The sequence below is a fragment of the Gadus morhua genome, chromosome 11, assembly GCF_902167405.1.
Source record: "Gadus morhua chromosome 11, gadMor3.0, whole genome shotgun sequence".
Lineage (NCBI taxonomy): Eukaryota > Metazoa > Chordata > Actinopteri > Gadiformes > Gadidae > Gadus > Gadus morhua.
This window is the reverse complement of record NC_044058.1, coordinates 16075389-16219567: the sequence shown is the minus strand read 5'-3', so window position 1 is coordinate 16219567 and position 144179 is coordinate 16075389. Positions and strand designations below refer to the sequence as shown.

Sequence of the window (144179 nt, the reverse complement as noted above, 5' to 3'; positions counted from 1 at the left end):
TTGGCTGAGTCGTAAGTCAAATGAGAGGGAATCAAAACATACCTAAACTGCTTATTGCATTAGCAGAGGGTGACTAATTAATTTCTATTGCAATTCATGGCCAATACTTGAGTTCTTACCACGCTTAAGGTGCTGCAGACTGATGTATGGGGGGGGGGGGGGGGGGGGGTAGGTGAGGTATAAAACACCAAATGATGACACCAGATGGTAATAGGCCAACTAGTACCACTGGGACCTGAATCACAGGATAACTGGCCATGAGCATAGCATTCGGAATCTACCCAGTGGAGCAACATGACAAATTAAAACAAACACACAACTTTCGCAAGCATTTTTTTTTTTATCCAAACATGAGATATTACCATTAATGCCAGTGGTATGCCTAAACACACCAGGGGGACGCATCACATCCACACTAATGAGTATGGCAGGACAAGCTGTTCCTGTTGATAGTCAAGAGCACTGAAACTTTTTTCATAAATCCTTTAGTACTACATCTTGCTCTCACCCTGTGGACGAAGACAAGTACATTATACATGCATCCTGAAAAGAGCTTCCGCATTTCCCAAAAGTGTTTCATTTATTCATTCAATTGTCATTTATGTCATTGATTCAATAGTAAAGCAGTATTTAATGCTGCAACGCTCCCATTGCATCTTTAGTGGCGCTGATCAATAAGCTTAGAGATCCAAGAAGTCTGCACATCGCACTTACACATGTTTCACTACTACTGAGGTTATAACTGTAGTGCTGCACTGCCCTCTAGCGCACTACCCTCTAACTGTGCTCATTGTCGCCGCAATTTAACCCTGTGTAATATAATAAATGTTATACATTTATAAGATTCCTATAATGTACTAGGATTTACAGTTAGATTTAGTCCAATTCAGGCAGTCAGATTGCAAAGCTTAAGCATTCGGGAGACAACCCCAGCGAGGGCCGCTAGAAGACCAATAAGTAGGCCTAAGCTCAGACACTTTTTTGAGTAGCACAGCACGAAACATTGTCCTCACGGCTTAATGCCTGATCCTTGTGGTTAACCAAGATATAATTTGTGCCTGAGATTGTGCTTTGGATTTAGATGACATTTCATAGCGTAATTGAATCGATAGTACTTTATTCATCCATTTGGGGAAATTTGCAAATGCTTAAAGTCAGCCTCAATTGTCAGACAAAATGTACAAACAGTAAAAAATTATCCAAATAAGTCAATAAAAAGTGAGCAATATTGCACATTATTAAAATTGCATATAAAAAAGAACCAGCGTCAGATTAATTACACAATTGCACATTGTGCAGTGGGAGGGCACTGGGAGAGGGTTAGAAAGACAAAGTCACAATAGGTCACTACCCTCGCCTGAGGTATTGTGTACTCTGATGGCTTTGGGGACAAAGGATGACTGTACCGCTCAGTCCTACAGCACAGCGGAATGAACTCTACTGCAGCTGCTCCTCTGTTCTGCCAAGGTGTGGTGGAGAGGATGGCTGCCATTGTCCATGATGACAGCTTACTCCATGTGTGCCTCTCCACCACTACAACCGTCAGTGAGACCAGTCTCTTCCCAAGAACTGAACCAGCCTTCTTGACCCGTTTTTGTCCAGCCTCCTGATGTTCCTTTCTGCCATGTTTCCTCCCCAGCAGACAGCAGCATAGAAATGGACACTTGCCACGACTGAGTGGTAGAGCCCTGATTAGAGCACAATCTGTTTACGAACCACCCATGTTACATACCATTGTTTCCTTTTTACATTGACAATTGCACAGACTATTCCATATGAAATCATTTTAAACCTCAAAAAAAAAATTAAAGTCTCAACTTCACACAAAAATGTGCAAATCCATATCAATGTAGTGATTATAGCTTCCAACCGTTGCTATAACAGACTGTCAATGAGCTCCGACATAAGGTTAAGGTACGTCTGTTCATCTCCAACGATCCAGGAAGGCAAGGCCAGTCTGCGGCTCTGAATGAGAGGAGGGATAGTATGCAAATATAAACATTTTATTCCATCAATGCAACAGCTCACTCAGAAATATTAAATAATAGTTTCCCATCATACAATGCAGAAACACCCTGAAGCTATAGCCCAAGTAAGGGGAAGTTTTGTTCAAAGATTTTGTCACAAAATGTTAACCAAGAAAATGAATGATGATTTGCATATCAGTTTCTTTCCCTTCAACATCCGTTACAGTATGGTTGGTCTCCCTTGCACCTCCAGCTCACTGGGCCAGCACTGGATTTCAAAGAACACTCATGAGTTCATACTGTGGGGGAAAGTGACTTTGACCTCCCACTAGGGGGCGATTAATGGAGTCAACATCAGGACCACCAGCCAATACAGGGGACCCTCCATCAATGAAACGCCAAGTTACAGACTGTGTGCAGTAGGGTCAATAAGTCACAATAGCAAGTTTACCACTTCAGAAGATGTTGACGTCTTGATCGGATTGGGAGCCATAGCCATGCCCATTTTCTATAGACTGCATCATACCAAATTACTTCTCTTGGGCCATCCTTGAATAAAAGTAGAATTAATCAGTAAAACACCATGTATGGCCAAAATTGACCTAGTACAGCAACTTGACAAAATGCAATAAAGGCATTGGTTAAATTGACTAACCATCAAATAGTTTAGAGTGGTTGACTTTACATGCCCTTGTTTCAGGTTTTGCAAATCTGGACTGAACATTTTTAAATTGTCTTTTTTCCAAAGAATTTCTGTTGAAATATTTAGGATAGCCAAAGCAAATTTTATTAAGACAAGGATGTGTGTAGCAATATTAAAACAAAGTAGGAGATAAGGGCGGTGCATGAAGCCACAACAAACAGGCTCACATGGCAGCCTATACAAAAAAAGACTTCAACCAACCGAAGTAATGCAATTTGTGAACCTCGATGAAGTGCACATTTCTCTTGCGTGTTAATTCAAAAGCATGCACAAACCAAAACAAGAAACTATACCTATTTTTACTTGTAAAAATCTTTGCTTTAATGTTAGGGGCGCGGGAGAAACAGGTGAACCAAATTAAGTCCGATGACAAAAGCACTGGGATTGGCTGTGAGCGAGAAGCGCGAGACCAGTGCCGTGTTCCAATACCCGTACTTCCATGAGTATACTTAAAGGAAGTACACTATCTGCACTATCCGTACTCACTTGAGTACGCTCATTTTTTAGATGCGAGTGCTGTTCCAAATCGAGTACTCTGTGGTGCACTTACCGGAAATGACGATCACGACTGCCGCCGTGGCTCCTCCCCCGCAATCAACATCCCGCTTTGAACGGTGAACTCTTTACGCCTAGCAGCTATAAAAAGCTATAACAACTATAAAAACTACAAAATGACTCTATTGATGCAGGCTATGTGGAAAATGCGCCGACTTTGGCTCAGCCTGGCTCCGCCTCTTCCGCTACGTAGCTAAGATGGCTGCCGTTGAGTACGGCATCCGGGTCCTTGAAGGATATTTCTTTTCACCGGATCTGAATTGGAACGTACTGCGTACTCAAATTTTGCGTACTCAAATTTTGAGTACGCAGTACGGACAGTACGGGTATTGGAACACGGCCCCGGACGAGGCTTAAGCACGTGACGACGAGCAATTTCGTATCTGCCGGAGCCATACTTATCACTCTGGTATTTGCTTTTCTTACGATTGCAAAGTGAACCAGCGAGTCGCATGTCATCTCCCATTTACCCAGGGTTGCCAACTTTGGGACTTTGGCTGGAGTGAGACTCTAAAATATTAGTGTGAGCGGCTAATTTTTTGGAAGACCCATAACCCTAAAAAAATGTTTTATACAAAATAGTCATCGTTTAGTATAAACCCTCATCTATGAAAAAAAGTTAAAGAATGGAAACGCTTTTTCAAAATGTACAATCTGGGCCACCTTGAATCATTTGGGGAATTTAAAAGTGCCACTAGCCCGATTCTCAAGTATTCAAAGTTATACCCTGGGCTAGGCTCTACCCCCCGTGAAAATCGACAAGATATACTATTTTGTATAGGCAAACGTCCCACCAATATTTATATCACTTGCTTACTCTCTATAGGTCATTCATGGTTTTATATTTATAATTTTTATTTTGCTTTACATTTAATTCTTCATAATTCAGGCATTACAGAACTTTCATGGTCATAAATAAAAAATACGAACTGCAGTTTATTTTCTTTGTTCTTGAATTGACGTAGAATGGAGAAAAGGCTCATGGGATTGGGAAATGCGGTTATCCAATAAACAGATGGAGGTCAAGTCTATTTTCGGAAATGTAGGGGGATATATTAGTGGCCCCACGTCGAATGGTATGACCCAAGATACGTCAGACAGAGAAAGCGCGCAAATTCGACGGTACCACCTTGTCATTTGTTTACCCAGGTGCCATGGCAACACCATTGCTACCTCTCATTGGCTGAATCTTTGAGAACGTTGTAGACTTAATCGATATAAGGTGGCGGGGAGACGAAGCTCTGTTCGTTTGTATATTTTATTTACGTGACCATATTTTTGTTTTATGTTAAAAAAAAAAGAATCAAAGAACCAGTTCTTCTTGTTTTGGGGAACAAGTTCCTGTCGTTCACGTTCGGGATTCGTTGGTTGTGAACGGATCGGTCGCGACCGACCCATCCCCAAACGCGCATCAGTGGGCTCCGACTCCGGCTCTGAACTCTCTCTGACCTTTTCAAACGCAACTTAGTATCAGGTGCGTGGTTCTCAGCGAATCAACGATCAGAGAATACTGCCGTGATCACGTTGTAGGTAGGCAGATGTTACAGCTGTTAGTCTGCTCCCGCAGAAAATGAACGGGAGGATTTTTTATTTTGGCGTGACATTTCTTGCGTGTGCGTGACAGCGAGAGATTGATGGTGAAAGCGTGAGAGTCACGCCAGGGGCGTGACTGTTGGCAACCCTGTTTACCGTTTCTAGAAAAAGTAGGCTTACTACCTTTTAATTCAGAATTGGACCATGAAATCAGGAATTGTATTTTGCCTAAAAGTTCACACATCAAGGGCAGGACTTACATAGGGCTGAATCTGATGCTCAAATATCTACATTTAAAGACCTATCACACATTTATTTAAAACCAATAGTCAGACATCAACCTCAAATATATGCAATTTATTTTGAGTCTTGACTGTGTCTTTGTACAATACAATCAAGCCATACAAAACAATAATTGCTGATACATTTGATATAAAAGCCGACAGGGCTTGTACATCAGAATGCATTATTGGTATGTTTAGTTGCCGATACGCTGTAACAAGGTAGAAGCTTAATGTAAATCCTAAACAAAGTATAAACAAATATACCATAACCTAGGCTAATGAATACATTGTCATTCCTCGCATGAGAAACACTGGCACTTTCAAACACAAGGACTTGCAGTTGGGAAAACAAGTCACGATTATTTACTCAACAATGACCAAAAAAAATGTAACACCAAAATAATAACTTCATAATCAATACCGCTATGCAGCGGTCATTGCGAAGTTACCTTGCGATATACAAGCACTATAGGCCTGAATCAATGTGATACTGATTGTCCGCCTAGTGATCAGCTATTTCACAAAACTATAAAGCCACACTGGAGCACGGCTAAAGATCTGTATCAGATGAATAGCCACAAATAAAGGCACTTTTTTAAATCAACGTGTAGGCCTACAATAAATAACACTGTTATTCTTGTAATGTAGCGAGACAAAAAACGTACAAAACATGGAGCAGCATGGTTTTATCCATAGTTTCCAGGAAGTGTAATTTACACTGCAGTAAATATCATATCTCTATACATGATGTCTGTAACATCTAAATGAGTTTAGTTAATTACCAAAGACGTCAAATGTGAACAACAAACACTTTTTAGTGTTTGTTGTTCTTGAATACATTTCTTAGTTTAGACATTTGGTGTTACAGGGATCACCAGATTTGAAAAGTCCGTAGACACTGACAAGTGGAAACATGGAAATAGCTCCGATCATGGAGCCAAGCTGGACTACTGCTCCACACCACACGAGTGCGCTGTGGCCCTCATCTCGCAGAATCACTCCGATAATGACCTTCACATAGGACAGGGTTAGGACAAACAGGATCCAGGAAATCACCTGCCAAAAAACAAAATGATGTTGCCATTAGTCAGTGAAGCATAGGTTTAAGCATTGGAAATCATGTAATACACGTCAGTCAACACATTATGCAAGTGCAATATACATTTGAATTGCAAAATAACTCTTAACTCTTTTTTAAAAAGCCAAGATATCTAGTGACATCACTCAAGACAGAAAGTATTTCTATAAATAAATATATTTAACTACTGTTCTACATTGTTTAATTGTCATGCCTTACTATGATAGCAACACCAGAAGGACTGTCGACTAGTGGAGGACAGGGACTGAAGGCAGCCACTGCCATGATGTAAGCCCCGAAGCCTGTTCCAACCACGGTCAAAAACAACATGAACACGAGGGACCTGCGGACAGACACAAAATTATGAATTCATAAACACCTTTCTTAGATAATTTCCACCTTTCCATAGTACAATAACAACTCACAAACACAAATAAATAAAATCAAGTGGTAGGTTGGATATAAGACAACAGTAAAAACAGCCGGAAAATGCAGAAGCAGATATTAAATTATAGCACACCTGTTGGAACAGCAGGGCTTACCTGATCGGTGTGAACATGGCAATGAAACAGGCCACTGGGTTGGCCACAGCCGCCATGGTGGCGGCGAGGTGGTAGGCCTGGTTCCCATAGGGAAGACAGGAGTAGGACTGCACCGACGGCAGCACAGCGTTGGTCAGCGCATTGACCCAGGCCAGCACCATGAAGATGAACACCACCTCGCCCTTGCTGTACGTGCCCATCCCAAAAGAGCTTCTCCTCTCCCTAGCAGGGGGCTCCAAGGGGCTGATCATGGGCCTTTGCTCCGGGGCTTGGCTGTGCAATGACAGTCCCTGCTCCCTCTTGTCCCTCGCCGACTCTTCCCCCAGGTACCGGTGGTCCTTCCTCTCTCGCACCACAGCAGGGTGGTGGTTGAGCAGCACAAAGGCCCCAAGACACACCACCATCATGGCACTGAGGAAGACGAAGAACACCCGGGCGGAGAAGTTGGCCGGCTGGTAGATCGCCTCCAGGTCCCCACTGCCGCCCGTCGCGGTCGTGTTGAGCGTCACGCCGGCAACGCTTGCCACAGTGGCGTTGCGGCAGTGGACCAGCCCCACCCCCTGGATCAGAGCCACCAGGGCGGGCACCAGCCCGCTGAGGCCCTCCCCGACAAAGTACGTGGTGAGGAACTGGGGTCCCAGCCTCATCATGAAGGGCAGGAAGGTCACCGAGGACGTGCAGTCCACCACGGACAGCAGGAAGCTCAGCACCAGCAGTGGCACGCTACGCAGCGCGCCGGCGAACTCCACGGCAGTGTTCCAGAAGAAGGCCAGCAGGAAGGTGGCGACGATGCCCAGCACCACGATGCAGTAGATGACCGGCCGCTCGTCCAGCGCGCCAGGGCGGAAGCGGTGCATGAGGGTGATGAAGAGGGGCCCAACGTTGGCCATCTGGATGATGACCGTCAGGTAGGACGGAAGGTACCAGCCCTCCGGGATCCCCGGGACCACCAGGGGCAGCTCCACCCACATCCCGTTGATGGCCACCCATGAGCCCATGCCGAAGAGACATGCCAGCACATGGGTGAGCAGAGACATGGTATGTGTATGGTGGAATATGTAACGTGGAACGGGTTTTAGCGGTGATCTGAAAATACAAAATAAATACGAGTCAAAAACCACTAAGCTCAACAATTCAACCAGAATAAATAGTTACACAACTAAACACACAGACTGTAGAAAACATTAGCATCAGTGAGGGCGTATCCGAGATGGTGAAAAGCGGTTTACTATTATGACAGACGGTATGTTATGAAAGAAAGAGCACATGGCTGTGTAACTGCCCCTTTGAGAGGGACGGTGTCTCATAACTGACATCTTACCCTCCCTCACAATGAGGGACCTTTGACACACTCACCCCCCAAAAAAGCCATGTGTGATGTAGAACTACACACACACACTGATGGAAAGCACACACACAAACACACACATGCATTAAAAACTAGCACGACGAATACCCATGTTGTAATTGCTAAAGATTTAGTTCAGGAGATCATGTTAGAAATTGAACGAAAACATAAAAACATTGTGAGTTCAAAAGCATTCCAGGAAGCAACTGTCCCACTATGCCACTGTTCCAAGTTCTCGCCAACAACCTTCTCCATTCATATTCCCACAGCCTACTATTCATCAGCTTACCTTACACAGAGTGGACAGTAAGATGCTCTGCTCACCTCCTATATATTTTCCTCTTAGAATAACATTTCACTCCATCTTGGTCACAGCCTTATCATCAGTCAGGATGTCGGCACATGTTTGAATAATCGACCCCGGACCATGGACCTATTAGGCTCTCGACATATGCAACACAGATACACAAAAACCAACATACGAACTCGGTGTCCGGTTTCTCACTAGTGCACCTGATGGGGGGAGGGCCGAGGGGGAAGGACTACGCAGTCGCACTGTTTCTATGTCACAAGGACGCGAATGTATTTTTCGTAGGCGGAATCCGGGGAAATTAATATTAATGAGGAGATAGCCGGAGATTATCCAATAACGTTGGTTTAAATCTCTGATCCAATCCAAAAAGGCTAAAATGCGTCACGTGACCGCAGGGAAGCTAAGTTAAATGTAATGTATATTAAAAAAGCGTTAGTCAAATGCATTTCTCTAATAGGGCTATGGTTATGGTTAGGAGTCAGCGTGAGACGTCAGCGTGCGAGTTTGACTGACAGGCTGCTTGTCCATTTCTAGCGCTTGAGGCGGGACTTTTCCCGGATTGCGCCTACGAAAAACACAGTCGCCACTCGGACACTCCATGCACCTATTAAAGGGACACTCCCACTGCTACTGGAGCAGGTTTGGGGACAAACATCGCCCGAACTGTGGTGGGGCAATAGTCTGGTGGATCGGTCAAAGACTTTATAATAGTGAATTAAATAAAATATATATGATCCTACCTACGCGACGATTCATTTAACGTTTGTGGTTCTGATTGTTATGATCGGCGTTTTTCGACGTTAGGTAGCCAATTGAATTGGCACAAAATTACAATAGGGTAATATAAAAAGGCCAACGCCCTTGGGAAGTAGGCCTATTGTTGAAATGGCTATCGCCCGCGGTCGCTTTACCAACTGTGGTAACATCGCCCGGAAGTATATTAACATATACTTATTGACTAATATTGCTTATTGTTATGTGTTGGTTACTTACGTTTTTGTTTGTCGTCTACCTAAAAATCAAGTTGCAGATATTTAAAATAATACTTTCTCCAATCAGAACCGGAAATGTCATATTCAGCGCCGCGCACGTAGCCGAGACATCTCTCCAAATAGCTCTGTGCGTAGGAGGACCCATGAACCAAACGCAGGGCAGTTCATTCATTGACCGGTTTGCTTGCATGCCATGTGCTCTTGCTCTTCCGTAAGAGTAGCTCCGCCCTTTTCCTAATTCTCAGTCAAACAGATCCTACTATGAGGAAGTGTGTGTGTGTGTGTGTGTGTGTGTGTGTGTGTGTGTGTGTGTGTGTGTGTGTGTGTGTGTGTGTGTGTGTGTGTGTGTGTGTGCGCGCGCGCCTCGGGCTGAGTTTGAACAGCACACGTAACAGCGGACAGAGCTCTATGTATTGTGAGATTTGATCAGTATATGTAACGTGCACTCTCATCCTATCCTATCCTGCTCACCCCTTACTATTTCATAGTTTTGTATGCTGTTGTTCAGGGTGTTTATTTACAGTTAGATAAAGAGTTATGTCCTTGATGACTAGTATTATCATTCAGGGCTTCCCGTGCATCGAACCTTGAGGGACACACACACACACACACACACACACACACACACACACACACACACACACACACACACACACACACACACACACACACACACACACACACACACACACACACCAAATCCCAACAGTACAGTTAGGTGCAAACAAGGTGCTGTGAATAAAATGTGAAAAAGAAAGACATAGCCTACAGCATAAATTGACCTAACACGTGCAAATTAAAATCTACATAGACTTCAAGCGCTTAAAAGAACTGTGCATGAGTTACATCAACCTAATACTTAATACTGCCCAGATAGTCAAAATAGTCTCTTTCCGAAGGTTCTTTCTTCAACTGATAAGAGGTCATACACACTCACAGAATGAAGAAACAGCATATAACAAGATTGGCTTATTTTTATTTCGTATCCAGGCTTTATCAAAATATAGATAATATATTACAATATGATATATTATATCATATTGTACATTATAATGTACATTGTAGGATATTTATATATTATGCCACACCTGCAGCATTTCATCAGTGATCAGTGCTTATCTTTTGGTAAAATATGTAATGACAAATCTATTTTAATAAGTTGCAACAACATTTAACCATTTGTACTGGACAGTGGATGGGTGATCTCTGAATATTTGCATGATGTGCTTGAAGTTATCTTGGCTGATTCTTTATTTTTCTTCTTGCAACGTAAGGTTGTATTATAGTCTCTCTGTTATACACATTTTAGCTGAAGTTATTGAATTCAGAAGCAGGAAAATTTATCATCGCTTTCAAATAACATTCATATTTTGCATTTGGCAGACACTCACAGGTGAGACTAGGGACAATACAAACACACATTCAACATTATCGACGCCAGGTAAAGCACTGATAAGTTGAACAGAAAAAAAAAAACGAATTATTGGAAAAACATTAGAAATACCTGCAGTTACGATCCACTTCAGATGACTGAATCCTGCGTTTTGGAATGTAAGTTTCCCAGCAGAGTGGCACCTGTTGTGTTACACAGCCAGCGATCCTCTTACGTCAATGCTGCACTAACCTCTTGCAGGTTTCTGCTGTGTCCAACAGATGAAAAAAAACGGAGATTTGTTCAGTTCTCATGTGATCACAGAGGGGCTGTACTGGGGTGGGGGGTGGGGTGTGCGTGTAGAGGGGGTAGGTTGGCTGGTGGTGCTCGGGGGGAGGGGGATAGCTTGGCCTTGGCTGCCAAAATTATGGGACACTAGTGAGAGGGAAGGAGAAAGAGATGTGGGGGGAAGAGAATCAAAAAAATCAAGTGTGAAAACTTGAAGGACGGAAGAATGTAGGGCTTTAATGCAGAAGAGGAGAGGTTTGAGAGAGAGACAGAGACAGATACAGAGACAGATAATCAAAGAGAGGCAAAGAGAAAGCGCAAGAGAGAGAGAGAGAGAGAGAGAGAGAGAGAGAGAGAGAGAGAGAGAGAGAGAGAGAGAGAGAGAGAGAGAGAGAGAGAGAGAGAGAGAGAGAGAGAGAGAGAGAGAGAGAGAGAGAGAGTGATAGAGTAGGGGGCTAAAAGTCTACAAGGGTGGACATGCTGTCCTCTCTAATGTAAGGTGAATCTTTGTATCCAGCCAACCATAAGATTACTTTGGATGGCAACGTTGGGATTTCTCAGTGGGCAGTTGGTCAGTACTCAGCATGGCTTTTGTTCCGCATAAATTCCAGCTCTCCTCCTGGGGAGCTGGTTTAGTGGACTGTATTCACAAAGTGCCCCCCCACCAGTTCCACTGTGCAACTAGGGAAAATATGCTCCCCGCCACTGTTTATTCAGTTACACGTTGCAGGATAATTACCTATTGAATATCTTGAGCTTCTCACAGAGCTCAATACAATCATTTGCTATCAGATCTAGCAAATTACTTTAGTTAATTTCAACCATTATATTTCCTAATATCCCAGTTAATTTGTATAAATAGATTGAGTATATAAATGTACATTGGCTTGTAAAAATGTGCCGTTTATGAAAACAAACCCAATGAACTTTGATAACGACATTCATAGAAGGAAAGGAAGTAACACAAAGGTGAAATGTAGATATGCTTACTCGTGTGTGTGTGTGTGCGTTTTTGTTTCTGTTTGTCCATCCACATGACCATCCAACACACATGTCGATGTCTCGTCAAAGGACAGTGTTGTGATGACGCCTGAGGATTATGACCTAGTATGACCTATACTCATTTTTTTATGTATGACTTCTTTCTCCTTCCATTTTAGCTCTGCATCGATATACACAGACTGATAATTCAGTGTTTTCTAGATGAATTGACTGCTTTCAGAAAATTAAAGTACTCTGATATAGCTTTAAGGGTTCAAATTAGCCTTGCTTAGGTCAGAAAGCGTGCTAAATAGCCACAGATTTGGGAATAATTCCCAATAGTTGTGAACTTTCAATCCATAATGAATTATAATATTGATTAATTATGTATATTGAAATTAAGGGTATTCCAAAAAACAATAACTCAATACAGGGGCATAACAGTCTTGCGACTTTTGGAAGAAAAATAAAGTTAAACTGGTCGAACCATGCTAGTGACGGATACCAAAGGCACGTCTTATTTTGCTTCATCTCTAGTATACATCCTTAACTGCTAACACTAACCACAATCAAGGGAAAAAGGAGGCATTATAAAGTGTGACTTGAGTAACTGTTATATTCCAAAGGCATGCCCGGCTAGTCCGAGTTATGTAATTCAGCACCCGACCATTGTCAATAAACAAATCAGTTACAACAGTCAACGTTTCATTACAAAAGTGTTTTGTTCTTTGTTTACAAGTGACCAAACATCATTCTTCTAGTTTTTTCTAAATACGATTCATCATGTGCATCGTGGGTATAGAAACATGTACAGTACAGACAATTTAGGGTCCCTAGAGTTAAAATAGGGTTGCGGTATATTACATTATAGTAAACTGACGTTATGACATCAAAGCTGAAAGAAGAAGGTTCTATATTGTGCATAGTAACGTTCTAACATACTTCCAAAAAACCTCCATACGTGAAGACAGAATAGCCCCCATTATAAATGATTCGATACACAAGCATCCAGTTGGAAATCTACTTCCAGCTGAAGAAGAAAGTACAAACTTGACATAGAAAAAAAGGGCTAAATTCCGGATATAGGACATTTACAATGCGTCAGACCTGTTCAGTCTTCTTACCTTGCTTATAAAATGTCCCTTGTAATTGTGTTGCTATTCAAAAGACACTCATTATAAACATTCTTTTTTAAACAGGTGCATTATATATAGGCATGATGTGTACTTAGAGATAACCTTTTGAACATGTAAAGAATATGTTCACTATTTTGAAAGGTACTCTAGAGTGTCCTATAAGTGGCACATGACAATGACGGGAAGGTTAACCATTTAAATGATTAAAGATAATCAGAAAAAATGTACTGCTTTGGATTTAAAAGTGACATAGCAAAAAAAAAGTACTATTGAGTGACAGTGCACTAGTGGAGGGACGGTTAAAGTAAAGGCAATTCTTCCAAAATATTGTCTCAACATGGCTAAAATAAAATACACCAAATTGCTTACCCAATTTTTTTCAAATATCGCATTACAATCAACCTTCCACACACCCGTACATGTATTAAACGAGACAGTATGCAAAGACATATACAGTCTGGGTGTATGATTCCAGAATAATAGGCATACCTCAACCTGAGAAAAGAATCTCTACAAACCAACTGTGACCTCTGTCAATTTAGTGCATTGATCGTTAGACTCTGTAGCATTTAAAACAATACTCACAGAATATTATATATAAAACAAATATCAAAAACAGCAGTGACAGTGAGTAAAAAAAAACACAGTGGCCCTGCCAACAATAAAATGTTTGGGAAATGTAAGATAAAAAAATGTTTCTCAAAGCTGACACTCGTCTGTAAGATACAATGCTGGTATCTTTGTCGTATCGATCAGTGTGAACTGAATGTTACAATAATAACTTGCAGCAGGGAAGGATAATATTATCCGACGAAGTAGTCCATGAAAAATGAACAAAATAGTATGTGATGTGGCAGTTTTAAAGGTCAGTTGCCGTTGCACTGTGTTCATAATCTACACAGCAAAATAAGAACGTTTGTGAGTATGATCGACCCCATGCTATACATCCATGCATTCTACTCTATGCAATCTCCCTATATAATATCAGGAACTACTTTATAAAAGCTAATGAGGGGGGGAAATATAATTTTACATCCAAGCTGCCCCCTACGGCGTTCATACAAGAGTGACCTCTGTCTCATGTTTCGCCACCCCAAACGTATTGTCAAATAGACGGCGCTTCAGCACTTCCAATCGGTTGACTTCGTGGTGCAACGTGACTGGTGTGTTCTCCTTCAGCTCTCCTCTGTTAGAGTCTTTGTTCCCAGAGCCCCGGCTCCGGCAGGCTGCTCGCTGCGTACGCAAAGCGCCACGGTCAAAGGTGATTACGTGGGCAGCTTCTCGACCTCTTCTAAAAAGACGACAAACAATGAAGAAGAAAGACTTTTCAGCGGGTTCATTCATTTTGAACGGCAGAGATGGCGAGTTTGTGTGGGGACTAAATATGCCTCTGATCTGAAGACGATGGCGGCAACAGGCCTAACGCTCATGAGCTTGGTGATGGACTTGGGAAGGTGACTGACCACATGGAGAGGGGGTGAGGTCCTGCCCTGGGGGGGTAAACTGTAGGTCGGTCCCCAGTGCAGCGATGGAGCTCCTGGGACGAATGCAGCGGTCACCTGAGAAACTTCTGCGGAGCAATGCCTGCAAACATAGATTTAGAATAAAATGGTTAACACGCTTAATAGTTATCCTTCTGTCGTCTTAGGGAGAGTCTGAAACCATCCGATTCTGATTGAGAAGATTTTTCAGATTGGCTAGTGGTCATTTACATGTTAAAGCCCAAAATAGCCTTACATAAATGAAATACAGACAATAGCAGGCCCTTTGTCCACATAAAAAACAAATTACATCACCACAAATCAGGGTGTTTCTGCTAGCTAGCTCACCCTGCGTGTCATTGGGCTGGTGGGGGCAGAGGCACTGCTGTACAGACTAAGGCTTGAGTTAGACCTGCTGACAGTCAAGCCCTTGGCGGAGCCCCCTGCTGGGGACAAGTACTTCTCCTTGATCTTCAGGTTGGTCCGACCCTTCACTGTAGGGGTCAAACAGAAAGCAATTGTCAAGTTGAACTGATTTCAATTCAAACCCTTTAATCCAACTCTGTAACGTTTCCAACAGTACCACTCATGAATGTGGTCCTAACAGATATTATACAGCCTATAAGCCTGAGCCTATAATATAGGCTCAGTTATCGGCTCAGTTATCTACTGAGACTTTAGTTTAAACATGTCATGTAGACCTTCTTGAAAAACAGGCAGTGCTGTTTCCATGTCCTGGTACACTTGCCTCTACACGGGTCGTTCTTGACCAGAAACTCATCCAGAGCTGTCCAGCCTCCTCCGACCCGGACCATGAGGGTACTGCGCAGAATGCGCACCATCCGCAGCTGCTGAGAATCGCCAAACTAAAGAAATACATTGGAAGAAAACGGAATGAGGGCCATCAAAATTATTATTGGGCCATCAAAATTGATACTGTTGCTTAGTAGCAGGTCGATTCAATATTCCACTTACCCTGTATCGATTGGCACTGATCTGCTCCACTTGGAACTTCCTGGGGCAGTTACACTGGGACACCTGTCGACTCACCTGTAGAAGACAGCATCATACATTGTCGTCACAATACTGAGCTATAATTTGACCTCTGAAATCTGTCAGCTTTTAGTGAGCTAAACGCTTTGTGGGAATATCTGTTCTGGCCTGTCTTTGTATGAAACTATTTAATTTTAGAATACTCAAAGCTCAGGGCATCTCTCTCCTGATTGGTTCGGGCTATGCTATTCTATCTATTCAAAGCCTGCATACCACACCTCTTCATTGATATGATCAGGGTCCAGCGGCCTCCGGTAAGGGTCTCTGCTCGGGTGGAGGGCGCTGACAAACTCATAGTAGTCAATGTAGCCGTCGCTGTTGGTGTCGAAGATGCTCGCCACAGCATTCATCTCCAGAGCGTTGGTGGGAAACTCTGTTGGAACGGTGACATAGAGTCATGGTGTAATCAAGACCCTAGCCACGAGCACACGTTGACCAGGGCATTAATATCGCCTGATGTTTAAAGGAGTAAAATTATGTTTGAGTGAGTGGCAAGTTTGGGATACAAGAGTTATCTAAGCTAAATGGGTTCACAGGCCCAAAGTGGTTGGGAACCTTTGACTCAAAGGGTCAGGGTTATGAGGAGTATTCAGCGAGTTGTACTTGATGCTAAGACGTTATCCATGAACTCCTTCAGGCTGATGCGTCCATCCTGGTCGCGGTCGATGGTACGGAACACGTCCAGGATGCGAGACTTCAGGTGGCTGATCCACTGCATGTAGCGCCTGCGCCAAACGTTGAAGTCGAAATTCGCAAATTCCTCCATCTGGTCACAAAAAAACAAAAATAAGATTTATTTTGATATTTTACCAATTATCATTAAAATGGGTATTAAATTCATCTGAATGTTTCTTTGAGTTAAATTGTTGAAAGATATGTTTGCATGGTAAATCATTTGAATGTGGTTATTAAAAAGGAGGACTTGGACCTGTATGAGGGTCAGCTGGTGCTGGTCCAGCCGGGTCTGTCTGGCCAACGCCAGGAGCCAAAGCCTCTGCCAGCTGCTGACCAGCTGGGTGAGCTGGGGGGTTTGGGGGTCAAGGTGCTCCAGTGGGAGGGCAGGGGCCGGCTGGAGCTTCAACGCGCTCCTCTTCTCTGGAACAAGGAAGGGCCTTCATTTAGAACTGAACATCCAAGTCATTTTTTTACCGGATGACATATTTTTAATCGTCGTTGGGATGGCATACTTATAAATAGTCTTTTGCTGGGGGAGATCTGCTGCTTGGGAATGCTTTTGCGCTTGCAGGATTTTGTGGCGTTTTCCACCTCCGGAAACTTTCTGTTTAACTCCTCCATGAACACCTGCCCAAGCAAAGATATTTCATGAAGCAAGTAATTATAGTGTAATATGCATTATACACGTACGTACATTCAATCAAGTTCATCAAATGTCATGTTTAAATCGTATCCCTATCTTCTATTGATACTAAATTGAGGCCGTACCATGTGCTCTGCGATGACCTCCAGGTTGTGCTCCACAGCCTCAGGGAGGGGGTCCTGGTCTCTGAGGCTGAGGGCCTCCTCTGCTGAGGAGACCCAGTCCAGGAGCCTCTGGCCCTCCTCCCTCTCCGCCTCCATGGCTGCCAGAGCCCCGTTGATCCTCTGGTCCTGCTGGTCGGCCCACGTCTGAACCTGGATACAGGGGACAGGGCTGGGTTTGCTCGAGGGATACTTTGGATGGTGTCCAATTGCTTGGGGCTGACACACCCGTTGGATGTTCATCGTGTTTAGTTTTTATATAGACTGCCATTTTTGTACCTCCGATTCTAGCTGTCAGCGAGCTAGTCGGCAGAATATAATCTACTAGGTGGATAGGGTGTTCGACTCCCAGCTGAAAGGTTTTGCTGTAAGCCTCCTTTACTAAGACGCACCTTTTTAATGATATGAAGAAAAATCTCTGTTTTCAATTTAAACTTCTACTAAACGTCTAGTAGTAAACAGACATAATAAATCAGTTGCGTTCAGGCGTGAGCCTCCACCGACCTCCTCAAAGCGGGTCTTGGTGACACTGATCCAGGACTTCAGGGTTATAATGGAGTCCGGGTGACAGAAGGACAGGAGCTCCTCCCCAAGACACCTGATGTCTTCTAGCGCCATCTTCTGGGTCTGCAGAGCACTCATGGACTCCTACAACATATTAAAGTAAAGATATTTGTATTTAGAAATCATGGAAATATAAAGGTATAGTAAGCTTTTTAACTTCGGATAATGCAGTGTTTGGGAAGACATAATATGGTCGATAGGGTTTACATGTGGTCGATAGGGTTTACATGTGGTCCATAGAAGTGTTAAATGTTCTTTTCCCTCTCTCTCCACCTCATCCCTCACTCTCCACCTCAAGCTGGTGTGTGGTGAGCGTTCTGGCGCCGATTGGCTGCCGTGCATCACCCAAATGGGTGCTACATACTGGTGGTGGTTAGTGAGGTCCCCCCCCCCCCCTTCACTGTAGGCGTCTTTGAGTGTCTAGAAAAGCGCTAAATAAATTCAATGAATTATTAATTATTATTATTAAGACAATTATTCACCATCAAAAGAAAAACAATATTGAATTTGATTATAATCCTATTTGGCCCACCTCATGCTGTTTGCGGAAGGCAAGCAAGCCCTGCCATTCCTCAGGTATGATGCCGTACTTCAGGACCCTCTCCACCTCTGACAGGCGCTCCATGAAGGTGTGGACGAGCTCATCAAACTTCTCAGCCTGGGGTGGGGAGCGAGAATTTCATATTGAATATGGATTCAAATGATTTTACAGTTTGTATTATTTGCATTCAGAACCTGTTGTGATTGGATAGGCCTTTACCTGCTTCAGTGCCACCTCAAGGCGGTCCTGCTTTGTGACAGACAGTTTGCACACTGCCTCCCAGCGACTCTCCAGCTCATCCATCTGCTCCTGCAGCCAGTGGGCATCGCTGGTGCTGCTCCGGGTCAGGTCCCGGACGGAGCGCTTCAGGGTCCTGATGCAACCCGCTCTCTTCCCCAACTCCTTCTGGAAGGCCTGAGTACCACATCCAAGGTTGGGATAATGTTATAAGATCCTCGAGGAAAGATTCAAGAGTTTAGCCAACACAAGAGATTACAGTGAGGCTTGGTGAATGCCTCTGTAGTTAAATTATAGCTAATTATAGTTTAATCTCAGTAAAAAGAGAAAGACCAGAAAAGAGAAAATATTAACCCAATATTTTAAAACTAAACCACTCAAAAAATTTCCCCTGCTGTTCCCCTCTGCTACCTGCCTAAGTTTCTCCACCAGTGTTGCATTCATGCACCTGGGATTGACAGGTGTGATGGATTCCCCAAACTAATCAGAGAACAGATGATTGCTCTGATTGCTCAGAAATAACCTGGGAGTGGTCTAGAATCAAAATGGATGAAGGCTCAGTCAACTAGAAAAACATATTCTCACAGTGCATTTCACTCACTAATAGCTGATGGATGGCTTTGGCTTTCCTAAAAATGTACACTCAAAAGATAGCTGTTAAACATTACCTTCCTTAACTTTAACATTAACATAAAATAACACAATTATATGGTAAATACCTAATGATGTTGTTTTACAGTTACATTTCCCTCAATCATTGAAACATGTAGAAAGGCATATTGGCATGTATGATATGATGATGCACCTCCGTACCTTATGCTTGTCTATCAAATTGCTGACCATGTCCTTGTCGCCTCCCACAGGCATGTCCTCGGCCAGCTGGGGCTCTGCTCTGTACAGCCAGTCGTTCAAGGCCTGGAGGGCGTCTGTGAACCTGCCTGAGAACAACAGCGCCTCCTCCAGTTTGTGTTGCCTGGCAGAAGAAAGTCAGAATGATGAAGTTTACTGCAAAATACATAGACGTAGACAGATATTCCATGGGTGTTATCGTCAATCAACCTTTTATAACATCAACATTGTCTCCCTAAGAATTAAATCAAATGATGTAAAAATGTTTGTCACATCATTGTTGTAACCTCAAATAATAATTGGACTTAGCTACGCTATGTACAATGCAACTTTTGTACCTGCAGTATTCACTTCTGTTAACAAATAGATTTTACTGCCTTTTTATCGAATCCTCCATCGATTTTGCCGTGGATGGATAGGTTTAAAGTTTGTAGACACCCATGATTTCTAATAAAGTATTGCCAAAGAGGTGAAAAGGTAACACAGTGCAGGTTCCATTACCTCTCCATTGACTTCCCGTTAATGGTGTCCCAGGAGTCCTTGAGCTCAGCCAGGAGGTTCTCCAGATGCTGTCTGTCTTGGCTGCTCTTCGCTCTGTCATGGAGGCTGCGGCCGTTCTTCAGCGTGGCCTCGTACATGGGCCTCTTGGACCTCATCAGCTTCTGGAAGTCCTAAATGTACATGTAATGGGCTTCGGGTTAAAGAACACGTATTTTCACAGATCATGTACATTAGAACAAAGCTTAAGGGAACTGAATGAGGAACAAATCTTTTTTACTGCACCTTCTGTTCGGTCAGCTGCTGTTTAATTTCCTCATGGGTGACAGCAATCTCTTTATGGGTGTCCAGCGTTTGCTCAACTTCAGTTATCCAGTCGATTAGCATACGCCAAGACTCATTGAACTGAAATATGCCAGACGATTACACCATTAGGGACTAGAGTTAAAGGATAATAAGACCACCGTTTTCTGGAAGAAGAACCTACCTGTCTGGCGTTCTTCTTGACCTCTTCCAGAATCTTTCCTCGGTCGGCAGTGTGATGGACCAGCTTTTTGTAACGGTCCTGGACAGTCATGATGAGGTTGTGAATGACGTCGCAGTCTTCCTTCCTGCTCAGGTCCGTCAGTCTGGAACCCACGTTCTCCACCATGAGCTTCCTCTCACCGTAGCAGTTCACCTCGTTCACCAGAACCTTAAAAACACATATACTGCTGGAACCAAATGCAATCTTATCTGGGCCAAACATACACAGGTAGGAATTTGAAGGCAGGAAGGGCTAGTGGTTAGGGTGTTTGACTCAGAGCAAAAGGGTTCTGGGATGGAGGCGCAATATCTGTCTACAGTCTGACTATTGTCATGGCAATTTCAAATGAGATATTGCATCGAGGACAGATGAGACTTCTAGAGTATATTTAATATCTGCATACAATTGTCTTCTCTTTAGCAGAGTGAGATTAGGCATTTTCCATTACATTTATGCAACCATCTTTGAGCAAGATACCTAACCCCCTACCTGATCTTCGCTAATCAATAAAACTTAATCTATGGACATAAGTGTCTGCTGATTGAATAAAATAAGCTTGGTCGCCATGGAGGAATTTAGATGTTTTAATAGACATACCCTGTGATCTTGCTGCTGAGCACTAAGACTTTCCGGGATATAGCTTGGAGAAGGCAGCTCAGCGATAGACTCTTCACACTTGGCCATCTTGGTGAGAAGATCCTGGATGGTGCTGTGGAACTCCTTAGCCAGGCCCAGTCCTTGTGTAAGCTTTGCCTAAAAGAGTATAGTACATTATACACACAGATAAGCTGGTCCACAGACGGCTCCACCTTGAGAGTAAAGGCCTCGAAGGACCAACAAATGCATCATTTTTTCATAGCATAGGCTGGTGAGCGAGAAACAGGCAGGGAGCACCAATGTGAGTGATGCTAGGTCGTTATCATGAGTTGACCAACCTTGCGCTCCTGGACTTTGCCATTCACAGAGGTCCACTTCTGCTCCAGGATGGACATGCTGTGCTCCGTGCTGGAGCCGCGCGCCACGTTGTTACGCTCCAGCATCCTGTGGATGGCGTTCCTCACGTCCGTGTACGCATGAAGCTTCGACTCCATCTCCACACACAATTCCTGCCATGAACGGAGAAGATAAACACTTGTTTAAACGTGTGTTGGGAATTTCTGCCTAAAATACAAAATATTATAGAAATATATCAGCTTATATTTCAGTAAATGTGATGACCACATTCATAACATGTGGTATCATTGGAAATGTTACCCCTTGTTGTTTAGGTGGATATTCTAATAAAGTACCCGTTCTATATGGGATATTGGTATTTAAGTGGTTTATTTATACACACTATGCTGATATAGTAATATAGTGAATGATCAGGGAGGTCAGTCTCACCAGGTGAGCATTGAGCCTCTCATTGGCTGAGTCGGGCATGCCCCACACTGTTCTGGTGGAAGACAACCTCAGGTCTGTGTTCTCCAGCCACTGGAGGAGATCCTGGATCTCCATCGTAACATCTTGCACCTGTGAGGAAAACAATATATATATCCATGGATTGGACAGGGATAACAAGTGAGCAAACAAATTTGATACACAAACGCAGTGACCACAAGAGGGCACTGTTGTGAAGTGACAATGAGTCGGATGAAAAAGGACATTAATCTTAAACGTCCTTGATAAAATAAATAAAAAATAACAACACCAAATCCATATTCAACAGTCAGTTTTCTAGCCAGATCTTGTGGTGTTTGTCAGTGGTCACCTGGCTGAGGTTGTTCTCCAGCTCCAGCTGTCTGCGCTCCGTCTCACATCGGACGAACTCCCAGCGTTCATTGAGCAGCTCCAGCAGAGAGGGCAGTCCGTGGGAGCCGTCCCCGGACCCCGCCTCCAGCAACCCGCGGCCCGCCAGGTTCAGGGCCTCCACCGTACGCACCCGGGACATGACGTCATTCCTCAGAACCTTGGGACGAACAGTTCAGAAAAAAAATACATTGCCTATAAGGTACTGTTAAGCCACCACTGCATAACTTTTCTATTGAAACTTCAGATAAATATCCGAATTTGAATGTTTAAAAAAAAAAAAATTCCATAGTATGTATTTATTCTACAACCCCCCCCCCCCCCCCCAACCAACCATGCAACAAATCGAGCTGCACAAGTCGAAATTGAACAAACATTCATCACTACTAATTCGTTTTTTGTTACACTTACTTTATGCTTGGCCAGCTCTATCTCACAGGTCTGCAGGTCGATGCTGATTGGCTGCAGGCCCTGCAGTTGCTCAGCGGTTCGGGGAGAGCCAGGTGTGTAGCTCGTCCAGGGTGTTCTGGAACTGACCCAGGCCCAGCAGGGCACACTCCAGTTGATGCTACACACAAAACACAGAGGCGCAATGATTCAACGGTTCTGCCTAACCCTAACCCTAACCCTTCAAATACACCTATACACTAATTAAGACTGATCTTAATTGGTGTGGTTACAGGGCTCTCCGGGCTGACCTGTCTGTTGACCGTCTCGGACTCGATGCTGTCCCAGCGCTGCCTGAAGTCACACAGGGGCGAGACGGAGCCCGGACGCTCGGAGCCCGGGGCCAGCCGGCACACGAAGCGGTGGTTCAGACTCTCTATCTCTATCTTCTTCTGGTACAGCTCTCGCTTGAACTCCTGAGGACGACCGCCAATGAGGGAGACAATGGTCACTTTGTTTTAGATACACTATATACTGTAGTGTAGTCAGTATTAGACCAAGCTACGGAGGTACAATGGATTAGGCTCATAGGTGATCTGGTTTACGTCTATGAGCTCACCTTGAGATCACAAAGCTGCTCCTTGACGGATTCCAGGTCAGTCCCTACCATGAACTCCTCCGTGGACCTCAGCTCAGCCGATTTTAGCCACTCGAACAGCCCCTTTTTGGACAAATAGGAAATAAAGGTAATCCATTAAAGGCATCATTAATAACTTTCCTTTGTGTGAACTGGATATCTACATGATACCCGTTGAGCGGTAAATGATCCCAGTATTACGTGAGACAGCAGTAACTTGATTTGTTTTTCGAACACCCATAGCCATGTAACACTACTGATATGGTGACACATGTTATTCTAATTCTCTGTTGTTATTCTTCTCCTAAGAAAGTGTTAAACACTGGTTACACCATCCCTCCCATTAGTTTCCCATGGGCAGGGAGCTGCATATTCTGTCAGACACTCATCAGCGAGAGCCACAGGGAGCGAGAGTCATATTTCATCCAGTCCAGCCAGAGAAAGGACGAGCTCTGTGTTTGGCAGCGTGCCCACCCTACTGCTGGGGTCTGAACAGTGGAGGCCTAACGGTCCAAACTGATCCGGTTGAGACAATGAGAAATCCAAACACTGCATACTAGGGATGCACAGTGTGGCACCAAAGTTAGATCTTTCACTGTCGCACATAACAAAGGCCCACACACACACAACCCCCCCCCCCCCCACACACACACACACACACACACACACACACACACACACACACACACACACACACACACACACACACACTCACACAAGCGTATGCACATTTGAAAGGATGCAAGCTTAAAACACACAGACGCTCACACACACAAAGACGGACATAGACACACACACACACACACACACACACACGAAACATGTGCATAAGCACATGCACACACACACACACACACACACACACACACACACACACACACACACACACACACACACACACACACACACACACACACACACACACACACACACACACACCATGCACACACACACACACCTGCATAGTATCCTGGTAGAATAGTGACAGCTGTAGGGATTCCTCCAGCTTCTTATGACACTCGTGCCACAACTTGCTCACGTTGTTCCATGTGCAGTAGAGCTTCAGGAAAGGAAACACAGAGGGTTCAAAGTTCAACAAGTTTGTCAAGGCAACCAAACACTGAACAAAGTATCTGTATTTTTCTGTTCTTTCACCTCGTCTAAGCTCTTTGTTACTTCCGGTTTGTCCGTGTCTCCACAGGCAGACATCAGGTCCATCCCCAGCATTCCCAGAGTGTCCAGATCTCCTTGCAGACCATCTATGTCCTCCCTCAGAGTCTGGGGGTCAAGGGTCAAACATGAACGTCACCAATGACATGAGAATATTGAGCCGTACAGATTTCTTTGGATAAAACCGACACCGTTACACACACACACACACCGCTGCATCCATTGTCGAATTCAACTGTATTGTTCCAGTAGGGGACATTTAGCTTGCAGCCAGGTTCAAAAGTAAGAACACAGTGACAACGTCCACATGGCCAACCCAAGCAGCTGAAGAGGTGGTCCAGACAGTGGGGGCGTGGTGTCACCAACCTGCATGCTCTCCAGGCTTTGCCGGATGGTCTCTGAGTCTGTGCGGCTGCCATTGAGGTCCAGGACGGCCTGCTGCGCGTCGCTGAGCGCCGCCGTCAGATCTCCGATGTCGCTCCAGAACTTCAGGGCTAGATCCAATATTTTGAGGAGCCAGCGATCCCTTTCTTCGGCCTCCTCGTGGGTCTCCACCCACAGCTGGGAGAGACTGGACACCCTCTCTTTGATGGCTGGAATCAATAAAAAATGTACGAACACTTAAAGTTACAAATATCGCTGTTTAAGCAATATCTTTTATTTTTTTTCCTACACATGAGGAACATCAACTGAAAAGACTACACGTGAGCTTTACCTTTCCCTATGGAGTCGTCCCCTGCGGCCTGGGTGTTGGCCAGCAGCTCGTCCGCCTGGGTCTTGACGCTGGCCAGGCCCAGCTCCAGCTTGACCAGCTCGGCCAGGGTGTGCTTGTTGTCCTGCAGCTGCTCCTGGATCCTGGGGGCCAGGCCCTGCAGCGAGGCGGGACACTGCACGCGGCTCCGCAGCCGCTCCAGGCTCTCTCGGACCAGCGTCATCCTCTCGTTCAGCTGTAGGCGCGGCCACAGTAAGACGTTTGTTTCTTCGTGTTTGTGTGTGCGTGTGTTTGTGTTGAGTGTGCATGTGTGTGTGTGTGTGTGTGTGTGTGTGTGTGTGTGTGTGTGTGTGTGGGGGTTTGTTTTGTTCACAGTTACAATTGTATTTGTTTCAGATGGGGGATTGCTGATTTATAAGAGATAGATATTGGATGATGCATTTCTGATTTAGTTTTTTTGCATACGATTATGTGATATGATTTCTGGCCCCAAGCAAACAATGCAATGCACATGGATTGACGTTGGCATGAAAATATTTGAAGATGTCGACCGGGTTCAAACAATGTTAAAAAGTTAAGAAACAAGGGTTCCCAGGCCAGACACAGGGCTGACTGTATGTCCACGCCGGTGTGGTGGTGGGGAGGGGTCACGCAGGGTCTCCATCACCTGAGCGAAGCGAGGGAGGGACTCCTCCAACAGTGCGGCAGCCTCCCTGACCCGGTCCCTGATGGCACTGTGCCGCTGCTCGGCCTCAGTGGCCTGCCTGTGGAACTCCTCCCCCTGGCCGGGGTTGAGCTCTGACAGGCGCTTGCCAACGGAGCACAGCCTGGCGACCAGGGGCCTGTGTTCTGCGATGGACTCCCGCAGACCCTGGGGGCAGTGGGGTGAGAGCCACAGATAAGGAACACAATGTGGAGACGGATGAATAGGTTGACATTACATTTATTTGTATTGCAATATTTTCCTGTGGAAAATAGATACATTGATTTGAATATATTGTATATATCTAATTATGATTTAAAGATAAAAGGAATGCATTCAGACTTTTAGGGGTTTAATTAAAAACAGAGCGTTCAGTCATTGCTCTTGAGGACAATGACCTAGTTGTTGAACAGAGGGGGGGCGGAGAGAGGAAGTGCTTGGAGAAGCGTTTCTGCCGTACCTGTAAACAGGTCTTGTTGCTCCCGGAAGGCTTCGTAGCTAATGGTGCTCAGTGAGAGCTGGCCAATAAGGGCTTGGGTTTCTTGTAACCATGGCGAAACCTCGGCAATGCCCTCTGAGAACTGTAGCAGGAGCGACTGAGCATGCTCAAGGTGCAGCACCATGTGGGAATTGGTGGCTGCGGTAGTGTTGCATTGTTCCTGTAAGGCCTCAATTGTGTTCTATGAATGAGAGAGAGATCCAATAAACATGTAGAACAATTCCCTAATTTCACTGTAATAATAAGCGTCAATGATAAGTGTTGTTATTGTACCTGCAGTTCACCCGTCTCCCCTTCATCACTGTATGTGAGCAGGATTTCAGAAATCTTCACCATCTTTTCGATGTTAAACCTATGTTGAAGAATCTCCACGGCCAAAATCTGTGTCAAGGAAATAATATACTTACAATAATACACTCACAAAACATGTTAGATATTTCTTAATATAATATCAAAAACTAAGTACAGACATTTAATATCTAAGTCATTCCTATGAGATATTTAGATAAACTTTCTGACCTTCTGCTCATAGAGTTGTTCCGCTATGAGATTTGGATCCAGAGAAATGGTCTTCAGCTTTTCAAGATTCAGCGCTGTGCTCTTGAACCAGGCCATCTCTTTCAGTACAGCCTGCTCCAACTGGGTCACATGAGAAGGGAAAATGTGGTAGCATGCATAGGTCTTCAAACTTCAAAATGCCATTCTAAAAGTGTTTCAATTTGGTTGAGGTGGGTCTGGCGAGTTCCTGATTTATCACGGACATCCGATTATTTCCCTCATTTCACAAACACCAATACAAACCCATAGATAAGTATATCCTATACAAATAGTCTTGAGAATCGCGGCTCCGTTACCATCTGCCTCTCAGCAGCACATAGCGCTGCGTCCCCAGCGTGGGCCTGAGCCCCGGCCGGCCCCAGGAGCTCCCTCTCGATGTCGGCCCCAGCCACAGGTGAAGGTCTTCCTGGCTGGAGCTGCAAGCGACTGCAGGCCTCCAGGGCCTGCTCCAGCCGCTGCAGCACGTCCAGGCTGCTCAGGCTCAGCACCGAGCTGCGGATCCGCAGTGAGTCATCTTCTCCTGCACCAGCTGGGCTTCCTCCTCTGGAACAGGATCAGGAAGTAAGGGGACAGTTGACAGTGATCTCTTTGGACAATTTCATGGTACTGTCCACATGGAAGAGAATACAGCGAGAGGTTCTGGGTTATTTTATAATTACCGGAAATAGCTTCCATTAGGTTGTGCCCTGTTTGCTGTACGTTCCCCAACTCTGTGTTTTTGACTTTGATCTCTTCGACAAAAGCCTAAGAGTGGAGAGATGGAATTGAATCAGAACCTGTGTATGAATCGTTTGGTCAGACTGTGGCCTTCAAACACACAACACAACCACAGCGATCATCATGGGAGATGTCTAGACCTGGGCACGCTCCGTGGCCTCTGGTAGATGCAGCATCAATCTCTCAGAGTTGCGTAACTCTGCCAGGCCTTGCTCCACGGACATCAGCCACTGCTGAAGGCCGTCCACTCCTTCTTGAAAGAGTTGTGTCCTGGGCAGGATTAACTCTAGGCTTGATCTCCTGCCAAGACAATACAAAGCAATCAATGTTAGGTTCAATCTACAAGCTCAGAATGTTTTGATAAAGCTGGCCCTTCATCACAACAGCCACACTCAAAGAATACTTTTTTTTATCGTGCACTGTAATAGTGCATGTGAATGAAACCACTCTCTGCTCCAGATTTGAATCATCCAGCTGGGCTTTCTCTATTGTTGCCAGACAAAGTGCTGACCTTTGCTCTGCACCCAGAATCAAGGCCTCCCACTTCTGCTTGAGGGTGGACAGCTTGACCTTGGCCTCTACCCACTCGTCTCCTGGGTGGGCCTCCACAAGCGCAGGGCCCTCCGAGATGGTGAACTCCATGCTCTTCCTACGGTCAGCCAGGAGGCGGAGCAGCAGCTGTGGAGTGGTTACAAAGAGGGCTCTCAGGTAAAACCTCAAAGAGTTACGGCCTTAGGTATACCCTTTCTGGTTGATTACATGCATCCTCCCGAAAAAATTGAATTAAAATCTTTTAATGTCATTTAATCATCAGGAGAGGAAACTACATTCTGATTGTGCCAACTATCTGGCACACATGTTAACCTAATGGTAATTCAATTGTATACTGCTCCCATTTCTTTGTGTCAGTGTTGAGTAAGACCTGGCTTGTATGTCAGGTTCACATTGTTAAGGATCAGGCAGGTTTCGCCTTGTTTAAAGACCTCACAATGACTGCAGTCTCTAGCTGAAAGAAGGGACAAGTCCTTTTCATACCCTCAGGAAATGTTCACGAACACTTATAGACATCCATTGTGAAGATGTACACCCTGTCAGAGATAACTCATGTGTCCTTTATCAGGTAAAGGCTTTCCTCTTCGTCCTTCTTGGTTACACAGTCATTTGTAAAATGGTATGGAGGGTTACAGTTCACAGCTGAAGTGATGCTGATCACCTTTTGTTCTTGCAGCTGCGCTTTCACCACTTTGACCTCTGACGATGGTGGCTTCTGATTGGCTGTTAGCTCCTCAATCTCACAGACCCAAGTGAGAAGAGACTCCAGGTTTGGGAGGAAGGTCTCTGTGTCTGTCGACTCATCTCTCAGGGTCAAAGCCGATCTAGTTCCCTGGATACAGTACATAGAGTGAAGAGGTGAGAATCGGGAGCAGTGGATCAGCGGATAGATAGAGAGGGGAGGTTGAGACGTACCCTCCATCTATCCAGGCAGGAGTCCTGGTCTGAACTGGACTGTCCATCACTTTGGAGCTGCAAATCAAAAGTTCAAGAGGAAATAAGACACAAAATAGCTCTCCACAACCAATGGTCACGAATAAACACCATAGAGTTGTGGATAGCCAACAAACAGTTGAAACAAAAATGACAAAAAGTATGTATGGGTGGCAAAGCAAGAGTGGTGTTATGATATCGTGTTAGTTGTGTTCTGTTGACCTCTGCCAGTTCTTCCGCCACGCCGTTGAGCACCCTAACCGTCCTGGTGACTATTGGAGCGCCTCCTTTCTCTCCCGACGGATACTCCGTCACCTCCACGATTTCTGTCACGATCGTCTCGGTCACCTCCGTCACCTCAGTGACCTCCCGGGATGCCAGGGTCTTCCAGGACCAGGGGCTCCCCTCTCTGGAGTCCCTCCTCTGGAAGCTGGCCCGCCTCTCCGCAGAGCCCTTATCGGGGTAAGCCAGCGGGGATCTGCCGAGGTCGGGGGGCATGGTCCTCCTGGTGAGGGTCCCGGTTCGGGATGGGGTGCTGTGCCAGCCGTTGTCCAGGGTGCTGGTGCTGGTGAGGGTGGAGGCCGGGGAGCGTCGGAGGGGTTTGTCCGAGACAGGGGTGCGAACCGCTTCCTCCCTTGCCTTTTCCACCTCTTTCTCGTTCTCCTTGTCGCTCTCCTCGTCCATCTCCCTTTCGATCCTTCGCTCTTTTGCCATTGGTGTCCACCCTGGCAATGTCTTGAATCACCTCTACCTGCTTGGTCCCGGGCTGAGTTTCTGGCCGCTGCCATTCTCTTTTACGCTGGTAGCACTCCTTCAGGAAGTCCTCGTCTGATCTCACATGCTTAGACCTTTGGCCCAGACAGCTGGGCCGGCTGATGAGGTTACCCATAATCCTTCAGGCCAGAGGCTTGTGAGGTAAGAGGTGGGGGTGAGACCCCCTGGCCATGCATGCAGAAGATCCTTGTGGCTGCCTAGAATAAGACAAGGTGGCTTTATATCATAAAACAGATTCAATTGCATCATTCTACACACTGGCAGAGCCAAACTGGTGCTCGTTATGGCTCTTTACATTCACTATCATTGTAAAGGCAACAAAGAGTAAAGCTATATTAGTTATTCAGAGATGGTTGATGATAAATATTTGTAACACTGTGTTCTCGAAAAGATTGATTTTGCTGTACCTTGCCAGGGAAAGCCCTGGAGGGCTAGAACTTGGCCCTTTGTCCACAATAACACCAACATAAACATGGAATGGCACTTCCCTATCGCAAATGGAGCATTTGGCTAGTGCCCTCCGTCTGCTTGGACTCAGAATCATTCAGGATCCCTCCATTGTGCCTGGCACCCCAAACACCCTGCCCTGCCAGCTCCCACCCTCTGAACACAAACAACACATCCTGGACGAGTCCAAAGGAATCCATAACAGATCTGATTAAATATGACAGCCATAGAGACACCAGGACGCCCCATCTCCATGGTTGGGGGAGGGTTTAAACAACAGGAGGAGTTCCATGCTGATACTTACAAATACTTGACATACTTTGTATGCATAATTTCATGAAACAAGTAAGGCCAAATCTAGACAAAAAAGCAGCGGCATCAACCCATCTGTGCTCACAGTTTCGACCGATGGGTTAAAGGTGACCGCAATTATCTCGGCCTAAGCTGGAAGGAAGCGGAGGTGAGCCAAACAGGAGATCACAGGGAGTGCCTCTGTGACCCAGTCCCCTTGAGGGAGGAGTAGACTATAGGTCAGACGGGTCAGCCAAGGTCTTGCCTGCTCACAGCAAAATACACGGGGGGCTAATAAGGGACATCTGCAGAGGGAATTGTAGAGTTGTCTCCATGCTAAAGATCTTGTTTTGTAATTCTCGGGACAAGCAGGTGGTGGAGTGTCGCTAATTGTTTTTTTAACACACAGTTCTATGGTCACAGGGTCACGCTCATTGTGCTGGCACACAGAATCATACCACATTGCAAACCAAACACTTTCCCCTTTTCCAAGGGTTGGCCATAAAGACGGTCTACAGCAGAGCAGAGCATTGTGTCATTCAGATGTTTAAATTATATTCTCACAGCATTACAACATGAGATGAACCATGGATAGCCCAAAAAAACAGATGTGCATTATTAGATCACGGGGTATAAATGTCATGGTTAGATTCATCTATGAGCACACATGCACATTAAGCTATAGTAACCTGGCTAGTTTCGGATGGTGTATTATGATGATGCAGAGTGCTGTCTTCCTAGGATTTGCAAGAGGCTGTGTACACAGTTACTGTGATGCCCGGGACAAAGCCTGAGGCCTAGGATCAATGATTACCATGTTAGCTCAAATTGCTGCCCAGTGGATTCCCCCGGGAGCGCAGCTAGAGTGTGCGTGGTTCAGTCCACATGGGTGAGCAATTCAGGCCAGCGGACGCAGAAGGTGGTCTGATATGGCACCTGGTGGTCTGTAGGCTACACTGTGGTGTTCTCCCCTCTAGGGATTGGCTTTTAATCTCATGACTTTCAGTTGTGTAGATATGTGCAATTGGGCATTTGCTTACCTGCAAACATTTGGATTTTGTGGGTCATTTGTTTTAAATCCACTTACTATCACATTATGTGGGGCAATACGGTTTGCAGAAAAAATATATATTTAACATAGCTCTTATCCTTGCGTTATTATACCCTCACTAAAAGCAAGGCTAGGAACTAGTCAAACATTTAACCCATCTAGTAATCGACCCAGACATCCCCCCACTTAACCTGCCTTGAAGTGGCCCTTAATTCAGGCCCAGCCTTTCTCCACACACTGATTTATGATACATGACTGCACTCACTCCATTCCCTGATGAATCTAATTACAGCCATGTTGCTTCTCAGGGATTCATAGAATGATACATTACAATCTGCAAAACTAAAGGAAAATGGCCAAAGAACATACTAGCAGCACATTTACCAATATTACCAAAATATTAAATATTAATATTTTTTATGTTTTATCTGTTAAAAATCAAAACAGCTCAAAACCGACATGTGTGTGTGTTCACTGCACCACCCACGCCCACCAGTACAAAGGCACTGAGCATGGTGTGTAGTTTCAATTGATTCATTTTCATGATGCGAACCCGCCCATGAAATGACTCACATACTACATTGCGTCCACGTGGTTAAATTAGCGACTGAACAATAACCATGAATCAAGACGGAAGGGGTCCCATGATAGTGTGTCTCTATATTGGGAGCTACTCAAGTCGTAATCACGTGAGTGTTTCCATATCTAGGCTGACAGCTGTGCATTCACCCATGTTGCTCCTAACATCTTAGGTGGATGCTGCACAAGGTCATCGCACAGACAGCCCTGCCTGAGTGAGTGACATATTGAATCAGTCTTCAAAAGATATATAATTTCTAAATATCAAAAAATATATCAGCACTGGGCCACGACTGTTTACATATATCAACAGAATTTGCAATCAATAAATCCACATGCCAACTGAACTGTATCTGATCCTACTACAGCATGCTACTTATTTTCTGCCTGATCAAAATGCCACGTGCTTGGCCGATGTACACCCACAATTAATTCCATCACTTAATAAAGAAAAATACAACCAAACAAATATAAATTCTTCAATTGAAGACATCATACTTACAAAAGAATAATCCGTCCACACAGAGAGGAATGTTCAATGTTATCAGTTCCAATCACAACACGTCACTATGTGCCCATGCCACTCGCACCCTTTAGCCTAGGAGCTATTCCCAGCAAATAAATGACATCACGCTCAATTTGAAATGAGTCACATGGCTTTGTGCTGCTTTACCCTGCCCAGCAAATTCCAAAAACCAACTTTCTCTTAGCCAATCGCCGCCCACCAGCAGACTTGGCGGTTTGAGCCCATGTGAACAACTTACCCAGCAGCGCAGATGGGCGCAACGGCTAGAGTTGAGGAATTCCACGAGTCCTCCAGCACCATTCAGATTAGGGGCACCGAGAGTGCACACAAAAAGATCCAGCTTTGTCTGAGCATCCTTTGAATGCTCTCCAGTTTCCCCAGCATCCCAAATAGAAGGTTCCTCACACACATGCAAGCTTCCACCTCCCCCCCCCCTCTTCCAAACACACACACACACACTAAATCAACCCCACTCATTCACCCTTGCTCACATACGAACACACTTTCTGAACACAGTCACACATGCCCTGATAACTCGCTTTTCCCGTTGCCCACGGCCACAGGCAAACAATGTCCTCCTCTACCCTCACCGTGGTACCCCTCCCCTCACTTTCCCCTACGTTTCGCTCCCCCTCCCACCCACCCAGTCAGCCCCGCTCCTCTCTCCTCTCCCTCTCTCCTTTGTTGTGGGGAGCCGTGATAGAGGAATTCCCTTGTTAGGACCGCCAGTAGGATAGCGCTCCCAGATGAAGAAGACAATGTAGTCCAACGGCACAGCAGTACATCCGCAGCTCCCCAGCCAATATCAGATATTTTCTGTCTCTCATGGAGGGGTAGATTTGGCCAGTTCCTCTATTATAGCAGCAGCAGTGGTAGCGGCACCACCAGCAGCAGTGACAGGCTTCCCAGTTCTGCCAAACCGTCACACCCCTGTATCAGGCTTGTTAGGCAGTGAGGGTGCACCCTTACCTACCCCTAGCCTACTCGCTCTGTGCCTGCTAGCCCCCTCTCTTCGAAAGCCCCTCCTCCTGATTTTCTTTTGCCTCAGAAATTCCATACGGTTTTCTGGGGATTGGGGGTGCAACAGAAAAAAAAATGTTTTCAAAAGACCCCAACACTGCCCCCTCGAAACATTCACATGTTAAGTGACAGCTGCCCCAAACTCACTCTGTCTCTCTCTCTGTCTCGCCTCTCCCCCGCTCTCTATATCTCTCTTACTCTCCCTCTCTCACACACACACTGTGACTCTGTCTCTCTTCAGCTCACTCAGCGATTGCTGGGGAGTAGCAGAGCCGACCACAAAAGGAGGGACCCCCACCCACGAAACCAACCATCTCCTCCGTCTCCCACCCCCCACTCTCTGACCTTCTTCCTGTCCCAGTCCCCATTCAGAGTCAGCGAAGTCGTCGCCACAGCAGGGACAAAGACAACTAATTACAGTAAAACATCTCAGATTACTCTCTCAACTCACTTCCAGTCACCGCAACTCTGAGCCACAAACAAAGGGCCCAGTAATAAACACACACACATTCACACACATTCACCAACACACAAAGGACATTGGGTAGATAATAGTGTGTGTTTTCCCCAGATGCCTGCCTGGGAACGCGAAGGAAGCACCCCTGAGGTGAGATGCTATCGTTCTCTCTGTCCGTCGTCACAGAACAACTGCTTTCCACTCACCAAACAACATGCAAATGAGCCGATAGCAGTTAGTTCGGGTTAGGTCATATACTTTCCTTTCGATCAATAAATTATACCCTCCAACCACAACAAACCAATAAAACAATGGCCTAGTGTTGGTATTATGCGTCACACAGGTATCATCCTCCTGGGAAGTGTATTCATGTCTACTCTCCTGGGAACGTCCCTTCTAACTTGGAGCACAGGTGGAAGAGCAACGGCTTTAAGCCCCCCTGCTTTTGCAAGAGCACCCAAGAGACTGAAGTGTTTATCTTTTCAGACCCTATCAGACCAGTTTTACACCTCTCATTTAAACCAAGCGCATCTCTGTCTCTTTTAAGCTTGTCTCCATTTTCCTTGCTTTATCTCTCATCAATTCTTCAGTTTTGGGGAACAAACATACCCCTATACACACATAATAATTACATTACTTATACTCCTTCACATTCAGGATTACAGTCTTGATGGGCAATAGAAAGGGGCTGACCAAAAAGGTCCATTTCATCACTAAATCCATTCATTTGTACGGAATTGGTTCAACCATGAAATCACCACATGCACTTCTTTATGTTTTTATTACGGCCATAATATCCATAGCACTTGCATTCTTATTTGGAAGTGAGTCGGGCTTGAGTGAGTCAGGCAGTAGTTAATTATAATAAGTTATTTACTTCCAATGGTTTAGGAGGAGGTTATCCCAGAGATAGCGGGCTGTATATCATACATTAACACTAACCCTTAGGGAATCAATACTGCCCTCCACAAATTGCTTTTATTGACGTCTCAAGACCAGTCATTGTCAAGACACTCTGTCAATTAATTTATGTTATATTATTGAAGAGTATTGTTAGTATCATTATTAATTAAAATAAAAAAGAACGGTAAACAACATATAGTCCATAGCTAAGGGTTAATTTAGAGTCTATATAACTCTGCAATAAAATTCCCGGTTCATGTATGATTGAGTGCAAACACACTCTGCCAAGACCTGAAGCAGACTATTAAATATGCTCTGGGTCCAATCTGGCCATTCAGAATGAGCATGCTACTGCCAGAACCACAGCACCTACATCACAGCCCCCCTCCCATTCATGTCACCACCCCTTAATGTATGCAAAGGGGTGGTAAGGGAGACAAAAGCAGAGCCACAGAAAGGAAAACTGAAAATGCCAGTCAGCCTGGCTGCTAAGAGAGCGCGAGTGAACTGAATGTAACAACCCCACTAGGGTCAACTTATTTAACCCCTGAGGACTCCATCGCTGAAGAAAGGGTTAAATAAGGAACGTCCTCTTCCATCACACTTGAACACGACCACAATAGGGCTGAAAGATGGACATGAAATGTGTGCATCACTACGATGGACAGCCATCATGGGACGGTGGAGCGCAGCACAGAGCTTAGGCAGTGCGATCAGAATGAACCACAAAAAGGCTGTTTGTTTGGGTGTTTGTTAGAGCCAATGCTGTCAGCTGTTTAATGAGGATACAAGTGCCCACCTAGCCTCTCTTTCTCTCTGACATTCTACCCCTCACTCTCTCCCTCTCTCTCTCTCTTGAGTGCTGAGAGGAGCTGCCAGTGTTGACAACTCCACCATTTTGCCAGGGAGACAGAGGGGCAGTGACACCTGATCTCAGCTTTCAGCGTCCTCCAATCTTCTCTGTACTCATTAAATGCTTTCACCAACGCTTCCTTTCCTCTCCATTTCACTGTAATCACACACTGTAGCCTTGACCCAAAATGCTTGGGCTGATGATTCAAGAGCCACTACTGATATGTGGGATTAACACGTGGGTCCAGTCTGTACTGTGGGGGCAAAACACAGATCCTAACCTCGGATCCGGCAGACCTACTATGCTAGAAATTCTGGGAGGGAGACTCACAGAGACTTACCAATGCTGGCAAGTTTGTATTCGCTGTTAAAGGCCAATTACGTGCTGACAGATCCCTGCATCGGTCAAAACAAATACGAGGAAAAAGAAAGTGGAACCCCCCCGTTCACCCAGAGACTATACAAGACTTTACAAATCCGAACAGCAGACCGGGAAGCCAGGGCTGTACAGTGATTTAGATGGTTTACTGTCACTAAAGTTGTACCCTCCTTCAGCCATTTATCCTCAAATTAAAATGTCCTCCCTTCTGTAAAGCAGAAAACCAAGGAGCAGCAGGTGAACATTAATACCGAATTGTTCATAAAATTAGAACCCTAAATTGAATAACGCTCTGAACCCTTGCTCAGGAGAACGGGAAAACGAAATAGATTATATGCAAGCTAGTTTCCCCCCCCCATTTTGGTCTCTTCTGCCATCAAATTAAATAAGAGCTCAATGGCTCCTCCACTCCACACACCATGTTCATTAGAAACGAAGGGGGGCTTTCGGACTGAGAGCACCATTCAGCATGCACACGGTCATTTATCACCCAAAGAAGGTGCCCCCTACTGGGTTACCCAGGTCACTCGGGGCTCCCCGGGTACTAGGGCGATGGGGGGGGGGGGGGATTTAGAGTTGTATTTAGAGGATGCCAGAGTTCACACACATCATCATCATGCCGTTTGATTCAACACATCCTAAGAAGACGGGATTTACAGCCATGGGGTCCATTGAACAAATACATCAATAGAGGCAATAAAGGAAGGGGCGTTCTGGTCTAAAACAATATATGTTAAATTAATATTCAGAGAAAAGTGGGTCTTACTGAAGCTAGAGTACAAGTGTATCAAGAGATAAAAACAACGGCTTTGCTCAGAATTCCAAGCCTAACAAAAAGGGGAAAATCGAATTTGTCCATGCCTCATAAAATGTATTTAAACCTTCATCAGTCTTCTGGTTGAGGAGCAGAAAAGAAGGTTGACTTTTTAAGATGTGAGTGTCGGGTCAATGTTTGCTGGCTGTCAAGATGAGAGAAGAGGCGCTATAAAGGGCTGTGCTCTTTTCATTGCTCTGGTCAATCCCAGTTGTAAGGGATGTGTACATTGAGTAGTTAGGATGCAGTCTCTGCTGCAGAGCCTTGGAAACCAGCAGTCTGATACATGTAGGGCCTTCATACCTTTTCCAATGCATACTATTTGAAATAATACATCAATAAAACTATTTAATGTGAGACTACTTCTCGTTAATCTGCATCTAACTGCCGGTGTCTGCATGGTAGAGAATTTAGTAGAAAAGAGTTGAGATTGGTATCAAGGGGGTGAAACGTATTATTTTGAAGAAGGAATCAATTATTTGCTGATGCCAAAAAAATCCTGCTTGTTCTTGTTATTTAAGTGGGTCAGATAAGTGGGTCAAAAAATAAATAAATAAATACGACGTGCTGTTATGCACCCCACAAGCAGAAAACATGCAGTACTACCACAATGTTGTAGTTATTAAGATCAGTGCCTATTGTAAGAAATGGCATTAAGGGAGTATCATGTGTGTTGTCCAGGGACCTGCTCTAGACATCAACACCAGTTCCTCGATTTCAAGAGTTAGGAAAGGCCCCAATTCTCAGAAACATTCACAGACGTGGATAAGCTCTTTCCTGTAACACGTCTATTCTTCAATCAGCGAAAGGGGGAGTATTTCATTGAGAAAGCTTAGAATTAATTTTCTAAATAAGGCCCAACATTACAAGATGTGCCGGTGCATGCCCAGCCGGCATTAAAGAGCAGGTGTGTGTGTGTGTGTGTGTGTGTGTGTGTCCCTCCTGTGTATTGTTGAGTGGGGCTGCACTGGTAAAGGGGAGAGGAGAGGGGATTGGTGAATGGGGCGGGGTTAGCCCCATTCATGCGACTAACTAACGAGTCCCCCTAGGCCCGGACTGCTAGCAGCAGCAGAGCAGACCCGGGCTATTATCATGACAAAGGCCTGCAGTAGGATGCAGTGTGATAAAAAGATAAAAGCCCCCCCCCCCCCCTCTAACACTTGTTGTTTTTTACTTCACACTCGCTCTCTCGCTGCAGGAGAATACTAAAGTGAATCCCACACATCACGCATAACACAAGCAGACGTTGGCTCTTTAGAATTCAAAATGAAGAGAAGAATGAACCTTAATTATGGATAGGTTGATGTTATGATCATTATCAAATATGTATGCAAAAAACCTAACCAAAGTTATTGATAGGGATAGGTTAAACTGGTTCTGTCATACATATTTCATCATTATTTTGTTGAAATTTGCAGTAAATCAGAGAATATAATAAGGGAATAATAAAACCATTACCTAATCGAGCATATCAGGTTTGTATAAACACAGAAATTCAAAGAAAGAGCATCGGAACCGTTTAAGCACACACTTTCAACAGGTGACTCAGCACCGGCAGCCACTCTGACATGTCAGCATGATGATATCGTCATCATTGGGGCTTTTTGATCCAAAATGTGACAATGTGACTCCCACAATATCAAATATCTCACCATGGAATTTTGTGTTTCTTCCATTTATGGAAGCAAATTCAAGACCATGCGCAGTGCATCAAGCATCTCCATGGTCAGATCGCTGCGACTGTCTGAGGATCTTGATCAGGTCTGTTTCGTTTTTTTCGTCCAGCCTCTTCTGTGTATCCTCCCATCTGAGTCTAATGTCTTTTCAGAGCGCTCGCTCATGTGTGCAGAGGGCCTCCACCGCAGAGCCACGGCTCTCTGGCCCCGCCGTCCTGGGGCCCGGGCACAATAGGCTCGCAGCCGCCCAGCCTAATCCGCTGGAGCAACCTCAGGGAGAGCAGGCAGACCTCCTTGATGGTGGAGCCGGAAGGGGGGGTCTGCCTCCTTGGAGATAGTTGGTTTAATTATACACGTTTGCCTTTTCAAAATGTCCCTAACACTCCGTCTTTCTTGTCATCTCATTTCTTGATGTGGCCCGTGATTCCTCCTTATTGATCTAACGCGGCGTAGACAGGCATTCTTCTGCAGGGGGGAATGGCTGTGGCGGAGGCCATGACGGTAGACTCATAAATGGGCCATGACTCATTTCTGACACTGATTCGCGGCTCATGTTCCTCCTGCCTGCGCAATTGGGTTTCAAACGATCCTTTAAAGAATTCATGCAATTTCAAAATGTCCAAAGGTCAGTTCTCCAATACAGATTGGCTGTGACATTTCCACAGGATGAGGGTGATCCTCATCTGTGTGTCCCAGACTGTCCCATTGTTTGTGGGATTCATTTCATTATGAGGGAGAGCATATGTGAGTGAGGATGGTGAAGAATGACAAATAAAGGGATGTTAAGCAACGGGAAAGAATGAAATGAAAAATAAGAGCAACAGTGGTAATAGACACATATCAAAACAGTAGAAACTCACAGTGGGGTCCGGGGGTGGAAGCCTCATCTCCATGCTGTTCAGCCAGTGTCTCAGAGCTCGGATTTGCCCTCTGAACTCAGACTGCCACTGGCTCAAATCGTCTGAGTCCGTCCTGAAATGACAGACGCAAACAGGACACAACAGCGGATCTTATCTTACACAGTACCGTTACAGTCCATCAGTCCCATCTGCCAAACTAATAATGATCGCTTGTTCTGATATGCTTGATGCCTAAGCAAAAATCAATCTCATAAAGACGTATTTTTATAGGTTTTTTAGAGTTTGGATTCAAAGGTGATGGAATAGGACAGCGTTTTTGCTCAGTGGTCATTGGGTTTTACTTCATCCATTATTCAGGCGTCCTTATTGGAGCGTCTTTCAGCTGTTAACTTTCTAACATGTTTTCTTTATAAGCCATACCCCATATCTGTGATCAGTCGACGTAGGCATCAGTGACTCTGACAAAGTTAAACCTTCTTCCTGAAAGACAAAATCATTGTTGAGAATTGTTGAGACTAATTGATCCATGTGTCAATTCATGGACTGGTGAAACTTGTCGAAATCTCTTATTGATTGCCTTCTCTTCACTTCACAACAGCAAACACTTGATGTATGGGTAAAATCCTCAGTTTACACTGCACATTATTTACCATATCAAGATTACTATCTCCTTCTTTACCTATTTTGCTGCTAACCACAGGGTCCTTACCTCTATTGCACCAGTGTTTGATGCCAGGCTTGGCTGGGAATCACGCAGATCCATGTATCCAAGGGAGCCATCTAATGAATTCTGGGAGTTCTGCTGTGTTCCATTGTTTGCAGCAGGCTCTTCCAAACCCAAAGGCTAATATCGGCACAAATGGCAAATTGACACAAATGTGCAGTAATGGTCAGAGACCCTCTTGAAATTATTGATTAAATAAATAATGTATGCATTATAGTCAGAGATGATTTATATATGATTTTTGTTTTTTTTATTGTTTTATTTATTGACTCTTACTTCTGTCCTTGCAGAAACAAAGAACATAGCCTGGCCTGATCAACATAACATAAATGAACATTGTGAATCACTGATGAGGTACAGTATTTATTACGTAATGTAGGAATGTAGCATTGTCTGTATGGCATCCTTAAGATGCATAATGTCAACCATTTATAAACTTGGAGTTAAAATGCAAGTTTCATTTGCATAAACCTCTTTATGTATTCAATATGGCTTCTGAGAGAGGTGACATGACATACTAAATCTAACACTGCCCCCATGTGGTAGACATACCAATAATCAAATACAAACACAAAAAGCATAGTTCATCGGCACACGATTGGGTTAGCTACCCCAGAATGGTATATGACAGGTTTAGCTACTTTGGCTACTTTTAATATTTTAAGGATTTGTGTTGATTTTAAAAGTATGGACACCAGGAGAAGCTCTTCAGATAATGTTTATTTACATTAAAGTATTATAGCATGTTAATAAATCTTAAAACCATACATTAGAATCAACTCCCCATACCATTAAAATAAAAATGTTTTGCCCGATGTAGTCTAATAAGTTGCAGATAACAATTACCCTTAATAACTAACCCTCGTCATGAAAGAAGAATCTTGGACATTTAAATTTTTTATTATTTTACACGTCTGCCAAAAAAATATTATTTGCAAATAATATTTTAAAATTAGTCACTCATGCAAGTCAAAACCATACCAAATAAAAACCATGAAAAACACAATGACAATCAAACAAAATGGAAAATGGAAAAAAGAGCAACAAACTACATAATGGTAAAGCATTGACATTTTCAGATTGCAAAGTGAAAAGTGACATGAAATGGAGCAATAATATCAAACACATACATTCATGCAATATACTATTGCAGCAAAGATGCCACAGTTGATAAACTATATCATAGCACTTTGGTTTGGCTGAGTTTACAGTAAAAGGAAAAAAAGAAATACAAATACTTAGTGGACTTAAGACTAGATAAATGAAGATGTACTGTACTATGGATTCAGCTAAACTCAATAAGCCAAATAAACCATATATGTATGTGTGTGATGCTAGTGTTTGAATCAACACAAGGACATATTTACACAAATATTCAAGTAATAAATGACAATTGTGAATGTAGATTATTCCCCAGAAAAGTATCCCAAGAAGGTCAGGCTCTCAACTCTCAGATCTTCCAATGTGATGTGCAACGGAAGAAACAGCATTACTCAATGGAAGATCTAGAAATAAAAATAAGTATGGATTTAGCAATAAAAAAACATGCAGATGAAAAATGAACACTGAACACAAAAGTACAAATGAAAACACAATGCAAGTAAATCAACAATGCCAAAAAAGCTTAATAATAATGGTAGCATCTATATACTCAAACTGGAGTTTTACCTCAATAGCTGGATGGGATTGATGATTGCTTTGAAAGCCACCACAGCAGACTGCTTCCTCCGAGTAATTGCTGGTGCTCCTGTGACTGAGTTTGAATGAATGATACAACTGTAAATGAGGGATAAGCGGGAATAATTAGAAACAGTACACAGAGACATGCAGACAGAGAGAGGATAGATAAGACACTTATAGGCCACAATTATAATGTTCCTTATCGATTTATCAATCAGTTTTTGATTGATTGAGTATAGCCACCAAAGTTGTATGGTAACGCTAAAGGCAGCTGGTGTGAAATGATTATTCAACTGTCAAATTTGTAACAGACACATTTTAGCCAGATTATTTTGATTCAAAGTTCCGATATATATATATATATATATATATATATATATATATAAAGTATACAGGTAGATTGATAGAGAAATAGTGGTTGCAGAGTGATTCATAAATAATAAGAAATAGCAATATATGGTGGCAAAAAAATGAAAGAGTGCAAAACAAATGTGATGATCAAATTTCCACTTACAAGAGCCAAAATAACAGGAGGCTGGTCAATGATGGAGAAGAGGTTCATGTCTGACATCTCCTTGGAACACTTTACTGGTACCACAACTTTATCGAGGGGGAAGGATATGAATGTCGTGTATTGTGTAATATGTTGGATGCAATGAAAAAACAAAGGTGAGTGAAAGTCCACTGAGTACAAGGGGCGGATGGCAACCTACGTGAAGGCGATTACAAAGAATTTCTCGTTAACCTTGTACTTGTTTTTCTGTAGTGTGTGTGATTCTTAAGTGAATCTTTTGTGTGGTTGCCATTCATATATATACAACATCTCTGCAACTTAAATGATTATTTCTTAGTATGCGCCACTGAAAATAAACATCTATAAAAAAAAGTCAATCTCAATACAAAACAGAAATCTCTTAAAACGCTATCTGTTTTGGCACTTGTCAGGTAAATGTCAAAAAAGATAAAAATAGAGAGAGTATGCGTACATTTTAAGAGAAAAATAGGAACGCTTTAAAAATAGATTTGTTTGACTTACATATAATATATATATATTAGTTTCACAAAACATTAGTGTACATGTTTACCTATTCTCTAATGCAAAAAAGCTTTAAAAATATAAATTGATATATAGAGCAATAAACAAAAAAGTCTAAGATAATTCTAGCAAATCTTAAGGCATATGCTTAGACTGAAACAAATGTCCCTAATGTAGACAATTTCCAATATGGCCATGCAGAGGGGAAAAATAAATAATTTCCATCTTATTCTATACTATCATTCTCAATTGATTTATCAAACTATCTAGAGTGCATCACTGTCATCTGGGTCAATTTCAAAATATCAAAGGTGTAGTTGGCTAACCCATGTTAGAATCTACGACCATAGCCGGATGAGGAGTTTGAGAATGAAGAGGAGGAGAAGTTCATGCTAAATCCAGAGCCTGCATCAATGCTGCCCCTCCGAGAGCCTGTTCTAGATCCTGTCCTGGAGCCAGTCCGTGAGCCGGCGGCAGACGTTGCCCCACTGACATTATACGGGCTGTAGAGCCCCTTGCTAGACTGGGAGGCGGCCTCAAGCAGCTTGATGCCAGTTCCTTCCTCCACCATGCATCTATCCATTGCATCTTTGAAGGAGATTTTCAGCTTTGTTTTGGGGCAAGTTATGTATTTTGAGTAAGCGCTGACATCCCTCAGCTTCTGTGCAGTGCGGGCATCAATTGAGCCCTTTTTAATGGAGTCATCTAGTGACACTCTGCCTTCAACGTCTGGCTCAATAAGACCACCGGTGAGATACTGGATCTCCAAGAAACGCTGTCCAGCCTCATAATACAACCAGCCCTTCTTAAGAGCTTGGGAAGCAGACATCCTTTCTTTAGTTCTGGGGTCTTCAAATCCATTGTATGCTTTTTGGGCTAGGCTAAGTCGATCAACCATGATTTTATCGACAAGGCCTTTCTCTGTTGCTTCGGGAACAGGGAGTCGTTCCCCAGTGGTCGGGTCGATTATACCCCCCGTGCAGGCCTGGGCCTCGAGTAACCTCTGGCCTGTAATATTGTCTACTAGGTTTCTGTGCATGGCTTCAGTGACAGAGACCTTTTCCAGGGTATCTGTGTCCAAGATCCCAGCAATTGGCCCAGTCTCTTCTGATGGATCATTCCATATCACCGCAGGTGCTTTAATGGTGGGTAGGGGACTCATAGCGAAAGAGGAGGAGGTGGATCCTGTGGTGGAACTAAATGATGATGTACGGGAACGGAATCCTCCCATGGTTCCCGAGAGCATATCAGCAAATTCACTGATGGACAAATTTCCGGAGCGGTATGTATCAAGTGAATTTTTGTCAATGAGACCACGTGCAAGAGCATCGTCAACGTCGTACTGTCTTCCGGATCTCCTGTCAGTGATGATGGATTTGACAGTGCCATCTGAGGACGTCATTGTGATCTCTTCCCATTCACACTCCTGCTCGGACAGCTCCAGATAGGTCTGGTGGTCGATGAGTCCCTTTTTGTAGGCTTCGTACACCGTCATCTCCCTGCCGGATTCTGGGTCCACGATGACAACTCTACGCTTGCGAACAGATGACTTGGATGATGACTTCCCCTCACGCTTTTTCTCCTTCAGGAGCAGAAGCACCAGACCGGTGTCTGGGTCTGTAATGCACCTCTCCATGAGTCCAAGATATGTGAGGTTCTCTTCGGTGTTGGGATCGAAGAAGCCTTTGGTGTCATCAGATGGATCAGTGAGAATCTCATTCATCTCCTCGTCGAACAGGCCACGTTTGTAGGCCACCTCTACAGGCAGACGATGACTTTCCTCTGGATCAATGATACCCCTGTGGCAATCTGAGCCTCCAGGAGACGGATACCGTGATCTTTTAAGATCAGCCCCTTCTTCATGGCTTGGAACAGGGAAATTGTTTTGCCTGAATAAGGGTCTCTGTATCCAGTAACTGCTCTCTCAGCAGACAGGAGCTTGTCTTTGAATTCTGGCCCAACTATTCCCATTCTGACAGATTCGTGGACGGTCAATTTCAGGTTTTTAATTGGATCAATGACATAACCTGTGGCAGCTTGGGCCTCGAGCAGTTCAAAGGCAGTGCCTGGCCTGATCATGTTTTTCTTCATGGCCTGATAAATGGACAGACGGTCCATCGTGTTCTCCACATGCACTCCGGCAATACAGCTGGTTCCCTCAAGGTATCTTGATAGTCTAGCGCTAACCTCTTCCACTGTTATAAGACCTTCTTTCAACTGAGTGGCCGTCTCCTCGTCAATGATCTGTGAACGTAGGAGCTCTTCCAGTGTAATCTGTTTTCTCAAACCCTTGAACGTCAACCTCTTATCTCCAAGTGACAGAAGGCGCAGTCCACCTACCAGCTTGCATCTCTTAAGCAACTGAGAATATGACAGTTTTTCCTCTGTGACAGGGTCAACGAATCCTTTGACGTCATCACTCAGTCTTTCGTTGGTCTCCTTGTTGATGTAACCTCTTTTCAGAGCAATGTCTGCAGGCAGATGGAATTGGAACTCAGGATCTATGATGCCCCCGGTGGAATTTTGAGCCTCTAGCATTTTCAGCGCATAATCCTCCAGCACTAAGTCCTTCTTCATGGCTTGGAAGAGAGAGATAATTTTCCCACTGTATGGATCTTTGTATCCTGTCACCGCTCTTTCGGCTGATAGAAGTTTGTCATGGATTTCAGGGCCAACTACACCCTTGCGAACGGCCTCGTCGACAGTCAGTGTTTCATTTTTAAGTGGATCGACAATGAATCCTGTAGCAGCTTGTGCCTCCAAGAGGCTGAGAGCAACTTCTGGCTTCAAGAAACCTCTCTTCATTGCTTGGTAAATGCTCAATTTAGCACTAGTGTCTGTAGTTACACCAGCAACACAGCCCGTGCCATAGAGATACTGCTTCACATCGGTCATTTCCATTACGTCTCGGACCTCTCGCTTGCCTGACTTTAGGAGGTTGTACAACTCTACATTAATGATTCGAGCATTGTACAGCTCTTCGATGGTTATCCTTCTCCTTATTGTTGTGCAAGACATGGGACCATCATTCATGATGATCTCTCTCTGCTCCATGATCTCAATTATGATTATGATCATGCGCTCTTTGGTGATGTTACCGGAGCGATACTCATCCATGAGCCTCTGCCTTTCCTTCTCTGGAAGAAGATTGGAATTCATGACATCCCAGAGATTCATGGACTCGCCAGTCAGGCCTTCAATTGGAATTTCCATTTTGGTGTTGGCAAGATCACTCTGTGTTTGTTCTTCAGTGTAGAGGTATGTTTTCTCCACAATAACGGGAGTAGGAGACTGGGGCTTTGAGAGGGGAAGAAGGTACATTCCTGTCTCTGGATCTTTTGTGCACTTTTCTCTCAGCTGTTTGTAGGTTACATGACCATCCGTTTCTGGGTCTGAGAATACTTTGTTGTCATCTGATTGTTCAGAGAGAGTCTTCACAATGTCTTTACTGAATATATTCATTTTACAAGCAATGTCAATTGGGACACGGTGACTTTTAACAGGCTCGATAATTCCTCCGGTGACCATCTGTGCTTCCAAAAATGGCATTGCATGCTCTTTCAGAACAAGGTCTTTTTCCATTGCCTCAAACAGTGAGATTTTGTTGCCTGTGAAAGGATCTTTATAGCCAGTGACCGCCTTTTCTGCAGAGAGAAGTTTTTCATGTAATTCAGGGCCAACAAGGCCTGATTTAACTGCTTCGTCTACAGACAGGCACTGGTTCTTCACTGGATCTGTAATGAAGCCAGTTGCAGCTTGGGCCTCAAGAAGTGAAAGGCCAGTCTCATGTCTCAGGAGATTTCTCTTCATGGCTTGATAAATGCTGATTTTCTCTTGTGATGTTTCAAGATACAGTCCAGCAATGCTGTCAGAGCCCTGGAGGAATTTATTTACATTGGGATTAGCACTGACCTCTTTAGGTGTTGTTTTGCCTTCCTGGATAAGGCCAAAGGTTTCCTTGTCAATGATTTTGGAATTGAACAGAGATTCAGCTGTGACTGGTGCTCTGAGACCCTTGAAACTGACCTGTTGTTCTTTCTTGGCCTCTTTCTCATCTACAACTGTGATCACAATCCTTATGATCTTTTCAATTGTAATCTTCCCAGACCTGTACTGTTTGATTAGGTCACGTCTTTGTTCCTCAGTAAGATATTCAGAGTTAATAATTTCCCAAATGGTTATCTTTCGCCCTTTGTATGGCCCTGAATTCATCTCCACAGTTGCCTGAGTCAATGCCTCTTTTGTCTGGGACTCTGTATATTTCTGAATTTCCTTTGAACTGATTGCTTGATCGGACAGGGGTAGAAGTGGGAGACCTGTTTTCTTGTCAACAATGCATCTTGCAAACAGCTGTGAGTAAGTGACTTGTTCCTGCGTGTTGGGGTCAAAGAAGTGTTGATTTTCCTCTGTTGGTTTGTTTAGAAGCTGCCTAGTCTCATTATCAAAGAAGCCTCTTTTACAGGCAACTTCTTGTGGGATGTGGTGGCTTTTAACAGGGTCAATGATGCCACCTGTGGTCAATTGAGCATCTAGAAGTCGCATCCCTTGATCTGTAGGAATGAGATCTTTCTTCATTGCCTCAAACAGAGACACGGTCTGTCCACTGTAAGGGTCCTTATATCCAGTTACAGCTCTCTCTGCAGATAGAAGTTTTTCATGCAGCTCGGGTCCAACGATACCTGCTTTGACAGCTTCATCGACAGTATGCTTCTGATTCTTTACAGGATCAATAACATACCCTGATCCTGCTTGGGCCTCAAGCATATGCAAGGCAGGTGCTGGCCACATGATGTCCTTCTTCATAGCTTGATAGAAGGACATTGTCTCTTGGGTCGACTCGATCATCACCCCTGCAATACAGTTTGTGCCCTTCAGCGCGGTTTTGACGTCTTTTGTGTCGGACACTTCCTCTATGGTCTTCTTTCCAGTCTGAAGTTTGTTGTAGAGATCTTTGTCGATGATTTTGGATTCCAGAAGTTCAGTGGCAGGAACAGGTGCTCTCAGGCCATCAAAGGCAATCTCATTCTTCTTCTCTTTTTCCTCAGCAACAGTTATCACGATTTTTATGATCTTTTCAATTGTGATTTTTCCTGTCTTGTATTGACGGAGTAGGTCCCTTTTCTGGTCCTCTGTAAAGTATTCAGAATTGATAATTTCCCAGATTGTGACAGTCCTTCCTTGGAATTTCCCGAATGGCACAGACACTTGCGTTTTGCTGAACACATCCTTTGTCTCTTCCTCTGTGAAGATGCTTGAGCATTGAGCTGCCTTATCTGTGATTGGCAGGAGTAAAAGACCAGTGTCAGGGTCAGTGGCGCACCTTTCCATCAGCTGAGAATATGTAAGCGGTTCTTGTGTGCTTGGGTCAAAGTATCCCTTGGTGTCATCTGAAGCATTCTCCAAGCTCTTGCTCATTTCTGCATCAAAGTGACCTTGTTTGAAAGCTAATTCTTTAGGAACACGGTGGCTATTGATAGGGTCAATAATGCCTCCAGTGGCAAGCTGAGCCTCAAGGATTCGGACAGCATGATCGTGTTCAATCAGGCCCTTCTTCATAGCCTCAAAGGCAGAAATTTTGCTGCCAGTGTATGGATCTTTATAACCAATCACAGCCCTTTCGGCAAGCAGCATTTTATTATGCAGCTCTGGACCTATTAGGCTTTCCTTGACAGCCTCATTGACAGAAAGTTTCTTGTTTTGAATGGGGTCAATTAGGTAACCTGTGGCTGCCTGTGCCTCAAGAAGTATCATAGCTGTTCCTGGAGTTATCTTCTTCTCTTTTGAGGCTTGATATATTGACATTTTCTGATGGGTCGGTGACAACAGGCCAGCAATAGAGTTCTTTCCTTTGAGGATTCCTTTGAGTTTTTCAGACTGTCCAAGATCTTGCACATTGGTTTTGCCCTTCTTCAGCTTGTCAAACTCTTTTTTGGTCAGGAGGCCAACCTCATGAAGCCTGCTGGCTGGAACCTTTTCTCGAATGCCATCGAAAGACAGAGGATCTGCCTTCCCACTGTCCACAGCATCTACACCTTGGCCATTTTGGACGCTCTTTGTTGGAACCACCATCTGAGCTTCAGTTGCTTTTTGAGCCAGAATTTCAAGCTCTTTGTTTTTCTGATCTCTCTCCAGCTGCTCTAGTTTGTCACGCAAATTCTGGTTCTCCAATCCGAGTACCCGTTCCTGCTCGAGCCTCTGCCTCTCTAATTCTTGCATCTCCTTTTGCTTGTTAAGCATCTCTATCTCAGCCTCTTTTTGCTTGTTGAGGGCAGCATTCATGTTGGCCTGGAGCTTTTTCTTCTCTGCCTCCATCAGCTGTCTTTGGCGCTCCTGCTCATCTTGGAGGGCTTTGGCCTTTTTGACCTCTTCTTCAAACTGGCTTTCCAGTTTCTTCTTCTCATCTTCAATGAGTTTCTCTTTCTTAAGGAGCATCTCCTTCTCTGACAGGAAAGACTGCTGGAGCATTGTTTTCTCGTGCTCAATCTGTTTTTGCTGAGCATCAGATATCTGGATTAGAGAGACAAAAAAATAAGTTAGGATATGTTTTAATTGCCACAAAATTCTCCAAACACTGCATTTATTTATTTTAACAATGGTTATTGTTTTGTAGAATGCACTCTGCTTACGCATATGGGCTCTTGTCAGTATTACATTATACTTCACATTTGTATTAAACCAAAATTATTTCTTTACCTTATCAAGATAAAACACATATTTAAATCAATGGAAAATGTATGTTCAATTATTTTTAGTCTCTCTTTGGTACCAGCATAATCACATAAATCCACGTTAATAATTTGGATTCATTGAAAAATTATTTTATTCCATGGTGTCATTGTGCTCGAGAATATTGGGAACAGTTTTGCATTGCAACCGCTCTTTACATAGTCATTCATAATACCCTGTACTAACTATTAATCAAATCAATTTTTGCGTTTTGAATTCCCTCAACGGCATCGAAGTAGTTGACCATCTGTGGGTGAAGTCTCATGGGTTGAACAAGGCTGATAACATTGCACCCAGAGGCATTCATTCAAAATAGTTAGACTTCTAACATATCTTTGCAAATTGATAACAAAACCAATTTTTGCTAGTTTCCTATAAAAACAAATGATTATTTGTAAATGTTAACATTCCGTCGATATGCAGAATGACATTATAGGCCATAACCTTTCTCTCTGAGCTGCAAGTGTAATACTTGGATACACGCTTTTAGCAAAGGATGTTTTTTATTGCCTTGAAATGTTGAAATGGTCATTATCATTTATAATTATTGTGTCGAAATTGATTGCGTTAGACCATCGTCTGTGGTCAATGATTTTGAAATAATATGATGCATTGTTATTCATATTCATGGGACTTGAATATTAGGTGTCCATAGCTGTTTTTATTGAAAGGTATTCATTATTTATAATTATTCATTTTAATTGTAAAAGTTTCTTATCATTGCATATCTGAATATATTTTGACATATGTGAATATGTCAAAAACATTTTTCCTAGCCTTCATTGACGATTTCTTTGTTGAAATGCAATTGTGAAATATGAATGGATGTCATAAAATAAGATAAATAGTCCAACATTCCAGACATTCCCACATTCAAGACATGATTTGGATGAGCACAGTGCACTGTACAAAAAAACAACGATTCAAAATCAAAAGGATGTGGATTGATGATTAGTAATTTGGGTGAAAGAGATAACGGCGGAGGTGTAGAGAAATGATTTGGAAAGAAAGTTAGTTTGATAGAGAGGGTTAACAATGACATAGACTGCTCCGTCATGTCATCCTTTACACAATACCTCTTTGGATTTATTTTGAAGTTCTTCGGCTTCCTTTTTCAGTTTATCCTTCTCGTTCTCTAGGTCTGCAAAAGCTTTGCGTAAGTCACCGGACTCTTTACTGCTGAACTGCTGAACCTCTAGGTTTTTTATCTCTATCTCATGAAGCCTGGCAGCGATCGAGTCAGCTTGCTTCTTGAACTTCTTCGCCTCCTCCTGGGCTTTGCTCTGACCGTCACTAAGTTGAGAAACCTCGAGTTTGAGTTTTTCTGCCTCAGCTATGATCTCCAGTTTTCTTCTCCTCTCCGCCTCAAGAGACTTCTGGTAGCCCTCCGTTTCTTCTTCGAGACGCTGCTGCATGAGCTGTTTGTCCTTGAGCAGTTTCTGAGCTTGTTCTTCAGCCTGGTCCTTTTGTCTCTGAAGCATTTCGGCCTCGGCTTTCAGTGTGGAGGCCTCTTGTATGGCTTGCATTTTTTCTTTGAGCATCTTCTCTGCAAGAGCTCTTTGCTGACTAAGCTCATCTTCCGCCGCTTGTCTCAGGTGGGCCGCCTCTTGGGCTTCCACACTCAGTCTGGCGGCCTCCTCAGAAAGCTTCTTCATGTTCTCAGCCTTGTCTGCAAGGAATTTCTGCGTGTTCTCATTTTCTTTTTTGATAAGGCGCTGGTTTTCCCCTTCTATTCTTAGTTTCTGTTTGAGCAGCTCCTCCATGTGGACCTTTACTTTGAAAAGCTCCTCCTCCACTTGGGCCTTTTGCTTGACCGCATCGCCAACCTCATCTTTCAAGCGTTGGAGCTCGTCATCCAAGACATATTTCTGCTTATCTGTTTCATCAAGCTGAAGTTTAACCTTTGTAAGCTCTTGTTCCACTTGGAATTTTTGCTTCAAAGTTTGCTCTGCCAGTTTCTTGTGCTTTGCCATTTCGGCATCAGCCCGTTCTTTCTGTTTGAGTGCAGCAGCCTCGGCCTGTCCTCTTTTAGCAGCTTCAAATTCAGCCTCCTTCCTCAACCTCTCTGCATCCTCCTGGGCTTTTTGTTGAACTAAAGCTTCTTGTTCAGCCAACAGTTTTTGGCGCTCTGCCTCTTCTGCTTGTTGACGTAGGAGAGCAGCCTCATTTTCTGCATTCTTCCGAGCAGCTTCTGCCTCTTTGGCTAATTTCTTGGCCTTCTCATACTCCGCTTTGAGTTTTTGCTGCCCAATGTTGTCTTCTTGTTGTTGCTCGAGGACACTTTGAACTTGATGCTCAGCTGCGCTGCACTTCTGGGCTGCCTGTTGAGCTACGATGATCTGTTTTTCTGCTTCCATGTCAGCCTCCTCCTTCTGCTTTCTGGCTTCTTCAGCTCTCTTTTTCAGACGCTCAACCTCGTCTTGGGCAATCTTGCGTTGCCTGCCAGCTTCTGCCTCTGCGGCCGCGATTTTCTTCACCTTTTCTTCGGCTTCCCTTCTTCTGTGCTCCTCTACAAGGGAAAGCTTCCGGAGTTTTTCTGCCTCTTCTTCAGCTCGAAGCCGACTTTGTTGAGTTTCTTCTGCAATGTTTTTCAGTTTGTTGAGCTCAAGCTCCAAATCAAGCTTTCCGGAAGAGGCCTTTTCGAAGTTGACCTTAAGAATTCGGATCTCTTCTTCCACAATTCTTCTCTGCTTCAGAGTGTCATCCACGATCGCCTTTTGTCTCTCCATTTCAACCTCAGAGGATTTCTTGAGCTGGACTATCTTCAATTCGATGTCTTGTTTGTGCTGGTTGGCTTGGTCTTCAAGTGCCTTCCTTTGGTAAGCCTCATCTTCAGCATGACGCCTGAGTCTTTCATTTTCAGCCTCCTTCTCTTTCAGGGCGATCTCAGCCTCTGTTTTTGAGCGGGTAGCTTCGTTAATGGCAGCAAGCTTCTCCTTGAGGATCCTTTCAGCTTCTCCTCTCTGGCGAGCAGCTTCGTCCTCGGCGACTTGACGTTGGCGCTTTGCCTCTTCTACAATTGATCTCAGTTTGCCTGCCTCCTCAGCTAGGTCCTTCATTTTGGCAGCTTCGTTTTCCAGGAGTTGCTTGCTCTTCTCGGTCTTAGACATGCTCTCTTTTTCCGCCTTGTTTTTTGATTCAATAAGCAGATCCATTTCACTGCGCACTTTGGCCAGCTCATCCTCCAGTTGTTTTCTTTGTTGTTGGGCAGCGACCACTTCGTTCTTCAGGCGGTAAAGTTCATTGTCGAGAAGAGACCTCTGTTGTTCAGCATGGTCAAAGTCTGCCCTCAGGCGGATCAGCTCTTGTTCTGCGTTGAGTTTCTGCTCAGCTGTTCCCTCAGCCAGCTTCCTCTGCCTCTCAAGTTCATTTTCGGCCATCTCCTTCTGTTTTAGGGCAGACTCCTCTGCTTTGGCTCTCCTTTTGGCCTCACGCTCTGCCTCCTCCTTTTGTTTTTCTGCTTCTTCTTGGGTAACAGTCTTTTTCTGGGCTTCTTCCTCAGCCTGGAGTCTCAGACGGAGGGCCTCGTTGGCTTTTTGACGCCACTTTTCAAGCTCTTTTTCAGCCTCCTCCCTGGCAGACTCAGCGTCCTCCTGTTGCTTCTTGAGTCTTGCTGCATCTTGCTGCAGCTGGAGAACAGTGCCATGCTCTTGTTTGAGGGATTCCTCCAATTTGGTAGTCTTCTCCACATAGGACATGCGCTTGCTTTGGAGCTCAGCAGCTGCGCTCTTCTGGGCTGCTTGGTGGGCCACCTTGATTTGCCTTTCCTTCTCTATTTCTGCCTGCTTCATTTGTTGCACGGCCTCCTCTGCTTGCATCTTGAGGTTTTCCAGGTCTTCAAGGGCCCGTTGTTTTTGCTTGGCAGCCTCCTTCTCAGCTTCTGATTTCAGTTTGAGTTCCTCCTCCGCTGCGCGTTTTTTATGCGTCTCTTCGTTGACTTGTATGCGGAGCTTCTCTGCCTCTTCTTGAGCTGCTTTTCTGAGTCTCTCAGCCTCCTCTGCCTTGTCACGAAGCTGGTGTAGCTCAGACTCTGCAACAGACTTCTGTTTTACTGTTGTCTCAAGTTGAATTCTAATGATGCGGATTTCTTCCTCGATCTTAGTGCGGCTATATAAGGCTTCATCCACTTGTTGGCTTTTGTTCTTTATTTGCTGCTCTGAGAGGTTTTTGAGCTCATGCAGCTCCTGCTGGATGTTTTGCTTCTGATTCTGTGCATCAACAGCGACAATATCTCGCCGGCTGACTTCTTCCTGCATTTTGAGCTTTAGCTCCAGGGCTTCTTGCTCTGCCTTTGCAATTGCCTTTGCGTGTGATTCAGCTAACTGTTTTTGTTTTGCTAACTCGGCCTGTATTTCTGCGAATTTTTTCTGCTCTTCCACTTTGTGTTTCTGGGCAGCTTTCTGTATTAGTGGAAGGAAATGGTAAAGAAAGGATCATAATCAAGCAAGACGTTACATTAATTGGCTCCTGTGGAAAGTGGATTGGAATTGCGATTGTTTTCTGTAATCACATTCCAATCACACTTGGAAAGAGAGCGACTTAATGTATCGTCTTACTTATTAAATGTTAATGTAAAAGGTTAGGTTAGAGTTCACAACAAACATTACGGTGCAATGGATATTAAAATGGATGATGTTAAAATCACGATGCAGTTAAAAAATATAATCAAACACGAACAAACACAAGCAATGTTAAAGAAAATAATGGATGATGGTAGGGTTGTGGTGGAGGTGGTTGATGTGGTGGCAGGTGAGTGATGGCAATTGAAAAACATGAACAACTACATCACTTCACAACACATGTGGCATGCAGCTGTAGCTTCTCTTGCAATAACTTTTAAATGCAGTTAAATAGAAGTTAAATATCAACATGAATTCACTAATATTATTTGAACAGGGTTTTTTTTATAGCATTGGCAGTAATCTAACTATTGCCTGTTTTGCAAACAATATTCCTTTCATCCTAAAAAAAATTGAATTTGTATTCTTGAAACAATTCAATATTAGTAAAGATAACATTATTAACACTGTACAAGTGTTTCAAAGCTCCATTCATATTATTAAATAAAATAACGCTTTAATCCTTTGTTTAATCTTTTTGCATCCATTCCCACAGCATCTCACTTCATGCACAAGGAGCTCTTTATGTCGCTATACTTCAAGAAGTAGGCAAGCAGAGGTCAGAAAGGTGAGGCAGTTGTTAAAGGAGGCAAAAAGCAATTTCATGTTTTAAAACAAAACCTTTGAAAGGGTAAGTAATGACATTGCTTATGATAAAAAGAGAAGGAAGAACTATAGCATATAAGAATAAATGACATTTATACATAAAATATAGCAGATTGAAGGCATGAAAGTGGAAGAGAACATGTGAGATTACATGAGAGAGCAAGATAATGTGTTATTAAGGTACCTTAAGTATAGAGTATAGTTTACCTCTTTAGAGCCCAAACAAGTTAAGCTTTGACCATGCCAAAGCATTGGCAAGCAGTTAAGAGAATCAAAGAAAAGAATGAAACGTTAGGGTTAGAAAAAGTTTGCACATTTGAAAGTAGTTAATTTTGGCCATGGAGAGCTAAAGACCAAAGTTGCAGGGTCTTTGGCTGAAGCATTTAGTAGGAACTGTGATATGTACAGCCGAATGACAAAAACATAGGCAGTTATATAGCAAGAAAACAAAAGGTGCATAGTGAAACAAAGGATCCCATTATACTAACATAACAAAACTAATGCATTATGAATGAGGGATGGATGGTTTGGCCAAAATTAAATTGTATTAATGCAAGATTGAACGATGCTCTGCACTAACACTGCATACGTTTGGTCGAAAACTGACGTTTTAATAAAACTCATGCGTCATACTTAATTTTAGAAATGCATTTTGTTATTACACACCATTGCATTAACCCTATATTGCTCCCTGCTTTTTTGTTGTGTTAATATTATTTGAAGGACAACACTCAACTAATAATCATACACTGCAAAAAACCCTGCGGATCAGCTACAGCATGCCAATGCTCCACACTTTTTGTCAATGAAAGTGTAAAAGTTGTCACCAGTAATTCACTGGATTCAATTCACTGTGTGTGTGTGTGTGTGTGTGTGTGTGTGTGTGTGTGTGTGTGTGTGTGTGTGTGTGTGTGTGTGTGTGTATGGGTGTGTGTGTGTGTGAATGTCTGAACGTGTGTGTGTGCATGTGTGTTGGTATGCATAGCTTTTGTTCCGTGGGCACTTGTGAATGTTGATATGCGTGAATGCAGGTGAGAGGGAGAGAGAGAGTTGGTTATGTGTGGGTGCATGCATGGGTTTTGGTGGGTGAGTGGAGTGAGCGGACGGTCGGTCGGTCGGTCGGTGTTGTTTGGTCAAGGTAAGGTTTGGGGGGTTCCGCGCATCGGTAGGACCCCGCGGGTTGTCACGAACCTCCTCGTCCTCCAGGCGGCGCTGTGTGTCGGTGATGAACTTGATGTACTGGCTGGTGAGGGTCATCAGCTCGCTGTAGCGTGTCCTCAGCGTCACGTACTGGGGGAAACATTTCAACATGCACCACATTCAGCAGGGGGGCCTCTGAGACGAAGCTTCCTGACCTTTTGGGGCCAGAGGCCCGCCACGACCGACGCCTTGATCAGATTTAAAGTCGTAGGATGTGATGATGAAAAAACATGATATTTATAAGATATATTAAGAGCAATATTTCACACACAGTAGATGTGAAATGTCAAATTAAGCAAATGGTAAAAAGTTATAATTATATTAGAAGAAGATACATTTCATTAGCTCACTAGCCTTGCCTTATCGATGTTTGGAATTCAAACAAATGTTATGGCACACCAAACTCTTCCTCAGGGAACGCCTGTGTGTCTTGCCCCAAAGTTTGGGAAATGGGCTTTAAGTGATACCAAGGATGTATCTCTGCATCGTCTGATACATGGTGATAAGGAACACACACAGACCTCCTGGATGATGTTATCAGAAGCGGAGTCCATCTTGTTCTTCTTCATGGGTGACGTGAAGGGTTCCACTTGAGCTTTGTAGGCCACCAACTGGAGTTCATAGTCCTGGAACATAACATTCAGACTCTGAGTCTCAGTAAATATATCCCAGAATAAACTAAACAGATACAATGTGAAAGAAAAATGATTTTACATTTTTAATTACAAATTCAAACACAAAAATATTTCAAAAAATGTGGCGTCATTTTACCTTGATGGTGTCAATGTAGGCCTTTGCGTAGTTATGACACTCATCAACCTTGTCCTTGTTGTTCTCAATCTCCTCCAGTAGTTTCTGTAGTGAGAAAATGGTCAAATGGTCAAATGGACAAACTAGCTGTACAGCTAGAGAGAGAGAGAGAGAGAGAGAGAGAGAGAGAGAGAGAGAGAGAGAGAGAGAGAGAGAGAGAGAGAGAGAATAGACGACACTAATGAATTGAAGAACAGTCATCTTAATACAGTACCTTCTCCTGGGCCAGTTGCTCCTTCAGTGTTTTGCTGTCGCTGATGGACACTGCCTGGATCTTCTCCTGCCTCTGCTTGGCGTCTCCGATCCACTGGATGAGCCAGGCGTAGCTCTCGCGGTAGTAGCCCAGCTGGCGGCCCAGCTGCTCCAGCTCTCTGTGGCGCAGGTCCATCTGGGTGAACACGGCCCTCCAGCGGTCCTGCAGACCGGACAGGTGCCGGTGGTAGTGGTCCAGCTCCACGTCGCGCTCGCTGTGCACGCGCGACATGCGGTCGCTGGCCCCCGACGCCTTCTTTAGCTCCGTCTCCAGGGACTCGAAGGCCGGCTGCTCCGACTCGGCCGCCGCGTGCAGTTTCTGAAAGGGGGGGGGGGGGGGGGGGGGGGGGTAAGGAAGGGAGGAGGAAAGGAAGGAAGGAAGGAAGGAAGAAATAATCAATATTATTTAGAATGGTAAGAAAACATTTAAAAGGAAGCAAGAAATCCAACGAAAGAAGAAAAAGCAAATGTACAAACCAAAAGTCAGAAAATAAAGAAACATATTGTTGTTTTAAATGAATGAAGACCAACCATTAAGTTCCCACATAATGAATATATATATATATAGATATAAAGTATGCAGAAAGCCAAGCCATGTTTGTTACCTTGAGCTCGGCCCGGCAGGTCTCAACCTCCTTGACGTCATTGGGCACGGTCTGGACGTCACGCAGCTTATCCTCGTACTTCTTGAGCACGCCCTCGGCCCCCTGGCTGCTGCGGATCACCACATCCACCGTCTTCAGCCTGGAGGTGACGAAGATGAGAAGAAACACATTGTGTCATTGGATGGATCAAATGGGTGCTTGGCCTTCTGCGCAAAAGGCATGTTCCTGAACCCTACGGCAGTGTTTCTGAACTCACTTCTCCAGGTAAACAGAGGAGAGCATGTGGGCGTGGTCCATCTTCTGCACGGTGACCTGGAGCTCGGAGCGCAGGGCCGGGGCTGACGCGGGCTGCTGGGGGGAGGACAGTACCTCCTGGGTCTTCAGGGACACCGTGTCCACCTCCTTCTTGATGCGGTCCAGTTCGTTGTGCTCTTTCTGCAGGGGAGCAACAGAGAAGGGAACGTTAAGTCAGGGCGGAGATCCTTGAGCAGGGATCATCACGTACACATTGTACAGTATGGACAACCATGTTATGCTACGAGGTCATTGCTTTCTATTGCATTAAGTGCATTGCACACACATGAGCAGTACACATTCTTGACCAGTGGAACTGCAACAAAACAACCTATGTGATGGAGAGCCACGCCCACCCACAGTAGAAGACTTTGTACAGAACATGGTGCTTCAGAGGCCTCAGCACTGTACCTTCTGCTCGCTGGTCTTGAGAAGGCATTCCTTCAGGGGCTCCTCTCCCAGGGGCCTGCGGATGCGGTTGACTGTGTGTGTCTCACAGTCCTCGATACGCACACGCAGGTCCTTCAGCTGGGAGGTGTATGACTTGCAAACGGACTCATATTGCTCACCTGTGCGGTTGCATGGGTTTGAGTGAAGGAACAGAAGAGAAAGGAAACAGGGTTGAAGATGTGATCATTGCAGGAATCGCAATGGTGAAATGGCATGTACATATGAGATTGTGGAGCATAGCGTTGCATGTTTAGTTTGTGTTTGTGAATTAGGGCGAATGTGTGCTCAAGACTTACATAAACATCCTTAAACAAACGTAAAGCAAGCAAGAACAAAACAGTGTTGGGTTGCAATATCTATTCAATATATCTTCAAAGCTTACATTCAGTGATGTGTGTGCTTTGGCAGCAAGTAAACCACAACAAAAAGTACATTCAAAGCAATTGGTAACAAATAATTTAAAGCGAGAGGCTATTTAGTGATACTGTTTTACCTATGTGCATGGCAAAATAAAACGTAGCTGTTCAACCACTGCATCAGAACAACTCTTACGCTGTGAACCAAACAATCAATGAACACATGCAATCATCCCAAATCCTTGTGAGCCAGATGAAGCTAAACCGTGGGCGTGAATAGTATCACTTACTGTGTGGACTAAGCAACACATAGAAAATACATATTTTTGTGTTTCATCCCATTTGTGTTTCAAAAGCATAGGCCATACACATGCTCGCTGAGCCAGGCTTAAACAACATGGCCTTTGTTCAGCTTGAACGTCACTCACCTTTGGGTTTAAAAACCACTGACCCTAAAAAAGGCGAACCGACAATTACATTCAAGGTTTCATACACCAGCTCCAGTATATCTCTGTTTGCGTCCCTAACACAGGTAAAGGTACAGATTAGTGGCTACGGTTTGCAGTTGTGGCGCACTCACCTTTCTCCATGGAGCTGAGCAGGTTGTCAAAGTACTGAGTGGTCTTGTTGTACTCCCCCTCCACCTGCTGCCGGTCGTCGGGTCCAAACTGCTGGGAGTCCTGGCTGTCACGGAGGAAGTCCTGGTAGTGGAGCTGCAGGTTCCGGATCATCAGCCGGTACTCGTCTTGCTTCATGCTCTTGAACTGCGGGAGGAAGGGCGGGGTTATGTTATAGGACGTTATAAACTGCCTGCTATAACTTTTTATTACATCTTAAAGTAGTACTCTATTTTGCATCAAAGCACAACAAATATTTGATGTTTTGAAATTTGGGGCCAAAGTCCACCTTGCTCTTGTTTATAAAATAGATTGACCTGGTTACGATGTTAACAATAGCTTATAGATATATCAAAATGTGAGCAATATCACAAGGTTAACGCCCATATCATTACTGTGAATAGTGGACTGACCATGGTGATGTTCCAGGAGCGGATCACTGTGATGTCCTTCATCAGGTACTGCCATGACAGCAGACCCTTCATGTCGATGTGCATCTGCTGCCACATAGTCACCATCTGCTGGTGGCCTGCGTCCAGACTGGGGAGAGAAGAGGACGTTAGGTAAAGAGAGTTCCATGAGTGTATCATTGATAGATATAGCTCAGTTTTTAACACAACCACATAGATTACACATACTTCCTGCATTTACTTTTCATTTGTTATACAATTCATTTGTTTCTTCATATACATTCATCATTTACTGTCCTGTATGTCAGGTGACAGAGACACACAGTTTTTCTCATTGCAGCTTGCAACAAATATAGAAATCCTGTGCATCTGAACGGCTAGAGACACTGTATGGTTTAGTATAGCATAGTACAGTGTGGCATTTAAATGTGTTTCCTTACCTAGCCACACTGTCCATAGCATCCTTGTTGACCGGAGGAACCATGAAGCACACGGAGGGCACTACGGCCTCGTTGCCCGATCGGTTCAGGATCTTCCACTTGAAAGGCGCAGAGTTGTTGAGCAGAGCACACTCATCTCCTTTATGGACTGTGATCTGCAAACATCAGGTCACAGGTTGAACCTAGTCAGACCACCGGTGGTGTCTTGGCTAAACAAGCCTGCAGGAACCTTTTGGATGGTCCTTGGATTTAAGGGTTAGGTTTAGACCAGACTGGGGAATATATAATGGGGAATCCTAACCTCAGCCTGCTTGAAGTCGCAGACGGCCTGGATGGGTAGCTTTCCTTTTATGGCGGTGGTGGGGTTGCGAGGCTTCAGCTGGATGATGGTGCGAGCCCTCTTGTTCAGGCTGCTCACGTTGGTCTTAACCTCGTTCAGCTGCTCCTTCTCCTCCTGTTAAAGACACATCAACGATGACAATGTAACACCCGACAACATCATTTTGGTCTCAAGCGATCTAAAAGACTAGTTTTAATGTTGAACCCTCTCACTGGTACAGGATTTGCTTTGTTTTAATGTATGTTTTTACTGATATTTGTTTGTTTATTAGTTAATTGCATTGCATTTGTAAAGTGACTTGTAAAGTGACTTCTTAAAAAAGCGTATTATCATGAACAGCCTGGGAGCACTGAGCAAGCCTACCGCAGCGTCCTGCAGAAGGTCTTCCAGGCGCGTGGCGGTGGTGGCTCGGTCGCAGCTGTACTTCTTCTTCATGTTCTCCTGCATCTTCCTCATCTGCTCCTGAGACTCCTTCACATCGGCGAAGAACTGAGGGAGGGACAGACACAAGTCTTTGTTAACGTTCTGTGGCCTTCAGTTCTGTGTGGTACGCAGGGAGCACGACAAACCGCCTCATCTTCATCGTTGCTGCGTGATGCGGGGCGTTCACCATCGAGAACTGAAGCGCTGCTATTTTGTGTACCTGGTAGTAGGAAGTGTTCTCTTTTTGATGAGCCTCGATGCAGCAGCACAGCTGAAGGATCCAGCTCCACTGAGTCTGCAGCGCAGCTGTGAAGGCCTGGAGGATGCAGAGACAAGGATGGGGGGAAATCAATGGAGAGGCGCTAATGGGTTGAACAACCGGTCCCAGTAGGTGCTAGGGATATATCTGTTTCATAATGAGGTAGGGACTACACCTAATGTATATTAGTTTCGGGATCAAATGATGATCCTCTGATAATTCACAATAATCATATTTTCATGCATTTACAAAGTTATTTAGGCACTCATACACACTTTGAATAGAAGGTTGCGTGTGTTGCATAAGATGATCTATACTATGTGTTTGGAGATATTGCTGATGGTGTTGTGTTTACCTCCACTGTCTTCTTGCCTGGGTGTCCCTCCCTGATCAGTTTGTCGCCGGTGGTCTGGATGTCGTTGATCTTCTTCTCCCTAAGCTCCAGCTCCCGCATCAGACCCTGAAGACAACAGAAGAGATCTGTGTTCACAATGCGTCATATTGACTTATACCTTCTCATTCCTTCCATTCAACTCTATCGATTCACTGCTCCCTGAGGTGGTTCAGTCAAGAGCCTGATATGCGTTTGGGTTTGCAAATACGATTATTGTTGTTATTATTATTATTATTATTGTTGTATTGTTCGTAATACATTCATTTCGCAAACAAATTCAGAGCCAACAAATGTAAGGGACAACTGCAATAAAGTATGGGATCGGTTGAACAGGGACTGCGTCAGGCCCACCCACCGAGTAGTTGTCCTTCTTGGCGGTCATGTTGGAGTTTCTGTCGCTCCAGTCGAAGTTGACCTCCTCCTCCTCTTTGTCATTGAGCCACATTAGCTCTTTAGTGGCGGCGCTGACAAAGCCGTTCAGAGACTCCAGGTTCCTCAGGCGCGATTTGGAGGAGTTCTGAAATACGCAGCAAATCATGAGTGATACACGGCAAATATTAATTGTAGTATAGAAATAGTCTATAAGGTGGCATACATTGTGCATGATTGAGTATATTTACCAGTAGTTTGGCGTACTGAAGTTCCAGTTTACCCAGGTAATCTCTGTATGCTCCCTTACTAACAGGAGACAGCTGTCCCTAAAGAGAGTACATTTTTACTAGACTTACAGAGAAAATAGCAAAGGGACAATAACAAAGAAAGCAATCGAGAAATTATTTTTTTGAATACGGTTCAACAATATTGTTGTCTATCATGTAACATCGAAAAAAAATATTTCCCAAATTGTTGCAAAATTGTCCCATGAAATCTTCCAAAATGCCCCCAAAGAACATTACATGAGGCAAAACCAGTGAGTCTTCTACCCTGGTACGTACCTCATCAGTCTTGGCCCTTTCGATCTTGGCCCGGAAGTCCTCAACGCTCTGGTGGAGACCCCGGTGGCTGCCCAGGTTGGACTCCACAGTGGGCAGGTCTGAGCCCCACTCAGACTCGTTGATGCGGCGCTGGTTCTCCTCCACCCAGGCCAGGAGGTCCTGGGCGTAGCGCAGTGTGACCCCGTCCAGCTCCGGCCGCCCCTTGGAGGACTGGCTAACCTGGGCTATTTGATGCATGGTGGTCGTCAGGGTGGTCTTCTGACGCAGGTTGTGATCCGTGCGCAGGTTCACCAGGCGCTCATGGAGGCGGTAGACCCTACAGGAATGGAAACATCATAATTGGTTATGGTTTTGCTCTGCACGGATTTGGAACCAGTCCATTAATTGAAGGCAGGTTAAAGCTTGAGTGGGCAATCTGGAGAAACCGGATTTTTTAAGTACCCAACCGAAAAGGTAGACAAAAAAGGTGTCCATTGAATTATTTTACTCAAGCCAAATTAAATGACAACAACAAATAGCACTAGAAATGTTTCTAAAATAAATGACCTACCCTAGTTTTAACATCTCAGAGTACAAATGTAAAAAATAATGAAGAAAAACCTTTGCTCTTCACTGACCTGCGATATATCTGCTCAGACTGCAGGTGGCGCCCGTCCTTCAGGAACTGCACGTCGTTGAAGAGCAGACGGATCATGCCGTCTGCCTTATCCAGGTCCCGCTCCACCTCTGCTGTGTACCGAGCTGGTTTCCCTGAATTCAGCAGACGGAGGTCCTGCGGGTCACAACAACACAGATATTTAGTTTCTCCAATAATAAGACCCAGTAGAGTCACAAAGCGACAACATGGAACCGTAGCTAATGAAATACCAACTCTTCACCTCAGAGACTTTACACATTTCCCAATAGAGAGCCTTTTCATATTTCCATAGGAACATTTACCAGACATTAATAAGTGAAAATGTGAAGGTGTAAGACTATCCAGACTCCCGTTCTTTAATAGGAGGAAATATCTTATGCCGTAGCTCATGATGGAAAATTAAAAAAAGCCATGTGAGATGACAAAGGGATTGCTGACTAGTAATCCTGGATGAATAGAGACAGAGGGAGGGAGAGAACAGAGTCCCGTTGTTCTCCCAGGATGGTGACCTGTCTGGGACCGGGGTCTGTCTCGGCCTGGGGTCTGTATGCGCGACTCACTGTCTGCATCTGGCTGTCCAGCTGGTTGAGCTGCTCCTCACAGACGCCCGACTCCATCTGGACCTTGGTGACGATCCTCTGGAGCCTCTCAAGTCTGGGGTGGGGAACAAAAGACAAGGAGAAGGATGACGACCTTGTTTCAACATCCCAAAAGTATGACGCGAGCAACATCTGTAACTTCAGAGAGTCAGTCACTATGTTGGTTTATTGTTTTGTGTTGGTCCAATTAGTCAACCAACGTGAATACACAAAAACACAGACATTTCTATGAAAAAACAGGATACGGGAAACACGCAGCACTAAAGAAAAGCCTCGCTCAGATCTGACAGAGGTTTGTGACGGAGCAGGTAGTGTAACCTATGAGGGTCCGTGGGACAATTGATCGTCGGTTCAAAATAATCAAACAAATCCAAACAAAAAACTAATTTTAAAGTGGGAATATTTTATCCAAATGGAGACAAAAGTCAAGCGTTTTGAATTCAGCCACATTTCAAAGCCATGAGGGAGTCCACTCAGAGAGTTGAGCACTTTTTTTTTTTTTTTTTGACCACTCAGAAGGACATTTGTAAAACATCCATTGTCTACAAATAGGCAGCTGTGTGTGTGTGTGTGTGTGTGTGTGTGTGTGTGTGTGTGTGTGTGTGTGTGTGTGTGTGTGTGTGTGTGTGTGTGTGTGTGTGTGTGTGAGTGTGTGTGTGTGTGTGTGTGTGTGTGTGTGTGTGTATGTGCATGTGTTTGTTGCATTCGTGTTCTCCACCCCTTTAAATCAACAGTGTTTAGATAGTGTTGTTTCCCGATCAAACATTTTTTTCTTTGGAGAATTAATACTCCACTAATCAATGGAGATGATAAATACACAGTTCAATCTAAATGAATGATGACCTATATAATTCAGCTGTATGGTGCAAGCCTATTTGCTCTCTGAGGGGTAGCAATCGACAGCTATATCTGTACGAGGAACGCTGAACAAGTGAATTGTCATAACAGATACGTTTTAAAATGGCAAAATAGGAAGGTTGCCCCACCTTCCTATTTTGAAGGAAGGTTGGGCAACCTTCTTTCAAAATAGTCGTTGAACCTGCTGCAGGTTAGATTTTAGAGCAATATTTGGAGTATAATTCAAACCGAAGGTGCATGAATGCACCACATCTAACCGGCAGAGGAACGCATGGAGGGAGGGAACATAGTGTTGTTTATTTTCTAAATCTTGCTCTATTCTACTCTCTACAGCGCTCGTGTCTTACCGACAGCAGCTTTGAGCTCACCTTTCAAACTCTATTCTGAGCAGCTTTTCTCTATCCAGGCAGGCAGAGTGCAGGCGTCCCCATTCCTTCTCCACGTCGATGGGGTGGTAACCTGGGGGCACCTTCACCTGGCCCGCACGCACCGCGCTCTGTAGGTAGATGGAACACCATGACACATCACATAGTAGAGAATAGAGTGGAGAATAGAGCAGAGGAATGACTAGAGAATAGATTGGAGAATAGAGCAGAGGAATGAGTAGAGAATAGAATGGAGAATAGAGCAGAGGAATGAGTAGATAATAGATAATAGATTTGAGAATAGATAATAGATTTGAGAATAGAGCAGAGGAATGGGTAGAGAATAGAATGGAGAATAGAGTAGATAATATAGCAGATTTAGCAGAATAAAATAGAAGACGGTATAGAAGGTACCCTCTGTAAGCATATAAGCATATAATTCCTGGACTAGAGAAATAAAGTAGGGTAGAGTTGAGAATGGAGTAGAGACTAGAGTATAGTAGAAGATGATTAAAAGAAAAATTAGTAGCGTACTACAATAAACCATGATACAATACCATTAATGGTATTGTATCTGTTCTATTAGTGCATTAAAGCACTAATAGAATATAGAAGGGTAGAGATAGGGACGACTTGCCTCAAAGGTTTGATAGATCTGGTTTGAGCGGTTCTTGTCTAGCTCTTTTGCAGGCAGTTCTGTCTCTTTGAACTTTAAGAACTGGCGCCACAGGATCTGAATGGGAAACATAACAGTGGTACTTATAATAATACTTCAACAACACATGAATCATTTTGTTTTGTCTTTCCAAGAAAAAGTTGCCACTCTTTGTGTCTCATTTTATGCTTTTTTTCTAATTATATAGATAGGTACCTATCGCATTACTGTGGTTTTTCTTTTTAACATACATACTGAATTGACTAACTATTAGAGTTGGAATATTAATCAAAATGGGACAGCATTATAAACTTTTGATGAAAACAAAAGAAAAACAAACACACACGCGTACAACACACACACACACACACACACACACACACACACACACACACACACACACACACACACACACACACACACACACACACACACACACACACATAAACACAGAGAGTGAGCAGTTAACTAGAGCAGACAGGGTGTGTGTGTGTGGCGCAGCTGTATCTGGAGCTCTGGCTGGGAATGGCCCAGTGGAGTTGTGTTAAGAGTTTACAGTTGATAGATCAGGCCCTCAGGCTGTTAGTTTCACACACTGCACCGTGTGCCAGCTGCCCCACCCAGCTCTCCTCATACATGATACCTTATTCATTTATGAAAGTGAAGAGGACACAAGCTTCCTTTCTCCAGTAAAATTATATTGTGTGCTTTTATTTCCACATGGTTCTATTGTGTAACTCATCTTTGTTGTATTTGTATTATTTCATTGGGCATGAACTCCCACACCCACACCTGAGCCCACACACACACCCACGCTTAACAATATTGCACTCCGCGGAGAGACCGCAGACGCGACTGTAAACAACTCTTTGAGAGCCCGATACTGAACAATAACGTCTGGAGCAATCCAAAACGGTGGTCGCTGCTCACCTCGATCTCCTCATAGCTGCCGGGGAACTTCCTCTCCCCGAAGATGGTGATGTGGTGTTGGATCCACTGCAGCAGCAGGGTGACCAGCTCATAGTACTCCTGCCAGCGTAGCTCCAGCTGCTCCAGCAAGCACAGCGACACAGGGGCAACAAAACAACAAGCAGCAAGGAAGTCAGTTTGGTGGACAGGGAGGACAGGAGGGCTATTTTCACCCTGTTGTTTCCCATGTTTCCCAGGGGCCCCTCCGACACCATGCTAACTTAATTTGGTATCGACAGGCCTGGCGTTGTGCTGCACCAAGCGCTTATTGAAAAGACAGAGAGAGAGAGAGAGAGAGAGAGAGGGAGAGGGAGAGAGAGAGAGAGAGAGAGAGGGAGAGAGAGAGAGAGAGAGAGAGAGAGAGAGAGAGAGAGAGAGAGAGGGAGAGGGAGAGAGAGAGAGAGAGAGAGAGAGAGAGAGAGAGAGAGAGAGAGAGAGAGAGAGAGACACACACAGATTGACACAGAGTCACAGTCAGAGAGACAGATAGAGGGAATGAATAGACAGGATCATTGTCAAGGTTTGATGATCGTGTGGGAAGATAAGGAAGGAGGGTAACGAAACACCCACACTACGGCTGAATGAATAATTTGACCTAATTTGACCAAGCTAGTAATTGCACTTAAAGTGCAATGGAAGTCCTGTGATCAGAGATGCTCGGGACCTCTGTCGGAGTTCCGGTCCTGGCTGGTCTTGGACGACAGTGTGTCCACAAGAGGTTTTATCATACAGGTCACAAGCCTGACTTCAACAATTTAACTTTAATAATCTCAATGGCATTGACCCAAATCGATCTATCTATCTATATTTATCTCAGCGTCTATCCCCCCGGAGGAACGGAGAACACTGGCTACTTACGTGGCCTTCCTGTGCCTCAGGGATGCGGGGCATGGCGTCGTACAGTGAGGACACATAGGTGATGATGGACTTCTCATCAGGGTGAGCAACATCCACATCTATGGAAGGAAATGATGGAACCATGAAGTCAAGGTTGGAGTCGCTAGCACACATCATCACTACAGCGACTCAAAACACTGTTAAAGTCTCCTTCAACACGTCAAATTAGTATTAGGTTATATATGGGTTGAAGTTGATACAACATTGTTCAATATACTTTACTACTAGATAGTATTTGATAAACGAACTGGTAAGAATATATGTTCTTCAAGTCTACTCCTGCATAGTATCATGGCCAACATATTGTACTTGTGGCTAACCCTGATGCCAATAACAACGCTTGCATAAGTCAAGTATGGGCAGAGGTGACTTGGGTCTCTTACCCTCTGGGTCCAGAAGGCGGGTAACCCCCAGGTCTTTCTCAGCCACGTTGAAGGCCTGTTCCAGGTTCTCCAGGTTGGTCTGTCGATACACTCTACCCATGTCCACGAGCCTGGGCCTTTGGGAAACACAAGCACGGATCATGAGTGTTCCACATTTCCTAAAACAGCCCATTTACTCATGAGTGGTAATGTCCTCCCCATCTCTAAGGTTAATTTAACATTATGAAGGCTGAAACCGTCTGCGTCAACGTTAACAGCTGGTCAAACATGTAGAAGTGTGGACCCTGTGGTCAACTTTTTACCGGTGGCAATAGGTTTCCATAATAGATGTTTTGTGGGCGCTACCCCGCCATATTAAGAGCACTCAATAGAGTTGTAGTACTGTAAAATCCTAAATCAAAGTAAATATACCGTAACCTAGGCTTATTGAAATTTGTTAACAAAACCTTACGTTCAATAAAACAATCAATAACATACAAATATGTTATTAATTATAAACAGATAAAAAGTAATATTTGGCAGTATTATTCCAAAATAAAATAATTTGGAAGACTGCAATACCAATGACTTAAAATGGATTGAGTTATCCTGATGTAAACTCTGGGTTCCTTCAAAGTTCATCATCAGCGTATGGAAGAAGAATGTTCAGTGCAAGAGCACACCTGCCTTATTAATCTATAAAAAAAAAGCTAGCTGGCTCCCCTGGGCATTTCACTTGCACTGGCATCACGCAAAGTAGCCGGTGAGCATTTCTGACACATAGAGCCGCTACATAAACCAAACTCTGACATATTTGCTCAATTGACTGCGGCCCTCCCCCATTTGGGAGGAGGAAGTGTACAAAGAGAGAGTGAAAGAGAAAAACAAATAAGACTGATTATATTTACAAGCTTGGCACAGAGAAAAAGAGAAAGAGAGAGTGAACTCAAATGACTCCAAATACATCCGAAACCACCGCCTCCAACAGAGTCGGCTGCATAATGAAAACATATTTCCAGAGGACACAAATATTCTAAACTTAGTTGAATAAAACACCCGAGCGGACCCATGATGCTGTTTAACACGATGACCGGTAGCGGTGAAAGCTTGGTCTCCGTTGACGCGCGGGGCCTGTCTGTAGCGCACGTTGTGGCAGTAGACCTGCCCGTCTGCACAGGGAGGGCTGCTGCTGCTGCTGCTGCTGACAACACGACACTCCCTTCCATTGCAGCTCGCGGAGCTCTGGCTTCGGCCCGCTGAGATGCGGCGCCTCCCGGATGAGGTCGAGGCCCCGGTCCCCTGAGAGCTCCAGCCGGAGACCCCCGCCCCCCCTGATGGAATGTCCTCGCACACCATCACCACGCTGTATCCCAGGTCACTGTGCCTTCTCCACCTGCCACCTCCGCCAGCAGGCAGGCTGAAGCGGGTCGCCTTCTTATACTTCTCCTTCTTCTTTGGGTTAAACATAATGATCCGACGTAGGGTGAATTTCAACAGCAGTCCGTCCGAGTCTAGCAAAAGCCCTGCACTTCCGTGGCTAAGCGGAAGTGGACACAACCGCACGATGGAACTCTTGATGCTGGGTGTTGTGGTTTGAATTGATTAGGTCTTTCTCAGGTCTGCGTCGTCATCATGAGCCGGTCATCTAGAGGAATTCCTCTTCCTCGTTTAACTCAGCAACCCACGTCGAGAAGTATACTTAAAAAATACGGTGGAACCGCTGATGCTTCCCTGTCCAAGTGGCAAGCACCGAGTGCGCTGATCCCATCTCTAGCAACTGTCTCTCTCTCACTGTACTTTATTTGAAAATAAGGCAGCTGCCAGGCCAGCCCTACTGGCGTGCATTGAGCATTTTTTTTTTCTTTTTTCACTCTCCCTCTCAAAGCGGGGCAGTAACATGCTTGAGCTTTTAAAAGAAACTCGTCCCTGCGGCTAACCTTTCTTTTACCTTCTCTGAAAGGCTACAAAAACCACGCCTAGTTGAACAATTAAGTCTCCCTGGGCGAATGCCTGAGCTACGTCGTTTTCTGGTAAAAGATAGCATCGAAATTCTCACAAATCGGTCATCCGAACACTAACTGCTTGGTAAACTGAACTTCTAAGGAACAAATTAGGTTTAGGGCAATTTTTTGTATTTAATAAAGCCTAAAACACTGCCCATCACTGCTAATAAACAAATTATATTAAAAAACATAGATGGTTTATCAAGAGAATATGATTGTCAAAAAAAAATATATATATATTCCATCCTTGCATTTAGCCGTAGGGACTGAGGAGGTTTTCATGGGATATACGTTTTTACTTGCAAAAGATCATTGAAGAATTGGTAGCGGGCCAAGGCCCTATTTCTGCCCTCCTTCAATTGCTGAAACACCCATCATCTGTTTATTCTGTAAAGCCCTGCAATAGAGCCAACCTGCAGAACTGCATGACCTGTCCACTTACTGGTGCCTGTGGATGACGGCGTTGAAGAGCTTGCCGTCCCGCCAGCTGGTGGTGAAGTTGTCGCAGCGCATGCCCTGGTAGTTCTCCGTCATCGTCTTGGACCAGAGCAGCAGCTTCTCCTTGGCCGTCATGTCCTCAGACTGGCCGTTCACCTGGATGTCTGAGATCTGACCCCCACAGCGAAACGAAGCAACGGTTAACACCAGAGTAGGGGGGACACACAATCCATGGCGATTTATTGGTAATTAAAAGGTTAAATGTGTTAATCATGAGTGGAAACCCAAACCAAACCAAAAAATTATCTGTGATTATTGGAATTCCCCCTCCTGTTAATTTATTATTGAGTCAAATAAAGAATGAAATCAGCTTGTGAATGTATTGGGATTCCTATGTGAGTGTGTGCTTTAGAATCGTACAGCTGTTTCCTCTTGTTGCAACTAACTATTTGACGATCATTCTGCAAATAAGTGTGTGAATTGTTAGTATGTTGGTCCTAAGATCCGACATCTCCCTGGTGTTCCCTGGGTGTATCCAATATCTATTGTGAGGGTGGTGCATCTGGGCTCATGTCCACATGTGTATGTGTCTGCGCATGTGTATTTGTGTTTGTGCGCATGTGTGTTTCAGCATTAAGTGTATCAGATTCCTACTTCACCACGGGTATCACACCTTCTCTCTCCTCTGTAATGGGCTGAAAGCCGCCATGACTCACCAACAGCTGCACATCTGATGTTCTTCCAAACAGTTTTAGAAGAGGGACACCTGATCTCTTTCTATGGGCTCACTTGTTGATCATCTGTAGCTGTTTTGAATGGCTTTGCCAAGCTTTAAACCAAGCCAATATTTATCTAGCAATTCAAAATTTGCTGTTCAGACTTAGTGCCCGGTCTACCTATAGAAAGAACCATCTGAAGTTATGATTTGGGTTTACTTGCATTGATATCTAGTTGTAGCATCCACTATTTGGTTTCGGGAAGGCTAGGATTGTGTTGGGCCTGGTAGGAGAAACTCTCCAGAGCCAGATTTCAACTTCAACATAGGATTAATCATTGGCTTGCTGAGGGTGTTGCCCATCCTGTAGAAGGTGCTCCAACTAGGCAGGGCTATATATCTACATGTGAAGTTCTAGCTGCCTGTTATGTACGCTAGATTTCTGACAAGCCCTACCCAGGCCAATCAGCCCGGACATGACTCACAGTGTTGAAAAGGGAGTGAGTGCAAATCTCTAATACTCAACCCTTGGAGATTAAACAAGTATTTGATTGGGGGTGAGTTGTAAAAAATCATGAAAGCACCAAACCACCAGCGATAGGATAGGTTTTCATTGACATTTGATTGAGAATTCAAGTAATGCTTTTGAGAGGAGTGGAACATGAGTCCCCATTGATTGGTCTGGAACGGTAAGGTCAGAGGTGACAGCTGCCCGATTGAGATCCCAGAGAGAGAGAGAGGATGGCGGCTACCACAGTGATGGAACATAACACTGACAGAGCAGGAGACCTGGAAGTGGAGGATGATGGTCCAGATCAGGCCAAGCGTCAGCTTGGGGTTCCCGTCTGCAATGTCATCGTTCCTGATGTTCACCAGCTTGACCTACGGAGACGGAGGAACAAAACAAACACACAGCGACGTCAGAATGTTCTCGCTGAAGACATGTTTTGCCAGAGCTTGTTGTTGTTGTTTTTGTTACGAAGCGGGTAGAATCTCGTACCTGGCGGAGTCTCAGGAAATCCAGCGCTATCTGTACATTCTGCAGTTTGTGGAAACGCATGCGCCCTTTCTCCCTGGGCTGTAGAGTGGTAATAAAGAGATTAGATAGGCATTCACAAATAGCAACACCTCAGACACACACATCCTGTGGTGCCTTCGGAGAACTTCCTTGCTGGATTGGAGTAATAGGGAGAACTAAATAAAGATACATTTTATCTCTTAGATAAAGATAAATGAAAAAATTTAGGAAAACTAGAAAAGGCAACAGAAGGGCAGTACATATGGGAAGTGGTGTGGAACTCAACAATAAATATAATCATACAGTAAAATTATATTACGCAAACAAATGGGATGAAATGCAATACATCATTCAAAGGAAAGATAATTAATAATTGAAAGGGAACATAATATCTATGTATTCATTGTATACGCCCTGTCCACATAGTATATGTATAGACAGTGTGTACACTCTTTCCATGAGGTGAAAGAGAGGCCACTGCCAGAGAACATCATGCACAGCCACAAGTAGCACAATGCAGATGGAGCAGAAGGAGACCATGGAGGAGAAGGGGAAGGAAGAGAAGGGGACTAAGAGAACAACATGCTCACTCACCAACCGCAAGCTCCTGCCCACATCTCTCTCCCTTGGCTAGCCCCAACGAGAGAGTGATTAGGAACGGAGGCAGAGGACGAAAAAGCCAGACGGAAAGTTTCAGCACACAAAGAAGACGACGGCCAAACAGTTGCACACAGGAAGGGAGGAAGAGTGGAGAGGGTCAGGAGGAGAGGAAGATGAGGCAGAAGAGAGAGAGAGAGAGAGCGAGGTGGTGGATCAAACTCTTCAAAAGCGAACATTAGCAATCCGGGAGAGAGGAAGAGTGGAGAGGTTCATGAGGAGAGAGGGAGAACCAGACAGGTCAAAAGGGTCAGACAGTCCGAGCAGAAACAAGCAAGAACGAGATAGAGGGAAAGAGAGAGCGAGGTTGGGGTTCATCTGTTAGGTCCTCAAAGTGAGCAGAGCATGAGTAGGTGGAGCAGCATAGAGACATGCAGCCTTCCATAAACATCTAAATCACTAGCATGTCAGCCAGCTGTTCCACTCTGAATAAAGACACATTACTTATGAATTATGTGTCCTTATTCAAAGCGGATCAAGCTGGACAAAAGTTAGCAATGATTGGTGCATCTGGGTTTAGTAGGTAAACCAACCACAGTTATTATGGACTCCACTGCATAAGTAGCAGTGTTGCCTTCAATAGATCAACATTAAAAGTGATTATGTGTTAAACCAGACATTCAAGCAGATTGCAGGTACATTTCTGCAGGTTTTCCTCCAAAATGGCACCATGGCATGAAGGGAGATATTGGCAGTATGATCAAAGGAAGTAAGAGCCTGTGTTTGACTGAGGTTGGGTATTTAATTGGCTCCTTTTCGGATGCTGATTAATAATTGGCTTGTGACAGATGACTCAGAATGACAACAAGGGTTGGGCTCGGAGGCAGGGTGCTGGTAGCACAAATCGTGCTGTTAGCACAAGTTGTGCTCGACGCCGTTAGCCATACTGAGGCTTGAGCAACAGGGAGTTTGGGGTGACTCACCAGGTGTTCCCCAGAGAGGACCTCCAGGAGGGAGATCAGGTTATGTCCATCTCTGAGATCCTCATAGAGGTCAGACACGTGACGCTGCGACTGGAAGAACAGCACAGAGACATGAAGAAGAAGAAGAAGTTATTATTACAGAACAACAAACACAAAAACAGGCGTCACATGATAGGATCAATAGGATCTATTCATAGTTGATGATTTTATCTAGCGGTCCACCATCATGGAAATAATTAAGATGCTGAAGTTGAATCGGAGGAGAAGATACTTGGTCAAATACTGAAGAATTATAAAGAGATGCAATTTACTTCAAAAATAGCCTTTTGATCAATTTAAATTCATTACAAATCCAATTCATTAAATTCGGGCTGTTATTATAACAGCATGCTATTTGCAGTTTAAATTGATGATCAATAACCAGAATAGCAGAGTAAAATAGATTTGACAAAATATATATTCGGTCAAAATGAGGCTTTTAGGTAAATGCTGTCACATACCACACAGCAACACAGGCTATTTCTATTAGCCAGCCATTTGGTGCATACCTAGAAATAATATGACTTTCTGTATCGGCTGCTATGCTCTTCAGAGTTCACCTCTGAGCAAAACACACCCAGTACCCATCTACACAGGGCAGGAATGCATCGCCCCAAGCAGCTACGCATGCAGGCTTTTGGACCGCAGCTGAGACGTGCCAAACACAAGTCAGCAGCTGCCTTCGACATGTTGAAGTATAGCCCTCTGATAAAAATTGAGAATACAAAGAAAAAATAAATAAATAAAATAAGTGATGTGTGGAGGTGTGTGAAAACAAGGACACCAGTGTGAAAACAAGGACACTGAGGAACCAGAACAAGCCTTGGTGGGGGTGGGGGTGTGATCATCGTATCATCCAGAGAGAACTGGATTGAGGGTTTATTTTTGTGCATGCGAGGTGAAACAGTGGAACGGCTCCTCTGCTGGTTCAGACGCGTGCGATGTGCGTGTTCGAGCGATCATCGTGTTGTGACACTGTGTAACCGTACGAGATCTGTCATAGAGCTGGCCAAGTGCAAGAACAACCTACCTCCACACTCCAATGCTGGCGAGCGATGAAGAACACAGAAGAACAGATGGGGGGAGAGGTTAGAGACGTGAGAGAATGGAGTCATGTGGCAGAGGTTCGGAATATAGCCACAGTTATTAGTAATTAAGTTGACGAAATGATAGAAAATACCAAGTTATATATATTTATATCATATAAATATATTGTTTTATGTTGTTATATGATGTTGTTTTGTTCGTGAAATGAAGACCTGGAGTCACTGACACTTTTCCAGGTGTGTCTTGTGGATAGGAAAGTAAAGGACTATGAAGGGAAATTCTCTGCTGCAAGTCACAACAGTTCCACGATTTATGTTGGCATGGATAGAAATCCACTTATCTTCTTCTAAGCATGAGGACTCCACCCTCCTGTCTGCAGTGCATTCATACATGAAGCAGACCTGGAAAGGGGAAGGTAGCTAGCTGCACAGGGCCACTAGGGACCACTGTTTACATATTTAAAAAGGTGTGCTCAAATTGGAATAGAAATCTATGGAGACCATATAATGCAAATTACTTGCAAATGTCATTGTGAAGACGAATCTATTTGATAATACTATGAAGTTTGTTTGCACTGTGTGAGCTATGTTTTCCTATATTGAAGCCAATGATGCTCTATCCATCATCATAGGCTAAATTAGAACATGCTGAAGGGACTGCAGCAGACTCTCTGTATGTGATCAGAGTAATAGCCCACTGATGACTGACACAGTGAAACAAACCGCTCACTCGTGACCAAACCGACTATTCAATTGCTTCCTTTCTGAGGTTAAAAAACAAATGCACTCCTCATTTGTCACAAACAATGTTATTATCTGTTAAAACCACAAACGTCATGTTATTTAACAAATGTTGTCTTTCCAAATTGTTTGGCATATTTTTTAATACACTGGAATGTGGCCACTTTATTGATCCATCCATCATTTTCTACTAATAACCATGAATTGGTGTGATTTACTTTAAGCTGAATGACTCCTCTGTCATTCAGCTTAAAGAGCCCCCATTTTGAAGCCTGGCAAACTTTTAACCCTCCTAGTGATTTATGAAGCGGAGCAAAGCACTCAGTGGACCGTTAACCTTGAGTAGCTAGTATCTGAGCTTCAAGCCTCATTTAAAACCTTCAGGTTTACCTTCAGGGCGGGAAGTAAGAAGGCTTTTACACAGCACTGCTGGTAATACTTTTTTCCTAACAAACATTTCCCCTAAACAGAATTTAAACTAAAATTCAAATAACCATAAGCAAGAGTTATCGTTGGATGGATACGTGAAATGGTAAAGGTTTATAAAGGAAATGTTTCCATTTCTTCAGGAGGTTTCTCCGATTAATATGGACACCATTGAACCTAACTTATGTGACTCATAAAGCTCCGGGGTAGCCAAGAGTTTCCGTCAACTCCGGGCCGGGGCGCACTGAGGCGAGCAGTGCACACCCCAGTGCACACCCCCTCAGGGGGTCTCTGGAGCACATGTGCTACCGTTGGCCCTGGAAGGGGCTCCCGGGCCGGACCAACGTAAAGTTCCCTTTTTTAAGATGGTGCTAAGTGAGTCCAGATGAGGCCATGACTCACCCTTGCACATTCACTGGAAAAAAAACTTGTGGGGAAACAGGGGAAAATAAAGAGTGTGTTCAGGAGTGTGTTACCACTTGACATTCATGGAAAGAAAAACAGGCCACTTGCGCCTTAAGTTTTCTATCTTGTTCCAATCATTTCTAAAAAGGGCAACCAATGGCACTTTGGTTTCCAGTTATTATGGAGAATAGCGTAGCGTGCAAGCCTTTCATGTCTGAGGGTCTGAATTTTTTAACAAAAAAGCTTTCCAGACAGGAGGCCCTGTGTAGCTGGTAGCAAATTTATCATTTATAATGAGTAACTCCAGAGTGAGTCGTTTGGCATTTGTTAGGAAAAGGTCCCGCCCTGTGTACCTCCCTGCATTAAGTGTGATGAATTGGGGAGGCTTTCAGGCTTAAGTTATGGGGAACGAAGCGGTGAGGTAAGTGAGAGGTGATCCGTAGTGTTGAAGGTTTACACGGTCAGGCAGCCGACGACAGATTGGACTTCTGGTCGGGGCCCAGTTCCCAGTAAATACAATGGGATCGAGAGTGAGCGCGACACAATTAGGGACCTACTGGGTAATGTGTTTTTGTTTCGAGTGTGTGTGTGTGTGTGTGTGTGTGTGTGTGTGTGTGTGTGTGTGTGTGTGTGTGTGTGTGTGTGTGTGTGTGTGTGTGTGTGTGTGTGTGTGTGTTTGTATGGGGGGGGGGGGCAGAGTTGGATGACGGAAAAACTAACACAATACACACAATAATACAAACACGATAGAACTCTGTTCTTTACTGGGTCTAACTACTTATTACCCGTATCTACTGTTCCTTTAAAATACAAGATGACTGAATCCAAACTTGTTGCAATAAATCAGACACAATTGTAGAGAATGAATCCTGAATAATAACATCCGCAAAGCATTCAGCCGCATCTTTCGGGAAAACATGTTTGCACCCTGTTGTTCAACATCTTGCTGGGAATAAGTCAGGAAACATCTGGTAATTGTGGTCAGCCATTTGGCAGCACTTGAAATTGGTGCAGGGCCAGAAGGAATTGCAATTAAATGCATTTAAAATAGGTTGCCCCTTGATTCAGAATCTAAGGATGATACTAAAAGGAAGTCATCCACATATCCATTGATAAAATAAAAAACACATGTGTAACTTTGTGTGTGTGTGTGTGTGGTTGTGTGTGTGTGTGTGTGTGTGTGTGTGTGTGTGTGTGTGTGTGTGTGTGTGTGTGTGTGTGTGTGTGTGTGTGTGTGCGGTTTTGTGTGTGTGTCCGTACCTTCATCAGATGCTTGTTGACCCATTTTGTGAAGGTCTTTTTCTGTACTCGATCCCGTTCATCTGCAAGAGACAATGATAAAGAAAACAGACCAGTGTGAGACCAGGAAGTAGAAAGATGCATAGTGGTGTTCGCTCGCTTCACTTTTTTCTGACATTTCCAGGTTATAGGTCTAACAAATATAACCACTAGGAGAAGGAACCATTGAAGGCACAGTTATGACTCAAATGTCCAATCATCATAAAACCATTTTTTGTATCTTAGATACGAAGGGTTGGGTTGATTTGGTATCACAAGTCGAGACAGTGCATGCCCGTGAGTCACAGTTCATCACCAGCATCAGCGTGTTTCCTCTTCCTGGAAATGTTTCATGTGTAAGGGTGTGTCTCTCGCTCTATCTCTAATGCTGACACTGCCTTCATGGTTCACTGTGGAGGATTTAGTAGAGCCTAGTATTGAAGCATACTAGGAAAGGAGTGTAGAAAGTGTTATCTAGAATATGTTGCAAGGCCTTTTGCTCTAAAACAGACAGGGTTTTCCTTGTGAGGGATGTACAAAATAAATGCTGAGCAGCAAAAAGGGAGATCTCCACCTTGTTGTAAGGGGGAGAACACACCCAAAAGCAAGTACTGCACCTGGACTCGCCCACTATGCTACCCACACACACACACACACACACACACACACACACACACACACACACACACACACACACACGCACACACACACACACACACACACTCAAAAGTGTGAGTTGCTCTAGCCTTCGGGAACATAAAATAATAAGGCAATAGGGGTCTAAACTAGCATTGCTCCCACGGGTGAACTTCACTAACGACTTTAACAACTATGTTATGGAGTCACGTTTCCATGGCAACGCTATACGACACACCTCTGACCTCTGTTTTCATTCGTCGGTGGAAACAAATGGGGGACCCTGATTAGGTAGGTGACGTTGACCGCAATGCGTCATCCAACGCCCAATGGCCGTTCCACGATGGAATATCACCTTGACCTGCAGATAACTGCGTGCTTCTTACAATGTGTTACCCAACACCCACACTACCTCTACTACTGCACTGTCAGGACGCGTCACTGTGCGGACTACCAGCCACGTATTGAAGCCACTGTCTGGGTGGGGGGTGTCCAATGTCAGAAAAGCACAAACAGGTTTTGGGAAAGGTGTCCAGGGTTTGTGCCCACAACAAAGCAATCACCCGCCCTACCGACATTGTGTGTGGCTTAAGCAAAGATCAACAAGACACGGGATAAGGAGATGTCACATTACACTGGGCAACTAGTGGAGCCTAGAGGCACCATGAAGTGAGCGCAAACAAATGAAAATTAAAACAAACATAAAGGCCTATATCTTTAGCTAGCAATATTCTTTTATATCCACACAGTTATCATTTGAGATCCTGTGGCTATTCTTATAGGGACTAGAATACAAAGTATTTCCATATTTTGTGGCACTTTTAAGCAAAATAATTATAGTACAAAATTCCTATATACAGTATATATATATATATATATATATATATATATATATATATATATATATATATATAATATATATACATACAGATATTTGGGATATTTATACTTTTAAAAAGCACTTAATCTGAGCGAGTCAAGAGTCCGCCCACATGTGTATAATAAGTGCCTTGGGGTTTCTGGTCAAAACATCGGCCAAAAAAAACCTTCTGGTGTGTGAGAAAAGAGGTGGATCCTCGTTAAAATGCATCTGGCCAAACCACCGGGGAGAGCAGCCCTACTACTTAAAACAAATCTTATTTCCATGCCAAAAAACTTTTTTGCTATGAAAAATGTGAGATGTTGCATAAAATGAATGATAGAGCTCATCGGCACTAGACATCACTTTACCTTAGCACTGTACTAGTTTCAGCTTCAGCAGCACTTTTATCTCCTGATCTGTACGTATTTTTAATGCACATATTCAGCATTATGTTAAAGAATATTGAACACTCAAACCTAACCTTAGCCCATCAAAGAACCCTGGGTTCTGAAAATCACTACATTTATATGAAGTCAATTGAAATTGAGCACCCTTGCCCATCACACGTATTACAACGCCTAGATTAATATAGCCCAAGGCAAAAAAAAAGAGAGATTCCCAGGATTCAGTCACCTTTCCTGCCGTCCGTCGCTTTCAGCTTTCCCAGGTAGAACCCATCATCCGAGAGCACCCTGTCTCTACCTCCGCTGTCAGAGGAAGCCATCCTTTGCCTCTGCTGCTGAGTGTTCATAGTGTCTCAGGGATGCGCCTTCAGACCCAACACAATGACAAACAATCCTCACTCTCTTCTGTAATCCCTTGTGTTTTTGTCCCCTTCTACGAGATCCCAGTGGTGTCGTCTCTACGCTGGCTTCTGTCCGTCAGCGCCTCACAAACCCTATGGTTCCTCTTCCTCTTCTCTCACTCCCTTACTCTTCTTGAGATCGGCTCAGCCTCTCTTTCTTTCCTTCCTTCTTTCCCCCCCCCCTCCTCTTTGTGTTTCATTCAAAGTAAATGGTGCCTGCGGGCTACGGAGTCTGGGCCTGTCGCGTGCGCTGTGGGTGTGTGGTGTTACGTGGCCGTGCACAGTGAGGACATTTTGGGTAGGGCTGGGGACACACCCCCTTCCTGTGCCCTTCCCCTGGCCCCTGTGCACGTCGTGTCACAGACCCGACTGCCCCGCGCCCTCACTGTATGGCTCGCACTGGTTGCGCAAAGACAGACATTGCACTTGCGTATGGGCCCTGCAACGCCCTTATGTGTGACTCAGCATACATGCAAAACATTCTAACGCACAACACAACAGGGTTAATGCCCATACAGACTGAAAGTGCTGTGTGTGTGCCTGAGCTGTGTGGAACTTAACCCTGATGCGTTTCATACACCACTAATGTCGACATGCCCAATGATATGGGCAGATACTATAGGGTGATGTAAAGAGTGTGAATACTATTAAACGTGTGTTCACGAAGCTGAAGAGATTGAAACACTGAGATCACCAGGAATCCACACAAACCTGCATGGATGTGCCAATAAACACACACCTTTGGTTAATTATTCCTTACTCCCAATGTTCCCAGCAGATGTTAAGAAATGGAAGTAACTTAACGTGGCAATAAAATGGGGCGGGGGTGGGGGGGCAGATAATGAAGGGAAAGAATTTATAGATTCAATACTTGGTCCTATGTAGTGAACCCTTTTTTGTTTACTTTGCGCTTTTGCAGCTCAAGTTCATCTCAGTAACACTTACAACAAAAACAACACCATAACCCTACATTGGGAGTCGTTTAATAGTTCTGTATTGTACTAGAAACTGTAAATTCAAATCCATCAATCAAAACCAAAGTAACTACTCTGCTTTCAAGACCGCTTACATGTATATGAATGTACTTCACAAATACTTTTACATGTCATGCAATTGCAATATGTACACAATCCTCTTATAACGGCTCCAGCGGAAACTCCATCAGCGCCCTGTCTCTCCTTCATAATCGGATATGTGCTGGAACTAGGGGTGGGTATTGCCAAAGAAGTCACGATTCGATTCGTATCACGATTCACATGCCACGATGCGATTATATCACGATGCATCGCGATACTTGAATTATTGCGATGCATTGCGATGCATTGCGAATTTTCACTGAACACTGTTAAAAAAAAATTAAGCCATTACCAGTGGCTGACTGGCTGTGTATGATCTGGATAGTGTGTTCAATTGATAACTCAAAGCAACTGAATTCATACATAGCTGTATTTATTGAAACGACTATTACTGGATACACTGACAAGAAGTGCTAAGGATCTATAAAACTTAAAATAACAAAATAAGGATAATCAGTGCCGTTTACATGGCCTCAGTGGTCCTTTAAACCAATGAAATGAAAACATTCAAACATTTCCCCTTTTGGAAGTAGCTGCCATTATAACAAAGATATCATTTCATAAACATAAGAGGACAAACTGATGCCACAAAAAGTGAATAGGCTTTATAAAACTATAAAAAAAAAATTTTTTTTTTTTTTTTTTTTTTTTAATTATTCATTTTTTTAAATTAATAATCGATTCTTGGCGTCAACAATCGATGCAGTAGATCGTGAAAATTAGAATCGCGATGCATCGTCATGACGATTATTTGGCACACCCCTAGCTGGAACATGGATCAAAGTGTGGGTCCTTGCCAGTCCTCTCTTCCAGGGCCTGTGCCACTAGCCACGGGCCTAGGAGTTCTGTTTCGCCCACGCTGACTCACATAACGTTCCGGGGCATCGAAAATGGAGGTATTCCCAGCAACCTGTGCGGACACGAGGTGCTCACTGGGGGATCGTGCCCACGCTTGTGTCAATGAGGAACTCGTTGTGGTAATCTTTCAAAGCCACATTTTCAGATTGTGAGACACACCCTGATAGTCCCACACAATGTCTGGGCAGGCTGAGGAATTAGGGCGTGGGGATCTAATTAGACCTTTACATGGAAAAGAATAACAGGCTTATACTGGAGGTGATAATGACGCAACACTGAATAAATCATCTTGATCTTGTCCCCTATGTGAGCATTAAATTACGTTGCTATAGCTTACTGAGGACTGTACAATGGAACGAATCAGCTTTTAGTAAAATACTGAGACCATGAGTGACTTGATATGGTGAAGATGAGGGATAAGATGATATCAAGAATGCCTCGTCTAAGAATGCATCCATGACCAGACTGACTCATTAAGCTTTGCTCCCTCCATCTATGAAATATAAAATATGCTTTTATTGAATTTCCACATTGGTAAAAAGCTTTGTGGTTTTGCCATTGCTGCTTAGAAGCAGCCACCCGTCTGTTGGAACAGAATCAACCCTTAAACACATAAAGGACAGGTTTGAGTTAGGGTTGATCCTGGCAGATGTTTGCATTTTTTTGGCAGTGACACGAGCACAGACACCTCTTTCATTTGAGGAACTATTCTCAGTCAGGGGGGGGGGGTGCAATGGGGGACCACAAGAGATCCACAAGGGGCGTGGCCGAGGACAGAGGAGAGAGGCCATGTCACTTTTTGGTCATGGGATCCTATTCCCCAAAGAGAAACATATAATTACAGCCATAACATGGCTATTACTGTGCTCCACAGCGTCCAGCTTCATCAAAACTATGCTATTCCCACACTTAGTGAAAAAGGAGCAGATAGTACTCTTTGAGAATATTGTTGCAAGTTCTCACCGAGTGATCAATCTCAATCACTTATTTTCAGGATTTTCTTTCTCGAAGCGAGCATTGTAAGCACTGGAAGCGACATGTCATCATACTTTGTAGTAGATTAATCACTATAGTGCTATTGTGCGTTGTTTCAGATGGCGTTACTGGTAGACTCTTACAGGTTTTCTTGACAAATGGACACAGACCATTTTACTAAGTATAATAAAGGGCCTCTTTGGGACAAGCACAGTCAAAGGAAAACGAAGAGCATTTGTACAAAATCCTCTGCATACACACTTTGAGGGATTGAGACGGATAGGGAGCTTAAAAGAGATAGCACAGGTAAAGAGAAAACTTGGCCTAAAAAAGCATTAGGTGAAGAAAGACCTCAGAGGTGATGTCATGATAGCTCCGCCCACATTTCAACACAATAAGCTTTTCACAGCCTTTTTACATTAAAAAAAAGGCTGTGAAAAGCTTTACTGTAAGCATTTATTAAAAGGCAAACACAGTTTTGCCTTTGTGAATGAATTTTATCTCACACTACACACTGTGAGATAAAATTTGTCTGAACCTAAAAGGGAAATTGCAGAGCAGGGGATATGTTTTAACGAATGAAATACATTCGTAACACCCGGCAGATATAGAGGGTCTAACAGGCTGTCCGACGCGAGGCACAGCTGTCCCAAAAGAAAACAAAAGACATCAGAGGAATGTCAAGCATGTACCAATTGTGGTTTTTCAAACCTCTTGGCCACTGAAGTCCTAGGGGGACTTGGAGAATGGCTGGTTTGACAACACCAATCATTTTAGACAAAGAAAAAGACTGGGATTTGTTCTAACAGTTTAGGTTACCCAACAGCACTCTCTCTTCAACCAAAAAAGGGCCGCTAATGTTTTTCTCTCCCTCTCTCTCTCTCTCTGTTCTTCGTTAACTAACCAACCCCTCCAGTCAAGCTTTTACAGGTGAGAACAAGTGAAGGCATATAATCTGCGGTCTTGGCCGCCACCCCTGAAAAATAATGGAATGTGTAAAAAAAAAGAAAAGAAATGAGAATCATGGCCCCACCCTCGGATCAGGCCTCACCTTGTTTTATCCCCTCGCTCCTCGGCTCTGCTGGGAGCAAACAAGGACAGTGTGCAGAGCCTCCCAGCACCATGAAAGGCCTGGAGTTAATAAAGGTCCCCGGAGCGGCGCTGGGAATGTCGGCTCTCAGAGTGGCAATTCCATCAGCTTCAATTCACTCACGGTATAAACTAGGATTAAAACGGCTCTGTGTGTTAGGGAGACAATGGCCTTTTGCTTGATATTTAATTTCACCAGCCCCTCTTAGCCTGCCCTCTGTATACATGCGTGTGTATTTGTATCACAGAGATGTCTGATGGTACCGTGTGGTACAGTGTTATCCTTATAGATCTTCCGACCGGCAGTTCATTTTAGCCCGCCTGGTCCCATTTAGCACAGACAGCGAGGCCCTGCGACTGATTTAAGACTGTGTGAGCCTCTGGATTAAAGCCGACAGCTGAGTCTTACATTCAGCTGGTCGAGACGATTATCTGAGGAAGGTCCCTCCTTTTTAAATTAACTATTGTGTCTGCAGACACTTGAGTTGCTTGACGGGTGTGCTGGATTGGCAGTACGCCTCCCTCTGTCGGTGACAGTATTGAACTACACTATTAAACTATTACCAACTATATACCATTAGTTTAGGGAAAACACTTTCTGAGTAATTGCTTTAACTGTTGGGTTTGCTCAACATAAATATGAGCTGTAATTAATGGATGATATCAGCTACTATTTTTAGTATATAACATCCCCTAGTGGTATTTAATATCTGCTACAGAGACTTGGATTATGCTGACATGTGGAAATGTGGAAAAAGGGGAACATAACAATGTGTTGCTGGGGTAACAAGCTACAACACACAGTAGTGCATTCGGTAGCAGTAGTTCATACTGGTTTTACTCATGGTGTATTTTTAGTTGGTGAGCTGTTGGGAGTCTCCCACCTCTGACGTATTTAACTGGCAGGAAAAACCCCATTCCTCGTTCCACCATGTGGAATCCTAGACATGTAGCGTTATTGTAGGACCACTAGATGGCACTCTAGAACAACCACATGGCTTCGAAGTTAGCTTAAGATTTCTTCAATAGATTCATTTCTCTAAGGTAGAAAGAGAAAGGAAGAAGGAAAGTTAAAAAGAATGAAAGGAAAACCTTCTTTAATAGGTCCATGAGGAAAACAGATAAGAGTAAATAGAAAGAAAGACAAGCGGAAATAGAGAAAAGAAAGAAAGGCCAAACTACGTTTTTATGCAATTTAGGCCAAAATTCTATGTTTCTAAAGAATAAATATGTTTACATATGTTTAATAAAAATATTAAAATAGCCCAGGGCCATTTTGTTTTACATAAGGAATCCTGCTATCTTCCATAAACCAATATATAATTATATATGGGTCATTTGTTGACTCAACAAATGAGTCAGCATAACACACCTCAGCGGGTCGCCTCTGGGTAAATCACTTAAGATAATAAAAAAACTGCCCGAATAGACTAGACCGGGTACGACATAAGGATAGTCATTAAATTCCTATTAACGGGTTAACATTTATTTCACATTCCAGTGACGCTATTGCAACAGGCTTTACGTTAGTTATACCTTTGAATACATTCCAGAAAGATCCCAGTTCTTATGAGGGCTGGCGCAAAAGTGTTGGGAGTGGTCATAACCCTTGTTAGTATAGGTTTATATCCAGATGACACATTTATGGGACAGATTTACACACTACTGCTCAATCAGGAAAACCGTAAAGAGATTTATAACAAATTGATAACCTATGAATTTAATAATATATTAATCCTTGGCCTAATTGTAGGACAATAAATTGTGTATTTTTATCGTAAGCTTACATAAAATTACCTTAGAATTAGATTGTTGTCGGTTCAATGTTTTTTGGGCAGTTAGTAGTCCCCATTTAATTAAGATTTTACTAATTTGATATATTAAAAATGAATAAAGTTAGTTTTGATTGATACCGATCATAACTGTTTTTATCGCCTGTTCCTACTCACCTAGACAACACATTTTAGTGTACAAATATCTTCTCCTTTCTCCGTAGCTCAGCGCATTCAGAAAACCCCCTTGTGTCCCCATATATCTAATGCACAGGGTCTCAAAAAATTGTGAATCTGGGACATCCCCAGCTCCTCTGGCTGCTCCCATTCCACCCAAGATACCAACACGCGTCTCTGCTGTCATTTAAGATGTGCCAAGTCCATTCCTTTAGGGGTGGACCTCTGTCACCTGTGTCACCTGTTGTCACAGCTGACACCTCAGGTGTCAGCTGTGACAACAGTCACAGCTGACACCTGAGGTCAACAACCATTTAGTAAAGATCAAAAGTTATTTAGCAGCCCTGCCCAACGTAGTCCTACAATGCCCGCTAAAATGAGCTATCCCATCTATTTTTTGGAGGTAAACAACTGTCTGAATTTGCAAACATTATTCCTTATTAAGAGGTGTCATTGGTCTAGTCGTTAAAGAAAGTTAAAGATCTATTAGAGGTCACAGCTGAGAGGGTCCTCGGTCGCATTTTAAAGAGACATGGACCTAAATGTGCAGCCTTCTCGTCTTACACAGAATGACCTCTGCTCCAGAGCCCCCTGGATTGGCTTCTGATGCCGTCGCACCTGATAGGGACCATAATGGCTCTGGTCCCACGAGGAACACAGAGCAGCTGAGATGGTCTGGTATGAGAGCTGGGAGTGGGAACTCAACCTGTCCCTTTTTACAATCATTAAATGTTACCTATCATTTGAAGAAAGAATGCTATGCTGGAAAAGGCTGAATGGAGAGATGAATAGAAGAGAAAAGGAGAAAAGTTTGTTTACTGACCCACAGCTTCCATACATATGTCACAAAATAGAACAGCTGCTTTTCAAAGGTAACATGTCTGATCTGTTACACATGTCATGCAATGGCGTCATTAAAATGCCATGATCTTTAAGAGACATATTTCACAACCGCTCTGAGTTAACACAGTGGATGCTTTTAAATACCATGAGTGGTACCAAGAGGTCCTCGGGGAGGGGGTGAGGAGGACGGGTGGGGGGAGTCGAACAAAGTATAAATAAACTAAAGAGCCTCAAAGACTGGACAAACATACACATATATTTATATATATATATATATATGACTAAATATATATGACACCGAACCTGGAATATAAATAAGTAACAGTATTTTAACTGATCGTTTCCTGGTGCCACCCCTGCCCAATGAATTGATGTGTGTGTCTGTGCGTGTTTGTGTGTGGTTGCGAGTGTGGTGCTTTCCGATCGTTGACCTTTATCATATCAACAGGAAGTAGGGCTTGGGTGCCAATGCGGCGACAAGCATGGCTTACTCCCACAGGGAAGGTGAGGTGTGTGGTCGACGAGGCTGCGTGAGATATCCAATATTCAAAACAGACCCACATACTACCCCCCCCCCCCCCCCCCACACCCCACCCCCCCGCCTACACACACACACACACACACACAGATCCCAACAGCATCTGAGTTGTGTTTGCATGACCTGGGCTGACACATGACGACACGAGTGCATGGAAATCTGCTGTTTGAATAACTACCGTTGCATAGAATGCATTGCTGGAAGTCATAGTCTATCGAGTATTGGGAATGCATCGCTGGCGTTATGCATGTTGAATGTGTGCGTGTGCGGGAAGAATGTTCACTTCACTTCCCCCCCCTGCCCTTTCTCCTGTGTGACCTTTTCCTGTGTGACCCCTGGGGGTCCGCGGGGTCAGGGGACAGCCACGGGTGTCACTGTTCCCACTTTCACAACGACAGCCTGGAGGCCTCCCCCTGCAGACCGGACGCTCCTGCCTTCTGGCCCTAAAAACCATCCTGCTCTCCCAAGGACACATTCTGTTTCTCTCAGTCTGGCCTCCAGCCCAACACAAGCCTCCCACAAAAAAGAGAGTTCCTGCTCATGACGAATAAAAAAATCAACGGCCACGCAAAAGGAAAGTGTATCAATCGACGGAGCAATTAAAACCGTGTTATATGAAATGGACCGATAATTATGAAAAAGGACGACAGAACGAGAGGCTTTTCTCAGAGACGTGAGATCAAGATCATCAAGATCATGCATCACTCTTGTAATCTAATGTAAGCATTTTTGAAAAACGTAAGGCCCCACCCATGTTTGGAAATCCGCTGCTACCAAGCCAAGGGCAGACTCATTGCGAAACACAAACTTGAATTTCTGGATGGTCTCAAAAGGCTACCCTGTTCACACCAACAGTAGGCAACATCCCAACCGAATGATCTCTCTACTCTCACTGCTGTACTATGCTTCAGGGAGAGAGAGTATAAATGAGGGAGAGAGAGAGGGAATGTATGAGAGAGAGAGAGTTTACATGATAGAGAGAGGGTATATATGAGAGAAACATAGAGAAAGAGAGAGCGAGAGCGAGAGAGAGAGAAAGAGAGAGAGACAGTAACGTGGCTGTTATGCTGTACAGAAGGCAGTGGAAGGGGACAGCTAAGACCAAACAAGTCCCACTGGGCCTGTGTTAATACCCTCACTGTAGAGCAATGATGAAGTGGTGGTGGTGGTGGAGGGAGGGAGAGGGGGGAATATGAACCATTCTTCATACTGGCAGGATTGGCAGGGTCATATATTATTATCAATATTAAGCAAGTTGTTTGATACTGCTACACAACTAGTATAACAATGCTTTAAAGGTCAGTGTTATAAAGTAATAAATAATAAATGACCTGCCCATTGTTGGTTGTCACAACCTTAGGTCAAGTACTAGATTTGAATGAACGGCCACACCCGTCATTTACATGCGAGAGGTGGTTGGAGGTGTCGTCTGTCGGCAATCCCCTCCCTGACAGGTGCACTACTACTGTTCCTTAACAAAGAGGCTGTTCAACAACAGAATACGTTTTTTTTGTGTGTGTGTGTGTGTGTCTACTATTGGGAGGTGGGCCATATTGGCAACCGTCATTTAGCCTTTTTGATTGCAGGACAACAAGGGCGTTGCTGGGAGGTTAAATGAGTGAGAGGTTTTCACTCTCCGGGTCTTACATATCCCTGCAGTATAGGACAATACTGTGGGCTTCAGTTCTGTGCGTGTCTCTGTGTACCGAGGGTTTAAACCCGCTGCAGCTGCAGAGACAATGCACACTTCAGTCACACGCACACAGATTCAGTGACATTAGCAGACAGGTCCTGTGACATGGTCTGGGGTCACGCTTTGATCCTGTGGGATGAATATCAAAGCAGGATGGGGGCCGGAGGGGCACGTATGAACTTATAGCCATGTGATAATGGCGGCACGTCACACAATCGGCACGCATGTCAAGCTAAAGGTGGCACATACTTGTGGCCAAACAGAAAGTTATGGGGATGCAAATGTGAACAAGAACACATTCAAAAAAGATCAACATCGTCACTTTGAAGTGGATGTATAAAGCACAATAACCATACAACCGGTGGTTTATTGTCAAACTGGGTGTAATGAGAAGACACACAACCAATTTAAAAAGGTGGGCGGTAAAAAACTTTTATGTCCCTAATCTGCTAATCGCTTCCTCCTACTCCATTACTATAGTCACTTGGACTCCACTAATGCTGGTGTTCCTTCTGCCCTACTGTAAAGCTGCTCTCTCTTACCTGGTCTCTTTTGTTTTCGTGAATACCACACTGTGATTAGGGCGGCTATGTGCCCAAACAGCACCAGGGCGGGCAGCAGCGTACAGTGTCCCGAGGGGATAGCTGACGGCATTGCGAACCAGACATAAGTTAAGAGCGAGGCTTTGGTGCCCGGGACAGCTGGTCCACCCTGGAGTAAAAGGGGAGCGGGGCCGGAGTGGGTGTGGCAGGGAGCCTGCTGTTCTCAATACCATTCAATGTATTTTTCATTTTGATGTTGGAGATTTTCTTACTCATCCCAGCTTTTCTTTATTGCATGGTCATTCGCATTGTTTAGGACACATATCAATATCAACCAAGAAAGCAATTGCCATTAAAATCTCAGTGAGCTATCGACTGATTATTTGAGTTTCTTCTGACCCATCTGCCGAAGGTTCCTGGAAATCAACTTTGTCGTTTCCCAAGATATTATTGTGATGGTCAGTAACTATGTAACTGTATTTCTCTTTTTTCACCATATTTTATCTATTTGTCTTGATATCTATATTGAATCTCTCCCACATAAGGATACAGTTACTCAATCAAACAGCTTCACGGTTGTATCACAGAACAAAGCAACAATAATATGGTACTACATATTGTATGTACGTGTAAACACATCATAACATTCATGAGGTCTATACATAGTACACACCTCCACAATGACAGCAAACAACCATGGCTTCACCCATGTGTGCAAGACAATAACAGGTGGTGACCAAAACACACACACCCACATACACAAACACTGACTCAACGGAGTCACTCTTCTGTCTTAGGTCCGAGTAGTTTTCTGTTGCACATGGCCCCTCAATATGTCAGAGTGGCAGGAACAACACTTCCCAAACCTATGGGTCAGCCTTTCCTCTGAAGCAGCACATATCCACACTGTAACATGAATAGGAAGTTGGGAAAAGAAACCCCAGCAAGAGTTAACCCTGAATGCAAGTACCCGACCCGGTGACCACCGTGGTTAAAAATGGAATAGAGACGGTGCCACACAGTGACACTCGTTGCTCCCAAGCTCGGCGTTAAAGTCGTGTGCGTATTGTGCCATGTAACGGTGTGAGCTGCCTTGTTTGTTAGTCTGCGTACGTGTAGTGCCCCTTCAGAAGGAGAACAATATTTCACACGCTGGCTTTGCCAGAAACACACGACTGATGAACAGACTGAGTGACCGAAGGACTGACAGACAGACAGACAGACAGACAGACGGACAGACGGACAGACGGACAGACGGACAGACGGACAGACGGACAGACAGACATACAGACAGACAGACTGGGAAGGTAGGCAGACGGACAGCTAGATAGATGCAGTAAATTGACACACCATTCCTTACGCTATCGACCTACCAGGTATGATCTTCATCTACGAGACAGGACGGAAATGGTGGAAGTAGCCGTTGGTTAAAGGGAAAGTCAGAGAGACAGTCGTGGAAAGTGGGGAGAATGGAGGGGAAGGTAGAGACTTCTGTTTGTTCTCGCTCTTACAGCCTTGTTTCCCCCTCTGTTGAATCTTGACAGCCCTGCCTGCTGCTAGGATTCGTCAGCCCTGCGCTCTGGTGGTCTCATAGTTAGCCAGGGGAGGGGAGCGCATTGGGAGGGGGGGCTGTTGGGGCACGCCACGGCACGCCAGGGTGTGTTTGTGTGTGGGGGTGGGGGGGGGGAGAAGGAGTGGGTTCGGGGTGGTGGTGTGGGTGCCCAAGAGGAGAGGTCTGGAAATTCTGGTGACAGGTTATAAATATACAGCAGATCCAGAGGATCACGCAGTGTCACTGTTTGTAACTGATGGAAGCACTCTGGGGGCCTGCTTGGATACACTGGCCCCATAGGGACACACTCTCTTCATCTCCGGCACTCATATGCTCTCGCTATCGCTAGATGATGACGAGGGATACTTTATTTAGAGTTATTAAGTCAGGGGCCATGAAAAAAAAAGTGATCCACCTAATTCCCAATTTGAAGAATCAGGATATGATACGCTATAAAAGAGATCATAGAGCGCTAATATTATCAAAGCACACTTGTATTATATTACTGTTCAGAGAACATTGATATAGTCGATTACATACTCGTTTGTGGGAAGTGAGACACTGGACAGTTTAAGAAGTTTTGTAAATAAACAGCATCTATATGAATTGAAACCGTGACTAGTAACTATAACATGATGGTGCTACAGAACAATACACAATACAACTGGCATGAGGCAATGTGAGTGCACTCAGGGCCCAATAGGAGCTGGATAGGTGGAAAGTTTTGCATGTGGATTTATAACCACCCACAATGCTGAGTTCCTAATGCCTTTTGGGAGGACAGCAAGGCATAACATACTCTAAATATAGTCAAGCTTTAACCTACGCAAATGGCATTGTAAATTGCAGTGTTGACGAATGAATAAGAATGCCCAGGACCAAGTGCCCTGGGAGAAGCAGTGTTTTGACTTCCCTGATAACATTTGGACACTGATGAACTGTCAAACGTCCCCGGTGAAAACCCCGTTTCCATGTAACAACACCCGTGTGATACATTGAGCCATACTCCCAGAGAGATCCCAGAATGTCAAAGTCATATTGTCATCATGAACTTTCTGCGCAGATTCACTGTATGTTGTCAGAAGACTACATTATAAAAACATTAGCTTTGTGTAAAATTACAGCAGACTGAAGACACGATAAAGAACCTAAATCTTTCATGAATGCAAGTTTCCTCATGTGCGTTTGCTCTAGGGTTTTCCAGAAATCATTTGATTTTGCGCCGCTATATGCAAATCAAAAATGTTAATCTTAATTCATTAATAAGAATTTTACAGTCTGCCATTAAATCCGCTTCCAGAATTGGCAACAATAAGTACAAAAAGTTTTCAAGGGACAGAGGATTATGTTCCGCCTTCCCAGTAAACTCCACCACTGGGCTGCTGCCTTCTGCGTCATGAGCTTGTTTCTCAATCATAAACTGCCGACTGACGGCTCACATCTCATGATGAGCCGACTGAAATAGCAGATGGGACTTCACAGGTGGAGTGGCCGTGAGGAGCAGACAGGACCGGGTGGCTTGGTTCCATAATTTTAATGAAACAAGAGACAGTGAGCAGATAGGCTTTATGAAGGTTATGCAACTTTCCATTCAGGCAAAGCCTCCACATGGTTTATAGATTGAAGGCTAACACGGTGTAGCCCGCCAATTTTATTGATTTTCTGTCGTATTTCTTGAAGAAAAGGCCAGGTTACAAATTAGACCTTTACATCTAGCGGTCCAGGCGATGAGTCATAGACGACAACCAAAATCATGTGCCCCTGCTAATGAAAGGGAACAAGCAGCTAGACTGGCCCTTCATTTCATGAATCACACAACTATGCAGTGGGCATACTTTCAGGGATGGAAATGCAAGGGAAACTTAATGTCATGTCTGGATAAGAAACGTGGTCTAATTGCCCCTGGTGCCATGTGCAGCAGACACGTTTCAAATGGCACCGTAGGCACGACAACGTACAACAAGAAGCCCCTTGCTGTTCAGTTTAGGTCTACAGTCAATGACAAGTATGATGTGGAAGAGAAACAAGGCAAGTCCAACATGTGTCCAACACATCAGAGACTAATCTGTCTCAGATTCTACATGACTACAACTACAGACGCCTAAAGTTTGAGAGAGAGAGAGAGAGAGAGAGAGAGAGAGAGAGAGAGAGAGAGAGAGAGAGAGAGAGAGAGAGAGAGAGAGAGAGAGAGAGATAGTGGGACAGACAGAGAGAAATAGTGAGTCAATAATGAAAAAGAGAGGGAGACAGAAATAGTGAGACAGTGAGAGAGATATATACAAAGAGAATGAAAAAAGTTGAAAGGTGACATTGACGCCGTTAAACTGTTTAAGGGTGTGACCCGAATTATGCAATAATCTCTGCATGAAACATGGGATCTCAACAAGACTTTTTTGCAATGCTATTCACAGTGGACAATACACGCATGTTTGTATGTATTTGTTGTAGAAATATAGGCTGTGTTAGACCTCTACTAACTCTTAACGGTCAGTAGATGTCAGCAGTGAGTTAGCCAATACAGTGGACACTGGCTAGGACAACACTGTGGCAGGCCACTGTCAGATCAGTCAGCCTCATATATCACAGAGAGAACAGCCAACAGTTTAACAAAACCAGCTTAGCAAGAGACAAATTCAATGTTAGCAGTAATTTGCATTATGATTAATAGATATTTTTTAAAGAGGGTATTAACATGCGTCTTTTACTATGTTAACTGAATGCAACGCTTCTCACAATGAGTGCATTATTGGTTTGGGTTTGATACATCATTTTTTAAATATGAATTTCATCTCAACGCAAAAGGAACTGCTTATATTATGACTAACAGTTGAATAGGAGAACAGGTCCACTAATTTGATCCAGACCGAGCCATCATGTGTGGAACCAAATAAACACACCCATGCAACTGTGAGCAAAGTCTTCCAATTTCCTGACTTTCTTTTGCTCCCTCTCACTCACTCGCTCACACCCAAAACAGGCAACGCCCTTGTGCATTTCATTATCTTCTCTGTAGTTCCAAGCGGTCACAATGCTTTATTCAGTTTGTTAAATGTTGTGGAATGCCAAACCCAACACCCGGTCAGTCAGACGAAGACATTTCAGTTAAATATGACATTTGTGTGTCTACCTCTGAAAGGCCACCACTGACTTGTTTGGGTAATGTGTTCTGAACATTCTGGAAATTGTAGTTGTTGCCATTGCCAACATCAGGCAACTGAAGTTGGCAACTGAAGTTGGCAACTGACTTTGGCAACTGTCAGGCAGGCAGGTAATGATAATGTCTTGTTTGCATACCTCCTGCATTCTAACTGAAAAAAGATGTACAAGTGTAAGGGAACTTCCACTCTTTACATTTATATCTTCCCATAAGAATGAAGAGAAACCAAGAAAAACTCAGAATTGAAAGTGCAAGGAACACTGTGTTACTCTGGAAGAGAAGCAGAGAAAGTTTCACACCCTTTTCTCTCAAATTTTACGCCTAAAACTGTATCACGCACATCCATCTCCATAGGGGCCGGGCAGGGCTACAGCTTAGCTAACAGCCCCACCTTGTTGAAGTCATCACAAGTCTGGATCATCTCAGCTGGCAAGCCTAGCGAGATGGCCCCTGAGATTGCAGTTGTGACCCACCCCTCCCTGCATAGCTCAGTGTACTACCCTGAAGACTGAACCTATCAACACTAAGAAATGGCTATAAAAATGTCTTGATGCATAGCTCAAAGTATGATGAATAGCTAACATATTCTACCGATGAAGATCAATACCAGAGGGCTGTACGCCCATGTGCAATACATGGCTTCTCAGTGTCTCAGAAAAACAGAAGAGAGTTAGCAAACTTAATTACTGGACTGACTTCTAAATAAAAATGATGTAGCATTTGAGCACTTTAAAGAGAGGTCAAAGATACTTCCAACACACAAATACAGAGTGCAGAACACATATCGTAGGCTCTGGAAGATTCGTAAGCCGGAAATAAATAGCCCCCCTTTAAACCTCCCACCCCCCATAGAACTAAGGAAAACCAAGCACCAACAATGACATCACAGGGAAACGCGAAAGGACAGTGGCAGCAAGAAGTGCAACTGGCAAGATATTAAACAATCCAACCTTCTATGAAGTTAGGCCAGGTTTTCTCCTCAGGATCCTCCAGAGTATGGTCCCAGTCTTCCTCAGGTGAGGCGCCATATGTGCACACAGGCGGAGCGGCGTTCAGGAGCGCTCGTTCAATGGCAAGTTCTTCCAGGACGTCCAGGTCCAGTTCCTCTTCCTCCTCAACTTCCCCCTCAGGTTTGACAGCTGCTGAAGGTGGTTGGGCCCCATCTTGATGGCCAGCTTTATGCTTCACCTCAATGATCTCTTCCACGACTACAATCTTCCTCCTCATGTTGGCCTCGTCTGCTTCTGGACCAAGAGAATGACAGCTGTCCACGAGGTGTGCCTGGGAGGAATCAGGTGTGGCAGTGACAGAGGGTGTGTCCTTCTTCAAGTCTTTTCGTTGGTCTTGTGGCACAGGGGCCTGGGGGACTGAGAACGCTTTATTTTCTGCCCTCTGCTTTCCTGCCTGAGCAGCAGAATGTAGTTCTGCAGCTCCTGTAATCTCCCCTTGCTTGAGAGACGGGTTGGCCTGTGCCTTTGCTCCAGTCGGCTCTGCAGCTACTGCTGGTTCTGCTGACGCTAAATCTCTGGCTGCGGGTGCTTCCCTCACAGAGGAGGATGTTTTTGGTTTCGGGACCTCCCGCTTGATTTTTTTCACAGAGAGCGGGGCTGGCTCCTCCTCCCCTTTGTCTGCCGGGGCCTCAGTGAACACAGCTGTTGCCTGTCTGATTTCTTCACTGCACATTCTTTCAGGAGTAATCGTTGGATGGCCATCAGTTTGCCCTGTGACCACGGCAGTGGGAGCAATGGCCTGGGGCAGAGAAAGTACATCAGTGGAGGAAAGTGGCTCTTCTGCAGGAGGGGAGACAGCCTCTGTGTTTATGGTTGCTTGAATGCGGGCCTGAGCTTGCTTTTTCGCTTTCCCTCTCTTTTTGCCTTTCAAAGATTCCTCAACCACAATGCTTAATGCAGCAGGGGCTTTCACCTCACACTCCTCAATCATTTCCTTTGATCCTGAAAGTACAACAGTGGCTTTCTCAACAGGTTTAGTGTTATCTAGAGTCTCTTCAACAGTTACCGTCTTGTGCACAGTTACAGTTTCCATTCTAGTGACAGTCACTATCTCTGTTTCGGATGTCGAAGTTTCCTGGTGGGTTTTTACAGTCAGGTTGGTGTTGGTGACCCCATCTTTTGAGTAAAGTGTTCCCTCTGGAACTTTGCTAAAACGTGTTCCCTCAACCTTGTCTTTTACTTCTGCAGTGCCTTGAATCTCCACTGGGGGAACTGCAGCGAGAGCAACAAATGATTTAGAGACAGTCTGGTCCACAATTGGTTCAGGAGATAAATTCACCTCAATAGACATTTTGGCTTCTAACTTATTTTCAGCATTTGACGGTCCCCCAAGGTGAACTCTGGGTGGCAGTGTTGGTGTTTCAGATGTATCTTGTGTAACATCCAATGAAGCCTGGTTGACAGGAGCCTTATCTGCAGTCATCTTGACGCAAGGTATTTCTGCAGCCTTGGGTGTCGTAGCTTTCTCACGTGAGGATTTCTTCTTTTTCTTTTTTAATTTGGAGCTTGTTTCATTCTGAATGTCTTCTCCAGCAGGAATCTCTGCTAAGACAATGCTAGCATTATTCTGATCAGGAGAGCATTCCTTTTTCAGCAATCCAGCTTTTTGTTCTAAGGGAGCAGAAACTTCAGAAAACATCAATGGTTTTTCAGCTTCTTCCACACTTTTCCCGATAATATCCCCTTTACTCTTTGTCTCCATAGCAGTGCTCGTTTGTGATGAGATATCCACTGTTTTCCGGACAGTTTCAACTTCTGATGTGGGGGGTTCCAAAGTAATCTCTTTATTAACCTTCTGCGGCAAAGCTTTTACAGGGAGACTCTCTGCTGGAGATTCATCAAGCTTCTGAGCTACTACAATTGTTGATCGCTTTTCCTCCTTAATGGGATCTGCTTTCAGAAGTGGCTTGTTTGGGGTCTTTCCAGCTACAGGATTGAGCTTGCCCTGAGTTGTAGTTACTTTGGTGGTTCTAGTGATAGAACATTCAGCTGTCGTGGTCCTTTGTGCAGGTCCAATTGGTTCCTGAACCATCTTTACTTCTCTTTGTTCTTGTTTAATCTCTCTGGGGGGTTGAGTGGAGATAGCAGGCTTGCTGGTGGTTTTGTGATCTTCAGAAAGTTTAGGGATCTCCTGATGTTCAGGCCTATTAGTTACCTTCTGAGGCTTCTCTTTAACAACTACAGTTTCAACAGGGGCCTTCACCTCTGCATCCTTTATTGGTAGAAGAGAGGCATTTTCCACACTACTCTTCTCTTCTTTCACTTTTTTTGTGAGAGGAGCGGATGAGTATTTAATTTCACTATGCTGTATAAGATCTTCTTTAGCCTTGTCTTTCTTTGTTTCGTTGGCAGAAAACTGAAGAGAAGCCTTTGAGGATACACTCTCACACACAGTTACCTGTGTTGAGGAGTGGGTTTGATCTTTAGCCTTCTTAGCCTGCACCACATGGGCCTTTCCAACAAAGATCTCAGACACTGGACTCTGTTGTGAGGTGAAGAGGGGCTTGTTGCTGCTGACAGCAGCAGTCTGCTGAGAAGACATGTAGGTTATTTTAGCCTGGCCTTCACCAGCATTGGCATCTCTATTGCTGAAGCCCCTGCCTTTCATATAGAGCTGTTGAGGCTGGTCCATTGTTTCCCATGATGCTCTTGGTCTGGCTGGCTCAGCAGCAGCTGGGCGACCTCTGAACCTAGGGGTTCTATCACTGTACCCTTCCTCCTCTCCCTCTGCCATCTTATGGCGGTAGCCCTGGCGCTCAGCTAGCCCCTCACGGCTTTCTGACCCAGGCCTACCCCCTGGCTTCGGTACATACGACGTAGGGCCTTCAACGGTCTGGACCTGTGCACCACGACGGGAGATGGGAAGCATTGCTGCTGGTCTCTTTACTCTCTGTAGGGAGGCAGGGACAATCTCTGCAGGTAGGCGCAGATAGTCACGTAGGTAAACAATGCCCTCATTTGAGAGGTACCAGTAGAAATGCCTCCAGGAATATGTTTCCTTCACATAGCCTCTGGACTTGAGGGAGAGCATGGCCCGCATCACCTGTAAGTTGCTGATGCCTGGTATCTCAGGATGTTTTGTCTGTGGCCTTTTGTCCTTCTTGGCCACCATCACACCATCTCGAAACAGGAGCTCATAGATGGCCCTCAGATCCCTGAGGGGCATCACCATTCCCGCTACCATTGTGCTGTATGTTCTACTTCTCTTTCAGGATGAGGAACAGCAAGGAGCTGAAAAGTTCTTCAAGAGTGAAAGTTTACTGAATGGCCTCACTCGTTGGTACGTGAAATGATCCAGTGGCAAAACCAGCTGCCACGGGCTATTCAATTAGACAACAAGTATTCCTTTAGTTGTAGTGTCTTTCTTTAGCTTCTTCTGTTTGCTTTTTCCTTTTTAAAAATACAAAAACAATATGTCGTAAAAGGCATTCCAAGGTTTTCCAGAAGTTTTGGTTTTCCTCTAACACAGTTAAGAAAGTACTCTTTCCACAACCGAGCTGGCTGGGACGTGAACAGTCTGTTCTTCCGAGAAGGCAATGACAGAATGGAAGAGAGGGAGAGCGAAAGCGAGAGAGAGGAGTGTGTGTATGTGAGTAAGGGAAAGAGAGTGCAGCACTCCGTTCAGCTCCTCCTACCTTCTCTGTCTAATTCTGAGGAAAAGATGGCATGGAAAAAAGTACCAAAAGACCTCAAAAACACAGTCCAAAAAAAATCACGACGCAAAAATTAAAAGGGAAAACATTCTGAATCCTCTTGTAAATGCTAGAAAGTATACGAGCGAGCGGACCAAATGAATGGAACAGTACACCTATGCAGTGTGCCTGAGCACATGTCCTGTTGCTCTGTGGACTGTAGAGAAACGCCCATGCACACGCCTCCTCCAATAAACACACATACATAGTCACAAACAGACCAGGGCTTTCTGACACACCCACACACTCCCCTTGGCATGTCACAGCATTCACTTTAAGAAGTGGGCTGTGAATTAGAGATTAGTGGCAGGACGGATAGACAGGCCTTCGGCATTGACAAGGATGCAAATGAAAGACTATTATCCGGTCGTGCAGCATTGTTTCCAAAGAGTTATTCAAAAACTCTTAAGTCCACTGTTCAATGTTTTTAATTCACATTTTACGACTGTAATTATTGTGTCTAATATAGGTTTACATTATAGAAGAGATATAATTACTCAACTGTGGTAAATAGTAGATATGATGTTGGCTTCAGCTTAAAATGCAGCTGGTATACTGCACAAAGCTATTCATATTAGTGTTTGTTTGGCAGGGCACTTAGCGACCGCCAGGTGGAGGAAATGAAAGAGGCTGACCACCTCAGGGTGACTCATTAGAAATGACGCAACCAACTGCAAGAAGCCCCATTCCCTTCGCTTCTCTGCTGAGAGATACTTAGGTCGCAAAGCCTGAAAATAGCAGTGAACCCACAATCTCTCCCACCCAACTATATAAAGAGAAGTGCATTATGGCTAACCTTTTGCAAGCTAACATGAACATGGGATCATATTACTACTCCCTGGATCCATTTTCTCTTTCCTCTGTGCATCTGTCTTTCTTTCTCATCTCTCTTGGTCTGTCAGTGAGTGTCTCCCCTGCTCTGGCATATCTCCATATGAAGAAACTAGAAGGGTAGACCACATGGTGCTGAAAGGGAATCTATATTTTGCTGCATGTAACTGTGAAGTGCAGTGTTGCAGGGATTATAGTAAAATGAAACTCAAAAGAGTGATTCAGTTGTGAAACTAGTGGTTGTGAATGGGAGGTAATGTGAGGCCTATGCCGCCAATGTCTGAAACCACACACCATTCCACATGCAGCCACCAGTGGGAAACTGTTTTGATTTTATTTGCCATGGTGACCAGCACATACTCTGACTCATTCTTATCAGAAGAGTAACAACCTGTGAATGTGTAGCACTGGACAGCTGAACTACATTGTCAACTTCCAGACAGCTGTCTGGAGGAAGCAGGCCAACTGTATAAAAACTGCACCCTGCATTTGCATTTTGTCTACCTAGCATCACCTTTCAGCTCATTCAAGCCCAACAGCTTAATTATAGTCCTTACCTGTGAGCTTTAGACGCTTGGTGTCATTGGGTGTCATTTCATAAAACTTCTAAGTGGTTGATTTCAAAGTTGCGTAATAACAGTGAATTATCCGGCCTAAAAAATATCGGATGTAAACAAACACAATGAAAACAACCTTTTCGGAGACATCTATTCTAAGATTTAATAGACAGTGCCTCTGGGTAGTGCCAGTAGTAGCTTTACCTGTATGATTAGGGCGATGCAAAATCGTTGGGTTCAGCACTCGGCTTGATGAGAGTTGCCAAGCAGGGACATGGCTGGAAGGTATGCAATGTCTTTCCCAACAGCCATACCACCGCGTGAATCAGTTCTCAGAGTCTCTGAGATCTCTGAAAAGTTTTACGTTGAATTAATCTTGAGTCTTACAACACGACAGAGTTATTATGTGCATGTTTGGCTTTGTCTGACAACAGAGAAAAGGTGGTAAAAAATGCTAGAATTGTATGAGCATGAGTGTTTAATGCAAATCAGAGGTTTGCATTGCAGCGGGTTCTTTGCATTTTTGCAGTGACAGCGGATGACAGGAGCAGTGCTTGCATCTCTCAGAATTTCTGATTGCCTTGGGTTAAGAACAGCACAGAAAGCCGACAGCACAACAGAGAAAAAGGCCTGGCCTTAACTGCAAACAAAGCAATCCATGATGATTAAATGCCAGACAGCCATTCACTTAAGACATTTGTGTTGGGTTCCCTCTCATTAGTGCTAATTTGCATCATGATGGCCACTGCTTTGCTCTCAAGGCTGCCAATCAGTATAATTTAATGCATTGCTCATGCACAAAGTGTTCAGTGAACAGTGAAGTGTTCAACAAAATGTGCTAACTTGGCTTCAAGCCCAGTCCCGAGTCATCCTAGTCATCCCAAAGTTCAATATCCTGCCTTTCTTTTTCCCCCTCTATATGTGGAGTGTCACTTCTGTTGCTCTTTATACTGGCACAGCATACTGGCATAGCCTCTCCAGCAACCCTGTCAAGATTTGACATTGGGTTATTCTATTGCAAACAGAATGGATCAACAGAAATAGATCACAACTATAAGTGAGCTTCTAGTCTCTACTTGTATCACCAGGTTCTATTTTGTAACTATTCAAAAGTTTCTGCAGAAATATTTTTTTGAAAGTAATGCCAGAATTGAACCCTGATTGTGTTTAGTCAATTAAAGTAACTTCACTTGGAAGGACTGAATGAATGAACAAGGTTCCCGTGCACCATTCTGCCCTTCTGCTTCAGTGTCTCAGACTTCCCCACTGCCAAAAATAGAACTGACAGGAGTACTAGTCCACGTCCTGGCGCACAAGGGCCTAATGGTCCAGCACACGTGAACCCCCCTCTGATATCAGAGCCCAGACACTTGAGCCGGTTCCAAGGAAAGGAAAGGTCAGGGTGTCATTTGGTACAGAGGGTTGATTGTGACAGAGTGAGGGTGATCCTCAGAAATCACACTGAATACCAACCTTTCCAAAACGGGCCTTCATACTTCGGTGACCTTGGACACACACACTATCACCTCAAAATAATCATGTCTGAGGTCAAAAGTATTTACTGTCCCACAATAACCTTTTATAATCATCAGTATATACACTTGAGTTATAGATATTTGCTCATTTTGGAGCTGTATTCATTCATAGTTTTTTTAACGGAGCCAAAGAAAGTGGAAAGAACAATGCATGTTACTGTGGTCTAATATTCAAGAGGATCCCTATATGGCAGAGCCTCTTCAACATTAGGAGAGCAGATGTTCTCGAGTTAGTAGCAATCAAGAGTTTTGTTATTACAATCCCTGTACTGCAGAGTGGCTGAGTTTCAAAGTGCAAGCAGGCTGCTAGAATATTTATATCTATAAAAAAATCTTCAACTCATTGTCTCTTTTAAGTGTAATTAAACAAGCATACTGAACTCAAACTCTATCCAGTGGTTGTGGCAGACCGATCCAATCCAGTGCAAATGTCCACCCCTGCGTTTGCGTGCATGAGTGTGTGTATGAGTGTGTGCATGAGTGTGTATAAGTGTGTGCATGAGTGTTTGTATGCATTGAAAAGGGTGTGTGTATAGTTAGGCATATTTCAACCATGAGTCTTGAGGAAACTGACTAGTAGTGTAACATTAGCTATGAGGAAGAGTTCCTGTTTTGGTCAAGGGCAGAGTAAACACCATGCCAACTATGAGCTGTGTTATGAGGAACCACACACGCAAGCATACAGACATAGACAAATTATCTGGGTTAAAGGATTTGAAAGACTTGTTTGCATTGTAAATCTCACAACGGCTCGTCCGAGTTGTTTCACAAACATCCACCAAAAAACCACCGGTACAATTTTCCCCTTTCTTTAAGTACAAGAAGATATCGCTTCTTTAGGAGAAAGGAACATGTTTACGAGCTACAGGTCAAGCGTCGAGGCCGACCCCTTCAGCCTAGTGGCAGCTGCTTTCTTTCAAAGGCTGACGTGTGCAAGAGGACTAACACCTCGCACTGAAGAATCTGTCAAAGCAGCTGAAAAGGGTCTGTAGGCTCCATGTCAACCTGTATCGGCACACAGCACAACCTGCATCAGCACACAGCAGAAGGCCAAGGACCCCCCCCCCCCCTTCTCAAAATTATAAAGATTTCAGAGACATTTTATAAACAAATGCTCCTACCGGAAATAGCAAAAGATACTCTAGTCTTAATTGAAGGTAGGTTTGAAATAGATTGCAGGTTTAAGTTGAACATGGCTTCACAACAAGGATGAAATTATAGTGTTGAAATAGTATTTCTTCAGCCATGGCCAACTCACTCACAACATGATGGCACACCTACTGTATTCTGATTCTTGCTCTTTCAAATAAGATATGAAAGAATGGGTAGATCAATCGTAGATTACACATTGGTCTGGGGAAGCTGCTGTCATTTTCTTCAGCACAAGAGGCGTGATCAACGGGCCTTGTTCTGTACGCGATTGGCTGCTTGCCGTCGCTTCCCTGTCGTCAATGTGTTAAAACAGCCAATAGCGCGCCAAGGGGAAAAGCCAGCTTGGTGATTGGCTCCCGCAAAAACGTATCGGAAGCAGAAAGAAATGTATTACTCTTCTCCTGACCTTTCTGTCGGGCAAATTCAAATCGCCGGCAGAATAGACGAGGCTACCCAGTCTAGTAGATATCCAAAGGTAAATACAGACTTCATACAACACCACTGAGTGTATTTTCAGTGAGTGGAGGTGCCCTAGCAAAAAGGTTGCATAGAGCAGGCACGCCAAGTAGAGCAGAGAAAGAAGTCTCTGACTCACAGGAAAGAAGAACACAATAAGTGTTTAACCTTGGGGTATGTCCACCACAGAGCTAAATGTTGACAATGTAATGATATTTAGGTTACATTGAAAATAGGTCAATAGAGGAATCATTGAGTATGAGATGTGTGCTATATGGAGGGGGGTAGGGTACAGTGATATAAAGCAGAGGCACCATGATTGGCTAAAAGAGAGGTGGATAGTTTGGCAGCATACACTAAACCTTTGTTTTTAATGTACACTATTCTAAACACTGGGCACATAAAGTGTTTCCAGACAAAGAGCCTTATGTTTTAGGAACTGGGGAACGAAGAAAAAAACAGAGTGAGAGACAGAGGAAAAAGAGAAAAAAGGTGTCTTTGGCATTTCTCAAGCTGCAGCTAAAATAAACAAGCCCCTGTTCTCGGGTAATTAGGATTTTAAAAAAAAGGGATAGTGGAAAGTATATGTTGAGTGATCGACATTGGGTGTACTACAGCTGAGGAACTATAAACAAAAATGATTGCCCTGAAATAAGTCCCGGAAACTATTGTTACTTATGTTTATGCAACACCAATAAATATAAAAGTATGTGTTTTTACCAAACTTTCCTTAGTGTGTGTCCCTAATCACAGCTTTTAAACAATTCAAGCCGACAAGTCAAACCAGCAGAGCTGTTAGTACAGTCCTGGGCCCAGCGATATTTAACGTCATGAGTAAGAATAACCCACTGTGGTGCTGGGAAGAAAGGTTGGCACTTGGCGTCTGTCAGCCTCACATACGCACAAACCAAAATGGAAAAGCTATAAAGAGGTGCTGGCTTGAGGTAAAAACGACAAGGCTTATTTGTGTCCTAAACTCCACAAGTCAGGGCTCGGACTGGCTTCTCCTTTTCCAGAATGGAAAGAAAAATGAAGTCAGCGATTAGCGCCCCTTCCTTGCCCGCAGAAAGAAAGAAAAAAGTATCAGACGTAACAATTGCCAAATCCCACTTACCCTCCTCCCATCAATGTTTGCTTCTGTCTCTCTCTATTTCTATCCCTCTATTTCTCCATCTCCCTCTCCCTCTCACTCCCTCTAAAATTGGGGAACTGGCAATACGGTATATGCTGACAAACTAAACAGTGTTCCCGGTCCCTACAGGCCGATTGAGCTGGATACGATATCATCAGAATTTCCGGCTACACTGCTCATTGGTGGAGGAGTTTTGCTGGAATAACGTGACACGTCTTATGACAAGTCATAAGTCAAAAGGAGCCCAGGTTACTACACTCCCTGCACACCTTCATTCACGAGCGGTCAGGCTACCGATGCCTCCGCCTGTTCCCTAGGAGAACACTCTGTGTACCAAGCATGCCCAGTGCTTCTCATCCTTATCTTGTCAAAGCAGTAAATTCTTAACTGTATGGAGCATGGGACGTTCCATAAGGTTCCAGTAGAAACACGTCCAGAAGGGACATTGTTTTATGGGTTAAGCTGGGGGCTTTACCCTGTGAGCCTTGTGCGCTTTAGAGCTGTATTTAAGATCAGCGAGACATTTACACACTTTTTGGGGTTTTACTACAGTTGAATGCTGCACAAGTTCACCATCGTAAACTCTTCATTCCAAAGTCCATGAGATTCAAGTTGTTTTGAGTGCCGCAAAACATAAACAAACACCACACCTCTTTTGTGACACAAGGTAATATATAATAATTAATTTTGCTCTTCATCTTTTATCGTAAACTGCCAGTCAACGGCGTCGTAATGGCTCTTGAATCATCAGAAGGACAGCTTACCTTTTTTAGAGGTACGCCAAAAGCGATCTCCAAGGGGATCCCCACTGTCCACACTGCTTTGATTTAGATTTAGCATGGTTAAGTCACAACCTCACTAGCTACCCTCACTAGTCTGTCGAAAACTACCGCTGGCTGCTTCTCGTAAGCCCCTGGAAGCCCATTTCGTGGCAGGCAAAGTTGAGAATAATGGCCAAAGATGGGGACAAGGGAGCAAAGAGAGGGAGTGGAAGGGTGCTGGCCATGGGTGGACAGAATATAGTACCAAAAAAAAAAGGAGACACAAAGGACTCTCTTCATCCCCTTCTCAAAAAAGGCACACATGAACATCTAGACTATAAATCTGAGGGCCTCCTCAGACCCAACATGTCCTTCTTTTGCTGCCCCGGCTACCATGCCCGACGTCCCTCACATCTAGGAGAGCCCGTTGCATTGTCCCAGCAACACTAACTGCGGTACACACACTGGAGGCCTTGTTCCTCACAGGGCCTCCTATATTTCAGCCCACAGTGTTTGAGGCCAAGGGTGGACATTGTAAAGCATTGAGACGAGGAACGAGCAGGAGAATAAGACTTAAAAAAAAAAAGGGGGGGGGGGGGGGGGGGGGGGTTGACTCGTGCCAGCACTGCTAAGAGCAACTGAACTAAAAGGCACCGGTAAGGCATCCAGAGCCTTCGCCCACAGAATAATATGTGGTTGGATCCTGCATACTTATGTCAATTAACTTTTACCAGGGCGAAACAAGCAGGCAGGTCTTCTTCCAGGCCCGTACTGTATTATGGAGCAATGGTTTTGAAAACAATTTCCATTATGGAAGATAACATCTATAAGGGTGGAGGAAACCATGGAAATAGCTTGTTAAAACCATTGCTCCATAATATCGGGCATGCATAGAGGAGTTCTGGACCCAGTGTGGGAAGAAATATGGTATTTGATTGTGTGCTCCTCCACGATGTGTTATGACAAGGATGTCAAGGATTTGCCTTTGATTTACAACCCGCATGGCATCCTTGCCGCATCAAGTAAACAAGCCCCCGCACTGGGCCCCACTGTGGATTAAACCAAGCACACCACCCCTGATGCTCCCTGTTGAGGTTGCTGCTGCCTCACGCCCTAAATTATGGAGCAATGTTTTTTTACAATCCATTTCCGTGAAGGTAGATAGCTATCTATCTGGGAGGAGGATTCCATCTAAAGTTGTAACAGATATGCCGAGATAAGAAGAGAGTGGATGGAGCAACACCGCCCAAGTGAACACTGAATAATGCAGGAGACATTTAACCTGCCGCACCGACGCAAATGAAGAAATTGAAAATGGTTATGTCGAAAGTCTACTGAGAATCGTTCTAGTGTAGTGTCACTGTCCAGACATGCACAAAGCAAGATAAATGATGTTGACGATAGCAAAGAGACAGAATAAAGAACAGCTTGTGTTCTCATAAGGGTTCCGGATTTCCATATAGTCTAACCAATCCTAACTGGAAACAGACTATCACAAAATGGTGCTGGAGTGTTCTGGTAAAGGGAATTTAAAATGGCTGTTTAACACACCAGGTTTGAACGTGCCAGCCAACGGGGGCTAGTCCATTTGCGCCACCCAGAGACCTACTTCTGACTTTGAGACAGTGTGCGTGAGAGAGAGAGAGAGAGAGAGAGAGAGAGAGAGAGAGAGAGAGAGAGAGAGAGAGAGAGAGAGAGAGAGAGAGAGAGAGAGAGAGAGAGAGCATGTAATGCAATATGATAGACTATATTTGACACTGGAGGCCAGGCAACAAGTTGGTTTATCGCTAAGATTTGCTTAAGACACAGTGGGTGATAATTAAGTGAGTCACCATTTGAATACAATTTCAAAATTCTGGATAAAAGGAAGTATTTGTATTGAAACGAGGTGGGAAAAACACCATGTGTGGAATGTTTTTTCAGTGACTCAGTGACTCAGACCACACGTGGGTGTGTCCATACTCAGGCTTCTGGTTGCCATAGCAATCCAACTACCAGGATAGGAAATTTTCATGTGCTCTCCATTTCTGAGGTCACAAGGAACGAGGGCTATCTGTTACCATTGGCAACCATTCCCCAAACAAAAAAAACAGACACCAGATCCGGTCGGAGGCCGTTCTGACCGGATCCAGTCGGTCACAGTGGCAGATTTGCATTGCAACCTCAAGTGACGTATGAGATGTATCTTTAGATAGACCAATTTAAATGCATCCATCACACTATAAATACTTCACCCACAAAACTACAAATGCAAGCACGTGAGCACACACACACATGCACACACAAGCACATGTTTGTGCACAAACAACACATACACCCTCCAGAAGGTGATTTATTATCCACATTCCAATAAAAACCATTCCATCTGGAGAGAATGAATCAGTTGCATTCTTTTCCCTCAGCCAATCACAGAGAGCATGGAAAGGGAAGAAAGGGTTGCCTTTCACGAAACAAAGGCTGGCAGTAACTTCTGTCATTTGTTTGTGGCGTGGAGCATAAGCGCCCTTTTCTCCCGACCTTCAGACATGGACTCCAGCGGTGACTCACATCCTTTTCATCCAAGTTTATGAACTGCATTCAGGGACAACGAAAACCCCACAAGAGAGCTCTGTTTTCTTTGTATCCCAGAGCAATATGATGTATTGTTGTGTGTTGATAAAAGTGAACAGCCATAGCAGCTCGTTGCTGCTAAGGTCATCAGGATGTTTAATCCTGTCCTTAGTGTGCGTGAACTACCTTAATGGGGATCATTTGAACATTTCCAGGCACCAGTGTACTGGTCCTATTGTGGAAAGTAATATGAAATTTGATTGGGGGCTCCTCTATGATCTGTTATTACAGCCCTAACGGACCTCAACCGTCTGGCCTCGACGCTGCATCAACTAAATAAGCCCCCGCAGTCTTGGCCACGCTCTTCAGTAAACCAAGCACTCCACGCCTGAACATTGTTGATTTTTGCGCTTGATGCCCCATTGACCCAGTAGCCATTGCATATGGATATATGTCTATGATTTGGTCTTTGTCTTGGCCAGGACCACACAGATAGATACTTGCTGGGACCGGTGAAAGAGCATGTATTGAGACTTCCCCTTTGTCTGTTTCGACAAGCGAAGCTGGGCTGGGTCCAGGCTCAACTGTATCCTGTTTTTGCCTCCTGTTTCGTGTGTGAGGTATTAGTTAAGTGTCTGAACAATGGGCACAGCAGCATAGTATCCTGAAGACCTTCCTCCCAAATGTCCGATCATATAAATACAGCAGGACAGAGTTAACCCATGCCCCAATCTGAACTGCAGACGAGTCACATATGCATTGCTTCACTTATTTGTTATATGTTTATATAATATAATATTGTCTAGTCTCTTAGTTCACAACTGATCCCCCAAAATGAGAATTACAGTTCTGGTCAACGAATAATGCAAGTAATGTTTAGTTAGTATGGTAGTATTTCTGTGTAAACTGTGTGGCAACATACGGCCCACACAGAGAGTATTCTACCCTACCGGACTTATCAGGTTACTCCCTTGACACTATTGACATTTGCTCTATGTCTTCACAGAGCCATGGAGAGCCTGCAGACCAACTAGGGCATCTAATGGAGAACGTATTATAGAATAACAGAAATGTATCAGGAGAAGATGTTGTACATTACAATAAACCGTCTTGCCTCAAATAGATATGCAAATATTATACTGCACTCTTCACGCCATTGTAATTTGTCAGACATGCACACATGGCACATCAAATAGTACAATCAACTTAAAAAATGTTATGCTTTGCGGAAGCAATCTAAAACCAGTCAGATTAGATTTCAAAAGCACCTCTCTGGCTTTGCTGTACTAACAATGAATACTATGTAGGGTGTGGCCGCTGTGCACCTGTGAACAGCTTATTGGAAGAAAAAAAATGCACACAGAAAAAATACTTTCAACGACCAAAAATAATGACTCTTCTTTATGTATTGCCTAAACATGGTATATCACAGAAAAAACACTTGGATAACATTTTAGTATATGCTACACATAAACCTCCTAAGATGGTGCAATTTGATTGGTTCGCTATCTTGGGATGTTTGGCAATATCCCATGATTGAGATCTCAACCTCGGGATATTGTTTTCGTAATGGGGAGCGTACGTGACGGTCGTCTCGTCATGCTAATAAAAACAAACAAACCACTAATAAAGTGCTCATGTGTAGTATAAAACAATTATTCACCTCAGGCTCCCTGAATAGTGTTCACACTATTCACTTCGCCTTCGGAGAATAGTTGTTAAAGAGTATGTGTTTTGTATTTTGACACTAAACATATACATTCTTGGCATAGTTAGGGCAACGTTTAGAGTTAAATGATAACAGAAAAGGGAGGTTAACACCAAGCACCCCTCAGACACACCAACACAAACAGTCCATCACAGCTTCATGGCCTAGTGGGCTTCAACAAAACAACCGTCTATGAGAAGACCAGCCCACAAGAGGCTTCCATTTAAATGTTTATCGCGACTAAACCGTTGCAAATGGTCTCAAAGGGCCCCCGAACAGGGATCTTCGAGACCAATAATACCAGTTAGTACAGGGCGGGTAGGGGGTTGGCCTGTGATTTACACAGGCCTGGCCTCAATCAGGTGTTACCTGATTGATTCAGCCTGGTGTAGGACATTCCAGAAACCAGAATTGTTGAAAGAGTATTGAAGTTGTGTGCACATAGGCACGTTGTGACCCAACCGTTAAAGAAAAACATGTTTGATTGTTATACGACAACTGACCTTTCAGGTGTCTGTGATTTACTTCAATGTCGAATATGGTATGCATGGAGGGGGTTTATGTGTCCCTGTGCATGTTTGAGTTCCTGTGTAATATGTATGTATGTGTGTAAGCCCTGACAAATATCTGAAGGGTCCCACAGTGGGCGAACATTGAGCAGAGTTCTCCCCTTGTAACAATGCAGACTAATCTTAAAAAGATAAAGGAAACATTTGCATACTGACATCTACGTGCAAGAAATCCAAAGTCATGCCAAAGTCGGACAAGGCATAGAAATGTAGAGCAAATGTCTCACCCTTAAACAATCAAAATAATCAAATAATTAAGATTGATTTATTAATGCTTTTTTACAATCAGTAAATTAAAATTTCTAATTACAGTACTTGTTTGACACAGCGGATCAGGGGGTTCTTCTGACAACAAAGGAATGGAAGAGGCACTCACCTGAAAAAGAAAGAAAGACATACAGATATGAATACATTAGCTAGTTCAATGCTTTGTAATTTCTTCCTCATGCGCTTTTCTGACAATGTTTTAGATTACTGGGTCAAAAGATATTTGACAAGGGACTCTTTTGACAACCTCATGTGAACACATGTTTGCACATCTGTCAGATAACTTGGTTTCATTTTGGTAGAAATATCTTTTTTTTATTGGCACGTTTTGATGGTGACGCAAGTGCTGTGTTTAAAGACCTTTGCATACAGCAGAATATTGTATTTCCATTCACATTGTGTGATGAGTGAAAATACATAAACGGGCATGGCTAGCATACCTGCTTAATGCACAGTTTGAAAGTGAAGCTGAATGGAGGAAGGGGAGGGAATGACACACCCTTAGCGTTCACAAGGCAGCCAAACGTTGACTCTTGTGAACATGTGAAGAGCACCATCTACTGGGCGAGTAGAGACAGGGCTTCTACTTAGAAAGTTTAGTAAAAACCAAAGTTAGCCTACAGCGGTTTCCTTGAGTCGTGTCTTCAGCCAGAGATTAAACTGAGGCGCTCAACTGCATTATATAATCTCAGATCCAAGTCTGACTACTGTTCCTACAAGCAATAAGTGCACATGGTTGTAGTCAGCATGTATGTTGAAGTCGCTAAGCACTCTTGGAGTAAATGTAACGCAGCATTAAAACAAATCCACTTTCAAAACATCTTACACAAAGAACAGATTTTAATATTCTAATTAAAGTATGGATTTATTTTAAAATAAAATATGCAATAGAGTAGACATTGCATTTACGATGTTAGCATTTACATACTTAAACTCATTTAGAAAAAACAAATGTATAAATTCAAAGACTCAAAGTTATGCCTGCTTCCTTATAGAGTATAGGGGTATACGGTCCCCCTGACATTTACCGCCCAGAGCGTTCCGCTGACACCAATCCCAGGCACCAACTGTCCGCTGCCTACATGAGTTATATACAAGGGTTAATCATCCTCCCTCCCTACTGCCTCCTGGCTCCGGACGGCGTAACCAACACTCTTGGTACTCATCACCTTATGGCATCAGTCAACAAGGAAATATGCAGTTCTCAGAATCTGGCATTCAAACATTTAATAAGTTAAATGTAAGATAAAAAACAATGGTTGCAAACAATTGTCATTTAGTATGTCATTTCCAAATGAAAATGTTCCTAAAGGTGACGTGATACTTTCAGTCATCAACTTTTGCTTGATGTATTCAAAGCATGCAGGGCAAAGACTTGTACTCTAGGGGGCGGCATTTACATCTTCACTCTCCTTATCCAACACACCCATAAACCCAAGGCCACTTCCCTGGCCATTTTCAAGCTTTTGTGGTGTGATCAGGGACCACCTCCGGACTGAACACCCACACACAAACCGACAGACACACGGTTCTTTTGTGCTCGGTGGGTGTGTTGGGGATGACTTTGACAAACGCCCTGGTTTTGACAGAGCTATGCCACAGTAATATATTTTCCTCCGGGGTCATTACAGTACAGTGAAAGGAGCTTTTTATATCGTGGCTAGCATCTCTGTCTGTAGCCGCAAGACTTGGGAACGGGACACAGTAGGTTTTGAAGGGCTTAGCCGACCATAAAGAGTTGTTATGCACTGCTATAGCTGCTGTCAAAGTATAGGGGTAAAAAGGGAGCTCTTCAGCGAAGGATACTTTAAAATCTCTGACACAGTGTGGATTTCTGCGACCAATGCAAATCACCCTATAATGACAGCCACCACCTTGAGGCTGTGATTTGCCTCTGACAAGATTTAGTAGTCTCTTGTTGTAAAAGTTTGATGACTCACGCACTATATATTATATAAATATATGTGTTGCCTAAATCTGGATGTCAATTTGGTGGGCTTTTCTAAATAAGGACAGACCTAATTTCTCAGTGAAATATCGAGTTAAACCCAAACTTCCTACTTGCCACTGAGCTGGTATCAGGTGCAGATCAAGCTCGCCAGTTCCATTATCAGGGCCACCATGAGTCCCGGGCCAAACCAGCCAATTGAGTTAGCGTTAGTCACATGATTTTAAGGTGCAAACTTTGTCAGATGTTATCATGAATAATAAACTAACCTCAAATGAGTTTAGAGAAGATTTAAGGGCCATTTTTTGAGTGTGATTTTTTGAGATGGCATGGCAAAACATCAGCTATGAGTTTGTGAAAGGCTCTCTGAGAATATCTGTTTCAAGTTGACTGTACATTACTCTGTATGAGACTAGGTTGTATAATGCTACCAGTTCACTTTTTACCAATCAGGACATCTAATGGATAGGGACTCCGTCTTGCCTTTCAATCCCAGGTGTGTGATATGATTCTCAACGGCGGAAGGGTGGGAGTAGAGAGGGAGGAGACGATTGTGGTTAGTTACAATAGCCTGTCCTCGTCTGCCTTTTCCTCTCTTCAGTCTCTTTTCATCTCTTTTTACAACTCATTAATCTTACCTATTTAACCTGTATGTATCAGATGATGATGCATGTATAATCTGCAACATTGCTTCCATTGTCTTTCTAAAGGACGGAAAAAAGTCAGACAGAGATGACATTAAACTATAAGATGTTAGAATGCAGGTAGGAAAGGCAGTAGAGTGTCCCAAACAATCCTGATCTACACAATTATTACCATCTGACAAACGTGCCTTCCTGTGGACCCTGCAAGCAGAGACAGGAACGTGGTACATGACATAAACCACACTCATAAAGCTGTGCAAACATCAAGACGAAACCAGTGGTAAAATGCTCCTCTTGAGTTCCTGGTATAAAGTACAGAGTAAGAACATGGAGGAAATGAGAGGACATGGTAGGACTAACTCCACATACACACACTGAACAATGAAGGGTTAGTGCATAGAAACCTGAAAACACTCGCGTTACCTTATTCGTAAAGCTTATGCCGGTAAGACAAAATAACAAAATGATGGCATGTGATGCCATTCTTGTGTCTTAAGCGGACAGACAGGCAGACAGACAGGCAAAGACAAACAGACTGAAAGCTGCATGCTAAACTCTGTGAGCTATAGTTATTCCCTCTCCTCTATACCCCTCTCCGCTATATCCCTCTTTCTCTCTCTCCCTCTTCATGATGCACGCAGAACATCTATGGTCCTCTCCCTGCTTTGATTAGCCTTGCGTAGCTTCACCTTTCACCTCTCAATCCCCTCGCTGGGCTCAGCGATGTGCTTTACCTTTAGTCGAGTCGTAGTAGGAGCTCATGCTGAGCACAGCAGTGAATCTCTAGACCTTTGGAACCGTTGCTGCTGCTCCAGTGATTTTCTTATTTAGACGCTGTATTTCCCCCCTTCAGCTTACACGCTCAGATTTGATCTTTCTCTACTAGGTGAATCACAGCATTATTAACTTTAATCTTAACACAATCTCTCTCTCTCACTCTCTCTCACGTGTCACCTCATGTAGAGCGACCGAATGGGAGTCTCCCGTTCCTTCACAGGTCAGTGACGCCCTCCATAATACCTGTGCATATGTGTGTGTGTGTGTGTGTGTGTGTGTGTGTGTGTGTGTGTGTGTGTGTGTGTGTGTGTGTGTGTGTGTGTGTGTGTGTGTGTGTGTGTGTGTGTGTGTGTGTGTGTGTGTGAAAATGTGTGTGTGGGTGTGTGTGTGTGTATGTCTGAGAGCGGTTTTCGTCTAGCTCTAAAGTGTTTGACCAAGAGCTTGAATTTCAGAGAAACAACAAAAAGCGAGTATGCCTGTGAAGGATCCTGAATGAAAGCTTATAATAGATCAGGGAACTCACCAAAATAAATGGGCGACGCACAGCATTCCAATCTAAATTATGAAGAATATCCCTTTTGAGTCACTCTAAATCCATTCACAAATGATTCATGAATAAGGCAGTGGGACTATGTCAAGCAGTTGTGACTGCCGTTGATATAAGCACTTAACACAAAGAAAAGAATCCTGACAAAGCATCGGACCAGCACGTGTACTTTGAATCAGTGATACACACATATACACTGAGCTAACAGGTAATATGTTCTGCTTCTGCTTCGTTCTTTACAATATGAAACGCTTGAATAAAAAATTTAAATGATTACACACACACACACACACACACACACACACACACACACACACCACTGTATTATCCAAGCAGGCAGACGGCGTACAGTGATTAAGCCACCGACGCAGACATCTTGTTTTAGACTGCAGGTCTTTCTATGGAGGAAAGGACAGCTAAAGACTACAGCTCCTGCCAGTGCTACAATAAACATAAAATAATAAACACAACCCTAAGAGTGAGGATGATCCCGCGGAAGGGGACACAGACGGGTTTGCTAAACAATTAAATTAGTTTTTTGGTTTATACGTGGGCATGCACTGCACCACCAGAGACATGAATGGGTCTCTCTTCAATGACTAAACAGCAGAGGATGATAATGGGCAAGCCACTTCAAGGACATGCTGTGCAGGCATGTTGTACACGTTGTTTCATGGCTGCGCATCACTCTAGGAGCTGCATCCCATAATGGCTAGGGCTTTAAAGGCGAAGTTATGTGTAGGTGTGTAGCGTGTCTACGCTTAATGCATTTTGGTTAATGATTAACACATAATATGATGATTCAGTGGTCAACCCTGCCAAGCCTGTCCGGAGTATAAGTGCTCTGCTTACAACGGAAATTAAGCCCTTGTCCTTTGAAAGCGAAGCCAATATGTGAGTGGGAACCATAAGTACGGCTGTGTAAATACTTGTATAAGGACTATCAAAGGGACGATTTTTTATTGTGTCTAGAACACTACAATGTTGTGTCTACTACACTACAATGCTACTGAGTTAGGACTGTTTCATCCTGAGAATATTGTGTCTTGTGTGTTTTCCCTAAAATCCTCTTAGGAGTCTAATTAGCCAGTTAAGCCTCTTCTGAAAGTGACAACGCTGACTACTGAGCACTGAGTCAGCCTGCTGATAGTCCCCTGGCAAATCCCAGCAGGGCTCAAACACAGAGAAAGGAAAGAAAATCCACTTTAGTATTCATTCAGACGGTTGAAAACAGACTATTAGCGTTAGCTTTTCCATAATTTGTCATTCAAATTAGGTTGCTTCTTAGCAGTAGCAGTGTCCCTAGAAAGATCAAGTAGAAACACAAGTGGTAGAATTGCTGATACGATTGTTTATATGTGTAATTCTTTCACGTCATTTTCTTCCTGGAAAAACATTACAATACAAAGGAAGTCGAGACGAGAGGAGAAGAATGCCTTCACTCTCCCCCTGAGTTATTTTTGAAGTGACGGCTTCAAACCCAGGCTTAAACTCAACTCCCAGCTGTGTGTTTGACTGAATCTGCTCTCCCTTGGGCATCCCCCTTAACTGTAAACAGCACGACAACACAGAGGAAACCCCCCATGATGCATTTCCTTCAACACACACGTAGGCATCTGGACTGGACCACATGGCTGGACACAGGTGACCAGATGGAATTACTTTTTTGGGGGGAAATGCAAAAGGGACATTTTTGATCGCACAGGGACCGAATATGAAAGGAATGACAAAGGAGATTTTCCTATCAGTGCAAAAGGTTTAATGATATAAATCCTCCCTCAGAGTGTCAAAAGTGTGATCTGCTCTGATAGAGTGGGAGGATTGTTGGAGGAAAAATGGATCCTTCCACCTAGCACCGGCTGGACTGGGAAATTACCATGTCTGTCATCGCCAGCTCTGCTTGCTTCACTCAGATCTGTAATTCTTTGCACAGCCAGAGTGGTCAGCTGTTATTGAAAATTGAAAACAAATATTGTACTAACATGTTTTCCCTTCACTTCAATAATGGATTCACTATCAAACACAAACACAGATGAAAGAAAACAGATCATTCCTGTCCTGCTGAGGTCGAAAAAGAAAAAAAGCTTTAAGAATTGTTTTTTTCACCAAAATCACCCGTGGGAAAAATAAACATCACACTAGCTTTCCCATGGATGGTTGTTCACTCTGAGACCTGGGATCTGTTGCTGATACACATAATAACATATGTGTTAGAAGAATGATTCCCACATAAACCATTAATAAGGCAATCATACAGACAGAGACAGAGAGAAAGAGACAGACACAGACACATACACAGAGAGAGACACAGAGACAGAGATAGACACAGACACAGAGAGAGAGATGCACACAGAGACAGAGACAGAGAAGATGCACATGTAAGTCCTTTCCACTGCATTGTGATAAATATGTGTGAGAATGAGAGGGAGAGAATTTGGAACTGCCTTAAGGCCTTAAGGATAGTAGTCTTTTCAGTCCACTCATTGCTTCACTACAGTAAGGCCGGTAACAGGTTGAATAAACAAGTGCTATTTCATCTTATTTCATTTGACAGCGTGAAAACAACAACATTACATTTCCTGGCAGACAGACAGCCCCCCTCAGCCCTTTCCTTCCTGTCTTTGTCTGCAGTCTTTTGACAGTCCTTTCACTAGATTTTCCAATGAAAAAGGGCAATGTGACATTCTTGTAGAAGCCCAGACAAGAAACATGACGAAAATTAAATCCAAGGTCTGGTTTTTGTGAAAAGGGTCTGAGAATGTCAATCCGCAAGAGACCGCGAGTAAAAGAGGCCGGCTCTTTTAATGGAATCGGCACCGTTATAGGAGCAGGGAACAATGGTTTTAAAATGCTCTTTGATGCAGGTTTTGGCTCAACTCTTTTGACCGGCAAACATGGAAAATTGTTAATTGTGAAAGCAACAAAAGCATTTATTTAGTTCTAGTCAGCCTCAATAATCATAGCAATATAGTGATGCAAGACATCTGGCAATGGATATTCATTGTGTGATTGTAATTTTAAAATAAACAGCCCAGAGATGTCTTCAATACGCTGTGAGTTAACAAAAATGGGTTCATAGCATTCTTGATGACACAGCATACAGCATAGTCTATCCAAACCTCATTCCCAAATATAACATTTAGCGGGAACTTATGAATCGGCCATGAACCTTGTGACAGGAACCAGCCCTGAAGCCTCAGTGTGTGTGTGTGTATGTGTGCGTGTGCGTATCTGTGTGTGCTAGCCAGACAGACACCGGCTGGAAAATGACACAGTGGTGAGAAATGTTGTGGGTGTGATGTATGTGACAAACAAACAGTTAGGAGCACAGACATGCGTGCCTGCTCACAGACGTAACTGTTATTTACTTTCTGTTGTCTGAGACAGAGTAAGTATCATACACAAACACACACACACACACACACACACACACACACACACACACACACACACACACACACACACACACACAAACACACACACACAAAAACACACAGGTGCGGCGTCAATCTTTTTTGGGTTGAGAACAGTGGCGTCTCGTTGTGTCTCAGTGTGCTTCAACCATGAAGGCAAACAAACAGCATTCTCTATTATCAGCAAGCTGGCGATAATGTTTCTGGCTGCCTTGTAATTGCCGATGCATTGTGTTAGCACAAACATACCATAATGTACAGGCAGTGTAGTGATGGCCTACATCAAAAGAGGGTCCAGAGTTTGGGAACATCATTACATAATAATCGGAATGGTGCGATAATAGAAAAACAATGACGACAGTGTTATTCCTACCCTGTATACCATATATGATTATTATAAAAGGGCTTTCTTAAGAGTTTTAAATTGGTAAAATCTATAAATATTTTTTACATTTAGTCTAATCATTGATTTCTTTAGTAAGTAGCTGTTTAATATTGTACACCGAGCTTCAGGGTTATCTCTAGGTGATCCAGCAAGACCCTGTCAGGGTATATTTCACAATAATGACCGGCTCACTGTAAGCTACTATCCCTTTTTATGTTGTTGTTAACGGTCATGTGTATCTGTCTATTCAGTGAGAACAATTTCCCCAAGGGGACAATAAATGATCTATCTATCTATCCTTACTTATATCAAACGAAGTTCACAACCTAATGTTGCATTCCTTAGGAACCGATTCTAAACAATGTTGCAAAGGCTTCCAGGGGAAAAATGCAGGCGAAAGAAACTTGAGCAGTTCATTTAGTACTCTGTACTCAATTGCAACCTGATCTCTTTTACCACGAACCGAAATGACTATTCATTGCAGGTAGGGAGGGTAAAGAGAGGAAAGCAAGGCATTCCAGGACATTGAGTCTGGAAGAAGTGGGTTAAGGACACCCATGAAATTGCCTTGGCCCATAGAGGGGGAAGGCAAGAAAGTCGTAAGTCCCTCTCCTGGCACTGAGGCCCATCAGATAGAGGCTGAACACCAGGCCGAACATCACGTGCACACAATGGACACAGCAGGACACAAAGAGCTTCACTGGCCCACACCTAATAAAGCATGCCATTCAGACTCACATGTTCCACAAGAGGCTCATTTTGAGGGAAATAGTACTACTGATTGTCTGACTCCAGGAACAGAGGTAAGTTGGACCAGGAAGCAACGTTGACCACACAAGTGTGGTCCCCGGCCTGGAAACAGCAGGGCGGATTGGTTGGTTACTTACTCAAAATCCCGGGAATAGGAAAGTTTATGGACAGGAAGATAGAAGGGGCTCTGTAGGTCAGGTAATTCCCCCAAACGACAGCTTACTGCCTGTCAGCTTCAGACAAAAAGGAATTATGTTCTACTGTAATAACTGAAACAGGTGTACAGTGTGCTAGCCCTCAGGGAGACCTTGTTGTTGTAAATGAGTAACACAGGCTTAAGAGAACATCGCAGATTTCTTTGTGCTTTATAGGTCCAGGAATCATAATTGGAGCTTAACTAAACACACTAAACCGGGCAATTATCAGTAATTATTAGTTATTTTGGGAGATGTAGTATTAACCACTTAGAGGCCTTACTAGGTGTTGAGACAGACCCGACTGAATAAACATGGATTAGGTTAAACCCGCAGTTGAAACATGTCCCTGTAGACTTTGCAAAGACACAAATCCCGATTTGAGGCAAGTAAACAGAAGCGACAATGATCAGTTTCCAGTACGCTTGACATGATATGGTGCCGTGTATCAGGGCGTGTTTCCCTCTTACAGAATAAATACGCACACACACAATTTATCACCTCGTCATTAGGGGTGTGCCAAATAATCGTCATGACGATGCATCGCGATTCTAATTTTCACGATCTACTGCATCGATTGTTGACGCCAAGAATCGATTATTAATTTAAAAAAATTAATAATTAAAAAAAAAAAAAAAATTTTTTTTTTTTTTTTTATATAGTTTTATAAAGCCTATTCACTTTTTGTGGGATCAGTTTGTCCTCTTATGTTTATGAAATGATATTGTTGTTATAATGGCAGCTACTTCCAAAAGGGGAAATGTTTGAATGTTTTCATTTCATTGGTTTAAAGGACCACTGAGGCCATGTAAACGGCACTGATTATCCTTATTTTGTTATTTTAAGTTTTATAGATCCTTAGCACTTCTTGTCAGTGTATCCAGTAATAGTCGTTTCAATAAATACAGCTATGTATGAATTGAGTTGCATTGAGTTATCAATTGAACACACTATCCAGATCATACACAGCCAGTCAGCCACTGGTAATGGCTTAATTTTTTTTTAACAGTGTTCAGTGAAAATTCGCAATGCATCGCAATGCATCGCAATAATTCAAGTATCGCGATGCATCGTGATAGAATCGCATCGTGGCATGTGAATCGTGATACGAATCGAATCGTGACTTCTTTGGCAATACCCACCCCTACTCGTCATCCTAAACTCCCCTCACCAGCTGTTTAGCTAGCAGGATTGAATAGCCTTCGTCATATTATATACTGATCCAGTGCTGCTGTCTGATGGCATAAACAAGACACCAGAGATTGTAGACATGACTTCAGGCTTTGTGTACAGTAAAAATATACATACATTTGCAGGTGACAGAGACAGGTAGACAAGGCCAATGAGAAAATGGAAAGGGAAGTTAGTTAGTAATGTATGTACGCAAATACATGTGTCACAAAGCGCTTAACTTGACAAAAAAAGTGACAGCGATCATAAAGAAAAAGGAAACAAAATGGGAATAGGACAGGAGAAAGGAGATAAAACTAGGTAAGGCCTAAAAACAAGTTGAGGTCATGGGTAGGTAGGGAATTATTATTATTATTTTTTTTTTTTTTTCCAGCGGCAGCGAATGATAGGTAGGTTGTTTTCATTTAGAAACGAGAAAATTCCGCTCATCCTTGTACAGAATGAAGAGGTGCTGTACAAAACCGTAATTATAGTTTGCATCAAACTATAATTACTATAATTACTATAATTTTTTTACAAAGCTCATAAAATAATTTGGGTCGCACATAAATTGACAGGGTCGGTCGGAAACCGGAACCAAACAAAAAAATGTTTTAGGCCTAGGCAAAAGCGAGAGAGAAAGAGACAGGGGGTGGATTTATGGTAGCTGGACGCTGATGGTCTAGTCTGGAACAATTCCTCTGGAGAGGTCACATACATCACATATATATTACACCCAATACTTGCAGTTAAATGCTTCTCCGATTCAGAACATTTGTCTTAATATTAAACTGTGCAGGATAGGCCCAGTTGATGCCCCCCACAGTGATCAAATGAAAGATTCATATATCGTGCCAGTGAGTGAACTGAGCTGAACTGTGGTTTGGTCACTGCAGCACTTTTGCAACGGATTGAGCAGTGCACTTGACAGATCCAGAACAGACTACAATATGCACATTGTACAGAGACCAGGCATACAGACGGGTCATAACTCGGGGAGGAAGTTGATGAATGAGATTCACAGACGAGCAGTGATCTTCTGAGGTCACTGGGGTGCCGTCTGCCTTTCGCACCCGGGCGGCAGCCAATATATGTTTTCCTATTAGTTCCCCTGTGTGAACGCCTCACACTCGCTCATAGAGCTGTGATGTGTCCGACAGAGACCCTGCTGCAATTACAAAGAGATGGTGTTAACGTGGGCCTGGTGAACCTGCCGTTGGATAGTGTGTGTGTGTGTGTGTGTGTGTGTGTGTGTGTGTGTGTGTGTGTGTGTGTGTGGGGTGTAGGGAATATATTTTTATTTTTTATCAAACGTTTCATTTTGTAAAGAACGAAGCAGAAATGCGCAGGATGTTGTTACATGGTACTGGGGGGGTCATATGGAAGGGCGAAAGGCTATCAAACGGCATGATCTTTCTCTCCCCCTCTATTTACTGTCCATTCGCATTAGCTCTCTCTATTGCCATTGCCTTGATTGTCTTGATGATTGCCAGAATAAAAAAAAAAGACTGTTGCCCTGGTTAAAGGTCACATATTTATCACCAACCTCATAACTAATAATGTAATGGTGGTGATGTTTCTGTACTTTGAACCATCATCCTATCTTTACTCTCTTCCGAGTTGCAGTTCACATTTGTTTACTGGTTAATGGTGGCCAGCTAACGGGTCATTTACTACTGAATAGAGTACATCTCAGGTTTCCATACGACACCTGGGGCTAAACTAACTCACTATTCGCCAGAGTGACACAACAAAGACACCAACGCACATGTGCACAGAGCTGGTCCGGGGGGGGGGGGCTTTAACGTGACAGGTTATGTGACAGGTAACCTGAGCGTGTTGACCGAAAGCTGTAGATGAGCAAAATTAAAATGGAAGCTGAAAGCTGCACATCAATGCGTAAGGGAGGCAAAGTGCAGCAGTCGAGTCTCTGCCTAGATTTGCCTGGTGGGTTTGCATGGGAAATCTGAGGTCAGGAGGGCTGCACAAGCACACACTATTCTACTGTAGTCGCACAGGGATGCGACAGTGAAACATTCTACTGTTCAAACAGTGCAAAGGTAGCAAACGGCAGAGGCTCGGCCAGTCAAACAATCACCGGGATCTCTCTCTCTCTCTCTCTCTCTCTCTCTCTCTCTCTCTCTCTCTCTCTCTCTCTCTCTCTCTCTCTCTCTCTCTCGATTAAAGAATGGTTTTATCCATACATTCTCTCCCCTCCCATCCTAGACATCCTCCATGCGTGATTATTTTCAGGCATGTCTTCCTTCCAGTCATTCTGGTTAAAATTCCGAGCTTAACACAATGAGTCTGCACGGATGACCCTCCCTCACAGCCTCCCCACAGACCATAACAACACTAAAAGTCGATCTCTGTCTCTCTCCCTCGCTGCTAATCAAACCACTGTCCTGTACCAGTATGTTCATTCTCTATGTGCAAAACCATGCCTAAAAGTGCATCTAGTCCTTGGCTTGCTATTTTTTTCTAAATATTTCAAAGTAAATACCTTTCAGAGACGTGATCTCGTTCTGGATGGACCTAAAGTGGTCCATCGTGATGAAGATGAGGAAGATGAAGATGTGTAATGTATCGATGAGGTGCTCAGGAACTCAGGTAGAAAGTGCCGGTAAGTGCTGCAGTTGTCCAAAGGTCTCCCTGTGTCTGAGTTCAGTTCATTGATACGCTCTGCACTTGGAACTCTCTGCTCCTGGGCTACTTTAGCAATCTCCTGTTCAACAGAGGTCTGCTGGGCCAGGGAGGCTGCTGTGTAGTACAACTCCCACAGTACACACATACACACACAGACATACATAAAAACACACACACACGCTCATTGTCTGGGTGTGTGTGCAAAGGAATCTTCCTTGGCAATAGGCTCCACCCTTCCCTCCCATTACACATACCCTCCTTCTCCTACTGTTCCTCCTCCTTCTGCTCTCTGAGTCAAAGCCCGCTCTGTCACTGTGAAGTCGGGCTGTCACTCTCAACATATGGTGCGCTAACATTACGCGGCAAACCAGGGGCTGCTGCTGCCGCTTCAGATGCACACAGCTGACTCATAGCTCAGTACATGAGGGCGGAGGCACGGCGGAGGAGGTGTGTTTACCCTACACAAACAAATAGTGGTTGGGAATAGCAAACACCTAAAGAGGAATCTAAGCACATGCAGCAGGAAAGCCTGGTGGACTAACTGTTCTGTTTAGATTTTTTTATGTTTGTATGTCTTTGTTTAGGGAAGAGATTGTTTTGCCAAAACGCTCTAAACACATTATGGGAGACAAACAGTGTTATCGCTGGGTCGAGGGCGTGTGAGTGTGTTAACAGAGTACTAAATCAAAAGCATGACACCCAAAGAATAAACTAAACATGGACATTGTAAAGAAGAAAAAATTGTATGCAGAAACTGCCAAAGAATATCCCCTTCCCCCCTATACGCAACATAATAAATATGTTGCATATGAACTTATTTGGGGTTAATCAATTCAAAATGAACACATGAACAAATTTCAAACATGGATTTAGTCCTAAAACCAATCTGGTGTTCATATTGTAGGACTACAAAATGATGTGTTACTGAGAAAGGACACAAACAGATCTCACTAAACATTCTGTGTCAGTGACCACCCTTTTAATGTTCTGATTGGGCTGTGAAAGACAGGGCCAGTCAGCCATCATCAGCAGCATAATAAACGGTGGTCACATACCATGGAAATCGATTGGACCAGAACCCAAATCAGAATGATGCACTGTACTGTTGAATTGCCCTTGGTCTCACCTCTGATCAGAGGGCCAGAAGATGAGCAGAGATATAATTGGATTGCATGATACCTTGCACGTAATGAAATAATGGTGGCACAGACAAAGTCTGACATATTGCTGGCAGCAGAGAAAGGTGATGCCATCCTGCAGCGGCAAGGAGAATTCCTTGTGAATAATCTTATAGCATATTTACATAGCAGCAGAAAATACATGACATACAACTGCTTAAGTACTTCTCATTCAAACTATGCTACTCATACTGATCATACATCCTGCTCCTACATACTGCTAATACATACCTATTCATATTTAGTACTCATACATAATTATTCATAGTTACTGCTCATTCATACTGCTGATACATACTGTTCAAACACAAAAATGTGCAACAACACAAGTGAACAACAAAGCCCTGCCCCCTGATTTGATTGACAGACCCCAGTAGCCCTCTGGGCAGGTAATTTGTTGTATTGACAGGTGTTACTAGATAACTGAGAGACAGCAATCAGAGACACCATATCATGACTGCGCTCCAGGAATTGTGTTAATAGAGTCCATATGGCTGACGCAATGGCATCATTAATACTAATTTAATAGCATCATTCATCAAGGTGTGGCTGCTTGACAACAGAGGAGGTGACGGAATGAGAGAATGACAGGTTTCACAAACATGGAGGTGCTCTGAGAAGTCCTTTATTAGAACTCACAGCTCAGTCACAGAATGGCTTAATGGGTAAAGGCTTTTATCTATTTGGATTGGAAGTATGTCATTGGTATATAGGACTGGGTGATATCCGTGTTTTAAAACCCTATCCCCAGAACACTGCAGTTTCTGGTTTGAATGTTAGCAAAAGGTAAAGTATGATTAAGCGAGAGCGCAACCTATAATGTCTGTTCCCAGTGTGCCATAAGCTGCTGCACTCTCCTCTGCCACAGGGTGGAAGCAATAATCTGAAAATCCCTTGTTCCATACATAATAAACCTAGTAAGAAACCAATTCTAAGTCTACACAGCATGATTTAATAGAAGTGCTGTATTATGACTTGCATAAGCTTGCTGTTCATAACATGGTGTTAAAAGGATAGACCAGGACTAAAAGCTGAAAGGAATTATTAAATAAACATTATTTCTTATATTGGCTGCCTCACATGGACTGATTTCAGATTTTAGTCTTTCAAATACACGGGCTGTGTCCCTTTTTTTTTTGTAACTGGCTAAATGGCATTTATAGTGCCAACTGCCTTTTTTTTTGCCACTAAAGCTATAACTCATGCCACTAGAGGCTGCTAATGAGAGTATATAGTGTATACTTATATAGTGCAGGTTTAAGGCCAATGTAAGTGAGAAGGTATCCCTCATGAATCAAAATATTCTCCTCTTCTAATAATGTCGTCGTCTTTTTTTTTCGTTTTTATATTACCATAAACAACATACTTTACCATTTTATTTCACAGGTTTATACTGAAAAGTGACTAGAGGAAGGGCCCTGGCATGAATTAGCGTTATAATGGCTGCCGAGCCTCTTAGCTGGTCTCCAGTTTTTGCTGCCAATAAAAACTTTAAGCAGGATAATGTCGTTCCACACAATGTTTATAAGCAGATCCTGCCAGTAAAAAATACTTGAGTTATTTATTATGGTCTGCTTTAGAAAATCCCCCACTTTGTTCTTTTTTTAGGTTTATTTTTGCTTTATAATTACAGCAGATGCCCATTGTACAGTCAGCTCACTGGCATTCATTTCCTGTCTCTTCGTGTGAATTACACAAAGCCAGCAATCAGTGTTTTCATATCCAAATACAAAACAGTGATGTACTAAGAACAGTAGCACGTTGCTGGGCCACTCTATGATCAAACAATCACCTAGGACCATTGCCCAGTCTCCCTCCTGTAACATCCAGCAATAGCCCTGGTCCTGCTCTCTCGGTCCAGCTCAGACCAGTAGCCTCATAGCGGGATGCTAGACAAAACATTCCATCGGTCTTATGTCATCCCAGCTGCACACAAATCCCCAGCCCACCGCCTGCTGCATCAGCATGGCTACCGGGCCCGGTGGAGGTGAACGCACACACGCATGGTTAAAAGTTTAATCCGACTGGCTGTGTGGGCCCATATACACCAAGGACATGAGATTAACCATATTTGGTCGATGGATGTTAGGAACAACAAGAGAGGATTGTTCAGAGCAAATCCACCCACAGAAAGGCCCTGGCTTATGGCCCAGATTGCAAGACAAACTTTAACTCTGTAGTTTTGTGTCGAGAGATTCATCTCTGTGTGCGATCAGCCGAGCCAAACACAGACAACGCAGACAGATATGAAATGCTGTCTGCTTCATCCTACTTTACAGTATACTGTGGGAGGACGAGGAAGTTTATGACAGCTGATAATAATTCTGATAGTTTAGAGAAAAAAGCATGATAATATAACAAACCATCAGAGCGATTAATTTGTTTTATCCAAGATCAACGTAGAAACATCTTGTACATCATAAGTTATAGCTTAACTGCATTCCTGCTAAAAGGCAGGTTTATTTTTCATAGTTGTATAAATGTTTACAGGGCACGCATAAATGAATCCCCTGCGAGTTCCTGGTAAGACCCGCCCACATTGCCAAGAACCACACTGTGATTGGCTGGTGATATGCTTCTTAGTAAACAAAACCATCTCAAAGGTAACCCGTAATAATCCACAATTTAATATCTAAAGTTTAACATCTGTATCCCAATACCTAAACTTAACCCCATTCTAACCTTAGACAAACCATCTCTAACCTAATACCCAAACAAAATCCCATTTTATCTTAATAAATTTGACCAATCATTAAATGAATAACTTCACTTAACCATTGCTTTCCTAATACTAAAGTTAACCATCTCTAACGTAATACCGGAACTTAACCACTGCTAGCCCATCTCTAACCTCCCGTCACCAGACAATCAGTGCATTTCTGTGGAGCGTGGGAGGCTCTTATCAGGAACAACGATATAGGATCCATAGCCACAAGCACAGGGCCGTTCCTGCGTCCCCCCCGGATAGCTATACAACCTGCAGCTGTTCAACTCTCCACAAGGGACCTGGAGTCCAAGCCTAGCCCTCCCAGCCAGGAGGAATTCCTAGAAGGGAGGCGGAGGGGAACAGAGCATTCTAGCATCTCCACCCAGACCTCCCACGACAATATTTATGCTGTGCGTGTGCATGAACGAATGTGTGGTTAATGGCACTACCCTATTCCCTCCCCAGACAAAATTCTCCCACTCCCCATTCAAATGCAAAAGCATTACTGTCCAAGTAAACACAACGGGAGATGAGAGATGAGAGATGGTTTCCCTTTGACACACGTGCTATTTGTAGTAAGGTGTAAACTGGTGCAGATCTCACCCACAAGCTTTGACTATGTCAGAGCTGGAGCTCTAAGTTAGCATCACGGGGCTATTGGGGTGTAACGGTACACTGAAGTCACGGTTCGGTTCAGACATCACGGTTCGGTATGAATACATGTATCGTTACACCCCTACTGGGCTAGGACTTGAACCTGATGAACCTCTGAGAAATGGAAATTTCATATTTATTTCACACATACATTTGTTTTGCATTGCACCCTTGTGTTTAATAACACCATTGTAATTACAAATACCAAAACATTGATATGCTGATGTTTGTGAGGTTTTTATTTCTAAGCATTGTGTGTTCTTATGAGCTAACTTCACCACTAGGGGCTGTGCTTTCTCCGTATGGCCACAACACAAGTGGAGTGGAGCAAATATAAAGACAGACAGACAGAACATGACAAGCAGACAGACAGAGAGACAGACAGACAGACAGACAGAAAGACAGACAGACAGACAGACAGACAGACAGGCGTGAGAGCGTGAGGAATTTAGAATAGGATAATGCATTATTGAACATCTGCAGTCATCAGTAATTCATTTAACATGAATACATTTACCTGAATCAATCGATGGAAAGCTACTAGAAATTCAGTTCAGGGATGAGGACGATACTAAAGTACAGTATGTGTGTGTGCGCATGTGCGTGCGTGCGTGTTTGTCTGCGTGCATGCATGTGTAAGTATGATAATGCGTATTTCCTTTAGTTTTCTCGTTCTTTATTTAACGACAAATAGATTAAAAAGCATTTGTCGGGGGAGACCTGGACAAGATAGCACACCAGGTCTAGAAAATGGTTACAAAATGATGGCATAGATAGTGCATGTCAAAACAGACAAGGACGCATTAAGGGCATCAATAACATAGAAAAGGGACAACATATTCATGCTACAACATACAGCTCATGATTGCCAATAACAACACTCTTCAGCTGCAGTGTTTTATCTGAGCTTTGAAGTCTCCCAGGGTGACAGTATCATTGAGCTGTATTGTGTTCTGGAGGTTATCCCATGACTGTGCGCAATAGAGGAGAAAGCTACTCCTACTACTAAGTTCTAGCCAATCCGAGTTCACAGGATTGGCTTAGAACTTGGTAGAGTGTGCGCAGTCATATGTCTGTAGTTGCATTTCAACTTGCTAGCAACACCTGAAAGATGGCACCGCAACACACACAAACACCCATGGCTCTCCTTCGCTCCATATTTCCATTCATCAACCATCTTGTCACGGTGCCCGTGTGTCTTTTTCCATGATGGTCTGGTGTCTGTGTGTCTGTTTCTGTGTGTCTGTTTCTGTGTGTGTGTGTGTGTGTGTGTGTGTGTGTGTGTGTGTGTGTGTGTGTGTGTGTGTGTGTGTGTGTGTGTGTGTGTGTGTGTGTGTGTGTGTGTGTGTGTGTGTGTGTGCGTGTCAGGGGGCTGGCTACAGGCGCCGGCCTGGCTACTGTGCGCCACGCTCTGGTCCCCCACGGGACGGACGTTGGGACCAGGTCCAGGTGTCTGGACTTTTTTAAATTGATTCTTTCATAGGATGTCTCAGCTTTTCCAGAGCTAATGATGTCTGTTTCTTCCTTCCTGTCTCTGCTCTACAGCGACCTCATAGGACTCCTCTGATCATGACAGATAAGCTTGCTGGCCAAAAGGGGCGGAGGCTGTTATCCTGTGCCCAATAGTATGGCAATAGTAGTACCGTTGGTACTAGTAGTAAGTAACTAACTTTTAGAAAATGGTTTCATGTTAACCACAAATGTTATATTCAGTTCTTAGCCTAACTTTGAAAGTCAATCTGGATAAAAAAGTTTGTTAAATTACTAGATGTAAATGTAGAATTAAATTATGCAATACAAGTCAGTGTCTCTGAAAGTCGGTGTCTCTGGTAAATGTTTGCGGAGATCACTTTGTATGCAAAACAACATTTATCGCAATTTGGTTTTCTCCTCATGAATACCATCCATTAAGTAAGTATACATCATATTTTTTTAGCACAACAATACTACAACTGAATGAAGCACATTTTACAAATCTGTTGTGCACTGTGCAGTACCGTGCACAAAAAACAAAGGTTGTCAAACACAGGTTTAGGAGGGTCATAATATGGCACAAGAACAACCAACATCTTCATATTCACAGAAAGACCACAAAATATTTGTAGAAGAGTTAAGCCCAATTTGAACCCAACGTCATTGTGAATTTGTGATGAATGCTCGAGTTCTCGAAGAACAGCCAATAACCTGTTATGGACTGAAACGAATGTAGCTCAGAGATAACCTTCGTCGTACATTTTACAATCTGGTTCAACAGAGAGCAGAGGACGACCTTTCTCTGACATTAAACACAAGTCCAACAGTGGCAAAGTGCAGATACAACAGGAAGGCCAAAATTAGCCAGCTGTGATTTTTGACCTGCCGATAACAAAACAAACAGGGCTCATTATTTCCAGTGATCCTTTCTGACCAACAGGAAAGGGGCCGTCCATCCAACTCAGTCATTGTGTGGTCCAACGGGCCCGAGGGAGTGCAGTAAACAAGCAAACCAGTGGTTCTGTGTTAACACATCAACTTCAGACTAGGATTTTTATCGTTGAAACGAACCAGGCCATTTATGTGACGTCGTCTTGTTTAAGGACTACTGGAGGAGCCGGGCTCTGTCCGCCCCACCATGTAAGGCCATGGCTTTATTACTAAACAAACCTGTTGCAACCACTGCTGGCCAACTGAGAGGACTCATTTGTTTCAGCACTGATAGCATGCATCACTTCTCCTTCTTCTGTTTGCCTTGCTGAAGCAGACAAAGCACAATGTTAAGAGAGGAGAATTTAGCGAGTAATCATCTGCTGCAAGAATGGGAGGCCGACATGAAGTGAACCAAAGCTTTGAGTCCAATGTGATGGAGATATGACTATGAGCAAGAAAACTGTGTGTGTGTGTGTGTGTGTGTGTGTGTGTGTGTGTGTGTGTGTGTGTGTGTGTGTGTGTGTGTGTGTGTGTGTGTGTGCGCTTGGATGTGTGTGGGTGCGTGGGTGTGTGTGTGTCCGTCGTGTTCATGTGTCTCTGTGCGTGATCATGTCTTTGTGCGTGTGTCGGCATGTGGGGCAGATTCCTGCCGTTGTCAGCTGTGTGCGGTGACCTGTCGTGACATTCCGGGCCCGCGTGGCGACTCATAGTGGCTCAGGTTGCCTTGGACGCCCCCTGACTGCAGCCCGCTTTAGCTCTCTTTCCTGGGCAGTGACTCGGCTGACAAAAGGAGCCGACACAGTTTGGTTGTATACACAACTACACATATCATGCGTTGACATTGAGCACACACACACTCCAGCGTTTTTGACGGTGGCACCGAATGTTACAGCTTCCCTCTCTGGTTTAAATCCCTGTGTGCATGAAACGGAAATACTTCCAATTTTTGCCTTTGTACACGGAGGAATGGGAAGACTCTTGAAAGGTAAGGAGTTGAATGAACCAGTGGTATCAAACAAGCCTTCAACAGACGGATTGTCATCCAGGGCGAACAAGAACATATCCCAATGAATGTTTTGAACAGTAGCAGACTGCCTCCGATGATAACCTCCTTTAAAAGGTTGCCTTAACGCACATAAGATGACGAGCGATTTCGTACAATGTTTGAGGAGTTGCCCATGCTATAAATATCTCTTTCCCAACTCGCGTCATGACCTAATACTTTGCTTTCACTAATACATGAACCGTGTATTCCATCACTCCTTCCTTCGCACTCTTTCCCTCCCTCTCATCCAGATATGGTGCACACATTCACATTGAGCTATGTCACTAGGGAGGCATGCTGGGAAATGAGGAGGTGGGGATGTTTCCGAACCCCAACCTGATTCCAAGATTAAGAGATGATGACTTCACTGTCATCTTAATAAGACCTTTCCATCTACAGTGTTTTTGGACTTGTTTTGTTTTTGGGTGTGTGGGTGTTGGGGGGGGGGGGGGGGGGGGGGGGGGGGGTTGTCTGAGTGTGGGTGTGCGTGGGTGGGTGTCTGTGTCTGTGTGACTGGACATTGCAAGTCGCTGTAACCTTTATGGTTTCTGTCAAATGTGTGAGTGAGAGTGTGTGCATGTGCAAATCTTCTATTATGTTAAGCTCCTACTGAAAAAGAGTAGAGAGAGAGAGAGAGAGAGAGAGAGAGAGAGAGAGAGAGAGAGAGAGAGAGAGAGAGAGAGACCAAGAGAGACAGAGAGGCAGAATGAGCGACAGAGAGAGAGACGATTCAGATGGATGATCGGTTGAGGAGACGGAGGGGCAGTGTGTCCAACAGAACCTAAGCGCAGGAGAACCTCATTGTTTCCCACATATCTGGGTCTGCCACTGCATTTTCCATAGAAGAGGCTTTTTCAGCAAGCCACATTTTTCAGACCTTGTAAAAACTGTAAACACCTGAAATAGCGCTGCGCTCCTGGTTTGCGTTAAAAGCCAGACCTCGAGGGCAAACGCACATTCATCCCACGGGTTAAGGTGTCAGGGAGGGCTGGTTGCATGGAAATGCAGTTTATAACATAAGGGCAGGGGTCATGAGGCACAATGAGCTGGATGACGTGGAAGCATGGACAGAGGAGGGAATCAACCCTGACATACACAGGTTGATTGGGGTCACGTGGTGTTTGTGACACGCTTTAAGATAGATATGAAGTCATCTGGTGCTGTCGACAGGTCTATAGAGCATGATTCAGCGGGAAGCACTTAGCGACATCACACACTGAGAAACATCAGTTCATTGTGTCTCTCACCCAAGAGAGGGGGAGAACACACACATACACACACACACACACACAAAGACACACACACACACACACACACACACACAATCACAATTGAAACCATGGGATACAGAACGGCACCACGAGTGTTGAACAGTTCCGTTTTTGGCAGAAAGTCTGGGCGGATTTAGAGAAGCTTTCCCTTCACTCCCTAGAAGGTCTCAGGAGGGATCCCAGCAATGCCTCCTTTATCAACCCCTGGCCTACAGTGACCCTTGACCCAAGCTGTGTGTCAGTGCTGATCTATCCCAGGCGGCTGGAATGTTTTTCTCACTGGATGCTGACGTGAAGAGGAAATATGTCATAAAAAAGTAGGGGCAAAAATGTGCTGTACTTTTTTAAGATTCGACACAAACCTACTGCACAGCAGCCTGTCAGGAGGGAACTCTGAATAACAACAATTATTTGGATTGATTCGCACACAAAAAGCCTGAAACAAAAACAAACACACACTGGTGTAACACAGGAACAGCTCCTGAATCTGTTGACTGTCAGGTGGAAAAATGTATTCACGCAATAATCGTGATTCTTATCCTCTATGATTCTAAATCATTCAAAACTTCCAAAAACACATTTATTTCTTTATATTTTTCTTAGTTGAATGTACTGTTTTATTCCCTTTGATGTATTCTAAAGGGAGAAATAGTTCCATTACCCAGATTACCCGTCATGGTAACTGACATTAGCAACATACCGATGTCTCAGACTCATCATGATAAGAGTGCAATTAAATTAAATCGACCATCAACAATCAGCCTGCATAGCTGACCTCTGTGTATGACTTACTGTAACTCATGAACAGGGATGAATGGAGAGAACATGCATACAAATGCACTGGTTTTCAATGCCTTTTGCCACATACACAGATTGCTACATGGATTCAAGTAAGGACATTAGGTTATTGAGACTAAGAAACATGGTTGCATGAGATGAGGAGCAATAAACAGCTTATAAGACAACATTGAATTCTTCAAACTTTCAAATTACCAAAGAAAAATTGTCAGTGTGCATACGGACCACATATATTTGGCATGAGGACCGAACGCATTGAAGTACATACTGGGTAGCTGGCCCAATATGCAACTGTTTAAATAAGAAGGGAAAACAATGCATTGGGGAGGATGTTCAACTGACAAGACTTACGCCAGTGAGAATAGTCCCCCCTGGTGGACAGGTAAGAGAACACACTGAATGTGAGGTTGACTAGGAAATTGTATCGGGATTGGTTGTTTTAAACGTACAGGGGCTGTAAGCATTTGTTCAGTGTCACAAATGGGCTAGTTAGTGTTCTTGTTTGTAAGCTTGAAGTTTTTGATGACACTTTTACACTTTTTTCATTTGTTGTGCATGTGCGCAACAAATTTCCCTTTTGGGTAAATACAATTCTGATGTATTCTCTTCTTACACAAGGAACACATGAGGATGGATTAACAGAAGTTGAATACGGAAGGAACCACAACCTTGTTTTTAAGTAGAAGCCATTACAAGAGCTCCAGACCATTGCCCAAGTTACACAGACGCCTTCCAGACATAGCAGCTGTTTATGCGTCCACGCCTTAAGGGTGCCAAACAGTCACTTCTGGTCCGGACTTAACCCAGCCGCTCAGGGGGGGAACTTGTCGACCCAACATACTGGTTAGGATGACCTCTTCTCATTGGAAAAATACCCTTTAGAACCACTGGTGCCACGGCTAGCCATGGAGGACAGACAAGGGGAGGGTGAAGGAGAGAGATATCTGATTCATGCCTCTCGCGCATCTCAACACAGATCCCGCTGTTGATGAGTATCATTGCTTCCTGTCAGCGTAGAGAAATGTATGGGCCACTCTCCCATGGCTGACACCACACGGCCAACCTTTACAAGCACGTTTAGTGGAGAAACGCAATCTGCAGCCACCCCCCCCCCCCCCCACCCCCACCCCCCATGTATACTCATCAGCTTTAAAGAGCCCGCAGCTTAACACACTTTAACTTGCACACGCACGCCTCAATGGCCCAAGTCACTTTGTCGCAAAGGGTTTTAAAATAGTGGACTCATTCATAAATCTGGGCTCACTCCTTCACACTACTGCATGCTGAATTTAGAAGCATGCAGAGTCAGATAGGACTTCAATAGATGTCTTCAGAACACTAAACTTTTGAAAAATAAATATTGTCAATGAGAATGCAAGGGCATATTGCAATGCTATCGTAATGACATAGAATACAATGATGGCATACAAGCAAAGCCTTTTTGTATAAATAACATGAAAACTATCGATCATATTTCAATGTTTTACAATCAGAATTAACATAAGCCTCTGCAGGCGATTACGTTGAGCCATAAATACCTGTATTAATTTGCTAACTGAAAAGGGCCTGGGCTATATTTAGGGGATATTTTAAGCCCCGCGGGACTATTGGAGGGGGCCTCCCAGAGCCGACACAGCGACCAGACTTCGGGAAAGCTCCCCTCTTCGCCCCACTCTCTGCGGCTGGCCCGGTCACACCCAGATCATCTGCTGTCACACACCGCCTAGGAGGACACCAGGCATCCAGGCCCTTCCCCATCCCGCCGACCAGGGCTAGGGCCATGACTGGACAAAATGAGACAGCATTGGTAATAGAAGAACCACTGCACAACATTATACAAACAGGCCTTGAGCGTTATAACAATGTCAAAGTGATATACCATTGACATTACAAAATTAAAGTCAGAAAACTTTCAAACTGGGTCAGAAACTGGATTTTGTCATAGTGCACCAGAGCGTTGCACTGTTTGCAGGTGGAGACAATAACAGACTATTTCCATCTCAAAAATAACATTGCAGGATGATGTGTGGTTCATTTTTACGAGGACGTAATGTTAAAGAACGGGTGCGGTGGTGAACGCCCCCCGCCGTCTTTAAAGCCACATACACTACCAATGACCTTTAACACAGCTCTATTGTAGTCTTCGCCTTTGTTCCTTCCGTCTGCTATCAAAATCTGTCAGCAAAAAAACGAAACAATAGACTGACCAGTCTCTGCCCCCACCCAGGAGAATCATTGTATATCAACAGCTGGATCTGAATTAAATAGTACAACTATTCCTTGAAAGTCAGTCAAACATGATGTAGACAAACTTTTTCTTTACTAAATTAGTTTGACTATAGTAGTGGCCGCACTTAGTATACACAGAGATAACGTCCAGTCAATGTTTTGCAGTGAATGCCTTATCAACTCAGAGTTTAGACTACATATGAAATAAGTGCTACCTATTGTGCTTGTCCTTTGCAGCACCTATGACTGCAGATGCACAGAATGTCCCACAGCCAATGCAAAGCATTGTGGCTGACGGCTGCATAGTTTAGCTTGCTATCACTGTGGTGACGGTTATCAAACAAGCAACCAACGTGGTTATTTAAATACCTTTCTCGCTGTGCAACAGCCAGACAATTATCCTGCTAAGCTCCTTTAGAATGCCTACTGAAAAAACATTTAGCACTCGAGCCTCAGCGTTTTGAGCGAAACAAGCAGACAGCGGCAAGGAAACACTGGAGAGCACTCAGACAAACTGCGAAAAGGAGAACCCAGGAATCAAAATACAATGTCAGGAGAATGATGAATACACCCCAGAAAAGTAACAGACAGTGAACTTGGCAGACTGAGAAGAAGAGAAGAAAAAACATGAAGAGGAAGAATACAGCCACAGAGGATGATAAAGACTGAGGGCAATATCAAAGGATGGGAAATAAGTTGAAGGACCAATGAATGTACTTAGAATATGTTCTGCTTCTACTTATAGCTAGAAAATATGTGCTCGCGCTTGTGTGTGTGTGTGTGTGTGTTTGTGTCCATGTCTACGTAGGAGAGAGGGAGATGGAAAGAGAGAGGGGGAACGAGCGGTAACAGATCAAATCAGGAGACTCCTGTTCGCTGCTTCTGTTGGTGGTGTGCCTTAAAAAGGAGAGCCGGCCCTCTGCGCTGCACGAGGCCTTCACAGTTGAAACGCTGAGGAACGCAGGGAACATAAACACCTGCCACTGTGGCTCCTCCTGGCTCCCATTAACCCTCATATGCTCACACACACACACACACACACACACACACACACATACACACACACACACACACCTGACACACTCAGTCACAAACACAGAGTATAGATACCTGACACAATCACCCAGACAAACATGCGCAGAGCTACACAACCATATGGATAGTGAACAATGGTATGCTATACTAATGACCAAAGATACAAATACCCGCACCCTAAAAAAGATGCAAGCCGACCTATAACATCAGACGGACAGCCTTCTATGCCAGCACACAAAACCTTCAATTGAAAACATGAAAAGGTGATTATAGGAATAATTTCAATGTATTGTTGAGTAAAAGATAAGCAGGATGGGGGAAATGAACACGATTTAAACTGGAGAAATGGACTGAGATTATGACGGGGGAAGGAATTAGGGAAAATAAATGGGGAGGAGAAAAGTAATATTTAAACTGAGAATTATGGGATGTACGCTCAGATGGTGTTCTATGTGGGGCAGCAGAGGGATGAAAGCAGAGAAGGACCACTGGGGACGTGAGACAGCCCAGAATCAGAACACAGTGTAGTGGATCCGACCAGGACTTTGGAGTGGATTAGCTCCTAGCTTTCAGTAATGACTCTGCAATTTGATGGAGTTAGGGCAACATAAGGCCGGATCAAGTATGGTGAAGAGTGAATTCGAGGAAGAGGAGGGCCCTGCTGTGTTAATGGGTTTCACTTTTGTTCCAGCAGCACCTGCTATCGTCTCCTGCCCTGGCGGGGGGCCAAGGGGTGGTGGTGCTGGATGTGGGGGTTCAAAGACATTACAATGAAGTGGCGCATAGTCAGGATGACACCTTTAAGCCCCCCACCTCTCGGTTTCACAGGGGTCGGAGTTCAGGACTGTGCAGGCTGCCATTGGTCACACATGAGCTATATGGACTCCCACAAACTCAGCAGACGAATGGTAGAGAGAGAGAGAGTCAGAGGAAGCCGGAGAGAGACAGAATGAGAGAGAGAGACAGAAAGAGAAAGAGAGAAAGAGAAACAGAAACAGAGAGAGAAACAGAGAGACAGAGAGAGCGACAGAGAGTGAACACGTGTGCCAATCAATAAAGCACTCAGCACTGGAGTGATGCATAAGCCCGGCTGACAGTCGGGACAGTTAAATGGAGAAATGCATACACATGCACATGCAGCACAAGTCGTGAATCAACCGCACAGAGACGAGCTGCAGGCACGCGACCGCAGACACATGTACAACACTGCACCTGTGTAGAGTCAATGCCACCCAGGCTCGCCGGACATATACAGTGTAGGCCACCTCATGTATTTCCCGGAGACACCTTCACATCCTTTCACATCATCTATTCCCAAGTGTCATGGCCGCCTGCCATATTCCAGTAAAGTGCCCGGCACCGGTGCGAAGCTGAGGCTCTCTCACCTTTATACTTCTCCCTGACGTTCTCGTACGCCTGGATGAAGTCCTGCTCCTCTGCGTTGGGGGGCAGAAACGTGGGTTCATACATAGCCATGCTGGCGGCGGGCTCCTCTTCTGCTGTATTCTCCTGCTGTCCCTCTCCTCCTCCTCCTCTTCTCTTCTACTCCTTATGTCTCTTCTCCTCGCCTTCTCCCTGCGCTGTGTGTGTGTGAGTCTGTGTGTGTGGGTCTGCGAGCCAGAGCGGCAGTGTGTTTGAGTTTCGGTGGGAGAGATAGCCGCTGCGTCCACTCTGTTCCCACAGTCAGCTGTGTGTGTGAGCTCTCCGCGGCTCCTAACTTCATACCACTGAGCAGCAGTGCTCCCCCCTCCGTAGCACCACCACCACCACCCCGACATCCCAAAACACACACACACACACACACTCACTCACGCTCACACACGGCACGCCCCCCGGTGCTCACATGCGATGAGTCCTCCCCTTACACACACACACACACAAACACACACACACACACAGACACACTCCTCTTGCCTGGCTCAGAACTACTAATAAAAATGTCAGGCCCCGCCTCTTAAAGACACGCACACCCTCACACATGAACGCACACACACACATCAAAACACATGCAAATACACACTCAAATGACTCGAAACATTAGTAGAAATTACACTATATTGTTTTTTTCCCTGATTTCAATATCATAATAATAGAATTGCAAGGACCCAAGGGAAATCACTTGCTGATCACTACTCAAGATTATTGGCTTCTCTGAATCACAAATTGATTACAGTGATGGGAATCGGAAGGGATCCCCAGACACGACAATACAACAATTGTTGAGTGCCAATACAATATGTATGTTGAGTCTGTTCTGTAAATGCCAATTTTGTATGCTTTTTTCTTTTTCTGAATCAATGTTTTGGATTGACATATGGTCTAACATATGGGTTTATTTTATAGGAAATACGCAATAGCCACCTCTGTAGAATTGTATCATGAATATGATTCCAGTAAGATGACAGACATTTCTGGTTTGACAAAATAGCACTTTTTGAGCCAACCTTACAAATATATCAGATACCGGATACCCAATACCGGTACACACATTAATCGATTTTTTCCTCCACCCCAATATGATTGTAAGATGTTTCCACATATCACCTGCACTATGTGGCATCACCCTGTTGGTACTGCAGAGACTATTCATAGTCCCTGAGATGAGTTAACCAAGAAGTAAAATAATTGACACACAAGACACAAGTTCTGTGCAAACGTTGCCCTTGACTTCTTCTGGGAACATCAGCTGTTGAGCAGATTCAATGAATATTCAGCAGATAATGCTGACTGGGCCAACATGATGAACGACCCGAGAATAAATGTGAGGAATAATCAGTCAAGAGAACGGCAGCTCAGTGTCGTGTGTCAGGATCATAATAATGAAATAGCTCATGACGTAGCAGATTTAAAAGGAGCATCGTGTTCATGTGTCATTCTCTCGTCCTGTCCCTACAGAAGTGTGTGTTGCAAACGGCGACGACGTTGTCTTAATCCTGTGACACATCAGAATGAACAGAGGACCCGATTTGGGCAGGATGTCTATTCATCCATTATAATTTTCTTTTTACAGATCATGAGAAGGAAATAGTGAGGAGTTGTGTGTCCCAGGCACGGTTTCTGTTTATCACGCCATGCTTGTGCTCATACAAAATATGTCATTGTCAGATCCTGTTGTCAAGGGCTGTCTGGGATTCGGCAGTCGGCTGACCAAAACACTGGACAACATAACATGCAACCAGAGCTGGCCAATAAGACGGCTCTCTGTCCCTGTAGAGAAACGTTGGCAGAGAGATAGCTCTATCTTTCCTTTCATACACTTTGTGATTGCTTTTCAATATAGGTTATTGCTTTGAAATTGTAGTGCTAAAAAATAACGTTTTACAATAGTTAAGGCTCTATGGGAAGGCCAGACAACTGAAACCCCTGTGTGTAAAAAACACATCACTAAAAGGAGCATGGTGAGACCATAACAGAGATTTTGTCAAGCTCACATCAGACCCATTGTCAAACAAAATAAATAATTAATAATAATAATTTATAGGATTTATATTGCGCTTTTTTGGAGGTCACTCAAAGACGCTTTACAACAAATAAGTCTCTCTTGTCGATTTTCTCTTTGTCGCCATATTTTCACGCACTCTTTTTTGTTCTCTCCATCTATTTCTCGATTCTTCTCATTCCCTCCATTTTTTTTCCTCCTACTCTTCTTCGTAAATACATACAGCGTTCTTCATTTAGCACTTTGGCCATGCCGAGCCGTGCCGAGCCGTACCGCGCTGATTTGTGTTCCCACTACCAGTTTAAACAGTGTCGATGTGGTCTTATCGAGCTGAGAGATTGTGCACACTTATCCATCCACTCATTGGAGATGATGCTGTGGTGTGTGTTGGGGGGCGGGGCTTAGTTTCGGCTGCAAACAGGAGAGGGCGCGTCTCGACGGGCGAATCAGACGCAGCTGTAGGAGATGAGCATGAACACATGAATACTGCCGTGACGTTATGCTTTCTCTTACGGTGAGGCCGGGTCATGCTTCGCAGTCTGAGAAACACGATCGCGAGGCATTTTGAGTGTACGATCAAAACGTGCTGTTGTACAAGCCTGATACGCGGAGGTTGGGCAATCGGTGTCCACTCCACCACTTATTAAAAGGCTTTAACGTGAGCTCTGTGTCCTTCCTTCGTCCACCCTCCTAAGTATCGAGAGGAGTTCTGAAAAGTGTGATATAAGTCATCATGACACATTACATATGTGCACGGCTTTAAAAGGTATGTTATTAACTTGATATTATTGATGTTAATGTCAGTATGTGAGAATGAACTGTAACCCTGTAATTATTCATGTGAGGTAGGTTATAGAAGAACAAACAAAATGTATGTTTAATTGACATAAAATATTGCTAGGCACAACTTCTCATATAATTTACTTTTTCCCAAACCAAACGTTGCAAATTATTCTTGGATTTGAGTAAATACAGGCACAAAATATAACTGCTAAGAGTACGGAAACTGATCGAGCCAACAGCGGAGTAAAGTAATCCAAACATGGAGGGTCTCAGTCTGGACAATGTGTTTCATTGTATGAAACCCGATAAAAACTACTGAACCTGCCACCCTTCCCCATTTTCCATGATGGTTGTTCTTGGAGGCTGGTGCAATAGAGGGACTACGTCATGCAGGAGCAGGGAAATCCCTCCAGTCAGTCTACTTTTTTTGGCCAAGGCCAACGTGCCATCAGCCAGGAGGACACTTTCCGTTATACGAGGAAACACGATAAGTCCTAAGCACCGGGCTTAGGACGTGTGTGTGTGTGTGTGTGTGTGTGTGTGTGTGTGTGTGTGTGTGTGTGTGTGTGTGTGTGTGTGTGTGTGTGTGTGTGTGTGTGTGTGTGTGTGTGTGTGTGTCTGTGGAACACCAAGGGGCATGCTGAACCGGGGGTTTCCCGACACCTTAGTTGAGGTCAATCTACAACCAGCCCGAGTACAGAACAGAGTACAGTACAGTAGATATAAGTGGTTTTAAAACGTAGCATATGGTCCTAAAGAATAGTACCATTGTGCTCCCTTAAACTGTAAATGCAGGCCTTTTGGAAGAGGCTTATTAGTCAGTATAAAACGACTGGAGTCGTTCGTCTTCTGCACCTTATTCCCCCTGGAGATGTTAAACGCCAACGATTTTCACACCCCGAAAGCGCGAAACATCCTATACCCCAAAGAGGATTTCACAAACACATTATTAAAGACTCATATAGCCTCCTTTAAAAACCAAACCGCAAACAACTATTTGTTTGAGCTTGACCGTTCAGAAATCGAGAGGGTGTTTACAAGTGTCCACAGTTTGTTCTTGAAGAATGTGATGCACTTCCAAAAATAGAATATAGCCGACCAAGAAAGTATGGCTTCTGTGACTTTGTCTGCAACTGTTGATTTGGTACTATTCAAATAAACCTTTAAAACGTCTTTAAATGAATGAATGCTGACAGTGGGACATGGAGTGGACATAATGGTCGTAGTGTTGGGGTAGATTATCAATACAGATAGCCCTTGGATTTTTGAATGCCATTCTGTGCGTGAGCATGGCCAGCATACCTCTTTCCTTAAAGTATGCAATGTATATGCCTTTGTATGTGTATGAAATATGAAGAATGCATATGCACTGCATCTGATACTGCAGAAGGCAGGAGCGACGGGGGGAAAGACTTTATCCTCTGAGCACGCATGTCAGGAAGACAAACATGGGTGTGAATTTGAATATGTCTGCGACATCTTGGATATCAGGTGGGTGACAGGAGAATATGCAAGTGCATGAACACAGCCGACACATTTTCCTACATCCCATGACGCTGCTTTACAAATATATGCTCTTGATGAAGAGGAAAAACTTCTCAAAAGCCTTCCTTTCTTCTTTCAACCATTGTGTGATTGAGTTGAACCGCAGAATGAATGTTATTGTTGTATGTATGTTATATGTTATCAAAGTTGATTTAAATTTACCAGGTATAATTTGAAGAAAAATGTCTTGTGCCTTGAGGGTCTTTGAGGATATGCCCTCGTTTCCAGAAACAGTCTGAAAGTCTGAAAGTAATGTGCTCCTAGTCATGTCTGCACAAGTAAGATTAAATAACAGGAATTCAAATATTTAAATTCAAAGTACAATGCAGTTTTTGTTAATTTAGCCATACTAGTAATTAATCATCCAGGCTGTTGATAATCTGGGCTCATAAGGTATAGGATACTGAATATATTGTAAATGGGTAGTTATACATAGTGTCTGCAAATATCTATAAATGGATCATGAATGAATGCATATATTGTATCATGGAATATTGTTCACTCTGTTAATAATGACTGGAACCTTCTAGTACCGCTGTTCCCCAGTTAATGGAACCTTCTAGTTGACAACCTTCCGGCCACCTGTTGTGTCCTTAGGGGAAGGGTTTATGTGCATCTGCTGCAAAGTGATTCAGCATTCAGAAGCCGTTCCCTCACCTTTCATCAAACTCTATTTTTATCGTCCTCCACTCTGCCCTATTACAGGCCAAGGCCGTGAATCTTGCATGCTGACCGAGGCTGGGCTTTTGTTCACTGCTTAGCAATCGAGGTGCAATAGCAGTCTAAATAGGTGCTGTGGTGAATAGCGCAATAAGGTTGCAATGGCTTGGAATCAAGGCCCACTGCTCACTGGGAAAATATGGGAAAACGCCGTGATAGGAAGGACAAACACAGTGGACATAGACCCGGCTCCCTCCTCTGGTGATTATCAAGCACACGTTTAACCGTCTCCAGCGGGTGAAGTAACAGTGTGATGCTCCAGGAATTCTGCCCGATGCTCTGTGTAGCTCCCGGTGCTTCAGTCACAGATTTGCAAGCATACTATGCAGTACAGGAAGTCATGGCCTGAAGCGGTTACTAAAAGGAAAGCCAGAGCAAGGTCATTCCTCCTCCCCTAATAGTAGGAAAGTAAAATAAAAGAGTTCCATGAGACTTGCTCATTCAATGAACTTGAACTGTGTTCTTTTTGAAAATAAGGCAGCACATTATAGGATGAGGAGAACAAGGAGCACACTATGAGTGCTCTGCAATTTCAGAACAAATAGGAAATTACACATATTTTCCAGGAATTAGAACAGTGTTATTATTTAGGGTAAGTCATGCTTGAAGCAGCTGCCATCTGGTGGTTGGGGAGAGATAATGCATTTATTGTTTACATCATATGTTATTTTGCATTATATAAGTAAATAGTTTTTTCAGCACCTACTATTAACTGATTCAGTGACATGGGGTTCATGTTATATAATTATAACATTTTACTGAACTTTTAACTTGATCACTATACGTTGTGTTTCAGACAAGCAGCTAGCCACTAGCAGTAACATTACAGGTTGAATTTTAGACAAGCAGTTAGCCAATAGCTGACACATCCCAGGATGAGTTTCAGACAAGCAGTTAGCTAATAGCAGTAGCATCCAAGGTTGAGTTTCAGACAAGCAGCCAATAGCAGTAGTATGCCGGGGAGAGTTTCAGACCAGCAGCTAGCCAGTTGCAGCCCTTTGGGAGGGCCAGCCATTCTATGAATACTGCTCTCGATCAAATGATGACCTCAATTTTTTTCTCTCGCCCCTCACCTTTCTATCTCGCTCTCGTTGACCCACACACCATAGAGGTATATTCAGTAAACTATTTCCTGGAATGGCATTTCCAGGCACTGGTGTTCTGCTCCAATTTGCACTGTAAGGAAGTTCAGTTACTCGGTTAGGTTGTTGTTGCCCCCGCAGCGTAATTAGCACGGAATTAGCATCAGAATGACCAAACTTCCGCCATCAACAGATTATGCGTGTTA

The 144179-nt window shown here is 43.9% G+C and overlaps 5 protein-coding genes across 8 annotated transcripts; all 5 read right to left on the bottom strand.

Annotated features, from left to right (window-relative positions):
* Positions 1-5094: 5094 nt before the first annotated feature.
* On the bottom strand, positions 5095-10973 carry LOC115554024 (riboflavin transporter 2). Of its 4 annotated transcripts, none has more exons than XM_030370616.1 (4): positions 10820-10973; positions 6663-7748; positions 6340-6463; positions 5095-6098 (listed from the first exon to the last, which is right to left on the bottom strand). In XM_030370616.1, the coding sequence occupies exons 2-4, from the start codon at positions 7697-7699 to the stop codon at positions 5886-5888; spliced, it is 1374 nt and encodes a 457-aa protein (XP_030226476.1). In that variant the 5' UTR covers positions 7700-7748; positions 10820-10973; the 3' UTR covers positions 5095-5885. The 4 variants fall into 4 exon arrangements, with proteins under 4 accessions (XP_030226476.1, XP_030226474.1, XP_030226475.1 ...); XM_030370614.1 differs by lacking the exon at positions 10820-10973 and adding an exon at positions 9317-9584; XM_030370615.1 differs by lacking the exon at positions 10820-10973 and adding an exon at positions 8335-9233.
* A 1576-nt stretch (positions 10974-12549) lies between these two features.
* macf1b (microtubule actin crosslinking factor 1b) lies at positions 12550-22922 on the bottom strand. Its single transcript, XM_030370610.1, has 23 exons — positions 22807-22922; positions 22520-22676; positions 22071-22268; positions 21704-21832; positions 21256-21426; positions 20918-21073; positions 20282-20488; positions 20080-20199; positions 19798-19967; positions 19261-19420; positions 18430-18624; positions 18202-18327; positions 17610-17753; positions 17070-17258; positions 16814-16928; positions 16555-16721; positions 16230-16392; positions 15845-15999; positions 15549-15623; positions 15322-15439; positions 14922-15067; positions 14556-14676; positions 12550-14383 (listed from the first exon to the last, which is right to left on the bottom strand). The coding sequence occupies exons 3-23, from the start codon at positions 22248-22250 to the stop codon at positions 14358-14360; spliced, it is 3033 nt and encodes a 1010-aa protein (XP_030226470.1). The 5' UTR covers positions 22251-22268; positions 22520-22676; positions 22807-22922; the 3' UTR covers positions 12550-14357.
* Positions 22923-25683: 2761 nt separating this feature from the next.
* On the bottom strand, positions 25684-27252 carry LOC115554023 (dystonin-like). The gene is made up of 5 exons (XM_030370612.1): positions 27071-27252; positions 26736-26855; positions 26490-26597; positions 26178-26397; positions 25684-25885 (listed from the first exon to the last, which is right to left on the bottom strand). Exons 1-5 carry the CDS (start codon positions 27071-27073, stop codon positions 25767-25769), a joined length of 570 nt encoding a protein of 189 aa, XP_030226472.1. The 5' UTR covers positions 27074-27252; the 3' UTR covers positions 25684-25766.
* On the bottom strand, positions 27232-33243 carry LOC115554022 (dystonin-like). The gene is made up of 8 exons (XM_030370611.1): positions 32883-33243; positions 29199-29947; positions 28959-29015; positions 28705-28875; positions 28003-28169; positions 27632-27791; positions 27434-27518; positions 27232-27317 (listed from the first exon to the last, which is right to left on the bottom strand). The coding sequence occupies exons 2-8, from the start codon at positions 29688-29690 to the stop codon at positions 27256-27258; spliced, it is 1194 nt and encodes a 397-aa protein (XP_030226471.1). The 5' UTR covers positions 29691-29947; positions 32883-33243; the 3' UTR covers positions 27232-27255.
* Positions 33244-41029: 7786 nt separating this feature from the next.
* Positions 41030-99220, bottom strand: LOC115554019 (plectin-like). The gene is given in 36 exon segments (XM_030370609.1): positions 41030-41834; positions 41998-42105; positions 42524-44845; positions 44848-49552; positions 50848-54171; positions 56188-56286; positions 56718-56822; positions 56968-57051; positions 57221-57577; positions 57864-58002; positions 58120-58298; positions 58569-58726; positions 59544-59727; positions 59994-60120; positions 60431-60585; positions 60732-60884; positions 61134-61259; positions 61414-61509; positions 61808-61912; positions 62202-62363; positions 62467-62544; positions 62782-63097; positions 63399-63553; positions 63979-64072; positions 65244-65371; positions 65878-65973; positions 66826-66942; positions 67723-67820; positions 68145-68260; positions 70569-70735; positions 72069-72161; positions 72280-72357; positions 73878-73967; positions 74947-74961; positions 77795-77856; positions 95338-99220. Coding segments are annotated over 34 exon segments (16674 nt in total). The 5' UTR covers positions 98582-99220; the 3' UTR covers positions 41030-41834; positions 41998-42105; positions 42524-43376.
* Between the last annotated feature and the right edge of the window lie 44959 nt (positions 99221-144179).

Excerpts from the sequence above, each read along its gene's own strand:
- LOC115554024 (XM_030370616.1), bottom strand. The coding sequence starts at position 7,699 with ATGTCTCTGCTCACCCATGTGCTGGCATGTCTCTTCGGCATGGGCTCA. Across the intron at positions 6,464-6,662 it reads GCCATGTTCACACCGATCAG|GTCCCTCGTGTTCATGTTGT; the intron begins GTAAGCCCTGCT and ends GTCTGTCCGCAG. Across the intron at positions 6,099-6,339 it reads CTTCTGGTGTTGCTATCATA|GTGATTTCCTGGATCCTGTT; the intron begins GTAAGGCATGAC and ends GTTTTTTGGCAG.
- macf1b (XM_030370610.1), bottom strand. The coding sequence starts at position 22,250 with ATGTCCCGGGTGCGTACGGTGGAGGCCCTGAACCTGGCGGGCCGCGGG. Across the intron at positions 17,754-18,201 it reads CCTTCCGCAAACAGCATGAG|GAGTCCATGAGTGCTCTGCA; the intron begins GTGGGCCAAATA and ends AATATGTTGTAG. Across the intron at positions 14,677-14,921 it reads CCAGCCCAATGACACGCAGG|GCATTGCTCCGCAGAAGTTT; the intron begins GTGAGCTAGCTA and ends CTATGTTTGCAG.
- LOC115554022 (XM_030370611.1), bottom strand. The coding sequence starts at position 29,690 with ATGGCAAAAGAGCGAAGGATCGAAAGGGAGATGGACGAGGAGAGCGAC. Across the intron at positions 28,876-28,958 it reads CCTGCCTGGATAGATGGAGG|GGAACTAGATCGGCTTTGAC; the intron begins GTACGTCTCAAC and ends TACTGTATCCAG. Across the intron at positions 28,170-28,704 it reads CGCAGCTGCAAGAACAAAAG|CTGCTGCTCCGCCTCCTGGC; the intron begins GTGATCAGCATC and ends ACCACTCCACAG.
- LOC115554023 (XM_030370612.1), bottom strand. Across the intron at positions 26,598-26,735 it reads AACAACTCTATGAGCAGAAG|ATTTTGGCCGTGGAGATTCT; the intron begins GTCAGAAAGTTT and ends TCCTTGACACAG. Across the intron at positions 25,886-26,177 it reads GCAACAAGACCTGTTTACAG|GGTCTGCGGGAGTCCATCGC; the intron begins GTACGGCAGAAA and ends CACTGCCCCCAG.